Source organism: Plectrocnemia conspersa, unplaced genomic scaffold (genome assembly GCF_051122295.1).
Source record: "Plectrocnemia conspersa isolate PC_06_02 unplaced genomic scaffold, ASM5112229v1 ptg000009l, whole genome shotgun sequence".
Taxonomy (NCBI): Eukaryota; Metazoa; Arthropoda; class Insecta; order Trichoptera; family Polycentropodidae; genus Plectrocnemia; species Plectrocnemia conspersa.
Window position 1 is genome coordinate 19,066,082 of NW_028277173.1, and position 130,199 is coordinate 19,196,280.

The 130,199-nt window shown below is 27.7% G+C and overlaps 1 protein-coding gene across 1 annotated transcript; it reads left to right on the forward strand.

Moving 5' to 3' along the window:
* The first annotated feature begins 2,808 nt into the window (after positions 1-2,808).
* Positions 2,809-103,781, forward strand: LOC148232142 (putative G protein-coupled receptor No18). The gene is made up of 5 exons (XM_088191998.1): positions 2,809-2,931; positions 76,007-76,530; positions 99,466-99,694; positions 99,758-100,024; positions 103,232-103,781. The coding sequence occupies exons 2-5, from the start codon at positions 76,047-76,049 to the stop codon at positions 103,761-103,763; spliced, it is 1,512 nt and encodes a 503-aa protein (XP_088048124.1). The 5' UTR covers positions 2,809-2,931; positions 76,007-76,046; the 3' UTR covers positions 103,764-103,781.
* The last annotated feature ends 26,418 nt before the right edge of the window (positions 103,782-130,199 follow it).

Genomic DNA, 130,199 nt, shown 5'->3' on the forward strand with positions numbered 1-130,199 from the left:
TATAATAATTTTAATGTCACTGATCGATATAAGATAATTTATTCTTGATAGAGACAGTGATTTATATAAATCTTATGGTATCATTAAACTGTTATTAAATTAAATATTTGTTGTTTTGTAACTATTAAAGCATGTTGACTTGCTATGTGATAATAATTGGTTTTCTATGTTATTTAAATTTTTCCCATATTTATTGGTTTGGTAAAAGCACCCATAAAATTACTTTATTAACTGTTTGCTACTTTATATTGCAATAACTAAATCATTGGTATTATTTAGTAAATAAATCATAACATCAAATTTCTTTGCTGCGATGTTTTCTTGATTGTATATTACAAAAATACATGTAAAATAATTTTAATTAAGTTAATTATTATCTTAAATTAACATTACAACTATATTTAAGTTTTCATTATTATTTTTAGTTCAGTTAAGATATCTTGACGCAAAAATTCACTTTATTGAATATTTGATATTTTATATTTACTGAGGCTTTGTTATTAATTAGTAAGTAAATTAAAGCATTTCATTTCGTTGTTGTGATATATTTTTATTTGTATGTTATAAAACAAAAATTTGAAATAAATTTGATTGAGATCTTAAATTGATAATATATATAACTTTATTAACGTTTATATTTATTTTTTTAGTATAGATATGATATTTTTAACCAATAAATTACTTTAATAACAATTTACTATTTTATAATAACTGAAGCATTAATCATAACATTAAATTTCTTTGAATAAAAAACAAAAAACCTTTTGAAAGATATTTGTCAATTATTAACTTAAATAACAACTTCATATATATTTACATTTGATCAAGGATTATATTATTTAAACATATTTTTTACCTTTTGATAGAAGCATAATTGCATGTTTATAATTTAAAAATGTTTGCAAGTATTTTATTACGTGTTAATGCTTGAAAAACGCGTGTTCTTATGAGCGTTGCATGAAAAATACTACCCAGAAGGCTATGATTAATTATTTGTTTAAGATGAATATTTTGTCTTTACAGTCGACTTTAGCTATAAAATATATTGTTTTGATTTACCTAATTTATTGCTCTAATTATTCAGCATAAAATACCTGCTTTAAAATGATTTTAAAGAGCATACCCGAATGTTGAATTGGATGAGCGAATGCATATAAAACCTTGGAAAATCGTTCGCAAGAGCTTATCGGAAACAATGGCAGTACCGCTTTTCATTTCAGTAGTTCGCCTAACGCGAGACGCTACAGACGCGCGTCGAGTCTTCCCAAAAATCTCTCAACGCAACACTCGTATTGTAAATAGTAGAATAACTTTATAATAAAATATTTAATAATAATGAAACGTATTTATTCTATCAATTATTTATTTTTAATAATATATTTATAAAATTTTTAGTACATAACCTTAAAAGATAAAAAAATTGTTAAATAAAAATAATAATTAATTTACATAGAGATTGTTTAATTTTGTAAAACAATAATACGCTGTAATAAAAATGCGCATAATAAATACACTGGCTTTTAAAATACAATAAAATTGCTTGTGTTAAATTTTCCGGTTGCTTCGTAACCGTTTTGATTAAGCGAACTTCTTTATACTTTAAAATCTTCAATACTGTTGTTTTAAAAAAATATGGCGTTAATAAACCATAAATTACATCCTTAGTACAAAAAATTTTGAACAAGGTTTTAATTAAGATAATATAAAAAAATATTGTAATACAAATAAAATTTTGGATTATTATAAAAATATAATTTTAAGCTTGATATTTACGTAATATTTATATAACTAAATTATTTTTAACAGTTTTATATTTATTTTGATTCAATTGTTAACTGACTAAAAACAGCTAATTAATACTGTACATACGATATAAAAAATCTATTTTAGAGTTACTACAAAAATGTGGCTTGGAAATAGAACTAGTCAACTTCATTGGTACTAAAATATGCATGTAAATAACTTGACTATTTTTTTGGTAAACTTTCAGAATATAAAGTATAAGTATTAAGTTTTTAGGAATTCGATTGTTGAATAATTTACTGTTAATTTTTTTTAATGAATTAAAATTAATCTGTAACATAAATATTTAATTAATGCCAGAGATATGTTAAACATAGCACAATACTTATTTAATTTACATTAAACTATTAATTTCATCTTGGTATGTTTACAAAACTTTCACTGAATATCTATTCAAAAGTTAACTAAAACTTTTGACTAGTATTAATTGCATAACTGTGTTATATGATTCAAAACGCGTTATATAAAGCAATTAAATGGCTTGTCACTTCTGCCTAGATTAAACTTAAGCCTCTTTGTTAATCCAATTGAATTAGCGAAAAATAATTTATTAAATTTTAATAAAAAGTAATAAGAGTATAAAAATATGATTTATTAATTTTTAGATAGGAGAAAACTATATTAAATTTTTTGCCTAAAATTATTTGCATAACTAGTAATGTGAACAGATTAAGTGGATTTTCACTTCTGACTTGATTAAACTTTGTTAAGCCAGTCAAGTAAGCAAAGATTAATTTAATTATTTATATTATAAAATTCGATGAATACAGATTAAATTTTAATAGTTATTATTATTAAATTACTAAAGTGCGAATAATATATGACATATTAAAACTATAAAAATCTAGTATTGTTATTTATTAGCCAAAAGTAAAAACACTTATTTTCACAACTGAAATTATACACGAGAATCAATGATAAACTTATGCAGAAATATATCTATATATAAAAGCAAAAAACTTTAATATAAACGTTTGCAAAATACGATAAGTACAGTGTAATTTACCAACATGTGCTGCATTTAATTAGTTTTATATAAATAAATTTAAAGCTTCTAATAAAAATAGTGTCTGCAATGTAATTGTATCTAAAATATGTTTCTTAGTGGGTGAGATATATTTACATAAGGTAAGGATTTTTTGTATTATATATTTATTTAGGGTTTCATAGTAGATATCTGTAATATTATTTCCACATGAATAGTTTTTGATATTACTTACGATACACTTCAATGAACTAAATATGTATATTCATGATTGGAAAAGTATGTATTATATATGTGCTTTCAAAATTTAAACGAAACCATGAAAGAGTCGATTTTAATACTATATAAAATATGGTTTAATATATTAATAATAAATGAAATATAGTGCCTTCGATGTTTATTGTTACATTGTGGTTGAAGCTACTCTTGGGACCGAGATTGTGCCATTGAAAGCTTCAGTTTATATATCGTAAACCATAGATAAAATGTTCTTTCTTCGGAAACAATGGACCACCGTGTGTTTGCTAGAAGCCTTGCCTTATTTATGAACATTTTCGTTTTCGTATGCAACATTTATGATACGTTTTTCAAAGTAAGTTTTCATGTAACGACAATTTGAGGAAAACTACATTTTTGCAAAAACCACGAGCCCCCATGCTAGTCTCTTGTTACTCACGTACTTTTGTATTTTCCATTTGCTCCTATAGATTGACAAAAAAAACGTTTCTTTTTAAGTGTCAATGGGCAGTGTACTAATCTACCATTAATCATATCAACGAAGGCTATTGAAGTATTTCGCCATTTATTCTGGGTTGCGTGCCAAATACTGATGAGTGGAGATTTTGTTGCTTATTTTAGGAATTCAAGTAAAATTACTTGTGAATGTTCACATAATATTATTATATTGAATCAAGTAAAGCATTTTTGATAACTATTAATTTATATTTATTTTTTCCGCATTGTATGATTGAATATATTTCTAAAGCACATGTTTTATTTTGTTAATATTGTCAATATTTGTCATTAAACTAAAAATAGTCACATAGTCAGCATAGATTAACTACTTTTCAAGAATTGTATCTTCTTTTAAGAATTAATTATTAGAACACAAAATATTATAATTTTTTAATGTTTAAAAAATCTTCTGCTTTAATGTTACTTTCATATAAATTACAAAAAAGTTGTGATAATTTACGTTTTTTACATTTTAACTTTTTTTATCAAACAAGCCAGTATTAAAAATAATGTCTTGATCAATGAAAGAGTATCTATATTTTAATTATGAATGGCCGTATGTAGTGATTATCGGTAAAACAATGAAATAGTTTAGAAATGCGCATTATGTGAAAGCAGATTAATAAAATAATTTTGTAAAAATGTTTCTTACAGAATAATATAATAATTTCTAAACAGCGTACAAATACTATAGTATACAATTATTATAAAATTGTTAACTATTTCTGTCGATAGTCATACAATTAACCTGCATTACTGATCCGCAATTAAAAACATTTCACCAAGCTTTTATTAAGTAAAGAAGGAATATTTATTATTAAAATAACTCATTTTTATTTAAACAAATTTATATATAGGACTTTTCACAATAAAATGCACGTATAGTGTTTTAATACATTTTTTGTTAAAATTAATTTTTCATTTTTTTACATTTTAATTAAAGAAAAAAATCCTGGAATCTCAGATTTTTGATATTTTATAAACATTTCAAATCAGTTTCGGGTTTCAATTTCCAGGATTTCAGAGAGTACCGAGAATTTGAATCCTTGGTATATATTTTGATATATGATGGTAAATATAATTTACTTCGTTGATCTAATGAAACTTTAAATAAAGGAAAAATTAAAAATATATTTTTTTTAACTAAAATTATTTTTGATTTATGCTAATAACAAAACAGTTGTGAGAAATATATTGTAAAATATTATAATCTAATGTATTAATATTATTTGTTTCGAGAATATATAATGAGACATTGACCCTTGCCAACAAAATCTAGATAGATGTGTTTTTCTTCCTTTTCTGTGTTTGTTCAAGAGTATTCATATTCAAATAGAAGTCGGGTATAAAAAAATATATTCACCGAAAAAGGCCCGTCACGCAATCGGCTCTAAAAATAAAAAGGCAAATATATTTTTGACTAATGTTTATTTTACATTGATTCAAGCTATTTGTCATTAATTAAATTTGTTTTAAAAACATTTTATTTTTAATTAAAAATAAATATTAGCACATATATAAATATGGTAAAAATATTTACATAAGTAATAAAAAATTAATTTCAATGAGTTTAGGTTTAAATCATAAAAACGAAAAGCTCAAGGACCGAAGTCTTAAAATATCAATTTAATATATATATTTGCATATATACATGCTATTTTGCTTTTACAATAATTCAGCCTAATCGAGTTTCGAATAATTCATTTTAAGTAATGATAATCGAATAATTTATTATAATCCAATAGTTCATTTTAAGTATTAATAATCGAATAATCTATCATAATCAAATAATTAATTTTAGATTATATATGGTTACTTAAAATGTTTTATTTTTTAAAAAAAGAAAATAATTTGCAATTTTGATTTTTTTTAATTGTTAATGTTTTGTTATAAATAAATATTTAAAAAAATACAATAAAATTAAATGGATTTACTAGGGAGAGGGCAAGTACTTTCCAAAGAGGGTGTTTAGATAATTTTTAAATCGCAAAATAAAATAGGAATAATTCTACTGAATGGAAAATACAAAATTAATGACGAATCTGGAATATACAAAATTTCGAAAACGACGCGAAAATACTTCCAAATACCCAGTTACCGGTTTTAACTCAAGTTAAATTAGATTTTTATAAAATTCACAAAAATATAATTACATTTAAACAATTTAATACTATCCCTTATTAGGGTACCCCTGTATCTCATAATTGGATACATTTTTGAAAAACTGATAAAAGAGAAGAACGACATAAAACCAAATGTCTTCTTAATTTATCTAAACGTGTGAATGATTGTATTTTTACAACTATTGTCACATTCAACTAATGAAACATTTGTAATATATATATATATATATATATATATATATATATATATATATATATATATATATATATATATATATATATATATATATATATATATATATATATATATATATATATATATATATATATATATATATATATATGTATATATATATATATATATATATATATATATATTGTTTCTGAAATATACAGATTTTGCAAAACGTGTTTCAAATTCGGTACCTTTTCACTTTATATTTTTTTGTAATTCATATTCTTTATGAGCTGAAATAGCTCAATATTAGATAATTTTTAATACCTAATATATACGACCTAGCTTTATTTGTATTATAATCGCAATATTCATCTGCAAGATTAAAAAAAATCTGTGATGATCGATTTAAATTGTAATTATTTAATGACTGATTTCGATCTCCTAGGTAAGATAGAAATTTTGAAACACGAAGGTCCATATTGGGTTCGAACACAGGTTTATGAAGTCAATAGTCAGCGACTTATACCATTCGTCTTTTGTGCTGATATATAAATGTGTGACAATTAATAGTTTCTAATCGACTTTAAGTAAAAAAATGTTGTATAATATAAATAAAATATGCATATTAGTAATTATAAATATGAACGTATAAGTAATAATCTACCATTTAAGAAAATTTTAGCCTATCGGGCTTACGAGAAATCGGGTAAATGCTTTTTTAAGATTTTGGATTCAGATAATCCAAGCGGCGTCCAGTCAATATGCGTATATTGACTGGACGCCGTAATACGCCGTTTATAATATAAACATATATATACATATATGTTTATATTATAAAGTTATTAGATAATAATTTAATTGTTAAGATTTGTTTCTGCTTTCAAAGATTGAATGGAATTAAACGTACGGTTATGTGTAACTTAAGTAAATTATAATGATATTATGACGCACAACAAAATTATTATAATGTGTATATAAAACATGTAAACAAACGCCCGCGATATAAATCATGTGTGGTTTACAATAACCAAGGCTTAGTCACACAAACACAAACGCACATACACACATACAGTTTGTCGTGTGTTAAAACGTTACTTTGAACAGATTGTATAAATCATTGGTTTTCACCATACAGTACCAATATCCCAAATAAATATCCAATAGATCTGACCTGGAATGTGGTCACATTTCCATTTGGCATGGTTTCTATCCAATATCCGAAATGTTTGGTTGCTTAATTTGAATTTCTTCACAATGTATCGAAACAGTCCAGAGTGCTTCGTGTATTTTATAAATATTTTTAAACTAATATGTTTTGCTCATCCTGTCTTGTCAAGCATAATTATTGTGTAGCTGAAAGCGTACGTTTTGAAAATGTCTACATATATGTGAGCCTCATTATGTGTGTGGAAAACATGTTCTTCGAAACGTTCATTAATATTCAACCCTTAAAGGTTGACTTTGCAAAGTGACCAGATGATTAATAATGTATACCTATATAGAAAGATAACGATGTTATAAGGTTAAAAATGTTTTATATTTACAGTCCTAAACAAACTTGACTTGTTTAAATGTGACATTTATTTTAAACACAAAGAATCATTAGGCTAATAAAATATTCAAACTGAGAGATATTATTATATATTAATATAGGATAATCCAAAGGATTTATGTAAGCTTTTTATTATCATGTCAACATACCGTTAAAGAACCCGAATTTCATTTTTCAACTGTTCTTGAGTCATATAATAATTACGTCAAAGCAATTTTTTTATAAAAGTAAAAAATCTTAAACTTACATAAAATATAGCAATATTTACAATATCTTTCTTTGAAGAAATATTAATAATACTACTTATAATTTTAATTTTGACTAAATAATATATAATTTTTTGTCCAATGGTCTTTATCCAGTACTCATCTATTTTAAGTGTGTACATAACTATTTTTTCATTTATTATTTTTTAGTGTTATGCATTATTTGTAGCAATAAATAAAAAAATATAAGGTTTCACTTTTACTAAAGAGACAATAATTGTACTGTCCGATTATATCTATTCATTTTTTATAGTAGGTTGAACTTGTAAGAATTCAATCATAAGCCTTCATTGAAAATTATGAAAAGATAATTTAATTAGCATGATAGCTCAGTAGTATAAATCGATAATTAACGGAGAAAGACTTGGATTTGAATCTCATGTTTACTCCGGTGGCTTTAAATTAATTTTGTATTTAGGAGATTAAAATTAATGATATATAATTATTTTTTTCTATTCTCACTAATATATATTGCAATGAATAATAATAAATATAGAAATATCTATTAATGAGCTAAAAAAGCTTATAAAGAATATCACATATGTATTATATAAATATATAAATACAAAGTTTCGAAACACAAGTGACACAAGAAATCTGCTTCATATTTTACCTTCTTTTTAGTTTATTCGCGCTTTCAAACTACTGTATAAAATTATATAAAAAATAAAGTACGATGCTTAACTTTGAATATTGAAGTTTATATAACGAATCTAACTATAACTCTTGTTTGAATAGTTTTCTTAAAAGAACCGCCTTATTTTCAACATACCTACTCAGTAGCGTCGTATTAAAATTACTATTGATCTTCAACTCGATTAAACTTTGATTTCCAATGATAATTAATTGAGATGTTCCATTTTTATATGATTTTGTCAATAAATATGCATCCCTATAAGACCCAATGTGTTAAAAAAATATCAAAATCAATTTGTCTACCGGTTATTAAAAATATATTTACGAAAATTTATTAAAGACAATTAAGTCACGGTTTATCTCATTCACAGTTTTGTGGTCTGTTCAGTTTACCTTTCTGTTTATTGTGTATTATCTGCCGCTTTTCAGTCACACAACAAAGGGTTGTTTATTCAGGTATATTTAAGCATCGTTACGATAATTTGATACTCTGTATTCCATAATAAGGGTTTAATCTTGTAGCTTTGTAAAAACACGATAACATAACATAACACAAGATTTCACGGTGATGCAGACATTAAAACTATTTAAGAGAGTCTGAATATGCATAAGACTTTTATGGTTTGTGTATATTGCCCGTGACTATTAAATATTACATACATGTAAATGTATGTATATGTGCTTAAATGACATAAAATAAAATTGATTAAAAATATTGAAAGCAAAATGAGTAATATTTTATATAATATAATATTATACATTCGTAGTAGGTGACCAGCCATTCTGGATTACGCGGTGAAGTCCCGGGTTTAACAATGGTGTTTCACATTAATAATTGTCTGGGGAAAATCCTGGATTACCAACATATCAAAGATTCTGAGTGAAGGCACATGTTTGTTTTATTTATACGAGTTTTGGTTTTTCACTATGAATTAAGTTAAAATAAATTATATAAACTGACTTAAAAATGAACATACACCATGTAACAGAATTAAAATATATGTGCCAAAGTACTAAACAAAAATACAAAACGTCTGAATATAGTTTTACTAAAATGTGTTAATATTACATGTCATACAATCAATTAAAAATCATTACAGTTTTTGGTTCCAGCGTGTACATATCGCGTTAATTTGATACACTTAATGATATTATCTATTTTTTAATTGCACATTGACCTTAATGCTACATTAACATGCAGGCTTCTTGATCATTATGGAAATTTAACGAAAGGCTGTATATCCATATCTGTCATTTACAAACACACCTTATTTATGTCTTAAGATAACGTTTTAATACTTTGTGTAGAATTAACATTCTAGCCCTAATTTATAATAAATTGAAACACATTAAATTAGGAAATATTCGATTTAACGTTCATTATAATTTTAATTTTGATATTTTTCAGCTTTAATAAATAAAGCTCATACTAATGTGATTTAATTTTTGACGTTTAAAATTTTTTATATCTCGCGTTAAAGATACTTATTGTAATATAATATAAATAAGTATTAACACATTTTTAATATTTTATCATGTATAACAGATGAAAATCATGATTATAAAATTATTTTAGGTAAAATTTTTAATAAGAGAGAAAAGTATTGTATGGACATTAAAAATATCTAAAAGTGTTAATGTGAATTTCTCTCGCATGTTGTGTCACTATAAATTCTAAGTGTTTTATAAGCTCTAATTCTACTTCAAGATTTACTATTTTAATTTTGCTGTAGAGTTAACGTGTTTTTAATTAAAAATAAATTTCGCTAAGTAAATTAAAGTAAAATGTGGTGTAAATTAAATAAAAATATTCAAAGCTAGAAATAATTTGAAATTAGTGGAAAATACATTTTTTAAACTTTATTAAATGTCTTCATTTAATATCGGTTATTGCTTTTGAATTGTGTTTTATGGGGCGATAAATTTTCACGAGACGTAAGGAAATGTTCGCGTTTAATTTCTATCGCACACACACGGGGATTATGTATTTTCTCATACAGTCGTTATTGAAAAATTTATGTGTTTTATTTGTGTAATTTCTACAAGCTCTAGAGTATCAAATGTTATTTTTCTCACATTTCACCCTAAGCGATTATGGTACAAAGCATATATTATATTATAGTACGATTTTTTTCTTACGAAAAACCGAATAATATACTTTTGCTTAAGTAGATATAACGCGAGTATCATATTATAATATTAAAAGATAATATTGAACTATAATATCCACTAATAATAATGGGAAAATTCGTTGAGAAAACAGAAAAGGCCTTTTTGACGAAGAAAACATTACTTATAATAAATTAGGACTGTTTATATTATGTGTCATTGTCAGCACAATATTATATTTGCTAAGTTATTATTGGTCTTCCAACACATACTCAATTTTGTATGTAAATATTAATAAAGCCCATTAGAGTATCCCCATAATAGAACATCTATAAAAATAAAAATGTGGGTACTATATTAGTAATATTCAGCAATAAAGCACACATCACATTTAAAAACATATAATTTTTAAATGTTACTTTGATCATTATTCTACAACAAGAACCGAGAAGCTATCATTCAAAAATATTGTCTATGCTTTGCTTCTAAAGGTTTTGATAGCAGCCTATTATTTGTGTCAATAGTAAAGTTTCCTAATTAATTATGTCAATAGTGAGTCAGATCAGAGTAATGTAATTATTAAAATACTAAATTTTGACCTGGATCGACATACTAACCTAATGACCATAATTATTTTCATCAATTTAATTTAAAAAACTTACCAGCGTTTGCCCGTAACTTATCCATCTCACTTTAGTGTAAAATATCATTTCAATATATTCGTCTTTAATTTATTTAAGAAACTTTTTTAACTGTCAGCGATTAAGGCGTCCGATTTTTATTAAAATTAATGGTTGAAAACCAAACTTTTATAAATTTTTCATAGTCTAGTAAATTTTACAATGAAATTTTATTAGATCATTGAAAGGACAATAAATAATATTTCACATATCTAATAAATATAGCTCACATCCCAGTTCGTCGTTTTGCCTAATAAATTTATCTAAAATTTGGCGTAAAAAATACAAAGTAAATACAAATTTATTTATATTCTCAAAACGTAGACATCATTATTATTTCTAAACATATTTTAACCTTTTTTTCGCGTTTTATTCATTGGGATATTATATCACAAGCCCCCGATTTTTTATTATAAATAATTTAATGCACAAACAATTGTTTGGATTGAGTTACCATTGAAAAATTCTGTATTAGGAAAAATAATGAACTGTCAAATTAATACATTTAACACAAAAAAATGGCTTAAAAAATTTTGCGTTTGATTTGCACGAGCTTTTCATCGGGTAATTATCGACAGCAGGTTTCTAGATTTGTATAATTTACCATATTGTGCAAACCTTTTTTATTAATGATTATGTAGTTATAGTTTTGATATAAATATGTATAAAACAATTTATATATTAATAATATATTATAAGAATTATCTCTGAAAAGAATTGCTGGTAAAATATCGTTTCATTAATAGATCCATTAAATTGTATCGTATATAAATAAAACGGTAGATATTATAATATAGTATTTGAATTGTGAATACGCGGTTCTATTACGCACATTTTTTATTGGCTAAAAAACATTAGGGATGTGAAAGGTACCACGTGTTATGTTGTTTTATAAAGCCTCCTGGAAAATCTTATTAGGCGAACTGTTGATTTGATGTGCGGTCATCCCAGAATAACTGACATAGTGGAAAATTCTTCCTTGCTTCAATCCCAGAGGCTCTTTTGGATCGTAATCAGCGACAGGATTAATTGGGGCTGGGTATGATAGCATGAGCAAAAGTAAATACCAGATCGTCAATATATGCTAAAATATTGTCTAGTGACGAAATACCTATACAAGTTTTCGCGAGTAATCGATACGTCTTGTGACAATATGAATTGTTTTCTTCGAAGAAGTTGTGATTATAATTAATACTGATATTATGCATTTTAATCAAATCTCACAGGGCTGTCGATGAATACAAATTTTTGGGTTAATCAATAATTCAATTCATATATTTTAATAAATATGCAAAAATATACAGACCTACATAAATTAATTTGTTTTTTTAAGTAATAATTTTTCATCTGTATTAGAAATTATCATAATTTTTAATTTCACTGAAATTTTTGTTAAAATTTAAACGTAACATGTATGAACTAGATAATATATATTCTAAAAATATGTGTATATGTAGATATAATTTAAGAGTCGGATTGAGGATTTTTAAAAACTAGGCTTTCAATCATTTTTACGGTATTAATATTTTAAAAATCTTAGAAAGTTAAATTTTTCTAAAATTCTTACAAAAAAATTCAATTTAAATTAATATGTAGAAATTATTAAAATAAAATATTTAATGATACAATTTATTACTATATTAGATACTAATCCAGTACGATAGACGAGTGATATATGTCGTTGGCTATTGACCTAAAAGTCTTGGATTCGAATCTCATATGAACCTTATGGACCTTATAGACCTTATAAACCTGTGTCTGGGAGATGGAAATTAGTTATTATTATATAAATATAATTCCGATCAATCATCATAGATTAGGTTTACCTAGATTTTCCTGATCTCACGGATAATTATCGTGATGATTAATTAACATCCAGTAAGGTTGTATATGATAGGTATTGAAAACTTTCTAAAAGTGAGCTACTTCAGCTCATATATGAGTAGAATATCTTAAATGTCTTAAACAACAAAAATGTTAAAACTTACTTGGAATATTTAAATATAATAAAGCCGACCATATTCATTGTAAAAAAAACAATTTGTTTCAATATACTTTAGGGGTGTTGGCCCTAAGGGTGATTGATCACGTGGGCAATGAAACTCCATGTAGAATCCCCAAAAAAGTTGACGATGCGCTTAAATAAGCCATAAAAACAATTAGTGTATTATTTAAAGAAAGTGAAATAATATTAAATCCAAAGACAAACCATTAAAGGAACACTATTTTTTATTATTTGATGCTATGAAAACGGTAAAACCAAATTTAGTATTTTATATTTTAGGTCATTTTGTATCTAGAATAAGAGCGAGATAATAGTAATGTTATATTGGTCATTATATATTCATACATTCTGTAAAACCTTAGATTATTTTGTTAAATATATTTTAATTTATTTGAAGTAAAGTAAATAATAAAAATCCTATATAACCGGGTTGGTATCAGGACAAATACCCCCTGGACATATACCCCCCGGACAATAATCCCCCGTCAAAAACCCCATGGACATTAACCCCCCGTGCCAATAACCCCCCTGACAGTTAGCTCCCGCCATGTATAAAGATAATACAGATATTACTTAACACGTTTCGTGACGCTCTGTTATACTTAATAAAACATATAATAACGCCATTTCCGAAGTTTTATTAAAAATATCAACATTTGGAGAAGTAGGGTAAGAAAGGATTCGTTTGAAATGTTTTCCAGTATCGACAATTTTATAATCGAGAAAAATAATTGTAAAACTTTTATCGCAAAAATTATTATAGGTCACTTAAAAGCGCTAGAAACACAGTTTTGTAAATATTTTATATCAAATATTGATTTAAAAAAGTTATCTTGTATTAAAAAACCATTTTTGATTGGCTTGAGTGAGATTGATCACCTGCCTTATAAAGCTCAAGAGGAATTTGCGGAGCTTTCGAGTTACTCAAACTTAAAACTAGATTTTCCAAAAAAGCCCTTGACTGAATTCTGGATCGGAACTAAAACTGAATTTCCCACAATTTCTGATATGGCATTAAGTGTTCTTCTGCCATTCAACACCACATATTTATGTGAGATTACTTTTTCAGCTTTAACCCATATTAAATTCTAATATCGTTCATCGCTAAAAAATGTTAAAGAGATTTTCAAATATTACACCAAAATTAAATTTGTTATGCAGTAAAAAACAAGCACATCCGTCTCATTAAAAAATGATTTTTCCCTTTCATTTTTGTATACTTATAATATATTCCAGCGACAATATATATTGCTCAAAATTTTTTTGTTTATGTTATTGCAAAAAATGCAGTTTTGATGATAACTAGGCATATAATTTTTGTAACTATAATAATTTTATATTTTTATATGTTTCTAAGAAAATTATAAAACTATATTTTTTATATGTATGTAATATGTATATTGTTACATAATCAATAAATTAGCATAAATTATTTATATATCTTTATTTTATATTTATCTGGGGTCGCGAAAAAGCTCACAATCATAAATGGGGTCATGAATGAAAAAAGTTTAAGAAACCCTTGGCTAGATACATATGTATAATACAGCTAAACTTTGGTAATGGCGTTATTATATGTCTTATTAAGTATACCAGAGCGTCAGGAAACGTGTTAAGTAATATCTGTATTATCTTTATACGTGGCGGGGGTTAATTGTCAGGGGAGTTATTTGCTCGGGGGGTTATTTGTACGGGATGGTTAATGTTCAAGGGGGTTTTGACGAGGGGTTATTGTCCAGGGGGTACATGTACAGGAGTTTAGTGTTCTAGAACCAACAGGGTCAAGTATATTTATTTTATTGCAAAAAATGAAAATCGTGTTTTTTATTGCAAAATTTTTTTTTTTTTTTTATAAATATAAAAATATTTTTTTTATCGAAAAGTAAAATTAAATAAAAGTTTTATAACTTAATTTTTATGTTTTAACTCAAAATAAATCAAATGTTAAATTTTTTACAATTAAATTAATTATGTAATGTAGACAGTGGTGTTTAATGAGTGATGAAAATATTAATGATAAACGAAATCTGGGTTAAAGAGAAAATCCAGATAATGGAAATATATGGATTACGCACACATGACATGAATTGCTTGAAAAGAGCACTACGAACGATTAGCATACATCTACGTGTATTTTCGATGACAGGTATATATATTACAACAAAATTCAGCCTTTCAGATTCGTCGCTTGATGCATTATTTTTTTTCGAAAAGGATTTTGCCGTACCGATTTAGATATCATACAAATAATAATTAAAAGAGGCTTACTTATAAATTCATTGTAAATTTTTCGTTGCAATATAACAGGCGAAAGCTTGATGCGTTTTAACCAGGTATAAAAATATAATAATTAAAAAACTATTATTACAATGTGTCACTATGTATGCTTAGCTCGATTTTAGCGAGATTAGTAAAATCTTGGAAAACCTAATCTGTGATGATCAAAAGATTTTTTTTTATATAATAATCACTTATTCCAATCCCTCAGAAACGATAAAAATATATATAGAAAAACCCCTATAAGGTTTGCGATTCGAACCCACGTCTTTTAGGTATTTGTCACTATTGTGGTGGTTATATATTTAAGTTTATAATTTTGATTAGTTATTTAAACAAATAGCAAATTAATTCATACTGTTTTATTCTTAATTTAAATATAAATATAAGATTATATAAACGCAAATATATTTAGTCACTAAAATGACTGACGTTGTAATGAGCTTAATTAAAATTCTCGTCGTATAATGTAATAGTATTAAAGAGTTGTCATCGTCAGTCTTGTTAAAAAACAATCTGTAAACGAGTAGTGAAATTTTGCTTTGATGTCCACCATCATTGTTGGTAACAACCCAGACTAAGTTCAACGTAATAAATTTACGTATCTCTCTTTACGGTGCGGTAATTACCATTTTCGTATAGATAACTTTGTTTGGTTTATTTTGAATTAAAATATTTTAATTAAACTGTTTTTGATATTCTAAATATATAATAATGATCAATGCGTCTAACTAATTAAACTATGCTAAAATTCGATTTTCTTCGAAAAATATTGTTGTTATTATTAAGCAAAGCGAGACGTAGTCGCGTTGTGTAATTGAATAAATAATTGGTTTAGTTGATGTAGTTCTTGTATTAAATAATATATAAAATATCAGTTTACAGTATTGTTATAAATTTACAATGAAGCGTACGCATTTTCTGAAAAGATAAATTGTTAATTACAGTAAAGATACACAAAGGGACTAAAAAGAAATATAATAATGCATATTTATTATAAAGTAAAACAATATTTATTTATTTCGTGTGTAGTTACTAAAAAAAATAGATTTGTTGCTAGTATATTATGTATGTATATAGATGCACGTTTAATATTAAGCTTGGCATAGACCCATTTCAAAGGTAAACTAAATATTTCAAGTCACGTATCAATGGGTCGAGTTGTTTCTAGGCATTTGAGATTGAGATGGAATTATCATGCAATATATTAAATTAATATAAATTAATTATATTTAAATAGCAGAATAAAGCTTTTATTTCTCACGAATGTGTGCAATGAAAGCCATATTAATATTTAATGTTTTTTTCATCAGATCTGAGCTTTAAAAAAGCTTAGTATGTGCTGCTGGACAATTTCGCATTTGAATATACACTTTGTTTTATGAAAATCTATTTGCATAATTTGAATTGGACCTTATCCAATTGTTTTATATTATAATATCTCATCGTTATGAAACAATGTACTATCCAATTAATTACCCAATAAATTATCTCACGCGTCACAGTAAAAGCGTGTAAGCTTTCATGAATTAGTAATCTGTTCTCGATCAGACGTCAAATGCAATAAAGAATTTAATATCTGCGTTTGCTACAATTCTCCTAGCAAATTCTGCAAAATCGCGAAACTTTGTAGGCGAACAATGGAGAGCGATTTGCGATTGGAGACATTTTTCCGATTTTAAATTCAGATTATGCCCTCAAGCTACTGAAAAATGGTAATTTGATGCATTTCTCTTCTTCCAGAGAGAAAATAAAATTATTATGCAAATTCGCACGAATATCGATTATATATGTTTGAATCAGTTATTATTTGATAGCGTTAAACTTGCGTACCTAAGGGTAATAAATTATTAAAAATAATAAAAAAAATTTTTTATTGAAAGTACTAATTATAGTGAATATAGTGTATAAACATTAATTTTATTTAAAAAAATAATCTAGAATAGTATTTATTACTGTTCAATTATATTTTTTTGTAGTATTCTTGTAGCATTATTGAAGCAGTGAGTGGATTTAATTTATAGTTATTTTCTACTATGAATCAGTTACTGAGTGTTATAAAATTGCATTCTGCTTAGATTTTATGTGCAGTGTAAATATATATATATATATAATTAGTTCAGACGTTGTTTGCATGTGCTCACTTTAAAATTTAGCTTGTTCATGGTGTTTTATTTTATGTATTTTTTACTATGATAGCAGTCCCTTCACGAGAAGTACTATCTAAGTGTTTGGTATTATATATCAATAAAAATTAATATACATTAACAATGTAGTGTATGGATACGTATAAGTATAAATAATTTGACTAAGGTTTATATGTATTATTTCGTTAATTCTATATCCATTAATGTAACGTGTGTAGGACAAAATGTATCTATTGAATATTAATGAAAAATTAAGAGAGAAAATCGCGTTTTAATTAAATTGCATTGAATAGAATTGTGTCGTTTTGCATTGCCATTTTGTAAAACCTTGGATCAAATATTCGGTACAAGGTAAAAAAGGCGTTAAACCCTAAGGTAAAGTTTTATCTGTCGGAAGAAAAAAAACGGAGCAACATTCTATGGATGCATGCGGAGTATAATGGCCCAGAAACACATAAGTACCATATACGTGGGTCTACGAAATGAAATTCACGGAAAACGTAACACGGAATTGTGCCCGAGATACACACATACATGCAAGAATACAAAAGTCGCAAATAAGGCGCGTGACTCGCCTTAGAAAAAATAAAGATTCCCTTTATGTCTTTCACTCTTATTCTTATGTTTCCGGTACATTAACAGGTGGTTCTAGTATATGACTACTGATAGTTAATGGTCAAAATATATTTAGTATAATATATTGTAATAGTAGATTAGATATGTTATCAAAAATATTTTATTTTTATTAATGAAATAATAAATTACAAACTTCTACATTCATTATATTAATGAAATCGATTGTAGATATAATACTTTTAGTATAATTATTTATTATAGTGTTAGATATTATTGGTATAATGATATAAATATAGTATGATAGCTATAACATTTTATGTATAAAAAAAAATATTTAACAATGGGAAAATAAATATTCGAAAATATCCAAGAGCAATTACGAGTAACTTTTTGTAAAGAGCCGATGTCAAATGGGCCTTAGAAATCGAATAAATTCCGGGTCACAATTCACAATTCGTACAATTTGCAACTTTAACAATTCGACAAATAAATTTTATGATAATATTATGATTGTCAATTTCAGCAAAATATTTATCTATATAAATATTAATAGCTTTAATAAATTATACTTATATAATAAACTTATTTAAATAAACAGTGCAAAATTTAGTTACATTAAAATACTGAGGAAAGTTTTGTTTGTACCTTTTGACATTCAATTATAATTAAACTCATTGTTGTCAACGTTGTTAAAGTGATACATGTTGTTTTTATTTATAATTTAGGGAGAAATCTGATTATAGTTAAATGTTACTGAAATTTTGAATATTTAGCAAAGTGTGCTTAATTACCAGTTGACCTGAAACCACGTTACGATTAAGCGAGAGTTTTAGGTATAATATAAATTCTTTTCAGAAAATACTGATCTTTTATAATAATAAAATTCTTTGAGTAATATTTTATAATTTATATATTTTTTTTTATAAAAATAAACGTTTGACCTTTGGCTGAATAAATTAAAAAATAATAATATCGTAAGAAAAAATCTTTATATAACTGTATAAAATTATATTTTATTTATGTATATACATACAAAAGTACGTCAAGAAAAAGCGTACGATAACGCTGATTCAACCATTATTGCTTTTATGTTATCTTAGGAATCGCGAAAGCACGAGAGGAAGGGTAAAATTTTGGAAGGTATTGAGAGGAGCACCTGCTTTAACCGACTTTTAGGTTCTTTGGAACTAAGCTAAGCACATATATTATTTTAGAAATATACAATGCACAGGAGATTTTGGGTATTCGTCAACGCGATCTGCATTGACAGTGATGCATTGCAAAATTTAAACTTTTGATGGCTATATTGCAAAGTATTTTTATTTCGTCTATGATGATGCATCGTCCCGATCGGAACTTATGTTATCTGACTCTCAACCATGTTAGTGATGCATTAAATCGATTTTCAACATGAAGTATGGTTTCAGGAATTTTAAATCGTCTAATTCCGCAGGGCGTAATTTAATTCATAATTTTAGATCAAAATCGCATATGTAAGAAAAAATGTTATAATTGCATCGAAAACAGTACACCGTTTGCAACCAGCTAAGTTTTTTGATATCTATAATAAGTAACAGACTTTAATGGATCAGCATTATTGTGTTGGTAACCGTATTTTCATGGTCGGTAATTATATGCTTCTCAAAGGTAAAAAAATTCAGATTAGGTTTTCAAAAAAAGTGAAAAATAACATTCTTGTTTTTTTTTCACAGATTTATCAGCTCCTTTATGGCTGCCGTTATTATTTGTCACATCACATTTTTCTGCTTTCCATTCAAACTAAATCCATTGCCATTTTTTTATGGTTTACATGCTTGTGTAGCAAATTTTTATTTTATGCTGACAGAGGATTTTTACAAACGCGGATTTGCTGTCGTTATAAAATCAATGCACTCGTTGTAGATATGTTCTCTATTAAAGGGAGTACAGATGTCCGTAATAGCATTGTATTCTTTTTTATATTATAATATACACTTTTGAAATTGCTAAGGGATGACACGGATGCATGCTTTAGGCTCTAAAGCAGTTGCGTCTGTAATCCCTGTCCATCACAACAAAGACGTTTAAGAACCTATCTCTCACACGAGCCACAAAGCTTTGTATACAAATATGCTTTCGGCGTTAGCAACGAGGAACTGATCGAATTGATGTAAGATAGGTACATATATTTAATATATACGCTTCTAAAACCAGTTTCTATGTATGTGTAAGTTAGACCAACTTGATTTGAGTAGTATTATTATACTTTCATTGAAACATAAAAAATAAATAAAAAAAGAGAACAAACACCTGTTTCAGTGATCCTGAAAAATTCAATTTGTACGACACACTGGTTAAATACAAACATAAGTTATCTTAACACTTATTAGTATACAAACTAAAAAGTTTAATGATCTGCATCTAAGTGATTACTGCTATGATACCTATGAGTTCCGGAGAAAGTGGGAGCGACACACGTTTAGTTTCGAATTCACGCGTGAAACGCTCACCGTTAGCTACTCGTTTTTAACTTCATAAACGAATTGAATCAAGTGCATTTTTTGTAAATAAATGTTGTTAGTTGGTTACAGTCTTTTCGACTACTCATGTGGTATAAAAATATAAATTAATAAAAATTACAAATTCGGCAAGATAAGTTCGCTTTCTTGAACCATGTTATCTTGTAACCATGTCAAAAGAGATTCGAGTGTATATTTATACGACGCGCACTCGATTTTACTTGTTTCTCACGAATTAATAGTCTAGAATTCTAAGTTAGCACCTAAAAGATTTATTTGTTTTGACTTTATTGGTTTTTGTGTTGTGTCATGTTTCACAAGCTTATCAAACATTTTTATTTTTACTAATAAGTAAAAATCGTTTTATAAATGACATAAATATATTAACTGTAATATATATCATGTAGCAGTTAGAACTAGGCCAATCTGCGAAATGTCAATTTCAGTAAACTTAATGTATTATATCGCAGTTACATCTGTCTAAGCAAATAATGTTGACACCATAAGGTAAGATTTATTTATCTTTACATCCTCTTGCGTACCGTATTTTATGACGTTTTATGTACATACTTAAGTTATTGATTATATTGATGATAAATGTATGTGACTATCTAACCTATTTTAACTTTTAATTATAAGCAACCTTAATAATACATTTATTAATATACAAGTATTTTAACAGTGAAAAGACATGTTCATATTTAAAAAAAAGAATGCTAAAATCTACCATATTTTTATTGCGAACATATAAAATTCTCTCATACGCGTTAAATGTATTGTGTTATGCACACAAGAGATATAAATTCATATGTGTATAAAGCGCTTTTTTATATTATATACAACTGAAAAAAATATATGTAGGTCGCTAATCTCAATATATGCCGAAGTATGAAGGGGCGGAGGCGCACGCGATAAATTTCACACACAAGGTGGAGGAGTGTACTTTTCAGTACAGCGCGAGCGTGATACATTGCTGTACTAATATTCGTGAAAGCTAGGTGTAGTGACATATGCTGCGAATAAGTCAAGTGAAAAATGCAAAAAGATCTTGCGAATACGCATTTATACCAAGCCAAAAAATGAGAAATGAGTGGGGTGTGAGTGAATGGAGTTATTTTTATCTTTAGCTCATAAACGAAAATGTCTTATATAAACGATGGTAGTTGCCAATGAAAAATTCATAAGAAATATTTACCATACATATATAAATAAATATACTAAATATATAAAGTAGGACATTTAAAAAAATATTTAATTTAATTTTAATTTTATAGATAATTAATAATAATAAATAAACAATATCATTGTCCTTTTCTTGATAATATATTTTACACTTTCTCATAATTATTTCCTTTACGTTTACAGCACGTTTGACCCTTATTTCATATCTAAATGCTCTACTCTCTCACTATCATCTCCCTTTGTCATCATAAAGTTTAATTTGGAGCGCAAATATTATACATTTACTGTATTTCATCATCATTTCTTCGGTGAGTTATTTTATTTCATTAATTAATTTAGCTACTTTATACATTGTAAACTCTATTAATAATGAAAATACTCACAATATAATTATATATATTACATATGTAGGTATTTATGTTATAATATATTTGTGATTTGTTTAGGACCTTAATACATATTTAATATGACTGTATTTTTAGCATATATATGTATTATATATAAGTGAGAATTAAAAAAGGAATATAATTTGTATATGAAATGAAAAGATCTTCAACTGGAATTTTATGCAATACCAGTAGTTTATTTTTTAATGAAACAGCGTAGCTTCTATGCTCTTTTGTATAAGTTAACGGTGTGTATAAAATAATCAAGGACCTTACATTTAAATATATAATATAATAATCCGTCGTGCCACACATTTCAAAAGCCTTTTCTCTCGTAACCATTAAAAGACTCGTGCTTTTTTCTTCTTCACATTATCTGAAATAAAAGTATGTTGGCATGGTTAGTGATTAAGTGCTCATTGCAAAAAACAGATTGTAAGTTCCTCGAGAAATTTATATATTACATTTACTTCAACAATAAAGTATGATGATTTAATATCTGGTATAAAACGGAATTGAAACTCCATAATTATTAAAAGCATCATTTAAATAAAAAAAATACAAATTGACTGTGGCATATGTGTTATTAACGTATGCACAATATAGCATACAACAGACTATTAAAAATGGAACTTCCGAGCACTTCTGAATCAGAGTCAAATTTTGATGTGCGGAATAATTTTTCGCTGGCATTTCTGTGATTTGCTGGCATTGATGATTCTCGGGGCTAGACGATTTACGATATCTAAGAATACCAGGATTAATAAATACAATCCTGAAAATTTTGTAGAAATTTAAAAAATTCGTTTTTTGTATAAAATTACTAAAAAAACATATTTTAATCGGTAATAATATAATTTTTATTGTAAAAGATAGCACATGCGTCAGAACACCAATTGTACATCTCTTATGGAATTCATTTCTGTCATTTACAGACATATTTCAGTCTCTCGTAATCATACTTTGGAGATAATGATCCAATTAAATTTACTTGTGTATATGATGTTTATGAAGAATGAGAAAGATTATAAATTTGTCATAGTGAACTGATAATAATTTTAATTTAAAAATCACTGTCAGCGATATATATTTGTGGCAACTATTGAAATATTACTGAATAAAAAATATGCTTAATTACCAAAATACGTTAATTATTTTCTTATAGTATACTGTTAAACAAGGCAAAATAGTCATTAGTATATTCTGCAGCGATTTCTATTATTCAAATTAATATAATAAAAAACGCTAGTAGATCTAAATAATTTTCGGCGACATTCAACGATAATACCGAAGTTTTCAAACATTTATTATTAGCTGTCAAAGCACTCTGTCAATGTGATTCAAACTTGTGCTTAAGCACAAGTTTGAATCACGCTTAAGACTTATTCCGAAAATTGCCCGAATTTAAATCTGTATTCAACATAGACATGATAATTACTCTTAAATAAAAACATATATAAAAACAAAGGTGGACAGATTTAAATAATGTTTATTAAATCCTAATTCATTCTATCGCAATTATCATTTTATAATAGCATGCTTCCAGTAACAACTCAAAAAACTACTAGGGAAATAATATACTTTCATTAAAAGATTTGGTATAGAACATGAGCACAATACGCTACAAATTTCAGAGCCACTGGAGACGCCATCTGTTGGATACATTTTAGTCTTTTCATTCAGAGCCTTTGAAATCTTTATCGATTGAACAAAATACCATAAAAAAACAGTTATTCAGTTTAATACATATATAAATTAGTGTATGTATATTATATATAAAAATGCAATTTATCAATCCCAAGTACCTTAAATTGCAGTAATTTAAGAGTTGCTCGAAGTAGTTTCTATATATTTATATACTAAACACCTTTTATATGTAATTGTGATCCAATGTTAATAAAAACTTATGACATACTCACGAGCGTCACATTTAATTATTAAATAATACGGTAAAATACCATCGCAAAGAAAATTATAACCGTATTGTATTTTCGTTTGATATACGATTTTTTCTTATTTATTACGAGTAACCAATATTCCAAAATAATACAATACTCTCATGAAGTGTAATGAAAATCGGCGTACCGCATGTACAATATTGTTATTATGATGTCATTTGGGTCGTCACCGCTAACTGCCAGCTGCAGACACTCTTTGTCATTAATAACGATATTCCCAGCTTTCAGAACAATGAAAAATTTAATTATTACAATTTGACAATTTAAATTTTCCTTTTATAAAAAAAATTGCATACCACACAAAATAATCAAAGCTCTGGTTTAAGTCAAGAAAAATGAAATAACAATTTTTCAGATGATTGCCACTAAGAGTTTTTTTTTATTTTTACAAGTGTAGCGAGTGCAATTTGCATTTCCGATAAAGGCGATTTGAGTAATTTACAATTCAAAACGAAACGAACGACGAATGTTTTCTTCTTATATTCAAGTCGTTTTAAAATAATAAAACAGTAATAAAAAATAGGCAACTCAAGGAAAAAATAATGAAACGGTCTCCGCTCACGTTTTATGCGCGTATGTGCCAGATAAAGAATTCATATACAAATATAAATATACAATATATCAAGAGGTCAACGCGAAATCTTGGGTCTGTTTTTTACGGCGTCCTTTACTGCACCCCGCGGAAAATAGAGTGATGATTTATGCGTGAAAAGAGGACGTACCGCGAAAAAAGATAAAAAAAGATAAAAAATTAAATCATAATAAATTCATTCTACACTTTCACTCGAAAGGCATTGTTTGTAATATTTCCTCATCTATTTTATTGTATTAAAAGACACTATAATGTATTATGTTTTTTTTCTTATACTACCATTCTTCCGGAAAAGTTTTTCTTCGATTCTTCTTTGTCACATATGAACAACTAACTTGTTTACAGAACAAATTGCCATAAATCAATGTCTAAAACTATTTCGTAAATCACTACGAGAATTATCTTAAAAATATATTATATCACTATTTATTTAAATGTAAATATAATTATTAATTAAATTTATATTTACAGTACTAAATTTGTAAATTAATAATATTATTAAATGTAAATTTAATTATTAATTAAATTTATATTTACAGTACTAAATTTGTAAATTAATAATATTATCCAATATTTATTCCACAAGTATGTAAGCTAATACAATGTTATTTGTTTATGTTTCAATAATGCTTGTGCAAATATCTAATGAGTGGATAAACAATAAAATAAACTTATTATATTATATGCTAAATATAGTATCAAAAAATATATATTTTATTATGTGTAGTAAAAGAGGCGTGCAATTATTTATAACTAGTACCTAGTTAAAAAGTCTAAAATAAAACAACTGTTTATTATGATAATGCACAGGTTAACACGACTGAACTATTATTTATTTTTAACAGTTGCAATATAATGATAAAATTGTGCAATACTTATAAAATTCAATATATGTATTAAATATACATATGTGCTGTGCTATGCCGTAGTGTTCTATCGCAAATATCGTCTTTATGTAGTCTCAGAGATTAAGTCTTGGAGATTGAAGAAGATTGGTTGGCTTGAATTCTTGTGTAGGTCAAATCAGAAGTAAAGTGCCAAGCTCCAGTTCAGTAAATGTTATGTAAAACTTGTGATTTTTCTATGGCATCTTTACGGCTCATATATGACTGGGAAAATGATAAGAGATCGACGATCTTACTCTTCACTAACTCTGACCATTCAAAGTGTCCACTCTGGGCCCTCTGCTCTTCACAATGTCATAAATCTGGCAGTTACAAATTCAAGGTTAAAAATTGTATAAATACATTTTGTCTGCTGCGGCCTCCTCTCTACTAAGTGAATTAAATCATTTATGGAGATACCATATTGTGACATTTTCTCGAACCCATTCCCTATTTATTTTATTTATTCCAGTTTATCCATTCGATCTCAGTGGAAATATTTTGATTCGAGAAACTTCCACTTTGAATCATTTTTGAGATTAAATAGAGGTTCTCTTTACATCTAAATTACTTTTGTGATAAATCTTTTAAGATGCTCGGCTTTATAATAAGAAACACATTTCACTTTGCCGATCTGTCACTTATTCGCATCTTCTATGACTATGAATCTATAATTTGACATTTCGAAATAACCAAATACCGAAGGTTGTTGAGATACATTTATAAGAGGATATTTGGTATTTTTCTGTTATTGTATCCTAGCCCCTTTCTTTTAGTAACTTTAGGATACGATTCGCTGAGTTCTCGCAAAAGATTGAATGCCCCTAAACAGTTCTTTAGAGTATTAAAGTTATTCAAACTATTATTCTTGTAATTCTAGCTTTGGGTCCCGGAACGTCTTCGATAATCACGATCGCGTCCTCTTTTGATTTCCGTTAGGTTTAGGACGTCCGCAATAGCCGACTCGCCTATGACTGTCTTATTTAATTTGAATGTTATTTTTATTGCAATATACACACATAGCTAATTCACATGCGAAAATAAGTTTGTACAGTATTTTGTAGCACGACTTAAGCACACGCATTAGGGCAGCGCTTTTTGTGTGCATTAACTGCCTCACGCTAGAATAGACAATTCGATTGCTTCATCATATTTCTATAAAAAATATTTCAAGTCGTTAGTAAATGAGCGAATTATATTAACGACACTATTTGTTCAAGATAACAAAAGCATGTGTGTACCGCTGGTCGTCGTCGACTGTATTATAAATTAGATAGTATATAATTACTTTTTTTAGCTATTGCTTAGAATTGTTCCACATTGTGAAGCTACTGAATTGATTAATTAGTAAATGAGTTATCTTAAAACATTTTGATAGCCTTATCAGTAACTGTAACATAAAAAACATTTTATACACTTATTGATAGTGTTTAAAAAATCAGAATCAGATAATTATTTAATATTTTTTTTTATATTATATTTTTTATAAAATATATATTATAATATATATCCAGGATGTTATTAGTTCAGAAAATTTTCAATGTTTCAATAGCGAAATATTTTTAAGGGAGTTTTAAAAATAAAAGTTCTAGGTACTTATTTAGGTGGTTAATAAAGTTAATTTATTATTAAACGCCTGTAGAAACTTGTTAATGGCCAGTCATATCAGGTTATTTGCTATTAAAGTCGCAGTAACATTACAGGCTTGCAAGCCCAATGTGTAACAGTAGGGTAACTCATATTATACTATAAGTATCAATACATATTGTGACAATATTACGTAATACATATATAAATATAAATAAACTATAACTCATATTACACATTTTGTGAACGTGGCTTTTATCTGATTCAAATTCGCGACAGAATTTTGCTATATTTTTCCTGCTTCGAAAGTTATTGCCATAAACAGAAACAGGTTGTCGATGAATTTCGACAGCAGCTTCTTCTTTCACATAGTAAAAATGGATCATTGCGGCCTTGCAAACTCTACCGCGACACGCATACCCTAACGGAAATGGTATCTATACTTCATAATGTCCATCGTTACACATCTAATCTATTTTGACGAATATTAGAATATTATATAAATTGGCTCTGTGAGGATCTGCGTGATACAGTTATGTAATAAGTTTTCCCTGGTCGTTCCCAAAAAAAATATTAATGTAGGTTTTCATATCACAAATGAAATATTCATATATATTTGCTGGTCTATTTTTTACCCTTTTTCGTCATTTTTCACAGACTATCTCCGTCACATAAAATTACACACAATAAAAGGGCACCGACGATAAAATTGTTCGGGATCGCTGCCCTCGTTTGAATGCTTTAAATCAAAAGGGCGAATTGATCGATGGGCGCGATTTGAACGCGACGGAAGTTTGGGGGTTGATTTTTCACACCCCCGGCGACAAACAAAAGTCAAGGGCGGCCGGACGCATTTTCCATTTTGGGACCCTTCCTTTGTTCATCAGACACGAACATGTGTCAATGTCGCCTGATCAAGGTCGTTTCATCTACTCGTTAATTCCAGCAAACCACCTTCAACAGCCACCCTATATACATTAAAACATCTCAAGCATTAATCTGATTAAACCCATCAACGTATGCACCTTTTATATCTAAGAATCTAAGGATAAAATGATATTAATAATGACAGTGATTATACTATCGATTAATCGACATATTTAGATAATGTAAAACTTTTGAAGCATAGACCTAATTTTCGAGTTTATAGGGAGGGTCGTAATAGCTATTTACGTATTAGCTTCAAAAAAAATTAATAACTCACATAAAACATTTCAGAATGTTTGTTTACTATATTCATTTTACAATTGTAATTTATTTCTATGAAGTTAAATAATCCTGCAAAGCGGAATGGACAAGATAATTTTACTAACAATCACAATACGAGATATGATAAAAATCTCGTTTCAGGAAACATCTGCCCCATTCGCAGCGACTGCATAACTGCGCACAGAAAAATGTTTTTTTTTGCGTATTGTTAGCTAAAATTTTCAGGCGTAAAGTTTTTACTTACATTACAATGCGGGTGAATTTTTTAACTATAACAGTGATTCGAAAAGTTTAAAAACTTATTTAAAAAAGCATAAGTTATGTGCCGCAAAAGTCAGCATTCTAAAAAAATGTATGTTTTTGAATGTATGTTATATTTTTCATAATCTGATATTTGGATAACCTTTTATTAGCAATACAGAATCGTGATTCAATAATTTATTTAAATTTATCTACATACTATTTCGTATGTAGATATCTAATAATTAGTGTGAAGAAAATGTGAATATTCTAGCAATTCTAGATTTATATTTTAGCATAAATTATTATTGAAATTTATTTATTTTTAAAGCTTGAAACCTTATATTTTTATTATTTTTGTCTATCTTACTAATTTTTTGTAATTTTTCAATTTACATATATAAATTAAAGCATAAAGTCGTAGAAAATTATACTAACTTCAACACCGACTCCGACTGTCATATTTTAACAATTTAAAAAAGTTCTAAAGGAGATTTTCCTCTTAATAATATAATTTTCTTGTTTGCAGTCGTGATGAAAATGTAAAGTGAAGTTCATAATAGAAAAGTATATTAATGCCAACAAGACATCGGAATATGACCAAGTAAGCAACAGAAAGAGAAAGTCATCATAATAATTCAACAAAAATTTATTAGATTATGTAAAAAATATTCCGGAAAAATCCTAATTTGTATATTTGTTGTAACCGATATGTGTAGTAAGAAAAATTAAAATTTATTATTTATCTATTTAAAAAAAATAGTTATTGTAAAGCTTTCAATATTTAAAAAAATATAGTTTATTTTAAACCCTTTTCACCGATTACATAAATTTAAATGGTAAAGCAAAATAATTCTTAAGCTAAATTTTAAATTCCTCATAATAATGACTATCTTTTCTTGAATTAGTAATTAGATTAAACTACTTTCCAACCTGATGTAAGGTTGCTTAAATTATAATTTTACCGAAACCAGGAATAGAACCAAATGATGTTCTTTTCTACAGACCTACTATAAGTATCTTACAGTTATGTCAAAAATATTGGAAAAAATATTTAAGTGAATAAAATTGGTAATAAATGATAATACTAAAAAATAATCTGTAAAATGATATTACTAATTTACAGATTCATTTTAATCTTATATCTCACTACTTACATTTAAAGTCGTTGATTGTGTTTACCTTGTTGATAATATAACTACCAATAATCCCTGAAAATGCAAAAAATAATAAAAATTAAATAAATTTATTATTTCTGCATACAATATATATTGCTATTGAATATTGTACGCATTATTTCATAACAAGTGATGAAATACAAATTTTAGGTAAATATCCAGAGTTAATTTATTACTCAGCATTGATAAAAATATCTAGCTATTCAGCCACGTTGTGAATAAATATTTTTTTTATGTTTATCCACCTCAAACCCCTATTTTGAGTGTATACATAACACGATAAAACTCCAGTCTTTCGCTTATCGTGCACTTAATATTTTGACATAGATCCAATTTGCCGACGGCTTTGTAGAGGCGTAAAAAATATTGGCCTAAAATAAATTGAGCTGCCAGTGTTATGCCCGTTTTGCGCTGTACCACCGCAGAAGAACAAAGTTAGAGATATAATAAATTTGACGGCTTTCACGGACCTGACCCCATGGGACATAGACATATCGTCGCTCTATGGAAACTTGAACAAGCCTGCCAATTTACATTTTAAGTTTACACTACGGTTAAACTTTTGACGCGGCCTAGGTGACAACAAAAAATAAGTGATGGAAAATCAATATTTTCAGATTTTTATTTTTCTATGTATGTATATTCATATATACACACATACATAGTATAATAAATAAATATCTATATTTCAAAAAGTATTTTGCGCAAGTATGATAGAAATGTGAAATCAGGGAAAAAAATAAATGGAATAAGGTCCTACATTTTATTTATTATATAATATATAATATTATATTTATTATTAAAATTAAATATACGTAAGAAAGAGAAAAATATAAATTTAAAAAAAAAGTTTATTTTCAACTAGTAGTAAAAAAATATTTTTTAAATATTGTGCTATTTATTATCTTAACGCACTTTTATAACCATATCTCTATTTACATACATAGTATTGATGAACAGTTTTTCTTAAATACAGCTATATCAAAATTATTTTGCAATGAAATATTTTAAGTTTAACATAATTAGGGAAACTATATTGTCAAATAATTTTAAATTCGTTTTTATTTTTCCATTGCTTATACTGTTCGTAATGCACTTGTCAATTATGAACCCTAAGCTGACGCACACATTGTTTTTGACAGCATTTGTCATCAATACTCATTAATGTCTTTATTTTAAAAATGATGAAATAAATAACTTTGCGTAAAAAAAGAATAGACTGAACATATTAGAGAAAGCTATTAGTGAAAATGTAATGTTTAAATGAAGGGCTTATGAATACCACAAACGTTTCTAAAGAACCGAGAAAACGTCTAAGATAACAAAAGCGACTTAGCACAGCAACCACTGATATGTACTTGCGTAAAATATTATGTTTAATAATCTCTAGCATATATGACGAATTGTAAGTGTAAGTTCAAATATATTTAAAACATAGATATAATCGTCCCGATAAAAGCCCTCCTAAGAAACAAGAATAAAAGTAGCAATAGCCGAGAAAAATAATAAAAATAGCCAAGTTTCATTGAATCAAAGCTTACATTTTGCACCACGATTATACACTGGCTCACACTTGAATTTTAGCCAAAAAATGTCCCAAATAGTGCATTTCACAAATGTTTTGCCCATAAAAAAACCTAATATTAGTGAATATGTGATGAAGACCACTTTAAAGGAAGACAATAAAAATATTAAAAATTAATTATTACTGTATGACAATTGTCTTGTTTTTTTTGTTATCATGCCTCGTAATGTATATTTGTACCTCCTATTAAATGTAAAAATAATAATAACAGTTACATGATATTCTTTTAATTTTAAGTAAATGGACTATGTGTAACGCCCTCGGTTAAAAGTCACGCGCGATTCGAATAAACAATAGCTGCCTGCAATTTTACGCACATTTTTTTATATATCGCTTAATATTAAAGTTTAAAGATTTTTTTTTTTAATAATTACGAATAAAATGTAATATTCAATTTATTTATAATATATATATTGTTACTAATACAATGCAATGTTTTACCTAGCGTACATTATTATAACACATTTCTAAAAAGGTTTGAGTGTTCGTTTTACTTGACCGATTATTTAATTTTTGATTTTTTATCAAATATATTTTAAAACAAATTCTTAAATAATTCCACATGGTTAGTCATAATCGTCATTCGCAAATTGTTGTGGTAAATCTTTTTTTACATTTGAATAAATCTTAAAAGAGCAAGTAATGGTGGACAGATTTACTTGCATAATAAGACAAAAATAACGCTCATTAAAATGACATAATGTTATATTATACATGTACTGAAATAATTTGACAATCTATAAGTTTACCTTTTAATGTGTTCTATTTTTACGATGGCTCGTTCGTTAATTTTATAGCTCAATATAAAATATACTTAAGCAATATTAGTTGGAAAATTAGTTTTTTTTGACACCTGAATTTGTAGTTTTATTAACTGCCTAATTTTAATGTTTTTGGTTAATCCCACCAATCACTTAAAAAAATGTATTTTTATGATTAAATAGCTTTTAATTTAAATTACATTTTACCATAAGAAATAATATTAAATGTGTTGTTTTAATATATTGTAGTATAAAGAGATAATTTAGTTAAGGTAAACAAAATACCACTAATGGCTTTTAAAATGGAAACCTAATAGAAATAGTGACTTTGTTTCTTTATGATTGAATCCATGTGTTGAAAGTTTTGAGTAAAAGGATTAAAAGTTTTTTCAAAGTTTCTGTTTTTTTTTAGCTAGCTATAATATAATAGATGGTTAACTTTAGTATACGTCAGCTTAATAATATAAAGGTATAGCATTAAAAAGTTTCTCAAGGTAAAATATAAAAAAAAAATTCTTAAAATCATAATATTCATTTTTAAGACTATTTTTATTGAAAACTAATTATTGCTTTAAAAAAAAAATAATAATATATAATTCAACCACAATCTTTCGTTGTACGTTTCTATGCGTAATAATTACGTGGTATAAGCTCGTTCTAGGAAAAAATCAAAAGTTTGTTCATCTTTACATTTTTCTATTCAATTTATTGTTTATTTAGGTATTTTTTATCATGTGAATCAAATCCTATTTAGAATGTTATAAAAAATTAATTTATATCCTTTATAACTTTGTCACAATAGTTTACAATATAATTAAAGCTTGTTATTATAAAAAAATAGTAATAACTTTTTTAAATTGTATTATGTTTAATATTATTTTAAAATCCCATTTGATAAGAGATTTTAATATCTGATTTTATATTCTAATAATCTACTAATAAAATTTAACTGCGTAAATTTAACTATTGAAAGTAAGTGTTTTAAGATTTAGTTTTTCGATATTTCTCGATATATTCAAAAAACTCTTGACGAATTGAATTACCTAATTCTTGATTAGAAACATTTGTAAATATTGAAACTTGAAATGTTTATGAATATATATATATATATATTAAGCATTAATCTAAATTAATGTGATAAATTATAAAATAAATATTTAAAATACAACAATTGTATTTGAAGTAAAATTTTCCATTTCGTTATATTTGTAAACTACCACCTGAGTTTTCTGATTTTTCTACGCACATTTTAATAAATTGTATTAGAGGACTGTTCTCAGTAAGATGAAAAATTCAATAAATTTTTTTACGAATTTATATATCGCTTACTTTTGCATGAAAAGCTAAAATCAAGCAAATTTAATTGTATGCTTTATAAATTCGAAAGCGCATAAAAAATCTTATTTAATTTAAAAACAGGAATAAGATTTATTATTAAAGGTTACTTTCATATCCGTCATTTGCTGCCTAATTTGAAGTAAAAGGTTATAGGTTCAATTTATATTTTTAATTTTATGTAAGCACTAAATTACGAATGTATTAAAGAATATATTCTTAAACTAATCTTAGATAATTATATTCACGCTTTTCATAATTAAATGTCACAAATCATTTACGTGACACGCGAGCTTCGCTGAGTTTTCGATTATGTCAAATCATTAAATATATTCATAAGCACGCCGTCATTTATTATTGCTTATTATTTTATATATACGTACGTGCTAAACATGATTTATATTTTCTTTATGTAAATCCATTTTCTGTTTCGCCGCAGCGTTCCTTTTTTATTCACTTCGGTAACAAATTTCAAAGTAAAGCTTTCGAGCTTTTTTATATATGAAAAAAATATGTTTTATTTGCTGGAATATACCATTCATTAGCTGTACGTATTGTGAGTAGTGTACTTCAGACATAAACATACACAAAGAGGTATTACACACTATTGAAAAAGGACTAATAGGCGAGAAATACACATTGTCCGAAAAGATTGATGATCGTTTTAACTATTGGAAATTGTAAAAGGATTACCAGGATGCAGTCACGGCTTTATATGGGACAATAATGCTTTTCAAACACGCGAGATTAAGCTTTCAAACCGATCGCGTTGACAGTATCGTACGATATTATGTGTACGTGACTAATACATGGCCAACAATACATAACGTGGTAAATCTGATTTTTATACCCTAACACATAAAAAAATTGAAACATATACCTACACTACATGTTTTCAAAAAAAAAAATTTAATGTTTTTAAAGATTTATTAAGTTTAAATGGTTAAGGTTAATTTGCAAGAATAGTAATTATAGTGTTGAAAGTCAAAGGTTTTGTTTTTGAATTATAATAATATTTAAGCAAAATGTAAAAATGTATTATTCTAATACAATAGTATATAAGCAGTGACTATGTGTTTATTTATCTAAAATAAACTGTTATTAAAAAAATTAAAAAAATCGTACAAGGTAAATTCATCTTTAATTATTTAAGGATATGTTTCATAGTAATCTTATTTGTATAAACTTTTGTTATAAAAATTATCTTATTTAATACCTTGAGTCTCTATTACATACTGACGTCAGTGAAATGGGCTAAAAATAGATCGCTATATATATAACAGAAAAGAATAAGGAGAGAAAACAATTGGCATGTCGCAATTCGTGGCACATAAATCGTTTTTTAATATATACAAACCAATAAAGGTCCTAAGACCCTTATTAATCAAGGAACGCCCAACAAGACAGAAAAATACCACTTCGAAACACAACCATCACACCAAAATTCGAACATATATACTATGTACGTTCCTTGTATACATGCTAGACAAGTTCCAAATTGCAGGGAAGAAACCTCAAGAATGGCGGTGTAATTGATTTTGAAAATTTATAGCTCTAAATTGGCAAAGGTGAATACGGGTCAGGGTGACAAACGGTTTACTTTGAACCTAAAAGGTGGCGTATCAACTATATCGATTTATAAGCATGTTTTATATAAATAAATCTATATTATAATATATAACTTTTCTGTTTATAAGAGTGGGGTATAATAAATGTAAGAGTCATGTTTTCTGCATACAAAGTGTTAAAAAACATTTGCCCCTTTCGACTAATTATATAAAAGGGTTCGCAAGAACTCGGACTCAGTCAGACATACAATCAGTCATTTAGAAAGGCACTAATGTCAACTCTTTATAGCCACTTACACGACCTCTCTCCTTCGAACCCGATGACCTGATACACCACTTTGATTTATCTGGACAATATATACTAGACAGATCCACCTTGCGTCTCACTGAGAGACAAAGCCACAACACTCGAACCCAAAACCCGAAATAACCTTATATGCCTTGCTAATTAGACCGCTTGTCACGTATGGAGGCCAGGTCTAGTTTGGTACACAAATATTTATATTATTCCATGTTATCAGTAAAGCGGTAAAATAACCACCATTAAATAGTTATGTCATAGGCACACCATATTTATATACGAAATATAAAAAAAATTAGAAATACGACTCTCTCCTGGGAAGCTAGGTAGTTTTAATATCATGTGTTTGACACAAAAATATATGCATAAGCTTTCCAAACACATTTTAAAGGATGTCATGTCCAATGAAAGCAACCATCAAAATCCCCGAGAGTAACCGAGTTTATATTAGTCGTGGCAAAGCGTGCACAACACAAAAATGATATACCTTATTCATATAAAAACTTTAAAATAATATGTAATTTATCACTGGAGAGGAAAGACATTTGTATTATTTTTTTTGTATGTATATACTTATTTATTATAAATAAACGTGAAAGAATGAATAAGAGCCTTGTTTTTCTGACATTGCTTTAAATAAATAAGTAGCTTTAATATTAATTCTAGTAATTAGCTCAGTTAAAAAATAATTAAAATAATATCAATAGGAGCTTTTTATCTACTTTTAATATATATAATAAAACATTTTCTTGATTAAAAAAATAAATGCTTCATCAGTAGCAAATATTTCAAGAAAAAAATATTTATGAAATACGTGACCCTACAATATTAAATACACATTTAAAGCATTCACTAGAACTTCATAAGGCTTATCTATTATTTAAAATATATCTACTCGACCTTGATTATGCTTAAAATAATTATTAAACTCCTTATCAAAATTTATAAGATCGTTCTTGGGAAGCTCATTATTTGATATATTGCTTCTTGCTAGAGCGAGAAGATTAAGGACAGGATACATTTAAGCTGATAGCATCGTGAGATGTATTAGAATTTTAGTTTATACATAACATTACATGGATTTATTATATAAATGAATAAACTATTTATTTCAGTATTATTATATTAATACAGTTAATATAAATCATTGATAAATACTACACTTCTTGATTACGTTAAAAAGTTTATTGAAGCGTGTATTGAGCCCGCATTAATTGAAACCAATCACTAATGGGTTAACAGATATATGTGATTAGTGCGTGTGTGTAGGTGTATATATAGAATTTTTATATAAACTTTGAATGCCGAATATTTATATGCAAATATACAAATCTGGAAAGCTTTACAAAATTTGCATTTTAAAATCGAACGCTTGATTAAATGTTTGATTAAACGCGTGATGTTTTATTTAATACATTTTTTATTGTACTTTTAAATATGTAATACATATTATTTATAATATTAAATCATTTCCAATATTTTTTATTACAATCTGTATAACAACTTTGTGCTATTATGTTTATATGTAATATAGTTTTAAACGTACCAACGTGAGGTTTACTGCATTCGTCGATTTAAGTTAAAGTGGAGTTATATAATAATAATATTTTAACTTGAAGCACGTTGTATATATAATATATTAATGACGCAAATCTCTGACGAAAGCAAAATACAATAATGTCTAATTAAGATAAAAAAAAAAAATTTTTTTTTTTTAGTTGCTGGTAAGTTATGTATTGTTTTAAAAAATTTATCTTTTCTCAGATAATTTTTTAAAACAACAGCAATTAAATTTTTTACTTTTTGTCTTATAATTATTTATAAATCATCTACCATTTTTAATAAAGTAAAACTGTTAAAATCTCATACACACGTTAATTTTATTTATAAAGAATGGAGTAATGTATGTAGAAGAAAGGGTGTACATGACGTGACATTTTTGTTTGTATAATAAAGTTCAAAGAGATATTCAACAGCTTGTTATAGAAAAAAGCTTTCAACAAATACAAAATATTTGCGCTAAGGTTTATTTTACATGCCTATTATATATTTTTTACGTTTGATTGTTGATAAAGACAATTTGACTCATGAATAAAAGTCTTTTTGATTTTTTAATTAAGCATCAATGTAAACTTTCCACAAGTCAAACACAATACAGAATATTTGGAACAACATTTAAATCAAATTAAGAAGTTTGTACAAAGTCAGTCTCTCGGCAAAAAAATAATTATGGGATTTAATTTTACTTTACAATAAATGATATTAAATAAAATAATAATAATGAATTTAAGAAATAATAATAAATAAAGAAACATAATTTTCGGTTTATAATCTGTTTTCTGAGTATATTCTAAAACTTTGTTTATTTCGATAAGCTAATGTGAGAGTTTGTCTTATAATTTATTTAAAACGAAATAAGTAAGTAAATATTATGATTTAAATAGCAAAATATTGATACCATAGCAAATATTTCTCTATTTTAATATATAAAACTTCGATGCAATAATATGTAGGGTGTTTTACGCATAATTTTTACAAAGGCGTTTTAGTAATAAACTTCCAAAATAAATCGCCATTCAAAATTTATAAACGGTAATAACTGTGAAAAAAATATTCTAATACCGTTTATTAGCAATAAACAATTTATTATACTTGTTTTAGAAACAATGGACAATAATGGTATTGTTTCACTTGATAACCAGTTATAGTAAAATAAACGTCAAGCCATCTCACAATATTAATTTATAGAAGTCTTCTTTAAATAAATTCTAATGAATTTTCTCTTGCGCTCAAATTGATCTAAATAAACCAATACAATATTTACCAGCCTAGTCATAATTATATTTCACCTACAAATGTTTTTTATATTATCATTTAAAATTTCTATGTAACTATCATGTTAATTTTACCAATGCTGTTATGCCTTCTTATAATAAACAACAAACCATATTTTTTTTATTTTTACTACTCGGAATGAAGATCAAAGTTAAAGGGTTTTTTATGAAAAATGTATTTTAGCCTGCCCATCATATATGTACGTACAAACATATATTAATCTCTAGTTATAACTATTAGATTACAAAATTAAACAAAGTATAACATAAATGGTAATCACGCTTTATATTTATAGGTTATGTGAACATCAAATAAAAATACCATACGTCTTATTCAGGTAGTTATATAATAATTTACGATAAAAGTTTTATTACCTTTTTTCATCCCAAAAAAATATATTACCCAACTTTTTTTCAAACAAAATTTCAAGACAGTTTGTAATATACAATTTTCTCCATGACGTTTTTTTATAATATTATTGTGAATTTGGAAAATTGGCGCTTTTCCGCTTGAAAGGTGTCAATTTTTGACAATTTTCTCATTTTCCCTCAGTATTGACATTGTCTGTTCATCGTTTCTCTACGATTTATTTTGTATAGTAAACACATATATTATATTACCATACACAGTAATTGTTCAAGCATAGATTAAAAAATGTTTTATTAAATAATATTGCGCATATAATATAGCGCTAGATTGCTGGTTAGCTTCGTTTTGCTTTTAATCTAATTATTACACAAATATTTACTTTACAACGTAACGTGAACGTAACTGTTATTGGAAGGTTAAAATTAAAATAAGCCCCAAAATCGGATATCTAATATCGTATTACGAATTTTAGGTTCATTAAAAAGCTATTTAAATTTCTATCATCGTTGGATAATAAAGTTGCACTTTATGCTATAATGAAAATCTCGATTGTTCTGATCGTATTTAATCCTTCATAATTTACATAAATATAGTCTATTTATTATATTTATAAAATTTGTAAAGCAAACGGGTTAAAGAATTAATAATTTGATAAAAATAAAAAAAAGAACTAATGGCAAATTTCAAATCAGCAAAAAATTTAAATATTGATTAGTTTCATAATCTGTTATATAATGTAAATAACAGAAAAACTTTTTAATTAATGTTAATCATATATTTATGTAGTATTATATATTTATTTAATTATTTAAAAAAATGTACATGTCATAAAAATACATTAATTTTAATAACATGAAATTTTGTCACAAACACTTGTTGTGTTGTGTATATAATAATAAATTTGAATAGAAATTACGTAATTTAGTAATTTAAGGGCACAAAGAAGAACCTTAGTTGCACAAAGGGATTTTGTAGTACCCTCACACACACATTATAATATATATAAATATGAACCTATTAAACTAAGTAACATTAAACATACATCCTCTATTCTTATACATGTATGTTATATATAGGCAAAATATATATATTCATTGTTAGCAAAAAAATATCACATATCATTTCCACCTTATTTCTATATTTAATGAAAAGTCTTTCGTGAGAATGTCATGCGTTAAACTCGTACTACTCTTAGTGCGTATTATTTGGATATGCTTACGGAACAATGTGGGTGTGAAATGAAATATGATATAATGTCATTTATTATATAAAAATACCCTTTATTCTACAAAGATAAATTGTATATATTTAATTATATTATTTTATTTGAATTATATAACTCGAAAAGATAAAAAAAGAGTACTTAGAATATATTTTGATCGATTATAATTTAATCATTAAACAATATACCATATATGTTTAACTTAATGTAAAATTCTGTAAAAAGTGTATAGATTAAAAGATATAATAATTAATGTTACTACGTGAATTATGGAATAAATAAATATAATTCATGTGAAAATGAGTTATATTTATCCGTAATTAAATTTAGGATGAATAAGAATTTAATAAAAAATGTATTTTATATAATATTAAATAGTTTAAACAGAAAATATGAAAAGTATTATTTAAAAAAAATTTTTGCCTCATATTATTTATTGTTTTTACTTTCTTTTTGACCGACATTTTAAGAAATAATTTTTTTATTAAAAATGGTGATGGTTAGTTTTTAATTATTTCACAATAAGTTTACACTCGTCTATATAGGGTTAATTTAACAAATTCTAAAACATTACTCCACCTTATCTCTAAAATTAACATTATATTACAGTAATAATATATCATTAACATCAGCAGATATATAAGGTTGTTTATATGTCTATTTTAAATTATAAACTATGGATTTATTAAAATAAAAATCTAAAATTTTTAGAAGTTTTATTTTTTAATATAATATATAAAAAATATAGAGTTCAATTGCTTATATAAATGTTATTGCATCCAGTAAGTACATTTATATATCTTTCTTTCTCGACACTCGTTGTTGATTAATGCCATAAATACGACAGTTACAAGTTTTCTTTTGTGTTCCGACGTTTTAAAATTGTTTTTATGCATTCAATCTGTTTCGAGTTATTTGTGTGTTATGTGATTAAGTTTCTCTATAGAGATGGGCATTCGTCAATCGTCTGTCTTTTGGTGTCGGAAAATAGGAATTATGCCACTATCCGGATCTCATTTATCATCAGAACGTTCCTACTATCTCGGTGGAAATGTTCTGTCTAGAGAAACTTTCACTATAGGTTTGGGAATTACTTTTGAGATCAAGTGGAGGTTCCTTTACACGTAAACAACATTTGCGAAAATTCATCCAAGTTGTTCGGCTTTGTTATGAAGTACCCGTTTCACTTTGACGATTTGCCAGTTATTAATATCCATTATGACACTTTTGTTCGAAGCATTTACGAATCAGCATTTATAATTTGGAATTACTGAGCAACTAATCACTTCTTCTTAATCGAAAAAGTTCCCACTTAATTCTTGAAATATCTTTATATAAAGAAATTCGGTTATTACTTGTTTTTGTATTCTAGCACTTTTCTTCCTATATATTATGTTTTATTTTTTCCCATCGTGACGTATTAGGGTAGGGTCCTTATTTAATTTTAATAAATAAATTAATTTGTCATGGAACATTGCTCAAAAGTAATGCGTATAGTGCTATTAACAGTTTAATTTAGTTCAACAAGTTTACCTTGAAAGTCAGCTGCTTCTTGATCTTTTTAAAAAAATACAGATAAAGGCTTTTTAACTAACATATGAGTATCACTCACAAATTGTGACATAGCTTTGATTTAAGAGGTGATAAATCTTCGTATTTTAAAGTAAGTGTATCTTTTTTGCACTTTAAACTCATTATAACTTTTATATTTACCATAAAAAACTTGATAGTTTTTATACTAACAATTAAAGAATATTGCCATAATCATTCCAAAAAATATTACGCGAGACTTAATGCCTAAACACATCTTGTTTTAAAGGCATTAAATAAAAAGTTATAAATAGTCTTAAACATATTAATTTTAATTATTTATTTATTTATCCTAAAATCTTAATTTTAAATTACTAGTTGTCCTGTTAAATTTTTGTAACTTCTTGTAAAGTTATAAACCAGTATAGGTATTTTTAATTTTGTATTAAACATTTATCCAAAAAAAATAGTTGTCAATTGTCAGATTTATTTTTATTGGTTTCTTGTTTTAGAACTAACAGAACATATAAACAGAAATTTAATTTTTGTGACCGTTGTTTATTAAATTTTCTCAAAACCAAACATGGTATATATTCTGAACACCATTCAGGACCCTCGCGCTTCATCCTCATTGTTTAATATTCCAATCTTTGCATTTATTTACATACCTAATGTCCAAAAATAACACGAGATGCATTTGTACCATTGAATATTCATAGAGCCAATCCTACTTCGTTACTCTTGTTTACCCAAAACCACCATGTGTGAATGTCAGCGCAAATCCAAACATTAAACAATCTCATTTGAGACCTCTTTAGGTTACGTCACATAGCCCACACTCTCGTGTAGAATATATGCTATAGACGCGGGAATAAACACGAGTGGTTGTTTTGTTTTTTCCCGGAGGGTGAAAATTAAGGGTCGTGAAAAAATTTACACGCCGGTGAAAATGAGTGGAATATTAGGTATCACTGTAGAGTCAGCTCGAAAATCTCGTTAAGATTTCATATGTGTGTATAGAGTACATTGCGAAATGCATTCTCCATTCAAATATATGCGGCGGCACGTAGTCCAAATATGAAATATTAAGTTCAGAAATTGCAGCTCTGGAGCGAATATTTACCGTTCTGGAGAACGTTTGTATCAGGGCTAATAAAATATTTATGTTTTAAACAATAAACTAAAACTAATATCTAAATAAAATTGTATATTTTATAATTGTATGATATTATTCATATCTACAATGATAAAATACGACAAGAGCAAACTTCTCTGAGAAATTTCAGCTTAGATTTTATGCGGTATCGAGTGTTCATTAGTTAGATAAGCAATATAGCTCTTAACTCTCAGGATAGAACGCATTAAGTGTAATAGTCAGTCAAGCGTCTTATGTTTGTATGGTTAGTAAATTAAACTGTATCGAGTACCTTAAAATATCTTTTTCTATATATAAGGTCTGTTTTACACACATATGATTTAACATTGATACATTATTTAAATTTAAACTTTTTGCAATACCGTTATAGGGACAAAAATTCATATTTGAAACTACTGAAAAAAAAGAAATATCTATTTACTTGTGTACTGGGTCAAAAATAAGCCAAACCCTTTTACCATTTTTTTATTAACGACTCAATATTTTAAACTTTAAAAGTATCACGTCTCGCCAGCTGATGGGCATGTGCCACTTAAGTGTAGCGTTAATTAGGAGAATTGATGTGAATTTTCGAGTTATTGTTGAATTTTTTCGCAAGTTTAACAAGTAAATAAACCACATCATTATACTCTTGAAAATACTTAAACAGTTACATCAGGTAAAGATTGGATACAATTCTTTTTATAAGACAGAACGACACATTTGCTAATAGAAATACATTAGTATTAATAATTCGTACTAAAATCAGCTTAAAGTTTCTAGAATCGAATGTCTTATGAATTATTCTGGCAATAAAAAGCACTATTATTTGTATAAAAGTTTATCGAATACCATTTTAACGTTTTTCAATTGCTATTGATCGTTTGATGCATTAATAATGAACTAACTCAAAGTAAAATGTATTTTTATTTAGTTTTAAACTCGTTTTCACAGTGTCGTTACTTAGGAAGGGTAGATTTATTTTTTTGAAAACGAAAAAAATTGTGGAAAAAACGCTTTTTGTTAGTCCGTGCGATTCAAATGCTGGGAATAATGAATAAATTATGAGATCCTCTAAGGGCTCTCTTATTTTACGGCTAATAACTCAACGCCGAAATCCCCTTATTATGCAAATATTATTGTCATTTTGGTGACGATGGCCATCTTTTCACGTCCACTTTGGGCTAAGTTACATAAAACTGAAAATTAATCATAATACTCGTGAACAATGCGCCTAAGCGTTCGCATGTACAGCTAACGAGACGAAGGTTGACAGATTAAAGCTTTATTATAATGTAAAATGAAAAGTTTTTTGCCTTATAAAAAACTAGATATAAACTATTATATATTTTGATTTTACTCGTATTTTTTCTCTTTTGTCGTTTTATACATTAACCAAAGCAAATGACTTTTTTTTATTAGCATATTAATTTAAAGCTATACATTATTTTACGTTTACTCATTTTAAGTTTAGTAAAAAAATGATACAGTGAATGTGTATTTCATAATAAAGTAAAATATAATTTTACTAACTGTTTTAGTGAAACCATTTGCTCTGGAAACTCAAAACTAAACACAGCGTATTACGCAAATAAAAGGTAAAAAACTACAGTTGGTTTGTTGGATTTGGGCTTGCAATTGTTAAAGTGAATGTGTATTTTTCAGTGAAGTTATATTACTAAAAATTATTATATGAACAAATATATATTATATATATAAACTATTATAAATATAATTTTACTAACCATTTAAAATAAAAGAAATAATTCAACAATAATTTCAGTAAAACTGTATTTATTTAAAACTCGTACGCTCGAAAAAAATTGGTAAAACGCAATTTCATAGTTACAAAACGTCTATTTGTTGTTCAAATCCAAGGCAAACCTAAACGAATTAACTTGATAAAAGTTCAAAAGCAATAGTTAATTTATAATATATGAAAGCATCTTGAAACCACATTAATCGTACGTATTTTTTCATTTTCATTTGCCATATTGTAACAACTATAATATTTATGGGACGTGATATTTTTGCCTATCATTTTCTAGAAAATAAAAATGTGATATTATTTATGAAACGCTCACGTCAATCATGCGTCCATGATCTCTTTGATACGCGCACGAGTTACAAAAATATTTTTATATACAAAAATCTGGGTAACTATGACGCTACAAATATATATAATGCTTTATTACATACACCGTCAATTATTGTATTTTTACGTGGCCATGAAAACTTTTACCGTGTTAAATTCTACGTGAAAATTTACCGTTAATAAATATTAAAAATAAATGTGTGACATGTTCATAATAATAAATGTATATTTATAAATTATTATATCACAATTTGACATAGGCCATATTTTATTTTATGTGCATATATTAACTTGCTAAAAAATGAAATAAACCTATCCGAGGTAGCAAAATTTAAATTTACTGTACAATATAATATACATAAAGCTTATTTTGCCCTTTCGGTATGAATACTTCTTTAGAACAATGCGTTATTCATTTATATTTTATAATAAAATTGTAAATATGAAACTCGAGCTTAATTTTTGACCTCTGATTCATTAAAGGGACTAAAAGAATTACGTTATAAAATTAAATTTGCAAGAAATTAAATTAAATCATATTTTATCATATAAAAACCCCTTTTTATACCCTAATAAAGTTAAGGTGGATTCAATGGCCCATTTATTTCTACACAAAATGAAAATGACGATTATATACGATTATTAAATTTTATCTGTATGTATGAACTTTTCAGCTAAAATATATTTAGATAATACAATTTCCAATAGCATTAAATGAAACTTGCTTGCTAATGGACATCATAAATTATTTATAATTACTTTCCATTCGATTCATTCGAACATTTAGATCCTTTCAAAAAATATATATTCATATAAAAAGTAAATAGTATTCAGATAAGTATTTATATAGAAATGTACCATTAATGGTAATTAATTTTCTTATTAAGTTACTTTTATTGTGAACGTTCTCGAGCAGTGCTACATAAAATTAAATAAATGTAACAGTATATAAATAAATATAGTTAAGATATGTACGCAAATTATTTATGTCTGAAATCACTTTATCTCATTTAAGTTTGAGTTGCCTATTAATTTTGCATGCAAAGATTGTTGTGTAAAATCACTTTAAGAACAAAATTTCTGAAGCTATATTAAATTGCACTTAAAACTACCTTCTTAATAAACTTATCTTTGTGAACTGGTTTCTACATCATAAAGTCAATTAAAATGAATACAGCTACTAGCTATGCATTTTATTTCTTTGTGAATGTTTTGTTTTATTTTATCGTAATAAATGGATTAATTTATGATATACACGTTTAATCTTTAGATAAATTAATATTATTTAATGGTAAAGAAAACATTATATAGTTGTGTATTTTACTAAATTATACTTATGTTTTTCTAATTTTCTTTAACTGTAAAATATTTTCTTTGGCGTAGATATTTTTATTCATGAACTTATTTGCTTGTATACTGCACTAAAAACACCTACAAAATATTTGATTTTTCTTAGTAATAGACCATACTTTTTAAACCTGTCGCCAGCACATGGATCACACAACACATAGCAGTGAAATTAATGATACAGGGTAAGCTATATTAGCAGCATACTCTTAGATTGCTAAGGGATTTTTAATATAAATGAAAAATATTGGCTAAATACTTAGTTATTTTCTATATATTGAATTTCCGTTTAAATATAAAGTTAAAGTTTTTAATTCTGTACAATAATAATACAGACATATTTTAGATTGTTTTCTAATAAATATTTTTGCTGATTTTTATTTAGTTAAGAACTGGACGTTTTTAATAAAAAACTTTATTTTTTATTTATTCTCCGAGGGGTGTTGTGTTCTTTATTTTTTGTTATTTAGCTTAGTCTGCATTCTGGTGTTGATTAAGTAAAAACTGAAACTTAATGCCTATGTACTTAGTATCTATGATATACTGAAGATATCAAGTCAATGGTTAGATAGTTTAATTCAAAACATGTTCCAACACCTAGTTTTTACACCAAAAAAGTATGGTGACAGTACAGTGGTACTTTTGGGGAAATTTACAGCAAAATGATATTATAGGGAAATTTAAACCATTTATTAAAAATAATTTTGGTAAACATACTTTGAATGATATTGCGTTTTTTTGTTTAACCGTGTCATAAATATTTATATTATTTTTATAAAAAGAATTTAGATTAAGAGTTATTTCAATATCTTCACTTATAAAGTTTGTACATATGTCGAGAGGAAAAACCCGTCTTATGTCGCAAAAAATATGCTTTTTCATGTAAACACGTCTAAACTTTTTTCTCACGGAATTTTCATCTCGCGTTTTGTTTTATATTTCATATGCGTCTAAATTCATTGTTTCGCTTTTTTTCTCTTAATAATAAAACGGCTATATCGATTTAAACCGTATTAAAAAATTTACACGAGCTTTCCCAGAAGTGAAAGTTCTCGTAGAGTTATCTCACCAAGAGCTTTACGCGCCCGAAAGCTCCGAAAGGGCTCAAAGCTGAAATTGTTTTTTTTTATTTGCGGTGTGACACTGTTAACCGTTTATTAGTTTCCAAACCGTTTGCGGATCTTGCAAAAACGTCAACCACGTTGTTACAATAGTATTGTGGCCAAAACACGGAAATGCTCTCAGCGAAGCCTTAAAAATAATAAAATGAATAAATTTACATCCGTTATCCTCAATAGCACAGACAAAAATTAATGCCAACGTAACTAACGATATCATTCGGTGGCGCTATAATAAAATTCGTTACCGGATACACTTTTCTACCACCATTAACACATTAAATGTTGAATATTCCTTTTGTATTAATGTAATGTCCCATAATTACCGTCATTGAATAAATTATTTGATATTATCGGGAAATAATATATTGAATCACTGAATAAATTTTATTACAGTTGTATAAATTATTAGTAATAAGTAGCAAAGCTATATTTTATAATGTGAGGGTTGCATTGAAAACATTATTTAAATTTGCTGGTTCTTTAAGAAACATATATGCTTGTATAAAGATATATAATTACTTGCTTGCTCATCTCAAATAAAAATATAATGTAACTAGTTAAAATATATTGTAATGCAATATTTTAAAGTCAACTTTTGGTTATTTCTTTAGTATGAATATATTTTTCAGCTTCTCAAGTATACTTTGATTTTTATTCGCTAATGTTGTTTTTTGTTGTTACAAAACTTTTTGAGTATTTAAAACTGTTGACACATTCGAAAAAATACCGATTTATTTGGGTATTTGTAAAATGTTGTCCCCATTTCTTAAGTCTATTTTCTTAGTTTTCGCTAGTTTTACCATTGAAATTAGCTTATTTCAGACGCACAATTTCTGTTTGGCTACATATAAACTACCTCTATTCACTAAATCATTTACAGCTTTAAATTCCATATTTGTTAAGTCTTGATGTTGTATATCTTGGTATTTTATTCAATTTGTCGAATTGAGAAAATTTGGTATATTATTGATTTTCTTGTTCTAAATCCACATTTTATTTTTCCTGCTATTTTTCGCTATAATATAAGATAATATTTTATATGCATTTAATCAAAGTATTTCTCTGTAGTTCGAACATTTCATTAGGTCACATTTATAAATATTGAACATATAATTCGTTTATTCTATTGAAAGGTTATGTTTTCATATTGCCAAATATTTTTAATAATTTTGTATATATATTACAAAAAACAATCCCCACTATTTTTTAGCATCTCTGGAAAAAGGTTGTCTGTAATAGGTGATATTTTTAATACGCATTAACGCTATGTTTACTACCCTTCAGAGACGGTTTATCACCACTTTTTGTCTTTTTCTTGTTTTGAGTTCTTCTCTTTATTGTTTAGCACGTCATCGAAATGCTCCACCTATCTATCTAAGATCATTGATTTTTCAATTATGATGGCAAAATAGGGGCCATAATAAAATATCTGATATTAAAAATGTTTTTAAATTGATTAAAATACCTAAATTTATTTTAATAATATTTTTTTTCTTGATTACAATTACGCTTACAATTTAATAACATTGTGAATTTAAATAAAAATTAAATTAATACATAAATAATAAATTCAGAAATATAAAGGTTTTTATTACTCTGCGTACAATAAATTATAATTTCATGACTCACATTTACTTTTAAGTTAACAGGTAGGCCAAGATGCGGAACGCGAGAGAGCGATTACCAGTACCGAGTTTAAAAAAATGCTAGATATAATATAATTTAGAAATTATTTATTATAAATAAATTAAAATTTGATCTTTGATACTTGATTTTTATATTGTTGAATTAAATACAGACAATGATTCAATGTGTACCTTCTTTTATTAAACTAAAATAAAATATAAACTTTGAATTATAAGTATTAAATGATAATGTAAATAATTTAATTATGTGTAAATTAAATATTGTACTGCAGAGTTAAAATTGATTTAATTTAAGAAATATATCTTCAGCACATTACATGTAAATATTTTAATTCGCACCGTTTTTAAATATCAGATTCAATACGCAATCGTCACATTTTGTTATTGTCCTTGAATCAAATAGTATAAATACGTGTATCGAGATACAATTCGAATGTTTTATAAAAGGCAAAAAGTCTCTAAAATAGAATAGGTTTTCTCATAAAACGAAAAAAACACACATAAAGGCAGATTTAAAGCCGAGATAAAATTTTACAGTTCGCACAAGAGTGCGAAACCAAAGTGATATTCTAGAAACGTTTCTATTCGAAAGTGGTAAAAATAAAATATTTGTATCAAACATGTTTAACGTTTAAAATTAATTATGTAGATAACTGCGTAAGGTTCGCAATGACAGCAAGTCAGTAATGAATTCAATTATTAGTTTTGCCCTCAATGCATGATTAATATCCAGGTGATAAGATTAATATGTTTACTTGCTATCTATCTAACACGTTTTTATTTTATGGATTTAATCAAATAATATACATTCAATCAAACCCACTCACACAAATATCAATCTATTTAACTTGTTCATATATCATTAATTCAGAAATCACACAAGACGATATTTCGCATATGCTACGATAAAGATTCGCACAGAGCCAATAAGTTAACGGCGCACTTAACGAAACAAATTCGGTTCGATTGGAGCGTTTCGGCGTCGTAGCACCCGTTTTTGTCAGGTTGTTATATTATACTGTTATATACAGGATGGCTTTTACTAATAAACTTATTATTGGAGTAAAAGAAAGGTTCATTTTGCCCTTGTATGCCATTATTGACAAATGCTACTAGCGTGCGGTAGATTTAATAAAATCTTTGTTAGCAAATAATACTCACGGATTTGAATCACTTTACCGCATTGTTTTCGTCATGTATTTTTTGTATTTATTGATTGCCATAACTTCAGTTTTAGACATGTACTGTATAATCTTAATTATCCGAGTTTGGATTATCTATGCTTGTAATAAATTTATTTTTTTAAATTAATTCCTGATTTTAAAATTATCTAAAGAGCGAATTACATGCTTGAGAATCAGAGCAAAAATATCTTTTAATGGAGCAGCGAGACTGATTCCAAAATCTTTCATAATTAAATCTTGAACCAAATCAGTCTTTGAAAAACGATCTGTCTTTAATTTCCTTGAATGGAAGACAAAAATAATAACTCAAAAAGAGCACAGAAATATTGCGCGAAACCTTTAATAATATTTTGTGATCCGTCTAAAGTTTAAGTTTAAAATGAACTTTTATATGTTTTGTTACAAAAACTGTTTTTTTATTATTATTTAATAATAAATTAAACCATCAACCTATATATACAGATGTATGTATTTGTCAATATAGTAACGCAGAAATCAGGGGTCACGCACCCCTGATCAGCTAACCCTACCCAAAGTCGATGGATTGATACCGTGAATTAAGTTACTCTCGCTCGACTGATTGGTTTACGCCGCAAAGGGATGATTTCTATCTGGACCACGGCCTGTCCCTGTGAAATTTTCATTATTTCCAATATTTTCATACTATCCTAGCACTGAACAGGTATATACTTTTATACCGTACACTATATGCGGGTTGATTTTTTTATTATTTTATTACCGAAAATTGCATTTCTCGCCGTAGCGTAAGCGTTTTAAACCCCGAGGGTTTCATTTTTACAACCTTTCATTCTATCGATCACTCAGTGGTAATTTCATTTTCGTTTTTTTTATTCTTTATTTTATTTTTAGCGCACGCTCCCCTTGTGCAATTTTCTCTTAGCAGCGTACGTGCGAATTGAATCTCAATCAAATCCACTATGTGGTCAGTGGTAAAAATGTAAAATTTATGTAAAAATAATTATTATTTCCGTCAATATGCTGTGGTTCAATGAACCAGCATTAGTGGAAGTAATTTTGCCCTTTTTCCTTGCAAAAATAACTGAGCCATGGCACAACAAAATAAATTAATTTTTCATATAATTGTATTATATATAAATAATATTATGATAGTAAATAATAATATTGAATATTGTAAAATAAGCCATATAAACCATAGAAAACCTCTGACATATGCTACAAAGGTATATCAATTTAACTTTTGAGAACAATGAACTACAGAAGAGTTAAAATGAATTTAATTTTAGTGCTCGGGGTAATTTTTAAAAATATTTTACTGATCTGGTAAAATCGTGTTATTAAACTATTATTGTTACTAAAATATTGTGAAGATTTTTTTATTTATTACTTGATTATATAATATTCTAAAATCGAAATTTAATTAATAATTGGTGACATAAATGATTTATGTACTGTTATTAAATTATTTAAGTAGTGTAACTTACGAATATTATTAATGAAATATTATGCTGTAAAATAATCATTTTAATTACTTCAAAAACCCTCAAATTAGGTACTATTATAATTTATGGGTTATTCAAATCATATTAAAAATCCAAAAGTTTTTTTTATTTTAATGAAGACTCATTTAACCACTGAATATGATGAGTTATAAAATAAAATATCCTTTAAGAAAATACAAAAAACATTGCTTTGTAGATATATGTGTATTGAACAACATCGTGACTTACTTGCATAGCTTGGAATGGTTTTCAAGTATGATGTGTGTGTGCGTACCACATGATTTATTAACCTCAAAGCTAATGGACCAAATCCGCAAATATGTCTCTGAATGTGAAACAAAAACAGGAGCTTTCTTGCATCGATTGTTGACAGGCGATGATAAATGGATCGTTTACAATAACGTTACATAGAAACGGCATTGAGCCAATCCTGTGCAAGTCACTTAAAAAATTGTGTTTGGTAGAATAGTATATTGAGATTTGCTGGAATCAAACAAAAAATCGATGCTGAATGTTATTACTAAAATAATAATAAGAAAACGGTCGGAAGTCATCAATTAAAATAAAATAATTAAATTACATTAAATATTTAATTGTAGATAAAATAGTGTGAATCAAAAGCTAGTTCAATCTATCGCAATATGTAATTATAGGAAGCTAAATAGAGAGTTTCATCAGCACTAATTACGCACAAATCAACGTGTGATAAGAACAACTACTCCTATAATTTTAATTACCACACAAAACTGTATCGTAAATATAAAACACGAGGATAGATTATACGCTTGAATCTTATGTTATATTAAAAAACGCAATATATGTTTGTTACGCTATTTTTCGTTTGAGTGCAGAAGCAAAGGTTTTATTAGCTTTAAGTTTTTATAACAAACGTGTGAGAAGAGTGTTAAAGAATGTGTCAGTTACTGTAGGGTCTCGACGTAAGGATCGGTATTGTAAGACATTCTAGAACGCTATGTTCGGAATTTTATTGAATGACCACACGCCAGACAAAGAAACAAGAAAATGAAAGTGACAAAGCCACTCGAATATTTTTTTATTATTATTTTCTGTGTTATATAATATTTTGCACCCTAAACAAGATTTTGACAACTCCTATTAAATATGAAAATTCTCTTCCTTAGTATTAATTCTATTTGTGGAAAATTAAGTAATGTTACATTTATATAATATATACAATTATATATTATTAAATATATACATCTGATCGTGGTAGTGTATGTTTAATAATAATATAATAAAAACAATTAAGTTAAATGCTGCCTTTTTTAATTTTGCTTTCCATTTAGCTAACCATAATTTTTCGAACTAAATCCAGAACGTTTTCCAGGGGGAAAGAAAAAATGAGAATATTTTCATTATTTATTGAGAGTTTATTAAGAACTTTTTACAGTCTCGGTTTACTTAATTTAAAAAATAATTAAGTAGTGTAATAAGATATGTCGATGACTTGATACAAAATTGGTTTTAAAAAAAGGGTATAAATTCTCAATAATGTTAGTACTTAAAATGTTTCGCTTGCTAACTCCTTAAGTGGCCAGGTTCAAAGGATATTTTCACTGTGTAAGTTTTGTTTATAATAATTCTTAAGGTAAAGTAGTTCCGCTTGCATTGTTATTTCATCTTAGTCTATTACCAAACACATCCAAAACATTCAAGTCTTATTTAGGTTTCAAAGAATAACACTTGAAAGTTTCTGAATTACCTTAGGTTTAACTTGTGAATGAACTGAACTATTTGATAGTTACAAACGTATTAAATTTGCCTATTATTTGATAATATACTAAAATTGTAAATCGGTATTTGGATTTTATAATAAAATTATAGCTTTATATATTTTTGCCACAATGAAAAATGTGATAATTATTTTTATAAAAAGCGTATTTTTGCCGCAAATATTTATAAATATTTTCTAAAATCACTATTCCTTTTCATAATTATGATTTCGAACATAATAAAATTTTTTCAGGCTTAAAAATATTTTAAAATGATATACAAGCCTGTAAAAAATAAGCTTCTCATTTTGAATAATTCTCTTGGAATATTTACTAGAAAAAATTCTTGCATCACATTACCACTCATTATCGCAAAATACGAAAACTTCAGCACCAACCCACCTGAAAATAAGTAAGTACTCGTTGCGACGAGTATTTATATATAAATGCATTTTTGCTTTTTGTGATACCTTTACGCCATGATGGCCTTTTAAAATAAACACGCACCAAACACACGAAAACTTAAATTATATCAATTTAAAAACTGCATACATAAGAAAGTTGTGATTCAATTAACACTTGTTAAATTGTTTTAGCTTCTCATGGCTAATACCTAAAACATCATTGTGTTGGATAAGATCATAAAAGCGTGACGTTCTCAAACACTGATCCTTTGATCGCGTCCTTATTAGAAATCTGAATAAAATACACAATTTTATAAAACAATGATTTTATTTTCTGGTATTTGATTCTTGTTGAATATATATTTGATATGCGTTATGTTTTTGTTAAATTAATTTCTTTGAACTCTGCGACTCTAAAAAGTCAAAAACCTAACAGCCTTTTAATATAAAATCAGAAAAAAATTATGAAACTATGCGATTTTAGTTTTTCAAAACCATACTCAAAAATGTCGACTTTATTTATGGATGAATCAAAAATTGAAATCAGGAGCTGAAGTTAATTTTTAATAGACGAATTAAAAATCGGCTATTTATATAATGGACATTATAAGTTTTCAGTCATTGTCAGCGCGGATTGTTCGCACCGCTGTGTGGTCTCGTTTCCTACGGAAACATTGGTTAAACACACTGTAAATTTCATGATATAGAGCGGTAAGTGTTGCGTTCACGTTATCGCATAGACTTGCATCCAATTATACTTCGTTCACATGCGTAAGTCAGAATTATCAATTTTCAAATAGAAATCTGCGCATATTTAAATCCGGCGCTGAAATTCCATTATCATTAAATGTCAGTCAAGATCAAACAACCGATCTTTTAATTTTTTTTAAACTAATATTGGTAATTTATTTTAAAAGTTACATAAACAAAACGTTTTACAACTTTAAATCTTATGTTGTAGTAAGGAAAAAATATGTGGTAAATAAATTAAGAAAATGTTTATAACTAGAAAAAAATAATAAATAATGCAAATACTTTGGCTCGCTCCTTAAAACTGATAATTATCATATTAAACAGTCGTTTATGTTTTATTGATTAATATAATTTTGACGATTATATGCCATCATGTCGCATTGTCATGTAACGAGTACCAGATTTTGAATAAATACATAAGAGTTCGCCGCTCTGTATGACCGTTACCCAACAATCATTTCATTCTCTTACCCCTGTCGCTCCCTTTGCACATTTCACGCGCGAAAAAACACGTTCAATATTTTTAGCCAGCGGAAAAAATTACACGCCCTAACCCTCATCACGTTAATAGACGTAGGAGCCAGACCGAAATCCCCCCGTCGACGTACGAAACGAAATTTCCCTTCCGCCACATTTGTACATTATTCCTGCTTTTAATTAAGCCACTCTGTGTGTATGTTTTCTCCGCATCGCATTATAAGGCGACCGGATAAAATGTTACATTGCCAATTTTAATAATTCACGTGCGCGTAATTGCGTTACTTCTTCGCGAATCACGTCCCGACGTGCGGTTAACTGCAAATTTCACATTGGAACAAGTGTATTGTGTTTTAGAAATGGAGTTTCTTAAGCATAGGTAGTGTGTTATGAAAATGATTTGTTTTCCAATTTTGCGGTTGTTAGTCTCCGGGGTATTACGTTTAAGACCAACAAGTGATATACAGGGCGCAGGGATAAAATTCAATAATATTTTCTAAATAAAATATATTATATTAAAGTTTAAGTAAAAAATATATTGATATTTACTACTATCAAATTTGAAATACAAATAAAACTTAAGTTAGATTTTTTAAGACATCGCTGATGCTTTCACGGTCTATTTTTACATTGTCTTTTACTAATAATTCTCAATCACTGATCGTTCGTTTTAACTGTAAGTAATGTAAGTTTTGGTAGCGCAAGTTTTCACAGAACTAGACTTAATGTTGTCTTACCACACAAACTCCAATAGTAATGAGCACAGACTTGATCATTTCGATGCTGTTGAAGAGCACCTTTAGATCCTCGTTGAGAAAAATAAATTGTCGTACTTTGGTTGCTCAGATGATCTAACTCGATTATTCCTGAATTATTTAAGCGATTTCATTTACCTTCAGAATATTCCTACGAGCTTGGTGAGAACATTCTGGCTAGATAAACTTCTACTAAAGATCTCGGAATCACTTGTGAAAATGTGAAAGTTCTCTCTACACGTAAACGACGTCTGCGAAAAAATCAAGATGCTCAACTTTGGTGTGAAGAACGCGTTTTACTTCGACGTATCGGCAGTTATTCGTATCCTCTAAAACACTATGGTTCTCAGCATTTTTAAATAATTTGAAATCCCCGTGTAACCAAATATATTTTTAATCTAAAAGATTTTTTAGTTATTTCTATACAAGGATACTTCATTATGCACTGGGATGAATATGTGTGTAAGCGTGTGTAAATATTCATAGTGGCAATTTTGGGGCCAATAAAGGGATAACACTAAAACAGTGAATTTCTGTATGTTAGCCTTGACTAAATATTTTACTGTTTAAATATAATGAATTCCTTACCAAAGATTATGCAAAAGAGCTTGAAAAAATATCATTAGGCATTTAAAAGGTAAAATAAACAGTTTAAAATTACATTGATGCTTTACATTACTAAATAATCAGGAGTTATTGTATCATGAAATTTTAATTTACTGCATTTAGATGTGTTTTAAATATCAATATAATAATAAATAAATAAATATATATTTAACCTATACTTTATGGCGTGAAAATTTGTAAATATGTACGAGACCGTTTTAACATTTGTGTATGCTTTTACTGTAATAATAACTAACTAACTATATATTACTTTAATGGGAATAAATGAAGTTGTAATGCTATTTTCATTCTTCCCGTGGGTGAATTGCGTATAATAATAAACATCCCCAATTGCAATTCATAGGGGACCTTTGTCGACAACTAATTAAATTTTCATTAATGAGTAAAATTTACATAATTATTCTCACTGTGCTTGCAATTGAACACACAAGTTTTCTAAAATAAAATAGCGTTTTGCTGCTAACTATATTGCATTTTTAGTATATTTATATATATATATTTTCTACACACAAATACTGCTAATACTTTATCTCTTAAATAACGTCCTGTCACATTGCACTGTTTTAATGAATCCAAATTTTTCAGCAGCATGATAGAGCTTCTAACTTAAAGGGGTAGTTTGTGCTGTAGTAATTCACTTTTGATTTATTGATCTAAATTATAGTAATTTTATTTTTATTCATTATCAATTAAAAAAACTAACGTGCTGAAACTAGCATCATCTCTTAAATATATAAATAAAAATAAACCACAGTATATCAGTGGTATAGTCAGTGACTAATACATAAAAGAACTAATACATATAAACCCTAGTATTTTTCAATTTCTATCGTATCTAGGAGATCGGAAAGAGTATATTTTTTATCAATCACCACAGATCAAATTTTCTTAGATTTTTGAAGTCTTACTAATTGATATTGTAATGAATAATTGAAATAAAACTGAGCTGGGTTGTGCATAATAACAGCTATCACTATTGCCTATTGAAATTTGTAGCTTAGCTCAGAATCGATATTTTACAATAGTTTTAACAAAAAAAATTAGGTCCTTTTGGCTGTCAATAATAATTGTGATACTACTGTCAATAACAGCTGTTGCTATTTTTCAAAAACAATAAATAAAATAGCCGTGAATCATTTTTTATTCTGCTTAATTTCTTCTTATCGAAGAGAGTTTTTAGATCACCAAAGCAAAGATAAAGCCGCCGGCTGGTTAGAGTAAAATAAAATCGCAAAAAATTGCTGGTCATTCAAATACTTTTAATATTCCGAGAAAGTGTACATATTTTTAAACATCTAGCACGAACACCTTTGGAAAGGTGTTTAACAATGCTACATACAATTTTTCGAAAATGAGAATTCTCGATTTGCCATTTTTCTCGAAAAATTTTTGAAAAATAATTTTAAGAAGAAACATTAATTTTTGCTATTAACAAAAATCCCTCTGAAAGCGGTATGAAAACTTGACTTAAGCACGATGCTTTTGGTGTTTTTAAAGCTAGAAATTCTCGAATAAAAAATATGATTGTTTACAGCTTCCTTTAGTAGTCAAGAAACTGTTTGCCAATATGCAATCGCAAAACATAACCCAACGCTTTTAATAAAAAGATGCTGGGATAGAGGAAAGTATAGTCACTTAACTTCCTTATATCTTGGATTTTTTTCTGGATTTTCTTAATCATTGGAAAATATTTATCCTCGTAGGTGTTCTAAATTAAGGATCCTTTATTTAAATTGCTACCTACTTAAGTGTTATTAAAGACTTGCATCACTAATGAGTTATCAGAATGAAACGCGTTTGTTATAACTTATCACACATAATATTGCAATGTGAAGAGAATTTACACTTTCCATCGAAATTTCTATATATTGTAAATATTTTTTACTTAGGTAATTAGAAAGCTCCAATGGCAATACAGATTATTAAGACTACACGACATTGCACTTTCTATTAAACGGTCGTTAGCAGCATGTTTTAATAAGGAATTGGTCTGCAAAAATAATGAGTTAGAAATTTTTAGAACGCTTTTGAGCAATTTCAAGTCAAAAAATCAAAACTTTTTAAGAAAATTAGTTGCACAGTGTTCCTTTATGGATCTGTTGGAACTCTTTGGAACTACAGAAGAGGAAATATTCTCACAAACTAAGGGCAATCATTTTAATAACTTCCAGACTTTGACATTATAAAAACCAAATAAAATATAAAATAAAACCATAGATCGTGTGTATTGTGTGTAAATTTATAAGTAATTTATCTTACCAATGTCGTCTTTGGTGATATATGATTTTTATGCATGCAACAAATAATTATTTTATTTTAAAGATTTGCCAAATTGTCTCCTTAATACTGTTTTTCTGTTAGATCAAATCTGCCTTAATAAATATAAATACCGTATGATTAATCGATAATATAAGAAGAAATATAAACTAAAATATAAAATCTTTTGATTGAAAGCTCTAGCATGGACTTTTAATTAAGCCAAATCCACGAAGTATGCGTGGCGCGAGACCTGTCAGAGCAAATGGCCGTAAATGGGTGTCTGTGTTGCGGTGCACAAATTAAATTATTCCTTTGTGTCATGGCAACCAGGCGGATGCTAAGTGTTTTATTTTGCTTTGATCGTAAACGCCATAAATTGACGTAATCAACCTAGAGTGCTGGCTGATACTGAATTACCGGTAATCATAAAATTAAATTAAGTTACATGCACAGTTGCAAGCACTTGACATATGTATGTTTCTTATTATTTACTGTCCTCTTCTTCATTGGATTTCATTTCATATGAATTTTATCAAAATGTAGACTTGCAGGATGAAAACAATATTCTCTACTAGTAGAGGATATTGTCATTATGCAGAAAATCATAGGTGTAGTAGAATCTACTACACTTATGATTTTTTGCTTCAACAAAGATGGCAGCATTATCCATTAAGATATACCAAAAATAACATTGCTTGCCAAACATGCCAGAATTCTCTTTTTTCTGAGCTTTCATAATACAGAGTTTTGCTATCAGGCTCTTTGCATGCTGACTTCCACCAACCAGACTAGCAATACCACTCTTTCCGGAAGAGTTCTTGGCAATTTCTATGGAAACTCTAATTTATTGATTATATTCGCTAAAATTATAAAGGTATAAACATTTATTCTTAATAAATTAATAACATTAAATAAATAACGAATTTTAACAGAACGATCGCTTTCACCGGAATGTAAATAAATGACAAAATGTACTGCCTACTGATTGTTTAAAAAATATTTTATCAAAATATAAATAAAAAATACATCAATGAGACAATGTTTGTTTGTATTTATAGTTATGATTGAATATATATTAATATATATTACAATCGATTTTTAACTTTGAATATTAAATAACTATTTGGTTTGTCATTTAAATATATAAAATGGAAATTGCAACTGGGAAATCCGGAAACGAATTTGAATGGTTATATCTGTTGTAGGGATCAAGACCATCGTTTTAATACAACTGAACGAAGAAAAAATACGCTGAAATGTATCGCGTTCTACAGAACGACAATTGTTAAGAAGTTATCGGCTGCTCTCTTTGTTGCAGATCTCATAAAAAATACGCTTTTTTCTAATGGTATATTTGTATATATTAATTTACATATTTTATATTTAATTCACACAAAAATACAACAAAATGATTTATAACATACATATAATACATTTACACGGTTCAAAATAAATTTATGAATGGGCCATTGATTAAATGTAAGTAAATCTGAGAATTCGCGTCAATTGAAAACGAAATACCATCTTACATTACCAGAAAATAAAACGAATAAATTAAACAGCAGATGATTGAATCAAAGAACACAATAAACAATTGCTATTCTTAGGTTTATAAGATCAGTACCGATCAGTACAAAGCATACCTAAATCATACAGCATCTAAAATTAGTTTAGATAAAGGCAATTTTTGTAGAAGTAATTTTCGTTTGGGAAACCATGCACTAGACCATAATAAATCTTTTACTACGACAAAAATATATTTAAATGTATATATTGATAACACAACTTGTAATGTTTTTGTATTTTTTCTTACAATTTTTTTTATATGATTATAAACTAGTAACTTTTTTATTTTTTAATGTTGTAATATTCGTTTGAAATTACAACTTGTTTCGTGAATGGAATATTGACATTGAAATAAAACAGAGAGAAATAAACCACTGATTTTGACAATAAAATATAAAAATAATAATATATCTATGCATTGCTTATTTTTTAAAATTCTAGCATGTAGGTTTTCTTTTAAAATATATTAATAAAATGGTAAACAACTTAAATTTTCTTGTATACTTTAGATTCAGATTTTAGTACATAATTATAACACTCCTGCAAGGAAAGTTTCTTTATAACATCACATACAAAACTTTCGCCGCACTTTACGAGATAGTAGATTACCTTATACACTTTACATAATACCATTATTTACATCTCTAACTTGTGGATGAATATTTTTTATATCACAGAAAATATTTTGTATAAAATAACCATCACCAACACAACACCCAACGTTACAACGAACGCGACCCAGGGGATAATCTTTTGTTGCTTGTCAATCCTCTTATGCTCGAGGGTATTCTGTAAATTTGCATTCAGAGCTAGTACAAAACAAACAGCTCCGGTTAAATTAAAAGGGTTAAAAACACGTCCAATTAAAAATAAGCCGCAGCTGTGCAAAATATCTTAAGATATTTCGAGTTTATCTCACGACAATAAAACATCAAGGAAATAAATTTAATAAAATATTACAGTAAAAATTAATTGCTTTAAGTTTAAGAATAATAATGAAGAGCAAGAAGATTAAATTGGCGCTTGAACTGTTATCCGAAACCATGAAAAATGCTGAACAGGAGAGTGGAATAAAATTAGAGTAATTAATTCGTGGAGTAAATAAATTAACTTTAAACATTTACTAAAATTAAGTATTTTTATATGACAATGTTTTAAACCAATTCCTCACCAGTTAATTTAAAACTTATTTAATAATATGTGACTTTTACCTTTTTCTTTATTATTCTCAAAAAAATACCCTGTTGATAGTTTACTAAATAATGAAAAATGTTAAAAACCTGAAAATAACTAGTGCTTATCACATACATTTCTGAAATGTTATAAAAATATATTTGCTGTCTACGCCAAAAATACATAATTAATCGCGTAAAAAATGTGTTATTTATTCAATAAAATAGTGTAAAGCGATTTAACATGCTAACTAATATTTGATAAAGTTAGAGTAAAAAATATTAGAAAAAAATTGAACAAATTAGATCAAAATATAAAATAAAATCGAGAAATAAAGATCTTTATCACTTTACTCAATTTTTAATTAAAAATTAAATATTGTTTAATTTTACTTCATGCGTAAATAAGTTTTAATGAAAATGTTACAATACAAAAACCACACCCAATTAATTTTACATACATATTTAATTGTATTAAAAGGTTTGAGCGATAAATTTTAATATTTTATGTAGCAGATTGCAAAGAGATTATATAAATGAACAATTATATAAATGTATTAATTAAAATAAAATAATATTATGAATAAAATGTTTTAGGCTAAATTAAGTAATGTATTAAGTAAGTTGTTTTATAAAATTTTCGAAAAGAGATTAAAGTAAAGTTTAATTTTTATGATATAATTTAATGCTTAATGGTATGGAAAATTCTCTCAAGTATATGGTTTTTCAGGAGCGTTTAAAATCCTCAACGAGACTGGTATAAGCTTTTTTATATTCACGTAAATGTGTTGGGGGAATACACTAACCACGTTTTAACTCGAATATTACGTTTGAAAATTTTATACAAATGATCTAGACGACATCTGGCAACCCTTTCAAATAAAGCATTTGCGACGTGCTTAGGTGAGAGTGTAGTCTAAAAGTGTATTTCATAAGTTTCGTTCTAAATATTTTTTCCATAAAAAATATACAAGTCAACCATTTTTCATTGTTATATTTTAGAAATATAACTTTTAAATCAAATTTTATCTTCTCTCTTAAATAATATTTTTATAGAAATATTATCCACCTTTAATAAATCATGTGTTTGAAGCTTGTTTACATGAGTATGATTTATTATATGATTATTTATTTCGAGCTGAATAACTATAGAAAGAACACTAACATGGAACATTGTATTGTTTTAAAATATATTGAAACCCTTTGGTTATAAATAAAAAGCTTTGTTTATAACCTATAAAAGATATTTGCTTATTTATGATTGATGTTGCGATCTCATAATATACAGGCACAAAATGTATATGTACAAAAAATATAATAATATGTAAATTGAACTGTAATTTGTTTGTCGAATGAACTACCAATTTGTATTTTATTCAATTTAGTTGTATTTAAAAACAATAATATTTAATGATAAAAAGTATTTAGATAGCATATTTTTATTTGTATAATTATAACAACATTTTTAACAATAAACTTAGGTTATAAATAGTTCTTAAGTTCGTTTTGAAATATCTGCCAGAGCAGAATTTGCATAATTCATCAAACTATATTTAATTTTACATTCACCTTTGATGTTATATTCCAGTTAAAATTAAAAATAATTATAAAAAGTACTAAAAAATTAATTAATAGGACTTTATTGTTACCAGAGTTGGAAGTTGGCTTCGTTATTCTTTTTTATAAATTTATTATGTTAAATATATATTATATATATTTAACTTAATAATTTTAGGGTGAAAAGGTTAGTTTAAATCTGCTTTTATGCCCGAAGGATAATCAATTTTTTTTTTATTTATAATTTAAATTAACTATGTAAAAAATGTATATTACAGTAATGATTTAATAACATTTAATCTTTGTAATACTTTGATTGAATTTTATCAATATTTTTTTATTACGTTCTTGTTTTCTTCGGATTATTTTATTACTTTTTTTTTATAAATTATAATGTACATTTAATTTATTTATTTATGTGGGATTTACCAGATCGGCTTTCGAGGGTAGCAAAATAAAAGCCAGAGTCGTTGGTAATGCATTTACTTAGCAGGCGAATCGGATAACGCCGAAGCACAGTTAACCTCTTGCCTTTTGGTGATAAAACGTCATTCTTATTGCACAGTCTTATCAAATAATTCGTTCAATGAAAGTTATGTAAATTTTGAATTTAAGTATATGTCACCTAATACTCAAAATTACACTAAACTTAAAATGTACTTTTTACTTTTACCGACTATCTAAATATTTCCAAACTGAAATAATTTTTCCAGATCACTTAAAAAGTTGCTGACCACTGATCTTATTAGTGTTAAGATCGATTGATTTTTTTTAATAAAATATTGCTGGCACATTTAATTATGTTATTATATTATGCCATATAGTTACGTGATCATAAAAAGGGTAGTAAATACAAGTCAAAAATGAAGCTTGATTATATTCACAAATTTATTATACAACTAATTAAAACACCGTAATTCTTTTTAACTCAAGTTTTTTTCGACTACATCGGTATTCATTTTTAATAAATAATATAAAAAATAAAGCTTATTATTTTTCAGATTTATTACATTTTAACGCATATATTTATTATGTATACACAAATAAAATTTTACTTTTGTACATATTACATTTCCCTATTTTTTTTAAACCTTGCCGAAAATTCTGTCATAGCCATATATTACATTTTTACTGCGTCAAGTATCACATTCAACCAAAAATAGTCACTTCCATAATAGCAACGCGAGAGTAAAATAATAAATCGCAACCCGTCAGAGAGCCGCCGGGGGATCATTTTCAGATTATCCTTTTGTTTTGCCTCTTTTTGGTGACGCAGAAAATTAATATTTAATGCAAAAATAAATTAGCGAAAAACATCAACGGGGTGGTTGCAAAATAAAAAGCAACCCCCGGCGTCTCGCTAAGATTCGCCGCTTTTACGGCCGGTTTCGCACGATTACCTCACATTACGGCAACGTTTCGCGTTTAATGGTCAATTTTTTGCGCCCTTTACTATATGAATGTTGTTTGTGTATAGAGAGAGATTTTTCCATCTTTCGACTAGAGAAATTTGATCATGGATGGATTAATTTATAGGCTAAATAAGTTAATGCAGCAAGCGAAAGAGGGCACTATACAGTTGATATAATTTATCAAGGTGATTCAAATATTAATATCAATTACAAACATACTATATAAATAAAATTAATAATGCTAAATCAACGCTCTAAAATAATACTTATGTATAAACAGATAATATGCAATATTTTAATTAAAATATATAATTATTGATAAAAAAATCAGGTACTATCGGTTAAATATTTTTTTGTGTTGAGCGCTGTGTAAACCATGTGAATAGAGCTTTCAATCCTAGTTTTTTTGAACACCGAGCTTCCTATTAGTCTGAAAACCTTTTAATGCCAAATACTGGTTCCTAGAAAATACTACAATTTTGCTAATAACAAATCAACTACGTAAAGCTGAAAAAATATATAGAATAAAACAAGGTGATTTGTTGCTATTATTTTAAATATATTGATTGACTTGTATACAAAAAAATACTTTAAGATAAGGGAAGAAGTTTATTGGGTAATATATAGCAAGTACACCTTTCTTTGAAAAAATATATTTTAAATACTATTTATCATTAAACGATAAAGATGCAACGTTGCATTGATATTTTAATACAAATTATATAGTGCTTAAAAAGTGCATGTATTCCCACTGAAAAAATATTATGCCTGGGTGCACTGACAGCTTCATCAATTTTTCAGATCTCATATGCTATTTAAGCGAATCATAGATATAAAAAATAACGGGAGCAAGATTTAGTGAGTACGGTAGATATTCAAGACATTTTAAATCCGCAACTTGGATCGTTGAGACCGTTAACATTGTAACCGATGTTTTTTATGTTTAAGGTCTAGATCGTTTTAAATTAATCGCATTATGGTTGCATTATAATCGCGATGGTCTAGCCTTTATTGTGATTGTTATTAATATTTTGTGCAGGTGCATTGGCGTAAAACTTATGTCTTGCACATCTTCGTAATAAAATGCATAGAAGCATTTTGTTGCCGCGCTGCATATATTTTACTCATAAATTACCATTTACTAAAAATAAAACACGCAGTCAGAGTATTTTAGTTAAAGTTTCTCTAGTGAATTATCGCAATTCGTAATACGCTCAATTAAGCTGTGGGAGGAATGATAATAGCATTTTAATTACAGTAATTCCTTTTTATCTAATTTATAGCTAATTGTTGAAATTTACACGGAAATAGATATATACTAATGTTGAAACATATTATATATATATTTAAGTCTATTTGATAGCTCTTGCTTAAATCTTTTATGGTTGATCGATAGATCGGTCGAAAAGTCTTGGCATATTAATTTGTTTAGCAGCAGTGACTATTTAATAAAATATAAGCATTTTTATTTCGTTAACAATTTATTAGCCACCGTGTACTTTTTATTGAACGTTCTCCGTTTATATTGTAATAAAAACTTTGCATTTGGTAAGATAAATGTCTTTCCTTCAGTCTACATTGGCCCACCTGGTAATATTGTCAGAGTTTCACAACATTCCATTTTATGCAAAGTAAAGCATCTCTCTACACACAAACTCTTCTGAAATTGTCTACATTTCCTTGACATACACGTAAGAAATATTTAAATTTCGCTTCAAACTTACCAGGCAGACCCTCGTGAGTGAGTAACTCGTGTCCCACCCACCGCCTATTCCAATTTATTCAAAACGACAGCTTATCTCGGAAACACCCGGTGACTGGGTTAAACCTTGCGAAAACCTAGCCAAAAACAAACTTTGACCTGGGTCAAATACACCTAGAATCTCAATCTATATTTACTTGACATTTCCCCCCCCCCCATTTCGACCGTCACTTGAGCCCTTTTAAAGACGTGTGATATAAAATCGTATTATGTTGGCAAATTAAATTGGAGTGACGTTGTTGGAATATTGAAAGCGTATATACATATATTATGTAAGATATCTTAAATATTATTTGATATAAATATTTTCTACATACACAGTATAGTTTGTTCGTCTTGATATGCTAAGAAAAATATATTTACGTATTTCTATATTGCCTTCGTAGAAAAATAATATTTACAATAGTTTTATATTATACTAGCTTTCGTATCCGGCTACATCTATGTTTCGATCGTGATATTGGTAAATAAAATATTTTTTTCATATTTAGCAACTGCTTTTAAGAATTTTAAAAGTTTTTTTTTTGGTTAAAAACTATTTTATTGCTGCAAATGTTTGTAAACACGATATATTAAACAATTTTGGTATAATAAGTCTACCAACTTCGAATTATAATTTATACAATGGTACTAATAGTGTATTCTTGGTCCAATATCTTGTTAATAAAGTAAAATAAACATGCTGCAACTGACATCATTCCTTGAATTAAGAAATGTGTTACATCAACTTTCACAATGATTTTGAAACCATCTATTTTAGATACCTCAAAAGGTGAGGTACCATAAATCGTAATTTAAATATTTGGCAATGTTTTATATCGCTATAATATAGTATTTTGACAGTTTCATTGACCTATACATTTTCATTCAAGTTTTTAATATCTAAAGCAAGTTATATTTTCAACTAACTCGAAAAGCTTTTGCTTGTTGTTAATAAACATTATGAAAATAAAAATGTTTCATGACTCACTCAATGTTTCGTCGTCAACCATGGATTAAAAAATACTGCTTTAGATCAGGGATAGTAAAATATTTTGAGCGCGAGCCGGATTACTATTTTTTTTTTACACTTAGCTTAGTTAAAAAACAACTTATGTAAGAACTGCTCACAAACAAATTGATGTGGTCGATTATTTTTAAAAAGCTGGCAATTTACTCTTTCAATAAATTGTCTGATAGTCTTATGCTTTTAACATATGGTTTGAACCTAAAATCTCATATTTAAGGCTATACATTTGTGTATTGTTAAAAAAATTGTAAAGTTTTTTGCGGGTGTTCTGAGCCCAAAATCTTATACAAAAAAAATTATAATTTTGTGAACTTGTGTTTTGATAAAAAATCATTCCAAAGGCTATGAATATGGACAAAATTGTTAGGATTCTTAAATTTCCTATAAAAAACTGTAATTTTGAGTTATTGAAAAAACATTATCGGGTGTTTTGTACCCAAAATTTTATATAAAAGGCTATACATTTGTGTACTTTAAGATAATTTAAATCTTTAAAAAATGTTTGTACATAAAAACTCATATAAAAGGCTTTATAATTGTTAACTTGGATTTTTTTGGATGATTTTTAGTTCATTAACAATTTTTATGTATCTAAAATCTTATAATAATAGCAATATAATCGACTATAAATTTAAGTACTAGAATTTTTTTTAAATATTTTTTGAGTATTTTGAGCTCAAAATCTCACATAAAATTTCATAAATTTGTTTGGTTGAAAAATGTTTTAAGGTCTTTTGCGAGTATCTTATTTATAAAATTTCATATAAAGGGCTTTCAATTTGCTTACTTAAAATAAATTTCTAATGTCTTTAAAGCTTGTTTTGAGACTGAAAACTAGAAAAAGCTATAAATTTGTGTACTAGAAAAATTTGTGAAGATTTCCTAGATATTTTTTGGATGTGCAAAGCCCTAAAACTATTTTAAAGCCTATATATTTGTATACTTAGAAAAAAATAAAAGATTTCCATGATATTTTAAAGGTTTTTTTGAGTCCAAAATATCGTAATTTGTATTTTATGCGGATGTTTTGACCCTTAAATCAATAAAAATCAATAGAAGACTATAAACTTATATAGTTGAAAAAATATGTTGTGGATACTTTTGGCTTAAAATCTCATATGAAATACTATTAGTTTGTGTATTTAGAAAAAAAACTTTTTTAAACTTTTAATGATTTCTGAGGTCTTTTGCGTTTTGTTTTGAAAGCAAAAACTTATATAAAAAAATGTTAACTTGGAAAAATGGTGAAGGTTCTGTAGTCGTTAACGAGAGTTTTGCGTCTAAAATCTCATATAAAAAGCAATTAATTTGCGATCTTATTTTTCTAATTTAGATATCTGGGTATTTTAAGCCATACACCTTATACAAAAAAATATTCATGGAAGAAAAAAATAGTGTTAATGATAACTAATAATTTTTAAGATGGTGTCACTAAGAGCTGCTTCGATTATATACCACATATAAATTTATAAATTCATACGGTAAAAGGGTAAATGAAATTCGCAAACTAAAATCTGTTTTATTATTATCAAATAACATAACCAAACCATTTGAGTGTCACTTTATTTATAGTAAGTTATAATATTGTATATAAAAAATAATACTAAGTTTTATATAATTAAAGGTCAAATAAAGCTAAATCGCAATCGATCAATTAAAATAATTGAGGTTTAAATGTTGATGATAATAACAATTAAAGAGTAAAATACCATAAACCAAAAATTGCTAATTACACAATTTAAGAAAATTCTTCATACAAAATACAGCTACCTACATTAAATTATAATTTGACTTGGCCTGTAGCCCCATAGTTCTGAAAAATAAACGACTCGCTGTGTTTTTGCTGATTTTAACGAAAATACCCAGACTCCATCCGCCCGTGTTCGAGTGTTTTTTTATGAAACAAACTGCAAATGAATTTTTAGCTCCCGAGTCACATTGCGGCCTTTAAAGAATCTTTAAATATTATTTGTGGCCCTCATTAAAATTTTAGTGGTTTTCCGCGAGTAAAAAAAAGGTTGCGGTCACCGTGTTACGGTATAAGTCGATGTGCACAAGTTAATACTCTTAAAAACGTTTTAATTACTTCCCATTAAGTAATTACGCCATGTCTAGTATATGTTCGGTATAAAAGCAACAAATGCGTCACCTAATTTTCACAAAAAAAAATGTTATCATTGCCATTAAATCGAACGTCATTAAGTCATTAATCATTTCAAGTAAATTATTGACCCTCCCGCAATACTCACACGCACGACAATAAAGTCTGCCAATTCTCGAATAAAGTGTTCAATTTGACCTTACAAAAGTATTATGGAGCTTATTTTGAAGCGAAAAAACGATTTTCCTATCTGACGGTCATTTATCAGAATTCATTTCCCAATGTTATTTTGTTAGAAACGGACTTATTTGGCAAACAGTTGTCAAGTGTCGCTATCGATATTACCCAAGACGTTGTACATTCATATTAAAACGCCGGTCGATGCGATTCCTGTATTGTTATATTGAAATTTATTCGCAAACTTTTCTCGAGACTTAATATTCCGCATAAATTTTCTTTGTTTTCCGCTGTTTGTGCGCTGCTAACTTCATAATGAGTCGTGGGTAATGATCGAATAGTTGCTCTTTTCGAGCGCCAAATTGCCCTTCTCGAATAAATAAATTCTCTGTATTGTATGCGTGTACATACGTGCATACTATGTTTTATTATTTAATATAGCATGGCAATGTATCTGTGAGATATACAAAAAGCGTAGCAACAAAAAAGATATATAACCGGCACGAGAACCATTAAGACTTTACACGATGAGATTTTCATACGCGCCGAAAAATTTTCGTATTTACATATGCGTTTTTCCTTCATGTCGCATAAATATTCACACGGATACACCAAGCGTTTTACATAATATATGTTATAAATGTAACTAGCATTAAAAACCGCGATCGGTACAAAAACACATACATAAATAAATTTATCATAAAAAAGAATGCAAGCCTAAAAATATGTTTATCCACATAAATAAGACAAGCTCCCCGAGCTATCACTGAAGACATATTTTTGTATATAGTGAACTCTTTGAGAAGCTGTATGATTAAATATAAACGATTCTTTAAGACAGTGATATTTAAATAATCTACAGATAACATAATGCTAAAAAATTATTAAAAAATTAATTCAATGCGAAAACCATTTATTTATTGCAAGAACGAGTTATCTGAAAATATTGATGTTAATCAAGAGTTAAAAAATAATTTAAAAATCGATTTGGTATGAGTTTTTTTCTAGCCAAATTAAAAACATACAATAATATAAATACAGATATAAACAGCTTTTGGAGAGATATTTGAGAACTTATAAAACCTCTTAAATACAAGGAATTTGACGTTTCTTAAGGTATTTTGTATTAACTACGGCGAATATAAAAAAAATATTAATATAATTCCAAGAATCTCGATGTCACTTGACAAAGAGCGGAATCTACCATTATTAAAACTTGCTGCTAATTATTAGAAATAAGAAAATTCTAGTGATAAATGTGATCCTTATGATATTTTGCAGTTTTAGTAGTTTTTTAAATATATACATTATTATATTAAAATATACATTATTTTTATTCAACAATTTTAAAAATATACGAGTATGTGCAAACCTATATTAATTATATCATTGAAATATAGGGTTAAGTAGGGTGTTTAATCTTATTTATTTAGTTTAAACTATATGTAAATTTTAATCTCCTGACAGTATGTTTTTATTTGTAAATATTTTTATTTTTACGACATTTAAATGACGTAAAACTTTTGCAAGTCGAGGTTTTATGAAACATCATATATAATACTTACCCATTTTATCTACGTTGTGATGGATCGTTTGTGCTGTAGCTTTGTGTGAAAATGTACCTAGCTCAGGTCTTAAATTAATTTCTGGCTACATCTCAAACTGAATTATAGTGGTACTGATTTGGTAACTGTAACTGTATTAAAAGTCTGAGTAAAAATCCTGACTTATGTTATATATACTATATCATGAGGGGAAACAAATTTTCTAATCACTAATTAACTAATTGAATAAAATCTATTTTAAAAATATGTTTTCAAGTGGATAGCTTGTCTGATCTCAACGTGTATAGGGGCAATAAGTCCCTTTAGATAGCAGGAGTGCTGATCAATTGAACCACCTTTTAAATACAAATTCGAACACCTAATAGTAATTAAATCGGTTGGTCCAAAGCGGTCGAAAAAATTTTAGCGAAAGTTACAAACGTGTACATTTGATTATTTTGCTATAAAATCAAAAATCCCAGTGACAGTTTTGGAATATGACATACAAATACGGGTTTTAAATGTCTAGGTTAAAATGGAACATCACCGTGAGAAAATATTTTTGCAGATTGAGGCAAAGTACCCGCCGTAAATCAGTTAGATTAAAAGTATCCGTCGCTAACACCTTGATAAATAATATTACTAGAATTCTAAATTACCGTTATAAACGTCTGTTCATAATCTGCTCTAGCGGTCAAAGTCAATCTGTTTCAAAAACTCGCCACACTTTTGTAATTGACAATTTTACCAAAAAAAGGGAAAAAATATTTCAAGGAATGGGTTAGAACGAGGGCAATCAAGGATCACTATCACAGAGATAATGACCTGTAAGAGCTCTCCAGCTTGGACTTTTTAAGTTCATACGAACTTAAACCATACCAGACCAACCCAACTTCAGAGCATCGAATATCGCAGAAGCCACCGTTTCTCTCTTCACATCCCTGGTCCAGCTCGACATCTTAAATCCAGAGTTGAATCCGATTCAAAGAGCTTACAGACTCACGTACAAAAAACTTAAAATTTACATACACAGATTGTACTTAACAATCTTAATTATTGCATAAAAATTAAGCAAATTAAGAATTTTTTTTTAAAAACAAAAAAATTAGACAATCAATTTTTTTTATAAAATAAATCTTAGTATAATATTTTTATAAGATAAAATTATTACTCTTTAGTTACTCTGTTGTACTATTGAATGTTTGCGTAGTGAAGAAAAAATATACTTAGCGTTATCCGCTTCATTCGATGCGTATTATGCGTACATTCGATTTCTTTTAAGTACATATATTTTTGATCCTGTCGATATATACAATAAAATAGCTCGAATAATCTTTCACAGTCTCATTTCATTACCACTAAATAAATTTCTTGGGATGCATTTTCAATAGCAATTTCATAGGTTCTTAAGTTCTTGAACCAATGATAGCATACCTGTTCCAGAAGTGAAATAAATACTTCATGTGATTTTTACTGAGCTATTTATCAACACTATATATATTAGTTTTGTGGTCCAAAATAATAAAATAAAATACATAACAAACTTTTAATAACATATAAAATTAAATAACAACGTTATAAATAGCAACCTGTTATTTTACATTATGGCGGTATTGTTTGCTCGCCGTCCGTTTACAACTAAAATTAGATTTATACATATATTAATTTACTGAAATTATAAAGGGCCACGTTAAATTGCTGCAGCAAAATAAAATTTGACTGTTACATATGTTATTATTAATAATTCTAGTATATTTTTATAATTACCAATATACGATTACTATACTATTAAAACGTACATGATAAATTTCATTGTTTGAGTATTGTTACATTCACGCTGCTAATGCATAGGCTATCGCTTGTTGCGTTACAGCAGTAGGATCACAATAATAATAATATATAAATATTTGTTCACGGTTAAATATGTTATTTCTTTTTATACAAACATATTTTATGTTCCCTTATCCATAAGGTTCAAACGACATTTTTTTCAATTAATTACATTCGAATAAATAATGAAAAATTCATATATACAAGTACGTAACTGTCAAAAATATAATAAACTTCATAAATAATTAATTCGTATTTATGTTTCCAAATAAAAATCGAAAAAGTATATAAGAGCGACATAAAAACAAAATCCTCGGCAAAGTCGTAAATTCATTTCGGCTCGTCGTGGTTGTCCAACTTTTGCCGAGTGTTTCATCAGCGCTGTTCAATCTTTTGTTGATATTAACAAGACTTTGGTCTTTTAAGGTGGATCAATTTGAATACGGAGCGAAAGTTTTCGATGTGAAAACACACCGCTCTGTTCTAAGAGTTGTGAAATTTAGGGATTAACTCAAAATATAGAAATTCGCATTTACTTAGGTGACCAAATTTTTAAAGTACACAGTAATAATAATACTTTATACCTAATAAGTTTTAATACACAAATGTTTATTCCAAAGACTCACAAATAATAAATATTAATTTATATTAGTTATAACAAAGTTAAATCAAGTGTAACTTTGTAAATTAAATATAGCAATATATTAATTTGTCATTATTTTAATATAAACGATTAGGGAATTTTTTTTCTTATCTTTTTAGTAAAAGTTAACTGAGAAATCAAAATATACAAAATAATTGCACATGAAAAAAATATAGAGCTAATTCAATGTTATGCAGCTGTGCGTTGCGTCTAGCAGTCTTAGACTGTTTTGGTCAAATGAAAATCGATACACAAGGTCAAGAAGAAAACTAGATTTGGAAGCTGAAGAGTCTTTTATTTAATGCAAAATAACCTCAACGGTATTTAAAAAAAATATAATATGAATATAAATTCATTTTATTTAATATCTAAGCTATAAATAAATCAATAGTTATTTTCCAATACTATCATTTTCTGATGTTTTGATAAAAATACTAATATAGATATATTTAGTTATGATTAATTTCTTGAAAAATTAAAAAATATAAACAAAAAAAGTATTAGATTAAAAATAGATATAAAAACAATTAACGTTGATTCAACTTTTTATTCGAATAGCGAAATGGTAATAAGGTAATTACATTTAGTTTAGATTCTGTTTCTGCTAAAAAAACGATTTACAAAATCTGCTATACGTTCTTGCTCTAGTAAAAATATAAATTTAAATAATTGAGTAAAAATGGTGCCACTTTAATAAGAGCAGGGCTGGTTTTTATTAAAAAAATGTGAAGGTGTGTAACAAATTGGGAAGGCAAAATATATAACACGCAGTAACAATATAGTTTTGTAAATAAATAAATACCAATATTAATTTATTTATCAACAAGAAATGTTTTCTTATCTAACACACATTTTATAAATTTTAAAAAACGCAAAAATATATTCTGGATGTTGATGTATTTTTAAAATAAATTTTAATTATTTTTATTATTCAGACTTACATGAGTTAACATACATATTAGATTTACATATTATTGTATTAATTTAATAAGAAATAAATTTATCTGGTTACTTTTTTATTATTAAAACATATGTACCTTTGTTAATTATTAAGAATGTTTCGTTTCTTTAGTCGTTTCTTTAAATTATCACGATTATTATGTCGTTAAATGTGCGTTTTAAATCACGGTTATTAAGAAACTCTGAGGAGAATCGTGAATCGGAACCTTGTGATATTTCAAACAAATTGCCTAAGAAAATGCGAAATTCTTCCTATATGAAGTATAAACTTGGTATAATGTACGAGAGATATTAATTGCTTAAGATTAATCACAGCATTGTATTCAGAATATGATAAATTTGAAAGATCAAAAATACGCTATATTTTTATGGGTAAATTAATATTATAGGTCTTAAAATATTTAAGTGATATATTTGCTACTATATTATTATATATATGTACTATATAATTAATCAATATATATTTTAATTTTTATAATTTTAATTTAGCTATTTAAAAGTATTATTGTGTATTTATATTATTAAAAAATCAAATTCATAGTGATTCTGAATTAAGAGTATTTTTTGTTATAAGTTTATCAAAGATCAAAGAATATTTACCAAAAAATATATTAATTGTTCTTCAACCAAAGTATAAGAAAGAAATAATTAACGTCGAGTATTTTTAAAATAATTTTATTTGTTAGATATTTCTATTTAACATCTAAGCGTGTAATTTACTAAAAATGTATAGAAATTAATTAAATAATCACTGGCTAAATAATAATAATGCAACATCAATAGTATTATTTAGCTTATGGAATTATATAGTTTAATATTTATCAAGACATGCTATATACATACATTTAATTTGAATTACAGGATTCATCGCAATTAAAATTGTTTGATATTTCGGCAATAATACTCTTGCCATGGTCACAAATTTTCAGCAATTTTCGTTGCTAGAATATCAAATAATAAAAATTGGTAAAATTTTGTGACCATAGCAGGAATATTACTGCCGAAATATCGAGCAGTAAGTTCTCATCGCAATGAATCCTGGAAGTCAAATAATATAAATATTCGCGAACCACTATAAAACCTTTACATTTCAATATAAATATGTTTTCAATTTCATAAACGAAATATTTTTTTATTAGTTTATCAAGTAATACTAAATGTTCTTATATCTATTTTTAAAATATAAATTTTATATGTGGCTTAGCAACGTATATTTTTTAATTTCTTTATGGTAGTGTTTCTATACATAATTCGTTCCAAAGCTTAAAAATGTTCATATTAAAATGAATATTACGAAATACACGTATATTTTTCATTATTAAAATTTATAATAAAATAAATAAATTTATTAATTATTTATATTAAAATCACTACTAGAACTTTAGCTAGGAACTTATTTGATACCACTTTTTTTGCCCCTTTTAAGGATTTGACAAAAATGTGACATTGCATCGTCATTGAATAGATTCATGGCTCACTCTGGTGGTGAATTTTGCTAAAAACTAATGACTTTGTAATTATAATATAGTTAATGCGTTACAAGTAGCTTTTAAAAATCGATTATGACAAAAAGTATATGCTAGCAAAAAACACATATGTATATAAATTATATATAATACATTATTATGATAACAAAAAATTATACCGAAAAAATCTGGTGTCAAAATATAAAATATTATAATCAATCAAAAAAATATTATGTGAATAAATGATGAATTTTATTGATCAAAAAATATAATATAGCTGAAATAAGCGAAATGTGTTTTAATGAAAAAATTCTAATACTCTTGTTTATGAATGACTTAATGTGCTCTGCCATCAATTACCATAATTATTACTAATGCTTAATCGATTCTTAATTAGGTTTCTTTGGCACGAAATATAAAGCTTTTACAATTCACTGAACACCCTTATACATCTTAATTTTGATAATAAACCTGATGAATTGTTTCGTTGCTTCACAGCTCCGAGGCGGTGATTAGTCATCGCTGAATTTCAACATAGATGGATGCCACCAACTTCCCCAAGGATGTCGACCAAGGACGAAATATCCTGACACCCTTCGACCTGTACTACAATCGCATATATTTAGAGTCTCTATCCGACAATCGAGATATAGAAGCGGAAAATCTCAACGTCAACGCTTGGGACGGACTCGCCTACTTCAATGTCTACAATTCCACTTTGTCGCCCACCAAGAAACAGTTTGAGGACAACAGAACTTCGTTTTGGTCGAATACGAATTACAGCCAAGTGGACTTTGCTGACGACACGCCAAAGTCGTTGGAGTTCCATGAATTGAGTTTAGTGGGGTTGATATGCCTGCTGATCGTTGTGACAGTGATTGGGAACACTTTGGTGATATTGGCTGTTTTGACCACAAGACGACTGAGGACAGTTACCAATTGTTTTGTGACAAGTTTGGCTGTGGCCGATTGGTTAGTTGGCATTTTCGTCATGCCTCCGGCTGTTGCTCTACATCTCATGGGTAAGAATTATTGCTTTATGTACCTATTCATATTGCCGTATTAGCATCTTACCTAGATGATTATCTATTAATTTAAAAACAGATTCAGACGAAAGCCAGATTTATGTTCAACTTATTTTTATTTGAGAGTTTCTGGTTTTCATATGTAATATATAATATAATATAGAGAAGTTTTCTTTTTGATATATTTTTAGTAAAAATAATATTAAAGAAAATTTATAAATATATGTATATATATATTAGCTCCTCAACCAAATCATATTTAATAAACTAATCATCCTTAATAATCTTCTTTAAAAACAGAAAAAAATTTAAGACCCTTCCACATTTTAAAATTAGCAATTACATTTTTCTCCGGAACCATGGGCTACAAAAAAATAGAGAACGTCTTTCGGCGAAAGGTGAAACAAGACCCCTGATATTATATTTCGTTTTATACGTAACATTTGTATGTATGTATGTACATAATATTGTCTAGAAAGGTATAGATATTATACGTGTTTTGTGTACAACTAAAAAGGGAAAAAGTGTTTATTCAGAATGAAATGTATTTACACATATGTACATACATTGTAGCAAAAACGTAAAGCGGAAAAGGAAAAGTATTAAAGCAATGAATACAACCGCACACAGCGTGCAATTAGCCAAATTAGAGGAGTTTGGAAATTATATTTTTAATGTGTTCTCCGAGGGATTATGTAATGATTTATAACTCTGTCCGTATTAAGAGCTTTACATTGTTTAACATTTCGTTATAAAAAATCAAAGATTAAAAATGTATGCGTCGTTTTTATATATAATTCATTTTAAAGCCACAATAAAACAGATTAAAAAAATATTTTTCTAGACAATAACAAAATTTAAACTCATTAGTAAGAATAACAAAATAATTAAAACATATATGGAACATGTTGTCCAACGGTCAATAATTACTAAAAGCATATCTCTTAAACTTTACATTTACGACATAATATATCCATCATATCATATTTTTTTCACAAACATAAAAAAATATGTTTATAGAAATTAGAATAAGTAATTATTGATATAAGATGGATAAGCATACCGATGTAAATGTTTTCATGAAACGATTGTCTGAATTTGTATTTTCTATATTTGTGTTCATTAGGATTTATTTTGTCAAGTTTGTGTTGTTAACGTAGAAATAGTATTCCGGAAGAATGATTTAAACAGTATTTCTTCACGTGTGAAAGATGCTGGGGTTGCCTCATTAAATGACACGGGGAGTTCTTGCTTTATAGTAAATAAGTTGTAAGTTTCAGATTTGCAAATACATCTTTGCGTTTTCTCTATTTGTATAATAGTCAATGTATTAGAATACCAAAATCTAATTGTTTTTTTAATAATAATGATAGGGTATTATTATTTTAAATACTCATTCAGCTTTATAATTAATTTTGCTTCAAATCAGGCTACTGAATTAAAGATCGATAAAAAGTAATTAAGATCAATGTTTGTATGAGTTCAAAGCAAATGGTAAAGTAGCGGAATCTTCATATCAAAATGTTATGAAACGAATTTTTTGGCCTTCCATAATAATACTAAATTTTATTTATTTTTTATTTAGGAATATTAAACTTTTGATATAATGGCAATTTATGGGGGCCCGGTCAATTTAACATAAAACTTGTTCTTGAGAAAAAAAAAAATTTTAAATTTTTATTTAAATGCAAATTAACCTTCTGAACACTTTTTGCATACGACATTTTTCAGTAGGATTTGATTTCGCAAAGTTACGATACTTTTAATTTTTACATTGGCCGCTATTTTGTAAAAACAAATATTTTTTTTTTCATACAGAATTTATAAGGGGTGCTCAGTAGTTCTATACGATACTAAAAATTAAGTTTTAAATCTTTAAAACCAAACAATTAAGAGCGTTAACTCTTCTGCAAGTCTCAAAATCGCTGGTATGGGGGTCCGATCGAACTGATACATCGCTTGTTTTGAAGCAAAAAACTATTTTTTTTATCTTTTATTTATATTAAGTTTAGGCTTATAAACGTTTTATAATTCAATTTTGAAACGTTGATGCCAAATCATACATATGAAATTTCTTAAGAAAATAAGAAATAAATTTTTGGCAAAATAACCAACGACAATTCCTAATTTTAATTCTTTTTTTTCCTTAAAAATTACATTTAGTTTTTTTAAAGTAGAATAGCAATTCAATTATAATATTTCAAAACATTTACGATGGCCAAATACATATTTTAATTTATATAAAAATTTATATTAAAAATATATAAAAAAGCCCAGGACATTTTTTAAAAAGGAAAAAAACAACAATAATAATATTTTTAACAATAATATCCGCTGAAAAATTGTTCCACCTCCGTTCTTGACCTAAGCCGTCTTGATCGACGCCTGCTGACGAGTTTTCGGTCACAATTACGATTGATTGTCTCCCGGCAGTATATAAAAAGGAATATGTGATTTGTCTAAAATCATAAGTAAAAATGTTATGAAATGAATTTTTTAACCTTCCATAATAATACCAAATTTTATTTATTTTTTATTTAGGAATATTAAACTTTTGATATAATGGCAATTTATGGGGACCCGGTCAATTTAACATAAAACTTGTTCTTGAGAGAAAAAAATCTTTTTTTAATTTTTTTTAAATGCAAATTAAGCTACTGAACACTTTTTGCATACGACATTTTTCAGTAGGATTTGATTTCGCAAAGTTACGATTCTTTTAATTTTTACATTGGCCGCTATTTTGTAAAAAAAAAAATTTTTTTTTTCATATTAAGGATGAATTTATAAGGGGTGCTCAGTAGTTCTATACGATACTAAAAATTAAGTTTTAAATCTTTAAAACCAAGCAATTAAGAGCGTTAACTCTTCTGCAAGTCTCAAAATCGCTCGTATGGGGGTCCGATCGAACTGATACATCGCTTGTTTTGAAGCAAAAAACTATTTTTTTATATTTTATTTATATGAAGTTTAGGCTTATAAACGTTTTATAATTTAATTTTAAAACGTTGATGCCAAAACATATATATGAAATTTCTTAAGAAAATAAGAAATAAATTTTTGGCAAAATAACCAACGACAATTCTCTAATTTTAATTCTTTTTTTTCTTTAAAAATTACATTTAGCTTTCTTAAAGTAAAATAGATATTTAATTATAATATTTCAAAACATTTATGATAGCCAAATGCATATTTTAATTTATATAAAAATTTATATTAAAAATATATAAGAAAAGCCCAGGACATTTTTTATAAAGAAAAAAACAACAATATTAATTTTTTTTCAACAATATTATCAGCAAAATGCAGTATAATGTTTAAAAGATCTATCTTGCTTATTTCTTTAATTTCACTTTTATTTATTTTGTTGAATATTTATAAAATAATCTATTATTGAGCTGATGTAACTTAAACTTTGATTTTAATCTATTATAACTGTATTAATCAGTGAGATTTAAAAAATCGAGGTAAACATAATGTGTGATGATTGATTGAAACCTAAATTAATGGAATTTCAATTATTAAATAATCTTTAATTATGATCTCTCTGACACGAAAAAAAATTAAAAACACTTGAAATTCAAACCCAAGTTTTTCAGGTAAAAAGTCAGCGACTTATACCACTCGTAAACCGCGCTGGTTAATTAAGCTATATTAGTTTTATGTGGGATGCGATAATTATATTTATATAGCTAAAAATTATTTATATACTTTTAAAAGAATTTATTTGAACTAACTTTTTATGTTCAAGACATAAATGTAGCATTTTCTTAATAATGATGACGTGTAAATTGCTATTTAAGCATTAATATCTTAATAGCAATTGCCATTGCAGTAAGAGCTACATATTTAATTCTTAGAATATAAACATTCGTTTTCATCCATTTACTACAATGTACCTTTTTTTCTTTTTAAACATATTTCTTAAGAATGCAAATTACGATCGAGAAATCCTTATACATACATTTTAACTTAGATTTTTAATTGAAGTGACTGAATTTTTAATTCAAACTACAACTTTATATAATGTAATTTTTTTTAAATTCCTTCACGTTAAAATATTTTCCATTTTACGTGAAACTTAATATCCACCGGTGTTCGTCTTCATGAAACAAATTTTATTTCGTACGAATTCTCGCCTCTAGATGAAAAATAGTCTCACATAATTTGCGGTCCGGCAGCGGAAACACCTTGAGCATATTAATTTTATTTATTTCCATTTCAGAAATTGTCCGAAAAGCTTCTGAACTTAACGAGCCCGAGATAATGACACGAACGTTAGAAAATTTTCAAAATTAAAATTGCTACACTATTAATAGTCACGACAAATTTTATTAACGCAAAAAATATTACCTTTTCTAAATTATAGTCTTAAGGAAATTTAAATATGCTTTCCAACTCTTCAAATAGTATATTATCTTCATTCGATAAGTAGATTTATGTAATATAATTTATAACGGAACTTATAAACAGTTGTTAAAGTTTACTGGCTTATCTTATCTTTAAAATTGAATGTTGTAATAAATATGAATACGATTGAAAAGTTTCATTCGATTCGTATTTTAAAGTTTGTAACGGTTTTCCAGATACAAAGTTTATCAAGTTTGAAATTGTGAACTTGCTATGGTAATGCTATAAGTTTACCTTCACTATATTGTTCTGTATAAAGAATAAAATTAGGTTTATAAAATCATAATTTAAAGTTAATTGTGATTTTTTAATTACGTTTGTTTCTAGCAAATCGTAATCAAGTTATAATACTGATCTATTGGACGCTTTATACTAGACAGTATTGTACATGTTAAAAAAAATTAACAAAGAATTTGAACCATTTAAGGACTAAGTTTTTAAGGTTTAGTTAGTTTTACAAAACGCGTCGAATCATATTATGGTATCCTCTCATCTTTTGCAATAACTATGGTATTTTTATACTTTTATTTATATTCCTATACAAATCCTTAAATAAATGTTTTTTATGTACTTGTATTTTATGTTTATCGACGATAAGTTGTTAAAACTCACAAAAATATACATATGTCTAAATTATATAATGAAATCTTGTTTATATTATATATTCTATAAACTTCTATAAAGAATGAAAATTATCTTATAAAGCTGAAGATTTAATTTTAATAAAGACTTTAGTTAATAAATTTTAAAGATAATTGTAAATAAATATTTATGAAAGTGTGACACTTTTAAAATTTTAAAACATCCTCCAAGAAAGATACTAAAAATGTATCAGCCAAATATTTTTATAACCTTAAACTTTAAGGTTATAAAAATATTTAGAAATTACTTTAAGGCTTAAAGTAATTTCTAATTTTAATTTAAAGTAAATTCTGCCATTGTAGATAACACATTTTGCTATCTTTGCTAATGTTATATCACACACGATGTATTGTTTTTGTATTATGCGATACATCACATACTAGTATGATTTTATTTTATTATATTATATGAAACATCAATCAAAATAACAAACATCAGTCCATATTTATGTGTGTACATACTAAAATTGTCTCACAGCGTTTTGGATACGATGTTTGTGTAGTTAAAGGCAATCGAGAATAACAAAAACAAACTTAGAACAAAGACATCACGCCCTCTGTTTTCTGAAAACACACGCATCCACAGTTGTTATTTTCACCCGCGGATTTTTGCAGAAAATGTGATCGGGGAAAATATTTCGCGGAAAAGTTTCCCCGATAACAAACTGCGGGTGAAAAATAAACATCTGTAATTTTGGAGTGAGGTTAAAGTTTTATTCGCGCAACCATAACGACAAAAGTTTGGCAATCTGTGTTTTTAATTAATGGCGAAATAGTAACAATACGGTTTATAGCAGTGAAAAAATATTTAAAAAAGCGGGTTTGATATTACACAATCTACAGTTTATGATTAGTTACTTTTAGTAATAATATATTTTTAATAAGATGTAGCTTACTAAATGATTATTATTTTATCAGCAACAATATTTGATTGTTAATATTATATTATATTAGTCAATATGGAATTAATTTGAGCTAATAAAAAGCGATGCTTTAATATATCAATAATAGTTAGCTATTTTATATAGCTAAAATACATATTTTTCTGACATTTGATTATTATATATAAATCCTGAAATTTGTTGCTGTTGATTTTATGAAATTGCGCTACGTTATTTTGGAAATCGAATAATACTTTTAATTTAAGGGTTTATATATGTTTTTATTAAAATCATACTTTTCAGTTAGCAAATTTAATTATTATTTTTTTATTATTTCGTAGGTACAATATATTTGATTTTTGTAATTTATAATACGATTTCCCTGCGGCCATTATTTTTTTGCATGAACGCTTTCAATCGCGATGTGGCGATCATCTTCAGTGTTTACATAAAAAAAATCGTTCACAAGTCGCTGAATTTATGTTGCTAACCTCGAAAATATTAGAAAAATAAATAAATATATATCATTTTATATTTATTTTATATTTTTTCGGTAGACCTAATACAATATCCACTCAGCAGATTTTCTAGAGTTTTCGCACGCGACGCGCTTCAAGTGCTATCATTTTTTGCAAATACCTAATGCGCGATGACCCAAATATGATGTATCCCCAACAACTAATGATAAAAAGACGTCGAACGTTGATTAATGACATCCGAAAAAAAGTTTTTCCGCCACAAACGATCACGCACCGTCGTTCTCGGACACATTTTCGTGTCTGCCAGTAATAGACCTTTCCGACTGACAGGGAACCTGAAACGTGCCGTAAAAAAGTATGCTCCCCCTTGCGAAATGACCGCAAAACGAAAATCCAAGTTGGAGAAACTCTTGCATATATAATATAATGGTGTGCGATAGAGAAATATCGGGTGATAATATATCAAAATTCGGGTTCAGATCTGTTTGCGTTGTATCTCGTTTCGGCTCCGTCGCCCACACATACTCCAGTTACAAAATGGTAGGCCAGGAAAGCTTAAAGACTGATATAAAGCTTATTTATTTATTTTTTTCCTTTTTGCCCTTACCCCTAGCGTGGGTTGTAAAGGTTAAGCTTGGTTTTTATAATATTTAATTGAATTTTCTACTAATGTTATTGCTCTTTCAAATTTGAGACCAAATGAGTGTAACTTTGAAAACGAATAGGCACATTAAAAGTTAGTAACAGTTTATATTATAAGCATATACAAATATATAAATAAATATAAATACAGATATGAGCTGGTGAAGTTGAAATGGCAGGTCTTTGCTTGAGTGTCGAGTTGTATTATTATCGGTTGTGATTTCTATGGAGCAGCTGGAATCTGTCGTAGAGCGCATCTCGAGAACACTTGGAGATGCTCTTGTGTAGATCTGAACTTTTGCATGACTCCGTGGAGTCTCTCTGACGTCACACCTCTGTGACTAAATGTCATATTTTATAATGCTGATTCAAGCCAGCTCTGACGAATCGCATATAAGAATATTTGTAAGCCAATTGCGTAGCTTCTTGAAATGTGTTAACGCTTTAAAAAAAATGATTACAAATATTTGGTCACGAGATCTCTCTTTTATTGTTGTTAATATACTTATGTCCCCCTCTTTTTTCGTTTGTTCGAAATGGTCGTTAAAATTACTATTATATTGTAATAAATTATGCAGGTGATTGAAATCCCACATTTCTCCCTGTTCTTCCATTTATATTTAATTAATTTTGTTATTGTTTCGGCATAGTTTTTTTCTATTCTGCGTTTTTCTTTGTACAGACATTCACTTCTCGCTTTTTTCCTTTGTGAATTTTTAGTCTGTTTTTAATCGTCATCATACCATTCTTGCTTATTTTGCTCCAAGAACATCTTTGGTGCTCTCGTTGTGTGTTTTTAAGTCTTTCCAATATTTGTTAGTCTCGTTGGGGGATATTGTCTCTTAGTGGGTCAGTTTATTCTTTATTACTCTCTGATACTATAGCTTTACTTTGTTTTTCATTAACATGTTAGTTTGCCATACTGTGTTTTATTGATAATTTTTTTTGTTTTTAATAGTCCCTCTAACTAAGTAATCACTTCTATATACTCTAACATATTATATTGCTGTATTACTCTTCTCTTTAATGTCGGTAAATGCTGTATTGGATAAATCTATTGCAATCTAAAAATGTTCAAACTTGTTGCAATTAAGTGCTACTAATAACAATGTTATTAACTATTGCAATTTAACATAAGTGTTCCTAATTTTAACTAAGAGTTTCAGGAAGACTGTGATGTCCAGTTAATTCTTTAAAATCATCTTCGTGACTGATTTTACTATCTCTCAAAACTATGAGAACCACACGCTTAGGGCCCATACGCACTGTCGGCTAGCCGCCGGCGACTGTACTTTATATGGTTTTAAATGGGTGCATAGCACGCAGGCGCCGAGTCGCCGGAGCGTCAGGCGCGATCCTGTGCAGGAGTGATGCACAGGCGACTTGCCTGTCGCGGCAACCTATAAAAGCATGGGTTTAGATGAGTGCATTCGCACGAGGAGCGACTTTCGAGGCGACTTATACATCATTCACACAAAATGGCCTCGACACAGAAAAGCTCATCGTAGAAATTGAATCCCGAATTGTTTACAATAATTTTATATGAATATTGAAAACGAAAAAAAAATATTGTGAAATAATATGTATAATTATATTATATTATTTCTTGCTTCTCGATTTATTTAATGAATTTAGCATCTAAAAAATTGTGTGAGATATATATTTCATACGGAGAAATTGAATATTATATTGAAATTAAAATAATATTTTTTTCTCTTTAAAATTAATATTGCAATTTCTTCGCGAATGTACTGCCCGACCTCGAGTCGCTCGGCTTAGCCGCCTAGCCTAGTTGCCTACGTTTTTGAGCCGGCGGCCGCTAGTTGCCGGCGGCTAGCCGGCAGTGCGTACATTTTATTAAGTTCTTCATATATATCTAAAAAAATATTTTGCGTCCTTCGCTGCATAAAACGCATAATTTTTGTAAAAATAAATATTCTGGTCTGTAAGTAGTATTTTTTTCTGTTACTTTTAAATTATTTGTTGTAAATGATCTTTAAATAAATAGAACACATATATAAAACAGTTAGACATCACTATACCTGATTAGTTTGAAAAGAAAACTCATGTTCATTTGTGGAAAAGAAATCAGAGAATGTCATAATCCGTATTGTGTTCGACTGAAATTCCAAAGCAGTGAGAACATCATTACACATAATTAGTTTCAAAAGAAAACTCGTATTCATTTGTGTCCGTTGCCTTTTCAGTAATGAGGAAAAGTATATAATAAGGATCTGAATGGCGTAATCTGTAAGGTGCTCAAATGATAATTCAAAGCCGTGGATTTACTTTCGCAACAGAATTTAATTATATTTATAATACACGTTTGTGTGTATATGTTTTACCTATTGTAATGCATTGGGCAAACGCTTATTGTATTATAACGGAATATACACAATAATTTTAGGCAATCCACGAATTTTCTTGCCATACCCCATACATATGCATAGGAAAATTTCTCTAGAGAGAGGCATGTCACGTGACTGCTAGATCTAACTGGCGTCTAGATATTGGATATCTAGTATACGTGTCAAAATATAGCAAATATACCATACAATATATACGACGGTCATTTGTTTACTGCAGGATATACTATAGAGTTTGCAGACCACCGGAATTAATAACGCGAGCAATGCGGGCATGGGTCAAAATTGTCTTATTGTAAAGTACAAAATCGATAACAGTACTTATATAATATAGTAAAGTAATACATTTAAATGTATTTCATATGAATTCCTACATAAAACATAAAAACAAACATTTTTTGTGTACTTTAATTACGAAGATGGTTAAAAACTCAGTTGAATATTAATAAACAGTACAATGTTAAAAGAATATAGTATTCAATTAATAAAACGCGATCGCGATCAACAGTAAGATAAAATATATGTATATTCTAGTGTTATAAAGTTGTACTTCTGTAAGATACATAATGAAGTGCTTCGGTGTTTTTTTATTCGTATTTTGACGAGTCCAACTTATATGAAGCAAAAGGAGTGGCTAAAGAAAAATCTTCTTATAAAACAAAGCCTCTTTGCGATGCTATTTTGCGACTTTCAAACAGTGCAGTTTTACATCAGTGAATATGTAAGCTAACTATTTCAATAGTTATAACACGTATCTATAGATATGCTTCAATAATCTTTCGCAATTGTATTTAATTAACAACAAATGTATGCCTCTCTCGGTTTACGTTATCAATTTAATTTGTACGAAGTTTCTTGTAACAACTGTTCTCTGTCTATATATTATAGATACTATATATATCCTAAAACATTTTAGCAAGCATCGCCGTTTTTTTATTACGGTCGTTTTGTTTCGATCGTAGTTTGATTTTACATAAGAAAAAATTGGTCGCTCATGTGTAACAACCTTATATAACATTTTACGATAATGTAAATATTTTTTATAAAGATAATTTTCATGTTATTGAACGATAAAATTGTTCACATTTTAGCTCCTGCTAAATATGTCTGACAGTCCGACTATTTTGCATGAAACCGAATGCTTTTAAACGAAACTCCCAATTACATTGTCCAAATGAGAATTCCGTGACTTGACGGAATGCTACGAATCAACAAAGCCCGAAAACCATTTTGCGGGTTTGTTTAGTTAATTTAAACAATTAGTGTGTTATACTTTCAAGGTTAAATAAGAAACATCAAACCGAAAAAGGGTTTGCCGTTTCATTTGACTAATGGATTAATGTTTCTTATATGGTTAATAACAACTAAACATTCTAAACGTTTATTCAAATGAACACCGATCAATCATTTTTAATTGTACGACTTTACAACATAAGTTTTCATACTTATTTTCTGATGCCAAAATGATTTATTACATATTTTTTTACAAATGGTATTTACCTAATAATATTAAATTAATCGAAATGTAATAAATCTTATAAATAAATTTATTGGGTACTTACGAGTGTCAAATATTTATCCTTAGACCGGAGAAAGATACAAAAGTGCACATTTCATTATTCTTATAGAAATTATTATATGTTTTATGTTTAATTTACTCCTTAATTAATAAATCGAAAATTAACAGAGATTTAAATTCTATTGAGGAATACAATACAATAAAAATATCCACGAACACTAAAGGATATGTATTACAACTGTAACAGATTGTGATTAAAAATTGTTCATTGGACAATAATTTTCCAACGACCATTTTAAATTATTTTTTGTGTATTTTATTTGCGACGGGCAGTAAATTTATAGGTTGATAACTAAAAGGAAACGTAGGGCTCCGTCACCGGTTATTTTCTATAATGTTATCTACATGATGGACGGATGGATGTAAATAACGTTTTTAATCTATATGAATTATTGTCGATGGCTGATTGGATGCTAGTTTATGAATGCGTTGATGTTCTCTTTCACAACATCATGTATGATATTATTTATGAATGTTTTTGTAAGTGAAAAATATATTTTTAATAAAATTAGAAATAATAAAAAAAAAACATTGCTTATAAATATTAAAAATTTGGTCACTCTCAAGAAAAACACACTGTCTCAACACAAATAAATTTCGGCAATGAAATAATTCACTCTTAATCACTTAAGACATATCTAAAACTTAATCACAACGATTTAAACTTTTATTTTAATATAGTATTTATATAAATAATGCAATTGTCTTAGTCATTGTTTCCTGACATATCGAATAAAAATTGTTACTCTCTGATTCATAATGGCTTATCATATTACAAACTGATCGATAGATCTGTTTGTAATGTGTAATAATCTAGTCCAGATTATATTATTGGTAATGTTTGTAATTAAGGAAAAACTATTTTTAAGCAGTAACATTTAATTGTTATGATGATGAAAAATAAAAAATATTGTATGTGTACATAAAAGACTTCCATTCACAAAAATCGATAACAAATATAAAACTAAAGGCATAGCTTCATTTCTAGCAATTATTCGATATATTATCTATCACTGCCACAACTTTTCGTTGATCAATAACGTTTATTTATATAATACCTACACATTTTACTGTCGTTGTTTCTCTACTATTTACGAAAAAGAATCCTAAAAGACTTTTATATAAAGTAAACTACTCAATCTTAATTGATAACTTGATTATTTAACTAGATTTTTTTATAATAAATTGTGGAATTGTCGATAATTTGTTATTTATTATTTGCGATAGTAACTAATGTATCATATTATTTTTAATATGCTCTAGAGTTCCACAAATATCAAACATTGGTCAACTATTGCTTATTATGTTTATAAATGCCATAATGGCAGCAATTGCTTACTCAAACATTTATTCTACATTGATTTCGGTAAATCGTTTACCGTTTAGCATTTCTAAATGTGATCTTTTAACATTTACTAGTAAGCTTTTATGAAAAAGCCATTTAAAGAATAAAATTCTACGTGAGATATTTACATTTTATTTAACAATAATTAAATTAATAATTCTCACTTTATCAACATTTTTAATATTTAATAAGCTGATAATTAAGATGCGAAAATTTTGTATTTTATATATTTTAATTTTATTTTAGTAAATCTTCCGTTGTAACCTGACATACGTAAGCCCAATGCGTTACAATGGGGTCTGTACCAACTGAGTAAGGCAATCAGATATTATGAATACCTACAAGTAAGTATTAACCATCAGACTGTAATTCTGGAAATCTGTGACATCTATATTATTAATTATAAATTATTATGTGTAATTTATTTTTTAAGCAATAGATGCCACTGCAGCTTTTTTTAAACAATAGCGCATTTTTTAAAAATAAAAATTCGAGTGCAGCTGCCGGAGCTCGAGCCCATAACCTCAGAGTTATTAGTCTGATACATTACGGACTACGCTATTCCATCCTTAATGACTCTCTGCTGCTTTAAAGATTAGAATATGGATCGTTAATTTAAAATATTAGTGAAATTAAATATTTTTTAATAGGAATATTCGCATAGAATTGTTAATTTAATTCTATAAGAAACTAAATGTATATGCATTGCTCATTAGATTTGTTAGTAATAAACTGAAATATTTTAGTTTTAAAAGAAGTTTAAATCTGATAGATATACACCATTATGAAAGTTCTAAAATGCTCTAAGCAAATTCTTTGAAAGTTTAAGGCACGGAATACATGCGTCTCTATGTATGGTTTGACATTAACACGGTGAAACGTAATGCCCTAACTATTGATAACTAATAGAATTTTTGTCAATTTATTTTTTCAGTATGATTAATTGTGCGCAGTATTAAGTGGAATCAATAGTATGGTTTGGTGACAACCGCTCGAATTTCACGAGTTGTGAAAATTCTCTAAGGTCACTCCGATTCATATAAAAGGGTGACAAGTTGTATCGGTAACATTGCTTTCAGCACCAAAATATTTTAATTTAAATGCCATAATTATGTTTTAATCATTGCAGATGTATGCTTCTTGAACAGCAACATGGTTTCTGATAATATCGATCTACTGTCACTAACGTAATGACTTTTTTCGAAGTCATTGGACTTTAGTGTATAAGTGAATATTTTATACACAATTTTTTAAAAGCGTTTGATAAAGACAATCTAGATTTACTTAAGGGAAAATTATCTAATTTATGATTTTCTGAAGTTCTTAGGATGGTATCCTTTAATTAATCAAGTATGAAAACACTATTTTAGCACGGTATATTACCTCTACTGGAGTACCGCAAAGATTCAACGCAGGTCCATTGTTGATTATATTGTTCATTAATGATACAAAGACGACAATAAATCATTCAAATTTAAAAGTATATTAGGTGAAAAAAGTTTCTCAATAGAGTGCAGTCGATTTCAAATTTCGGTGTCATGAAATGTTACACAATCTCACTCTTTACATTTATTATGTTAGCGAAATACTCCTACTATCTAGGCGATATATTCTCGATAGGCTATGGATCTTGGTGTGACGTTTAAGAAGTACTGGAAATTTAACCTGTATAGTAAATCGATAATAATGCTAATGACATTGACATGCAATATGTTATTTTTTAAATTAATTAAAAAATGTTTGCGAAAAAAACGAGATGAATATATGATGTAATTTTTAAATACATACTAATGTAATCGTACTTTAGTACTATATATAAATATTAGCCTTCATTAAGTCTCGTAATTTAAATTATTAGTGTAAAATTAACCCTGATTATTAATTTTAAATTATTACCTAATAAACAAGGATTCATGCTAACCACTAACCCGAAATTCTTGTTTTCGTATCGTTACTAATTTAAATCATTTAATACCAGTAATGGTTTGAATCAAAGTTCGTTCGGTCGTGGGCGGATTATTTAGGTTTAATTCGAGACATTTTTAGTGAGCCCATCAAAATGGTTTTCAGAGAGCCTTACCAAACCGCCGACTGTACTACGAAATTAACTTCTCGAGTAAGACGTTTAAAGGGGGTTGCCGTATATAGTTTCAGACGCCAAAATTAAACCTTAAATGGTACATCGATTTCACAAACAGACGTTACATTATTTTATACACGTGGTTGGTTTCTCGAGAGAGAATTCTCTCTGGGTCCGAAACCGTTTAATTTGATTTATAAGGAAAACTTTCGAGAAATATGGCGTCGTTTTCGAGGAATTTATACGGCCACTTTGTTTTCGCGAGAATAGTTGTGAGTTTCTTTAATTGCGTGTTTTTCCCTACCTTGGCTCATTGCTTTCATTTTATCATAAGAAAATATAACGGTCACGTAATGTAAGGCGTGATATTACATAATAATCAACTCTTGAAGAATAAAAATGCTTTTTAAGTTTATTAAAATTCCAATGTCTTATTAATGGTTGTATAACTCAACGAGTGCACAAAAGACGTGCTTAATTGGAAAATATTTACAATAACTATTATTGATTTAATAAAAACTTATTTATATAATAATTTTTATAAATATACAATTTTATATTAACATTGACTCAACTTCACTTATGCGTAAATTTTCTCAAATGATTTTTTTATTTAATTAAAAATACATATATACATTTAAAATTCATTGTTTTTTGGACGACTATATATGTTTCTTTACAAATGCATGAACATAGGTATTATGCGCTTTCTAGGAAAATATACTATTTTTAAAAGTCCTCTGGCAGCTATCGAGCGTGACACGACACCCATAAAAAAGGGTTCACAAAAACACCCCTGGGAACACGTGGAGACTTTATTTTCAGTTTCAGTCGTCCCAACAGTTGTGTTTTAACACTTTGGACAACACTTTGAACAACTCGTTCGAAACGCGTTGAACGTGGGTTTGGATTTGTGAGGGGCTTGTCTACGCGACGGAATATTATTATCCAAGATATCTGCTATTAGGTCAGACGAAATAGTTTCAAAGAATGTTGTTTTAAGGCTACCCTGGCTATCGAAATGGAAATACTTGTTCAAAATTCACCCTTAAAGTCGGAAACAGGCTGAAACGAGTAATCAGAGTGAAATAATACCCTTCGTTTCATTGTTGTAAAATTTTCCAATTAAACGTGTATACATTAATATTAATCAACTAGAATTGATGTGAAAATTTATCAAACTAATAAATACAGTTAAATTAATATGTGTATTTCATTGTAAATAATATATGCGAAGAGAATTAAATATTTATTTATTTTTAAATTGTGCGTAAATATAAGCTCTACTGTTCAATAATTTCACTTTTAAAAGTATGTTAAAAAATTAAAATAGATAAGTGTGAGAAAGTAGGTAAAATTTAATGCGTTTTACCCTATTTTTACTAACCTATTTTAAGAAATTATTTATTATAAATAGTGACAGGTATAAGAAATAAAAAAATAATCGAGTAATAAAGGCCAAAAAAATAATGTAATGACAGGTGAATTCTGTACAATGTTGTTAATATGTACAACCAATTGCCGAAAGCAATCATTTAATTTATTTACCTGAATATTTTCTTTACAAGGATACATACAAATTTGCTTTTAATATAATGTATATTAAATGCTCTTTAAACATTACTTATCATAAGCTGATTATAAAATAAAATAAAATAAATATTAAACAAGAAATATGTTCATACTTAATAATTAAATGTATAAAATACAATTTTCTTAATATTGCTTTTCTAAAAACATATATATGAAAAAGCCCAAGTAATAACTAAATAATTTACTTGGATAGAAAATCATTTTATTTGAGATCAAACAGTTCTTAAATCGTAAACTAGATTTTTTTCACAACAATTTAAGTTCTAGAAAGTGTTTAATTTAAATAGAAAAAAATACTAAAACAACTCAAACAACTATTTTTTTACTTGTATAAAAATCAGATTATTAAATAAATATTCAAAAGCTTAGACAGTTATGTATATTTTTTCGGATGAAATCATGTGATATTAAATTCCAATGCACGTACATTTATTGAAAATTTTGGTCGTAAAATAATGCCGAACTGGTGTTTATATAATATATGTACATATATATGTACACATATTATTTATCGACATACATACGTCACATATACAAAAATATTGCTAACGGTTTCGCGCAATATTACCGGTTTTTGAGTAATTTCCTCATCCTTTCACTTTATTTTTTTGTACTTGCTCTTCAGTAGAAACCATCAAGGAAACTGAGCGCTCATATCTTAAATGCGAATTTGCGAAGTTGAAGGTGGGGCGTAATTCTGATTCTTTCGTTCTTTATTTTTGTTCCCGATTTCATTTTGAAGGGTTGCGAAGTCAGTTTCATTGCTTCTCTAAAACGTATTTTTTAACTGATTCTCAAAACTCCCTGATCTTTGGAAATGTACAAAAGTCACGCCTATTCATAAAAAGGCTAACAAATTGTGCATAAATATATCAATACAATATTAATTTAATCTGAATTAAATAAATTGAAATTAATGAATTATTTACCTTCAAGATCATTACAATGCTCTGGGATATATTATGTTTTTGTTGATTCAATTTGGCACATATAAAAATAAATCACTTGTTCTCCTACACATGAGTATGCAACGTATAATTGACCATGAAAAAAACATGAATTTTCCAATTGTATGCAACAACTTATTATAATTAATATGTATTAATTGAATATCAAAAAATGTACTTTCATGAAATATACCTTCTAAATCAGAGCTCAGCTTCGCCTGACTAGCTTAATGTTTCTATGTTTTATTTAATTTATTACACTGTATTTATACATATTTTACACGGGTTTGACCTACGTGACGGCGAAAGTGTGTAATGTCATTATACCAGGAATTTGAGATACATTTAAATAATAATTTTAACGGCGGCGAGCATATAAAACTTAATTTATGGGTTGTACATGACAGGATGCGAGTATATAATACTAAATTAAGATATGCTTAAGGAAAGAAAAATACGACGACGACGATAAGACGTCATATCGCGAGCGCGTTTAAGCCCAAATACTATAAAAATAACAAAACCTGTCGGATTTCAATCTCTCTAAACACTCCCAGCACTAATAATAACAAACTGTGAAATTTTCAGTTAAATTGCTCCAGTAGTTTTTGAATCTATAGAGTACATACATACAAACATTAGATAGAATATGGTTTTATAAAGTATTGTGTTACAACATATGTATGTTAATCAATGGCATTTAAGTTTACTTGTTTTTTTTTGTAATATCTGGAAGATCTGAATTATATAAATAGTTTGGATCGATCATCCAATCATATTTTGGATTTTCGTAATATTTTAGCAAACAATATATGAAGAGAAGAAAATTATGACCTAAGCCCAAACCATACACTCATTATCCTAACCACCATTATGAAATGATACAACCCAGTCTTAGACTTTAAAAAAATGTTGATGACATTCAGGCAACCGCATGCATAAACTATCCGAAATAATAAATTTACCTCGTCCGTGAAAAAAGAAGAGCAAGAAAGTTTCAACGTACACATGCCCCACTTGATTAAACTAATTTCAATAAATTGATAAAAAAAAATGAAAGAAGAAATAAAAATAAATATATTAAATACTTTCTTATTTAATATTGAAAGCAACATAATCTGTCAAAAAAATATAAAAAATCATTCAGAAAGTTCCCTTTTCATAAAAACAAAGACTATCCTAAGGCATTTCGTCTCCGTAACGTGGATGATTTAACTCGATGAAAAGAATCAAACTACACGAAAGCTAAATAAAACTTTATATAATTAATTCAAGTTTAAAAAATATGGTTTGTAATTTTCTAATAAACGCACTTTAAAGGATATCATAAAATAATATTTTTAATAAAGTCGCGCTAGGGCGCTATGATATACTCTTTATAAATAGTGTCATAAAACAATTAAAATGCAAAACTTGTGAAAGAAAAAATATATGAACCGCCATCAAATAATTACCATAAATCAATGGCAAATAATTTCATGGTTTTATTACAGTTTATAAATAGTATATAAAATTAAACTTTCTACAATGAAGTTTATGTTAAAAATAAATCGTATTTTAATGAATATGTATGATGCTAAATAATAGATTTTGCTAATTAATTTACATCGACGAAAAGCGATATTTAACTTGTACTATTACAAAGGGTTCCATAAAGTGTATTAAATAAATTTGCATATTTCACGCCACTCGAATGAAATTGGAAAACTTAACACTCAGAAAAGGAAAAGCTGCTATAGATTAAAATCTTTCTGTAGCCCTTTCGGCCAATCAACGATCGCCATTTACCTTTAGAAGTGACTTATTGGAATTAAAATTAGTTTTTTTTTTGGATCGTTTCTTCAGGTTTTGCTTCGTTTAGTTGTTATTCAATGGCGATATTAAATGTTTATTAACCTCAACACTCCACACAATGATCATTATTTTGCAGGAGAAAAAAATGTTTTTACTTGAAATTTTCTATTGTAAACTTTAGTGCGATATATATAAATATACCTATTTATATGATATATTCAAGTAAAAAATATTTAAAGAGCCTGCTCAATTTTAATGGTAAAAAACAGGGCTAAAAGTTAATAGAAACTCTTTATGAATTTATTACTTTTCAATATATTACAGTGTGGCTTATGCAAAATTGACAAAGGATTTTCTAAAATATTATATTGCCTCGCTGAAATTACCCGTCTTTGCTTCATAAGTATACTGTCTGGCAACACTTATAAAGATGAAAAACGTGAGGAACATATTTCACACTCAATCGACCGACGCGACGCGTGAAAAATGCAACCGCAAGAAGGGCGACATTTCCTTTTTATTGTTAATGGTGCTTGAGGAAGGAAATAAAATAGATAACGTAAGATCTATACACGTAGGTAATTTACTGTCTTATATATTATATTAAACGGCAGGCCAAACGACCGGCACGATATTTATTGAGTTTTATAAAAAGAATGTGGATACAGAATGGTCATAAAAAAAATTTAAATAAAAAATGTATGTTATAAAATATATTAAAATTCATCTTCCTTGGATTACGCGCCTATGGTGTGGTTTTAGTGATTATCTATAAAGTAGACAGCAGCATTTTTATATCGGGAATTGTTGCTGTTTAGTATTCTTATAATGAATCTACGGTATAATTTAGTAAGAAAACTGATTATTATAAACTGTTTTGCTATAAATAAATACTCACAAACACACATACGATATTAATAATTATACAAAAAAAACTTGTTAAAGTACGAGAAATTAAAATTTCTTAAAAATTTCAAAGTACACTTACTTTTTGCTCACATTCATAATTTGTATAAATATTTTGTATTTACTTATACTTTTTCAGTATACATACATAATAAAAATATATTCTAGCATATTACGCAAATGAAATTTGGACTAAAAAGTACCTTTAATTTTAATTACATATTTTAAAATATATTTTTCAAGCAAATGTTACAAACGAGTCTTCTTGACAGTAGCTTGTTTCAAGCAACCGCTTTTAGGATTACATACACATAATCCAATCCTCGAATGTAAGTTATGTGTGCTATACACTTATATCATTAGCAAAGTTTAATACTCTAAACTTTAATTCTCACAATTTTTAAAGAGACTTTTTTAGAATACAAAAAAAAAAATTTAAAAGCAACACAAAACAAAATAAACCTTAAAATTTTTCATTTTGTAAGTTATTGTCTAAAAAAAATCTATTTTCAAAATACATTGAAGCTTGATAATATTATTATTTGATGCATTTTATTATCAAAGATGGCCCTGAATATTTTTAGCTGTAAGTAATTACTTTACGTATCAATAACATATAAAAAGTAAATAGTTTTATAAAAAAAACTTTCTTACTTAAATAAATAAATATTATTTTCGCCGAATTATCAATAACAAACAACAATCAAAAATGATAACTTTTACATTTCAAGATAGCACTAATTGATATTGCTTTGATTTAAATACCAAAAAAGTACAACACCTAACTTTTCTTAATTATTTTATTTATTGCTTCGTTCATAGTAAAATTAAAAAAAGCATGCAATGTGTAATTAAAAATTTGTGTCCCTCTTACAAACACAACCGTGAAAATTATGTTGGTGACCCCTAATATAAATATTTTTGTGCTTTAAATAAATTACTTTAATATTTTCTAATGATCCATTTAAAAAGACACAGTAAAGATAGTTTTCATGAAGGGAATTTATTCTTATACGATTATAAAGTTTTTTGACGAGACATTATGTAATATAAGAATAAATTTGTTTAGTTTGTTTTAAAATATCAAATATTTTTATTTAAATTGTATCAACTAAACATATATATAATAGCTACAAAAAAAATTTTGTAGATAAAAACTAAGAAATCAAAATCAATAAAATTGTAACAAAAATAATTACTAACTTACCTAACTATTAAAAAAAAATTTCTTTAATAACTACTGCATAATATAAATAAGCGTAAATATATGCAAATAATAATAAACATAATCGCGCAAAACCTTATACATTTTTAAGACAGAGGTCGATTTTTAAATAAGCCTATACCTTTAAGAATGTGTTAATTTGTAGGGGCAAGGTCAGTGGAATATGGAGGATGAAGCAAAATTTCAAAAGAATGACTTCTTTTATTATCATCTTCATTAGCATCAAGTATGCTTACTAATAATGGATGGTTTATGCTTAATTTTTCTATGCATGGTTTTAATTTCTCCACAACATGATTCTGTTGTAATTAGGGATTCCAATCCCGGGATCCCGGGATCCCGGACGATTTTCAATACCCGATGAGTCCCGGGATTATAAAACATAATCCCGAATTTTTCGGATTGGTTGATTTATCAAGCACAATCGAATTATTATTAACAACATCGTTATATTTCGTGTACAAACTTGCGCGAGTTGCACGTGTCATCTGTGAATCTTTGAGGCTGTGAGTCTGAACGTGCTTTTTCAGCAGCAGGCTGCTTAGGAACCAAAATCAGATCAAGGCTAAATGATAAAACACTTGATGCTTTGATGTTACTTCGTGAGTTTTATTCAAAATAATGTTTTCAATTAATTGTGTCTATGAATGTACATACCTTTGTACATACATTGTCAAAAGTTCATTTTTTTCTTCTCAAATAAATATATAAGACCTTCCCTTTTTTATTTTTATTATATTATTTTCTATTTTAAGTCCAATACTAAAATTAGACGTACTTTATACATTGTACGTTATAAAAAACAAATGTAAAAATATATTGTATTATTCATTTTAAATTATTTTTATCGATAAAATAACATTAAAATTATCCCAAGACTGGTCCCGGGATCCCGGGATCGACTAATTGCAATACCGAAATCCCGGGATCAAAATTTTGGCCCGGGATTGGAATCCCTAGTTGTAATAGTTTTAGATGGATCATTTTTTTAAATTGGATTAATTCTTTTAAAACACCATTATACTATCACGATATGTTTTTCGGATGCAAACTCTGTTTTACGGTATATTTTTTAGCTTCTTTGCTAACTAACCACTGTCCTGATATTTTCTGGTTATCGTATAGAATACATTTCCTATCGTAGAAGTAGTGATTCTCTTTAAAAATGGTTCTATATTGTTTCTGAGAACAAATGAAGAACAGACTTTGAAACGTTGCAGTAATTTTTTCACCTTTCCTATGACATACAGATGTCGTGAAATAGTTTCATAAGAAACCTAAGTCTGCTGCGAGTGTTAAAACAGTTGTATATGGATTAGCTTCATTAATGCTTCCAAATCTTTCATCAGCAACAGTAGATAAAATTCTAATATGAGCCTCATTTTTAAATTCATTAATCTAACGCTTTACGGTTCTCTGACTAACAATACCGTCGCCAAATCCAAAATTCTGATTTTTCGTGACGTTTTTGTCAAAGCCCAAAAATAAAAAAAAACAAATCTGCATGCAAATAAAAATAAAAAAACAAGACACTCCACATAAAATAAATAAAAAAATATGGTCCGTTTTCAACTAAATGAAAATCTGCCATTTGATATGAAACAAGCAAACAAAAAGTTAAGCAAATGACTTAGGTTTTAAGGCAATACTCATTTATTTAATTTTTTCACTTGATATAGCTTGGAGATAAAATTGTTCAACTAAAATTAAGTATTTATTTTTACGAGTAATGTCTTCGTTAAAATTACAATATAAAAATCTCTGTATTTTAAGATAAATTAAGACAAAACCGCGCTGAACCAAACCTATCGATTAAAGCTTAATTAACTCGAAAGTTCAATGGGACCAAATTAATACAGCAGCAGCACTGGGAGATGGAACACATAATTTGTCATAGTCAATAGAAGAGCCGTGTTTAGCGAGTACCCTTTTAAAGCCGTTCCGTACACATTCATGCACCATTAGATTTGGGAAAGGACGAAGCTACCGGTTGACGTATGAATGAAACAATTTTATCTGATACTAGTTTATGTTTCTGTTTCAGGTTCCTGGCAGCTGGGCTGGGTCTTATGCGACATTTGGATCTCCATGGACGTGCTTCTGTGTACTGCTTCTATTCTGTCCCTGTGTGCCATTAGCGTAGATCGATACTTGGCCGTGACACAGCCTCTTAAGTACTCGAGGAGGAGGAGATCGAAAAGATTGGCTCTGATAATGATCTTGGCAGTTTGGGTTGTGGCTCTTGCTATAACTTGCCCTCCCATGCTAGGATGGTGGGTTTTAAATATATTTATATATACACATACATATATTTCATAAATTAAACTTAATTTCAGGTACGAAATAGAGAGGGAAGAATGTAGATACAATCAAAATCCTGGCTATGTCGTTTTCTCCGCAATGGGCTCATTCTTCATACCAATGGTTGTGATGCTGTACGTCTACGTGAGAATATCTTGTGTTGTTGCAAGAAGACATCAGCAATTATCTTCGGCGGCCATTAGAGGTCCAAAGGTATTGAGTAAGACTTATATTAAAAATATAATAAATTCTATATCATCCTATTGGATGCATAAATTCATGTTGTTCCAATTGTATTTGAAGTAATCTCCGTGCGATATCAATTAATATGGAACATCAAAACCATTTCCCTTTAAGATATAAATGAAATAATTTGCATAAACTATTGTACTATATGGGCACTCAAGAGGTGAAGAGAATTAATTCGCAAATTGGGTCAATGATAAAGTGAGGCTATATTTGTGAACCAAATGCGAAGCACTTGTATTTAAATGTACAAACTAAAATATGTAAAAATGTTTTAAATATTTAATCATTGAATACTGCCTTCGCGTAATTTTTCATTTGACGTATAAAAGCTTTTTTAAAAGAAATTGTCAACATTTATTTTATTTTAGATACTAGAATTTATATTTAAAATAATATTAATCACTTAATTTATCTTATTAGAAATTGTTTAACAACATTTGCCATATTTTAAATCACTTGAGCGTTCGCTTTAGTATAAAAATAATATAGCAAATAAACATTCTTTTTATAGAAGAAAATGTAAAAATTGCTACATTTGTGGAGAATATTTATAAACATAAGGCAAAACTATTTTTTAAATAAATATTTAGGTCTTAAACTCAGTATTCCAAATTTGTGTTGGATCAAATCATTCAATCCTTTTGCTATATTTTCAGAATCCATGAAATATTTCAATTAATAAATTATTGTATGGAGACAGATTTCGATGGTGAATATTTTAAAGAAACTATTAATGGTAGCAATGGGTTAAAATAAATGATTAAAAAATATTGTGTATACATTGAGACATTAAAAAATAATATCAAAACAAAGGACACTGATAACTCTATTTTTAATATTTGAGCTGTGATTTCATAAAACTTCTATCAAAGTTAAATAGCTTGTAAAAGAGTATTTTTTATTTCATGAAATTTTATATTAAATATTAGAACCAAATTACTTCAAAATTATATTTGCAATTGTTTTACTTGTTAATGTATTTTATTATTAAAGTTCAATTTAATATTGTTACATATTTGTAACTACAAATCACCATTATAACTTTTAAATGGGAATACATATTTTTTCTATCCTGACCTATCTATGCTTTAGGGGCAGTAATTTAGATATTGGACAAAGTATTTAAATTATAATTGATATTGTAAAATAATTTCAGTCACGTTCACATAAAGCTATATAATTATGGTAATACATAAAATCCTCTTTTCCGTGTCCGCGTTCGAAAGTTCCAATCGTCTTCGAGACGGGTTAAACTCCGGATTCCGGACGTCAAGATGGACCAAGGTTGACGTGAAGAGGGAAGTGGCTACTTTCTCAATATTTTATCCCCGTCTGTCGTTGGTCGGCTACTCTATTTGATTCGCATATGTACGAACGCATTAAGTCAAAATTTAAGAGCTGTAGTCTTGATGATGTTATGAATTTCGGCTCTGTTACTGTGTTTATACGGGGACCCAACAAAGCCGCGCCGACTAAGCCGCCCCGACATAGCCGCGCAAGACAATCCCGCGCAATACAACCCCGACATTGCCGCTACGATAAAGCCGCGCCGACATTGCTGCGCAAATCAAAATTATAAAATAAAAGAAAATGATATTTTTAATTCTAATTATTTTGTTTTGTAGACAGCTCTATCACTAGTGATTCGCTTTTTGAACAGTTAGTCATAGATTGGATGATGCTGGACAGTTACAAAATATACCGAAATGAAAATAAATCAATTCAATATCATTAAAAAAAGGTTAGGTTGTTTGGTTCTACAGTGAAAGTCGGCGCGAGCGGTAGCGAGACGCCTCCCTTTTTCTATATATATATTTGTAATTATTAACAAATAAAAACCATGTTATAAAATGAATTTTGTTTTGACTTTGCGCGGCTATGACGGCGCCGCTTAGTCGGCGCGGGATTGTCCTGCGCCGCTTTGTCGGGGTGCCTGTTTATACACATGGCCAGCGAGAGATTTAGTGTTCAGACACTTTTTCCGCCACAACAAGTTTAGATCTGTAATCTGGACAGATTTGAAACTGTCGTTAAATATTTTAAGCAATTTGTCATCCTGAAATTTCACATTCCATATGATTTCTTTTGTTGTATGATAACAACAGAAATTCTTGAATTCCTATTTTGATTTTTGTTACTTGAATCTATCTATTTTCGGCATATTAAAGGGCCTTAATGGATCGTACAATTAATGAATAGATTTATGGCGCTTTTGATACGTAAGATATTTAATTCTTATGGTCGGTGCGTCAATTTCAATAAAAGTTTTTTTAACTGCTCTATGTGCATATATAAAAATGCAACCTCACATTAGTATTTTTTGTGAAAAAAAAGAGTTTCTGAAAATACAGGAATTTTTAACCCTATTTATTCGAAACCCCAAGAAAAATAGAGAATTAAAATGCCGTTCTCCAAAAACGTATTCTTTTACATCAACTGTTCAATATATAAAGGGAATAATAAATGAAAAAATCACTCGATAATTATTATAAAAGTAATGTTTTAATCTACGATACGCAGCAGCACAAATGAGAAATAAATAAATTAAAGGTATTAATTTTACATGTAATAAAAATAGTTTGATAAAAATTATTAATAAACATTTTATTAAAATAAATAAGGCTAGACGATTATTGTAAGATGTCATTTCTATACATTTTTGTGTTAAGCAATCTATTTTATTTAACCACTTTGGTCAATTTACTTTTAAAAATAATATTCTACAATGTATAAAAACTGCATTTCTTAAATTCTAAGTGTTGCAAATTTTTACGTCCTGGTTAAGTTCTGTGCATACTTGCTTTCTTTTCTGATAATAACACATTTTTAGTGTTACTTAATACATGGTTCTCATCTTTTTTTAGAACAACACAGAAATTTAATTTAATACATAATTACACGATTTTCTATAATACTTTTTAAATTGCAAATGGGGTTAAGTCATGAACTTGCTGTAGTCACAAGAAATATCAAAGGAACAATACTACCAGTAAAATGTATTATAAAATCTCTATTTTTTATCTTTAAATTCCCATGAAAAAATAAATAAGAAATAATATTTACTGTTGATTTTTCCAGAAATTTTCTCGTTGGTCCTGTTTGAGAGCTGATTCTGAGACGTCCGAATCAATCAACAACCAATCGACTCATAACCAATCTTCAACGGTCGTCGACGCCAACAACCACTCTAAACAACCTAACCAGAGTCAACCCAAAACCGGAAAAGAGTCACCTCAGTCATATGAGCTCGTCCCCGCCAGACAGTACTGCGTCAGTTGCGAAAGTCTTAAAAAGAAACACCACTCCCAGTGCCGATCAGGCAACTCGGTGAATCGCAGCGCCACCAGCTTTCAGATCCAGAACGATAACGGAGAAGTTTCTTTAAAGAGGAGCGCCACCGTCACTTACAAAAGGAGCAAAATTTCAAGGATATCGATCAGGTCTAAGCCAAACTCGACCAGCGAGCACAATCTGGAGCACCAGAACAATCGAGTGTCCTCGCTAAGGCGTGAGACCAAAACCGCGCAAACTTTGAGCATAGTTGTGGGGGGTTTCGTAGCATGTTGGTTACCGTTTTTTATTTACTATCTGCTAACTCCGTTTCTGCCGAAACATTATGTAAATCCGGTATTGATGAGTTTTTTGACTTGGCTGGGTTGGTTCAACTCGGCCATCAATCCTTTTATATATGCGTTTTATTCGCCGGATTTTAGGGTTGCATTTTGGCGACTCACGGTCAAGAGGTGTTCCAGAGATAGTCACAGGGCTGATATTGCTTTTCAACATAAATAAACTTAACACGCAATAATATGTAAGCTTTATGGGGAAATTGACGCTATACAGTATTTAATTTATGTATCGTAGAAAGAAAAAATAATTAATTTCCTAGTGCAAAAAAAACATGTACTGTAAATACCATTCCATATTTAAAGATTTTTTTTAGAAAATATTTAATTTATTGTTGCATTTAAATCAAAGTATATAGTAGCATAATACTATACTTGTTATGGTGTCTAATCATCGAATTGTAGACATTTAAGTAAATTTAATGAATAAAATCTATTTTGCCATGGGCAAGAATTTAATTTAATGGCAATTTATATATGTAACATATTAAATAATTGCTCCATAAAACGAAGCGAGTTTTGGTCAGAACATTGAACATCTTATGAAAAGCTCTCTGAAACGAATCCTTTTTCAAAGAGAACATCCGAAGATTTATTTTACATAAATGCACAAACAATTCGTTTTACGGAACAAAGTATTTATTTTAATGCGCATATCATTAAACGGCACACATTTCATTTCTGTATATTATTTTTTTATCTATGAAGATATTCTTATTGTTAAGAAAGTTAACATTTTTAACTAAGAGTGCGGGGCATGCTAATAAACTTACAACGCTTATTTATCACAAAATATACAATAAAAACCTACAAGTCACGAGTCATTATGACAAAGGTTACGGTGTACGGTTAGTAATATTTTATATTATTCGCCTCTCAACATTTTTTGAGTGGCGACGCTAAAATATTTTAGAAGGGTATTTAGAAGGCGCGATACATTCCCTTTCGCTCGCTCGCGTGACGAGAGTGAGTGAAAGATAAAGGGGTGCGTTACATGCGTTCCGCACGTCCACTTCCTCTCACTCACGCTTGTTACTTAACACGCGAGCGAGCGAAAGGGAATGTATCTCACCATACGCGCCTGGTATTTAGTACAATAAATAATTAGTTACTTATAATTTCAACTTGCTACATGCTTATTAATTAGATTTTTAAATGCGATGGTTGAGTTATTCAAAAACATTAACCTTATATTATTCAATCCATTTATTTTTGGATTGTTCTATGAAGAAGGGTTGAAAGTTAATTTTCAATAAGTATGTCTGATACATACCAAACCAGAATTAAAACAGAAATTTTCAATAAAAGCAGTTACAGGGTGAGGGAATATTTTCGAAAATCTAAGAATTCATATTGTATATTATGTCATCAGAAATGCTAGCTACCTTAAGATAAGCAGATAATGTATTTCGAGCTAATGAAGTTTCTTCTGTTAGCCAAGAAAATAATGCTGGAGTTAAATTGAAGAGATTCGAGATCTTATTTTGAAAATCGTTATCTATTTTACCTTCAAACGTTTCTACGATACTGCACAGTTTCTCAACTATGGCAATGTTTGGAAGATTTTTTTTTTTAACTTACCTTTACCGATTTTACAAAATGAAAGTGTTAGAAATAGCCATAAAATTATTCAATCTTAATATGCTCCATGAATAAAAAATAAATAAGAAATAGTGTGACTGTCATTTTCATGTAAAAAATAACTAAATAATGAAATGTCTACAATTCAGAATTGTTTAGAATGTATTATAGCTTAAGCATATTAAAACGATATTATTAATATATTAATTATCCTGTAAGAATTAGACTTTCAGAGCTTTCGCCTCTATGAGGTTATAAAAATATAAAATAGTGCAAAGTAATAACTCATAGTAGATAATCTATCTAGTCATATTATTATCATAATTAAATAAAAAATACATTCCTAATGTTGTGTTCTGTTAAGAAATTCGTTGTGATTATTAGTAAGTATAATATGTAGGTATATGGAAATAAAATCGTACAAATTAAATTTGCATATCTAAATCACCCACTGAGATTTTTAGTTTATTGTCGACCTTACCTAGTCAGAAATTTTGTGTTTATTATTTACATAAATATATTAGTGTATTATATATAAAAAATATATTTTATATTTTTCTTATTTATTATAAGGGCTTCCACTGTCAGGAAAAGTATTGTGAAAAAATAATTCAGAAATGTTTTTCTATATAAATGTTATAAGATAAATTAATGCTAAAATATATTTATCAAAGCTCTGTATCTATTAAATAACTATTAGAAAATATTTGTATGATTTTTTTGACATTATGCTATAATATATGTGTAAATGCGTATGTATACGACTTAGAATATTAAAAAGTGCATCGATTCAAACACTCGGTGATAATAAAAGATTTTATAGAAAAAACATACTTTATTATTTTTCATTCTCATTTTTTAGTATTATTTAATGGAGCATTTAAAATTTAATTGAAAAAATACTTAAAATCATATTTTACCACAGTATCAAAAATAAAGGATAGTATTTAATCATAGATTTTTCTAGTCGATCATTAAACCATAATATTAGCAATTTCCTAAGCCAAAAATTAAAAATGTTTTTAGATATTACTTTTTATATATATCGACAGATGGCAAGTAAATATTATTTTATATTTATTACTAGCTAATACTTAAACCAAAAAGTACATCCTTTTAAATATGAAAGATGTCTCTAAAACTTACTATTTAATTAAAAAATTAATTTTATGTTATAAATTCCACAAAATTAATATTTACTTTTTTATGCAGTTAAGGATGAACATATATTGTAATAAATTAATTGTTATAAATATATATAGATCTTGTATTTCTACGTGATAATATTGTATACTTTGACAAAATATATATTTTCTTACACAATAATAATTTTCTGCAATTTAAGGCTTGAGATCATAAGAAGAATTTTGATCTATTATTATTATTAAAATATTTTGTTTTATACCATTCAGTCTTTATTATACTATTAATAATATTATATATATTTTTTATATTTTATTAAATAATAATGTTGATATAAAGCGACGTGTTGTGTGAATATTAATTTAAAAAGGTAAACTCGAAGAGAATGAAGTCAACAAAAGTTTGTCCATTGCAGAATTATGTTGCGGGGAAACAAGATAATTATTTTCAGACATTCCGTATAACGAGCTCTTCCCTAGAGACGGGACGAGCTCGTTAAATAAATAATTAGACAAATAAATCTCGGCTACCACGTTTTCGAGGCGACATTCGCCAAAGGGGACGTCTGGTTGTGGCTTGTTTAAAAATCTATTCATTTCACTAGAAATTCCCATTAGTTTCGTAGGAAAGCTGCGTTTATTGTAAATAAAAATGCATACAATTTAATTAAAATTTAAATTTTGTATAGAAATATTAACATTATGAAAATTCCTTTGAGCTTTCGAAAGCTCGCGCGTACAATTAAGTCGCAATGAGCTCGACCTGCATTTGAATAAAATTTTAATTATTTCCATAATCGAAATACTGGGGACACAACATCCCAGTATCATAAAATACCAGTTGAACCAATTAAAAAGTACATAAGCTTGTTAATTGCTACTGTACAATACAAGTAATTATACGTGTAAACAGTATACCTACATGTTATAAAGATATTTATTAATTTTATAAAATATGATGTAATTTAGCTATATCGAATAAAATAATAAATATAAGTCAATCGATTTTTTCTTAACTAGTTTATTTAGTCCCTTCGATTATTATTTTTTATAATAGTCTTATCGCCGTAGCTTAATCTTATTACAGCGCTTTGAAATATATATTAGTGGATACTCAAATGCGAGTTTATCGCCGAATATATTACAACTGAACAAATCTAGATTTATACAAATAGTTTAATAAATTAAATGCACGCCTTGACAAAGATCCTACTGAAAAGCCAAAAAATAGTACACAAAGATACATTTTAATTTAAAGACAATAATAACTATTTTGATCCGAAAAAATAGTCAAAAATAAATGAACTTCAAATGAACAATCAGAAATATTTTATATGCTTAGAAACAAGAAAAACAAAATTTAATAGTTTACTGTTTGATAACTGTTTCAAACCAGTAAAGATAACTACTGCATGAATGTCAACAACTAGTACATATTAGTGGAAAAGGTATGAAGGAAATAAATTATAATAATATTTTTATTTCTTCCAATGGCAAATTGAACATTTTAAATATATATAAAATTATAGTAGTAGCAAATTAAATACCACTCTATTTAAATTGATTTATAAGTAAAATTTATAAATATATTTTATCCATTCAGTCTTTAATAATAGTTTTATTTATTTACTATTAAGTTTAATCGATATAGACAGTGCTGCTTAGCTTCTTAAGCCCCAGCTTTCTATTTGAATAAAATAATTATTAATTATCAACATATTCCAATGTGATCTAAAAATTGCAGACTAAAGTTATATTTTTCAAAAAATTGCGAAAAAAATTTGCTTTATAAAACTATATTTTAGCCCATAATTCGCAAAAATTATAGTAATAATTTGCATTGCTATGTATTATGTAAATTTTATTGCTTATTTACATAAAGCAATTAGAATAGTATATACATATATTCAAAGATGATATTTTTTTAATCCGGCATTACGTTTTTTTTACGGATTGACTTTAGCAACCGTCGCAAAAAAAATCTTCAGTCTTTACGATATTTTTAAAGACATACAGATTACAACCAATCTCTTTAATTATTTATTGCATAATTACTTATTATAATTCAAACTATATATTGAACTATTTTAAACATTTAACTTTTAAGTATTAGGTTGATTATTGATACTGAGTAAAATAAACCAATTAGTTAAATAAAAAAAAAATATCTGGAAAATTATTTCTTGTAAAGGTAGAATTGTGTAAACCGAGCTTTAAGCTTCAGCTCTCTATTTGTTTGTTTCCTGGGCGTATTATATATCCATTATGTTATATATTATAGTATATGAGTGTTTATATTATATTATACCACACGCACCACACGTTCTATAATAATTGATCTAGGCGTAATGGCGATCGAATCAAAGATCGTTTTCACGCTCGCCCATCGACATGCCAATTACACGAGGACTTTGTCATAATTGACAGACAATTACCAGTGGCGGCCATTGTTTCAGTCACGAGCGTGTAATTCGTGTAATTATTTTTGTGATTTTCATTTGCGGCTAATCGACAATGCCAGACAATGTGTATAAACGACTGTAAAGTCACACTTTGAATGGAGAATCATAACGATTGTTGTCTGATTTTTGTAAAAATAAATAGAAATGTGTATTTTAAAAAATACTACTTAAAAATAAATGTTACATAGAATACATATATTTGATATAATTACTTGCATATTTAATGAAAATAACTATATTAGTAACGAAAGTGGGAAGAGAATTGAAAAATTACATATATTCAGTGTCTATTCATTAAAGAGCACGTTTTTATAAATAATTAATAATTTATTCGTTATTTTAATGAATAAAAAAAACTGTTATTTTAATGCAGGTTGAAAAATTAATTTGTTTCTAATAATCTTCTCCTACCTCTCGATCCCTTTTATAAATCTAATTGAATAAAAATGTTGGAGGCCTTGATGAAAAATATTCCGATAGCTCCGTTTTCACATTATTTGTATTTTTATTTTTAATTTGTAGGAAGTATTTTATCGATTGAAATAAATGGGAGTCGGAAGGAGCAAGATCCGGAAAATAATGTGGATGAGATAAAAACTTTCAGCAAAAATGCCTGATTTTATCGAGAAGCGCATTGTCGTGTTGTTTGAAATCCATACACCTTATATCCAAACTGGTTTAATTTCTTAGCCAGCTGATAGATAGTTTGAGTAATTAAGCTATCTATTTTTGCTGGTGTACTACATCCAAAATTATTATTGATATCGTAATTTCCCATTTGAAATTTTCTACACCATCTTTGACATTTACGGATATTTAATGAAGCAGTTGCTACCTCTTAACTATTTTTAGTGGTTTTTAGTTGTGAATTTCTTTTTAAATTCATATAACATACATCGTAAATGTTGTGCGAACAAACGGATTTTTTATATTAGCAACAGTCCTTGTGACACAAGATCAAATCAATCTATTGAATGTATTTAAAAATTTTAATTTGCCTTTTTAGTGTCACTATAAAATAATTATTAATAAATTTAAATTGAATACAAGCAAAACATTTTTTTAGTATAATGTTAAACAACATAATCAACATAAAAAAGACGATATGAAAAAAAGTCTGGGACAAATATTTTAATGTATATTATTTTAAAAGCTAGGTAATTCATATTGCAAAATATATATAAGTGTAATAAAAATATTTTTTAAATATGATTTTTATCAATCAAATTTGATTTCTTAAATCAAATTTTATACCTAATTTTTTTCATCAATTCAGTAAGCTGATAGGTCTTGTACATAAATATATTATAAATGATACAATTTACTTATAAGTTATTCTCAGTATTATTATATTTTAATTATAAACATGTTTTTGCAACGGAAATCCTGCATAGAAACGATATGTGCAAATTAAATCAGACTATCAATCTCATGTCAAAGAAAATGTTATGTATCAATTACTTCTGCAGCAATTAATAAATCTTAAACAAATTAATATGTGATGATACCTATATCTATTAAATTAATAAATATTTTTATTTAAGACCGAAAAATAAAAACTAGATATGAAATACGTCCTCCAAAATTATTGCCTATTTCTATACACGTTCAAGCATCATTAAATTTATAATTGTAATTAAAATTACAATCATAATTACAATAGCCACGAATGAATAAAAAAACACACACAACGTCTCAATGAACACCAATTTTGTGCCACGCCAAAGTATCGTCACGCAGCGCCGAAAAGCTCATTATAAAAATACGTCACGGGCGATTAACGATCGCGTTATAATTATTGTTGTAATGCCTCAACCAAGAGCTTTTATTTTTTCTGTTTGCGAAAATTAATTGACGTTTGTTTGCTTGTCGAATAAGAGTGGCGTCGTTAAAAGTGTTTGCGCTAGTTAATTAAAAAGTTCGCAGAAAGTCCTGGGCAAATTGGCGTCGCCGTGAAAGCTCCGCGAGCTTTCGACCCCTAAGGAGCTTAATTGTTTGCCTATAAAACCGGCACTCAGAACCGGCGATGAAAGCACAGCTCGAACGCAAATAGCCATCGCGACGGCGTAATTGCCGAGCTTTTCCACAAATCGACGCACTTAAACCAGAGTAAAACTATATAAAGTTTGGGAATGGTGGATCGCGAAGTAAAGACAAACATGCATGTAAATAAACTATGACTTATAGAAATACGGGCATATACACTTTATTTTTATTTATATATTTGTATGCATATATTTAAATACTGACATAGTAACTCAATGACCCATTGAGAGACTTAAAACTTTTATTACATCAAAAGACGACGATGAGCGTCAGTGCGCAAAAGCATGTATCGATTTCCTTTGCACTTAAAGGAAGTTTTGGGTAGCATATTATACATATTTTCGTCTATGGTACTAGTTAGGTACAATATATAAGACAATCTTAGTTATGTACAAGATATAAGACAATATTCCTATAGACATAAAACAATGTTTTACAATGAATCCCGCAACATACGTTTTTGCCGAGTGAGTATTATATAAATGTTATGGAGCTTAGTTGATATTCTGTTTGAAGTGATTTATCAGTGATTTAACTGACCTTTTTTCAGTACGCGTGGTGATTATTTAATTCACATGAAAATAGAACTAATCTTAAACTGATTAATATTAGCAAAAAAATACTATTATTTATAATTAATTATTTTTGTAAATCTTACTTCTGTATATTATTTCTTTTAATTAGGTACAAATCGATGGAAACTAATCTTGATAAAAGTACTCACTCTAGTTAAAATTTCTATTGTATCACTAAATAAAGTGTATGTCAGATATGCTACTATCATATATATACTGGAATAGTTAATATTTATAATAATTAAAAAGCTAAACATATTTTTTTAATTAAAATCTAATAACGCAGATCAATGTAGAACTGATAAGACGACTTTTCACATCAATGAGAAAATTTCTTTAGATAATAATTTACTGATAAAGTTTTTAAAAAGCAAGATATAATGATTTTAAAGTTACAGAATACAATTTCGAAGCAAATGATATCCACTTCAAAAAATAATAAATATTTTATAAAACGTATATTTATTAGAATTTATATACACATACATCACTTGAGTATTATTATTATATTACGTCTACAGAAAGTAGATTTTTTTTATTTTTAGTCATAAGTCAGTGGCATTTATCTTAAAAAAAGATGTAGACTTTCAGATATGTCGCTTAATACATTGAAAAACCGAAATGTTAAACATTTTTATTCGGTAGTCAGCAATGTGACGCCTGCGAGGAATATTTATAACGCCTTCAATTGACTTAAGTAAAGTAAAAGAAGCTATGCTTTAAAAATTAAAAATATAAAAATAAACATTTTAGCTATAAATCGGATCAAAATATTGGATAAAATTGCCGCTGTATCTTATTTGAAGACAGAATTATTAAATGATATGGAAAAATATTTATTATCATCCCTACAATTAACGTCGAAGTGCATTTACATGTAAGCTCAATATAAAAGTTTTACCTCATAAAAAATTGTATAGTTCTACTTTTAAAATTTGAAACATATTATTGAGATCTTAGGTGATGAAAAATATATCGCTATTTCTATTTATATAAATACACTCATAGAAGAGTTTTAATTTAGATTCAATAATTGTGTGCAGTACTAAGTTGTTTTTATAAATCTATTCAATATTAAACAACTTAGTTTGCACATGTTATGATTAATAATACATAACCTAAAATATATGTATGAATCTATCTTAAAAGCACGTCGTAATAAAAAATTGTTTGAGAATGGTAAAATTAAACTTTATGTAATTTTTTATTAAATATGTTCTTAAGTAAAGAATATAAGCTCACTGGATTATCTTAAGTTAAAATACGGTCTTTATTTATCAAAAACTAGTCTGTCTGATAATAATAACTGTAATACCTGTCTGATATTCATGGATTTCTAGCTAAAAATTGTAAATTATACAAAAAAAATATAATAGAAATTTATAATTTTATCATCTGATTTAACGAAAAATATATAATAAAACTGAAAATTAAGTATTGTCGAGCTTTTGATACTTTTTAAAATATAGTTTACTTTCAAGCACTTTCACCAATCATACTTTAGAGCAAAATGGTTCTTAAGCAAAAATTCTAAATCATCATATTAATGACTATCCTATTCAACGCAATAATTAAATTAAAACTACTTTCCAACCCAATGGAAAGTTGCTCAAATTATATATTTACTGAAACAGGGAAAAAATATATGTTATTTGAGAAAATACTATTTAAATAATTAATCCAGATTAAAGAGGAATCCTTTAAGCGGTATCGCCGTATATGTACGGCGAGATAGTTGTACAGAAAGAATTTATGAATATATTTGACTAAAAATGTAATCATATTAATTTAAAAATCTTATTTTGTAGCATTAATTATTTGATAAAAATGTTTTAATTTTTTATAAACTATTATTGTCTATTTATTTAAAAGACTCTCGACATTTTTTTTCCTTTATAGTAAGAGTAATTGATATGAACATCTAAAAAAGTTTTTTATTTCAACCCTGTCTAAGATATAGTTTACGTTTTAGGTTAAATTACAATGTTTTTAAATCATAACTCCATCATCTACACAATTTTATACACATGTTTTTGCAAATAATTTAGGATTACGCAATGTATATACATATGTGTGTAATATTCAATAGTATACATTGTGCATATTTATTTTTAACAAGCTTGAAGTAGTAATATATCACTCGAATATTATTGGAGAATTTTTTAAGTAGTTGTCTAATAAAAAAATTTCACACCCGTAATGCACGGTAAAGCGTTTATCTTTTAACTAATATTCATAAAACGTGGCTGGCGGTGTTTAAGAAATTTTAAAAGCTAAAAAACAACGCTCGTGAATATGTCATCACTTGGCGTTAAGTTATCTCGAGAGAACACTTTGAGAACAGATTTCTAATGCAAAAAATCTTTGTTTTTTTCATCGCCTACTTGCCTATCCATTGAAAACATTTACTTTAAATAGTTAGATGGTTTTTGCGCATTGATTAAATTTGAAGTATAATTTGTAATATTTGAGGTTTGTGTTTCTATGATTATTCAATATTATGATATTTTTAATAAAAATAACTCATACCCTATAATAAATTGAGAACTATCAAGATTAAAATATTTAAAACAATAGTTACTTTTTTAATTATTTTAAGTATTTATGTACAAACACAATAGTGGCAATTTAATTTTACTATAAAATTGGTTAACCAATTATATTCTTAGACAAACAATGAATATATGTACATTGTAAATGAATGAAAATTGTGAGAGTTTTACTTTTTACGAATACATTAACAGCATAAATGTGTATGATTCATCCTGAATAAAATGAAACGTAAAAGCTCTTTAAAATAAATCCAAGGTAAGATATTTTAGGTGCTTAATTTATTCTCATGGTGATGAAAATCGCATAAACACATTTTAGTACGGCTATTCCCGATACGTTGAACTCAAACAATATGTTCGTCAGTTAATAGCTAATACAGAAATATGTTTAATGCGTATTTCGAAAATATATGTACTGTACGTACATTATATTTTTTAAGAGCAATATGATGATGAAAATAAATAAATCACAAAAATATAGAATAAAACACATATTATCAATTAGAAAAGTAAAATCTCTAAGGTTTATTTCCCGGGAATCTAGATTTTTTTATTTCTAGGATCCCGAGAAAGAAAATATTTATTATCTAGCTATTAACATCTAAACGCATTGTTTTTACTATACAACGATATTTACGTGGGCACACATTTGTCCATAATTTGGACTTTATCTCATGTGAGTACATCGAACCCCGTTCGCCTAAGGCAACCCCCCAATTTATTTCGGGTAATTTATCAATAAAAAGCTATCATTATTAGCCGTATCGCCGTGCGATCGTTGTTATTAGCGACCTAACGATCGTTGCATCTACCATTCCATACCCGTCGACGTTATGATGATCTATTATATACATATTATAATTCTGTTAGTTTACCGACTTATGATCGATCAGATATCTCACGTGGGCAACTAGTCAACCCACGTGGATATTTTTTTTAATAATATAGAAAACGATTTCCAAACTCCGATCGGTGCCTATTGTTGACGACGCCTACCAAAAAATTGGACACTACTGTATATGAAATTGTGAAACTGGCACAGTTTACATATAATAAATAACGGATAAAATCTGAGCTCTAATCTCGGGTTATAAACATATTTTGAATTACTGCCGTTAGGGAGCATAGATTATTATTTTTCACCATAATTAAATATAACTTAAGATTACAGTTTGTTTTATATATAATATTTTGTAAATGAATTATTTTTAACAAGAAGAAATTGCTATAACTCATATTCAGTTTTATTCTCTTACAAAAAAAATCAGAAACGAAATATGATCTTTTTTATTAAATATGTGTATGTCAAAAATAATAAAAAATAAGCTAAGGCATTTTTATTCAACTATAGTTTGTATAAGAGAAATGATATTGTGAACCAAATTTTTTACTACTTTTAACTCTAATTGAATGCAATCGGCTACATGTTTGCTTAATTAAAGGATTCTGTATCGAGACAACGCCGTCTCCTGTCCAGCGACATAATAAAAATTAAACCAATCTTTCTGGTTTACTACTGAAAAAAAAGATCATTTATCATTGGAAATGTTAGCAGCGCTGAAATAATTTTTTGAAATTTGAAAAAATTGGCAGTTGCAAATGAAAACTATTTTTGAATATAGTTGCTTCAAAAAAATAAAGTGTCATCTATTGATTGTAAATTAAAATACACATTATATTTTATAATTATTTATATAGATTTCACTGGTTTATCTGTCGCCAGTTGGTACTGAATTATTCAGTTGTAACGCATTAGGCTCACGCCTGTCAAGTTAGAACGGAAGTTAACAGAGGTATGTATATATGTACATACGTATTGCACTTGAATAATGGAGTCACTTTAGTAGAAATAGCAATATAGTAAGTGGGAGATAGCGATTATTTTCATTTACCGCAAAAAGGATTAACCAAGGATAAAATGTAAACGGAATTTAACACTTTGAAAAATTTAAGGAAACGGAAACACTTTGATAATGTCATTGACGAAAGAACATAGAATTTTGGTAATTAATTCATAAATATATAACACAAACACAAAGAAGAAACGGCAACCAGCACATATCAATAATTTTAAATTTGTTACTAAATCGAACTTCCGGGCGTTTTTTTCTATATGATTTAATACATACGGTTGAAAAGGTTGTCATAAGTTTTTACTGTTATGCATTGTCTTCAAAGTAAATTAATTTTATTCTGACAACAGTAGTAGTAAACTGCCAGCTTAATTGTGGCGAAATAGTATCGATAACTTTGCCCCTAAAAGAATACCTAACATCCCAAAGCTAGTATATACAATATCAATCAATATATAATCGTGTAAACTTTGTACGGTTGATTAAATTTATGTAACTTTATTGCTTTTTGAACGCTTAAGAAATATTAGACATGAGAGGAAATATTCAAGAATTGAAAATTAGTATTAGTAAATTTAGGTATTTGATCTTAATTTTCAAATCGAATACCTAAGAAAGAAGCAAAGAAATAACGAAAAATCAACAACAGCACCAGCTGAATTATATAAGTTGTATTTTCAGTAATTTGACAACTAGATTTAATGCAGCAAAATAAATAAATAATACATTTAATTTCATGTGGTTATTTCCAAAAGATAATTTAGAAAAAACAGTCTCGAATCTATCCTGAAAATACTTTTTAAAATATGTCATTTCAGTAAAATTATATCGGAATATGTTTTTACCAGTGAAAATATAAATTATCTAGCAGGAGCTAGTAAAATTATATGATTTCAATTTTCTATATGTAGTAATATATATGTGTATATATTTACATAATTATCATTATTTACTTACATGAATGTTACAGGGAATGTGTATTTTTTGGTAAAGTTATATTTTCACTAGTAAAGTTCAAATACATTTTCCCCAGTAGATATATTTCTGCTAGCAAAAATATAATTTAGCTGATAGGCGCTAATATTCTGCTCTAAAATGTGTATGAAGCTCAATTTTACAGTTGCGAAACGTCTATTTGCTGTTCAAACATAAATCTAACCCAATGAAGGTTCTAAGACTAGTTAATTACTAACTAACTATTATCTCTTAATATTAAGTTTTTTAAATAAAGAAACTTAACGTTATTTACCTGTAGGACTGCCGAGAAGAGAGAGGTGAAAGGGACGAATTCCCGGAGCTCGTTATCATTGGGGGGCCCGACTCTGGAAAAAATCATAGCAAGAATATATTTATAAAAAAAGTAAAAATTGACCTCAAATATTGAATCAAAACTAAACTACAGTTATTTGAGATGTATGTATGTTCCTTCAGCCCTTTTTATACAAACAAGAAATAAAAAGAGCGGAACATTGCCTTCAAAAGCATCCACTCTTTAGGTACTACTTTCACAAAAAATATATTTACATACTTATCACTATTTATTTACATCCGATGTATAAATATTTCAGTGAATGTGTATTTTTTGGTAAAGTTATATTTTCACTAATAAAGTCCAAATACATTTTCATCAATAGATATATATTTCTACTAGTAAAAGTATAATTTAATTGATAGGAGCTAAAATGCTGCTCTAAAATGTCTATGAAACTCAATTTGATTGACTGGACAAAACCTACTTAAAATTAATTATAGTTTTAGAACTTTTATTAAGTCAAGTCTAAAATATAAACTAAGCCAACTCATCTCTTAGGAGAAAATAAGCGGAAGAATAAGTACAAACAGACATCGCATCTCACATATTGCTCTATAGTTTGTCTGCATTTCGATACTACACTATGTTTTAAAAATATGATAGCTATCTTTACTGATATTACTATAGACCTTTATTAAAAGAGGTCTGAATAAAGTGTAATCATATTGAATTTTGATCAATAGGAGAGCGCAAAAATAATTATCATTTCTCAGAAGGCAAAAATTCACGTCAAAAGCAATAAAATCGTGTCGGCGCAGTCGCAGTGGGAACGCTCGGTAACGAGCGTTTCTACTACGACGGTTTAAATGTCGGCAAAATTCAGTTTAGATGTTCTTTATTCGATTCTCAATCTTGTCATAAAAGTCTTAATATAAACGCTTGATAATCGAGCGAGTTTTCACCGCGATGGCACGATTTTGTTGCTTTTGACCTAGACTGGAAATTCACTATATGGCAACACAGAGGGGCAAAGAAAACACGACTAACTATCAGGTAAATATTATGATTAGATATTTTTAATAATTTCAACAGCTATCGTATTTTTCTTTCTGTTAATCATTCGCATTGCTTTTTTCATATGTTATAAGAAAATGTATTAAAAAGTTCCGCAAATGTTATTAGAATTTTAGGTCGATGTAAAGGTATGTAAGGAAGTGATTCACACATTAGGGCAATAAAAAATCATTTGCGGATTATCTTACATGTACGTACCGATCTTCTAAATAATCTTGATCGCACTAGTAAAAAATTAACATCGATTGCTCGGTCGAATCTCTAAGAAATAAAGATAATCGGGTTCGAACACATTCGGTCCGAGGCGAGGGCGTGTTGGTGTATAGCAGGCGATAGGTATTCAAACATCACGAATCGAGCGTTAAAATTAATGATAGTGATTTGGCCACGCTTCGATTGGTTGTTAATTCGCAGTTTACTCACAAATTCTCCCCCCGAGGGGATAATTGCGGGTAAATTACTGCCGGTAATAAAAAATGGCGTCCGCGGCCCCGAGTCGTGGGTTGTTTATTTAAATAACCGGCTAACTATCCCCCGATAATAAGCCGCGACCCTCACGCTTGTTTGTTAATGCGCCCGAATATTATACATAGGGATACTCACCCGTATCATTACACTGGACTCGATGGATATAAAACAGACTTTCTCTAACTTTTTGTGCGGTGCAAAGGTAGCCCTCGACAGAAGCGGCGCTGAGGACTGGGATAGTTCACACCTATCTCTATTATACCAGTCAGCGATACACAATATTAATTAATTAAATAAAAATTGTTATTTCGTTACGAAGGAAACCACTTTTACATTTGAAAAATAAATGAATAAACAAAAACTTTAATATTCAAATATTTGGCAAATATTATATTTGCCGAATATATATATATTGAAAAAATCGACTGATCCAGCTCTGGTACTTTTGTAAAAAATGCATATCGTGTGATTCCTTCAGTTAGTTACTCTTGGATACAGGCGGCCCTCGACTTTCGAACGTTCGACTTTCGCACAATTCGCTATTTCGCACATTTAAAAAAAAAAACATTTTTTTTTTAAATTTTTTTTTAAAAAAAAAACGTTCTGATAGCGGTGAATCTTTTGCTTCAATTGGACATTCGTATGATACAAACAGGGCTACGATATGTTCAATTTTGCAAAATAAAATTATAATTAAAGAATACGTTCAAAATTGTGGAAAATAAAGATATATTTCCACAATCTTTAATGATATGTTTCCAAAAAAACATGGATGAAATGGAAAATCTTTGTCATCGTAGATCGATGACCAACATCAAAAAGATGTCCCTCTAAGTATTTCAATTATTCAAGCAAAAACTCTTAGTTTGCACAAAGATTGGAAGGATAGATTAAAACAATATTTTAACACGGTTTTTCAAGCAAGTAACAGTTAGTTTTACAATTTTAAAACGAGGTATTCTTTTCGTAATATTAAATTCACTGGAGAATCGGCTAATGCGGATAAAGATGCTGCAAAAGAATTTATTTCCTAATTATCCAAAACTATTGAAGATGTAGAATATTCCTCTAGCCAAATATTTAATGTAGACGAGACAGCTTTATTTTGGAAAACTCTTTAACAATGAAAAATATGAATGAAGCCTTCACGCACCTTGACAATTTTTTAAATATTATAGAAGATTGTGATCTCAATGGAGAGCGCATATCTCAAGTGCGTGGGGCGATCAATAAAAACATAGCATGTTATAAAATACTATATGAAGAAAAGAAAAAGAATAGTAGAAAATAGTTAACTCTTGATAACTATTCAAAGGAAACACCCGCCAACCCTACTTAAACGTGTCTCTTAAACGCCTCTTAAACATCTTATATTTACTTGATAAATAAATATTTTAAAATACACACAATTTCAATTTTTTTTACTTCCCTTGACTTTCGTACATTCAACATTCGTACACATTTTTGAGGGCCGCCTGTATTCTATTTAAGTAAACTTCGTTTTTGAGATTTTCCCTCAAAACATTTGCACTACATTGATACATATATCTAGATTATCTGAACTACTAGAAGGTTGTTGAAGCAGCATCTCTACTAAGATTTGAATTTAAGCTATGTGGTGTGAGGGATCAATGAAAACCTTGTTTTATAAAAAGCCCCACAAACAAAGGCGTTTTTGATATATATATTCTGTCAAATCAAGAATTAGTCCCTTACGACTTACTGCACCCTAATATTTTCATTTATATGAGAAAACCTGGTAGATATTGTGTTAAAAACACAACTATTAATATATTCGACATTTATTGTAATTACACAAACTGTACGTGACACAAAAATTGTTGCATAATAATAGATAGTTATGTCAATAATAAATGTGGTCTCTTTATAAATATGAATATTGAATACATAAGTATGAAAACACTTATCAAATACAACTCATAGATAGTCAAATGATGTCTACTGATTAAATATTTGAGAACAGCGATAAATACAATGAAATACAAATGACTGAGTCGTCATGTTTAACGACTGCGAATGTTGCACATTTCTGCAAAAATCATGACAAGATATTGAAAATAAGGTGTTTTAGGTGGATTCTAAATATTTTGTGGTGTAATGGTATAAGAATCGATTTAGAACAAACTCTTTAGAAAATCTTGTACTTGGAATATGTGATACAATAGCGTAAATATGGCATACTGATAATAAAGTAAATATTAGGGAGAAAGTTCTGGATGGAAAAATAAAACATTAGCTAATGGTATAATCAAAGTACACAAGAATGACATCGTACAAATATTTTTAATAAATCAGATACAAAAAAAATATTTTAATAAATAAATTTATTAAAACAATGTTTTGTACGCCTGCTAATCACGGACTATAGAAATGGATATAGTTGTGATAGCGCCGAAGAACCGGTAAGAATACACCTCACCTCTAATTTGGCTCGGACTAATGACGAAACGATATCCGATAACCCGTAAATAAAAAGGTGAGGAAATAAGTGAAACGAGCCGACCGGACCACTATCATTTTCGCTCATTATCCAAATATTATTTTTGTAGATGCCCAGTGAAATACGTGTATAAATAGACACGTACCTACCTATAATCACGCGTGTGTTCGGTAAGAACCAATTCGAATTTATTACCCGGCAATCGACATAGTATTGCTCTAGTCGAGAGAAGTATAAATATGGGAAACAAACGGCTATCGGTTTAATGCAAAAAACCCGATATGAATGTCCGTAACATTCCGCTTTTGCATTATATTGCATAGTTGGGTGCATATGAAATATCCGATAATATGCAATACTCATCGAGAAAATAAGCAAACAAAGAGGCAGCAGCGGAGAGCAACTGCTTGCGGACTCAATAACAGCTTTTAAGGAGCAAAACCCACACGAATATTGTAATGCGGCAGTGGTGCTCAACATTTGCGGTAATCTTAAAATTAATAATTAATAAGAAAGTGACAGAAAAATCGTGTATCTTGAGTTTAAATTGGCTAGTTACAGACATATATTTAAAAATATTGGAAAATTCCACTCATGGATTTTTTATGGAATAGACAAATAATAAATTACTTTTTTATTGTATCATTTATTGCTTTATAGTACAATATAAAATATACATAATCAAGTTATATAAAATGAAAAGAGTGTACATTTATTTCTTAAGACAAAGTTAGAAAATCGGGAGAATAATTGCTTAATAATAACCATTAAGAATTTTACGTATGATTATTTGTCAAACTCACCCGATTTTTATGTTTTATTATTTTAGATACATAGATCTTAAAACATTAAAGTTACGTATATCCGAAACATGAATTTAAACATTCACAGCATCTTTTTTAATTTAGTAATTTTTCGTTATAAATATATTTGAAAAAATATTTGTTCAAACATCTGGCACTCAAAGAAATATCACATTGCAAAGAAATAATTTTATTTTCAAGCCCTTATTACCAAAATGTAACAGCTCTGCAATTTTATTTGCATCTGATTGAATTTTTTCTAAAATCATTAAATCTTATAAGAAGTTCAGTATTTTGGACATGTATTTTTATGGTTGATAATGATAGATAAGTATTTCCTTGGAAATAATCTCTTGTGTCGAAAATTTATTAAAAAAATATTCCTCAGATTTTGGACCATAACTAAAGCTTGACTTTTTAATTACTACTAAGCAAATCACAAACGGTGCTATTTTTAACTTCAATAAACTTACTTTTTCTGTGAATTTCGGTCAAGTAGATTTTAATTTGTCTCTTCTTTTTCAATAAAATTAATTATTTCATACAACAAATCTTGAAATTTATTGTAAGATCAAGTCTGTAGTTTTTTTCTTTGCATTGCATTTGAAAAAGTCGTTTAAGAACTTTTTCCTTCAATCAATCTAATAATTTAACACTTTTGATGTAGTCTCTTGTTACATAAAACTAGCTAATAAACATTGAAGTAATAGCTCAAAATATCTAATAGATCTTTGTCATTCTGACATAAGGCAATAAATCCAATAACAAGACTTTGATTTAGACAAGTTTTATTAATAAAAAAATCAGCAAAGATTATTCTAATACAAACCAGCAATTGTACAATATCACTGACATCCGCTGATTCATCCAATTTTAAGAAGAATGACTTACATTGATTAACATATCATGAGGGCTTCATTTGCATTTTTAAATACGATTTATTATATATCTTAAATGTCTCTTTTTATTTCGCTTTAAGTTATGATGTTTTAAAGTAATGAATTATCTAATGTAATTAGTTTTTCTTAAACAAATTCACTCACATAAAAAAATTTGTTAAAGAAGCAATTGTTGCAGCCTATTGCAACTACTTTTTTTATTGTAAAATTAATAGGATACTCAGATTTAAATTGAATATGTAGCATCTAGAATTGCTGCTTCTAATTCTCCTTTTACATACCAAACAGCAATATTTATATTTAGCAATGACGAAAAATTGGTTAATTCCCATTTGTTGTGGAAGTTATACGGTTGTGAAAGAACGCTCGATCTCGCACATAATAATATTGTTATTATCCATTTTAGTTACCGATCGCTGTTAGACCATGTGTCCAAAAGCGATGAAATTCACTCACAAACACATCTTATGCGATTCCCAATACCTTTCTCAAACCAGCATTATAACATATGTGACGCTTGGTAACAGAGGGAAGAGACGCTGGATAGACCCCACTAAGATACGATACGTACTAGGAGACTTTGTTGACCCGAAAGATATCAGTGATAAATACCAGCTGTTAGCCGACAATAATACAACTCGACTCGCCAACGAAGACTCTCCCACTTTTAAGACCTACCATTTGAACTCCACCGTCTGACAGCGGCATCTGCATTTTTCTATATATGTGAAACATCATTACCACATGTATTTGCGCATTATAATTGTGCGGAAAAACATTTTTTTAGATATTATTAATCAATTGTTCACAATATCGTTTAGATGTAATTGTTTATTTATGTTCCAGAAGTTAATGATATAAGTTACTCTTTATATCCAATCTGACACAAAACATTACCTTTTTTTAAGGTCTCGGCTTTGAAAGCGCCTAATGTCTTATTCATGCTAACTTAATGATTTTCATCGTATCAAATTGCTATGCTAAAATTTTTCATATTCAGTGACAGATCAATACAAAAAGTGCTCGTATTTTATCTTATACTCAAATAGTAGCGGGCAATTAATGAAGAACTCAAATGTCTTACTGAACGATTGTTTGGCTCATAATTAAATTAAATTTACATTGTGTTGTTATAATGGAAAGCATTATTATGACATTTAACTGTCCTTAAGTCCTTGGTCAATAAAATATCTCAAGAACGCAATTCTAAAAATCATATTTAAATTAAGTTAAGAAAGCTTTTATTTGCGTATTGTACTATTTTATAATATGTTAACATATTTTTTTCAACTTCAACAATTACTTAGATTGTGAACTGCGATTTGCGTTTTATGCTTATATACCTACATATGTTACGGTAAGATAATAGTATATAATTAGCAACGATGAGTGAGCATTTACTGTTATATACGAATATGTATAACAATAATTAAAAGTAAACCCTTTGAGGGAAATATTAACTTCCAAGTTTTAATGTGCTCAATCTTTAACTTTTATTACACACAACCAATATTGTTAACTACCACTTATGTAGTTAGTACTTATACACAGGCATCGGTCAAAATTCGGTTTTAAAATATTCCTTGAACAAACAGGGCTTGGGCACGACTTTCTTTTTTAAGTGATGGTCTTGGACTGGAAATTGTTTCCAATGCCGTTATTGGCGTTGGCAAATTAACACTTTTCGATATTCGCGCACTCACCACGGTGATTGTTGATACACTTTACATAATTTTCAATTATGCGACCGAGAAAATTATACAATCATCGAGTGGCGACTTTGAGAGAAAGAGAGATTCTTGACTCGATATTAAAAAGGCAAAATTGTTAAACACGCCTCGGCTCGATCTTAATCGCGATTATTATTTGTAATTATTTAGCGAACGTTTCTGGGAAAATGAAATGTTTTTTATTGGTTGTTTAATTTTTAATGTTTTCGAATGAATTAAATTGCGATGTAAAACAATTTGTAAATAAATAATTGCTGCTTTGCAAGACGATACTTAAACCTCTACATCCATTGGATACTTTTATTACACAGTTTGAGTCACTTAATATTATAGTAAGAATATATCATAGTTTAAATAAATCTTTACTTAAAACTTATTATATATTAGTTATAAAACATATGTTATTATATTAATAAAATGTCGATTCGAATGTCGTTAGATATAATTTAATTTTAGGATATCACATTTCAAGGAAATCGATGATACTCTTCGGTTACTTTTCTTTGAAAATATGTAAATTTTTTATTGCAAAATTTACCTAAAGCGATATTCTTTTAAAATAAATATTAACATTCAATACCAAAATATATTGCTATTTTAATTGGTATTTACGATTGTGTTAGCTATATTTAGATTTATTTTTCTGCTAAAATTATATAAATATATTTTTATGCTATAAGAAAAAATCAACTACAACAACATTTTACATATTTCACAAAATAGATAATAAATTATTCATTTCAAATAAAAAATCTGATAATAATTTCAGTCTTCATTGATTCTTAACCTAATTATTTCGGTACTAGATAAACTTACTTTATAAAAAATAATTTATTTTATCGTTTTAAAATCTCTTTAAGTAAAAAATGCTCAAATCGTGTTTTTAATTTCTCAGTTGCTTCCATCTATTCATTGATCAGGGATATCTCTGTATAAAACGTTTTGTTAAACCTAAATTTTTTAGTAATTTAAATGTCCTTTTTAACTTCATGCAAATCAACGTTCAGTGCCTTATCTTACTGGCTTTTACTCTTATATGCTTTCTTTCGGTGATTTATAAAATTAATAATCAATTTTATTGTTACACTGTTCCCTGTGATAAATAGCTGCTTTATATCTATGTCACACATTAAATAATGTTTTATGGGTTTCTTCTCAATTTTCTTGATTATTTTTTATTATTAGAAAATTATTTAGTTAGAAATTATTATTATCGTGCAACATGTTTTCTAGTATACGTAGAGTTTGAGTATGTATTATAGAGATACGTGAACTTTTCGCCTGAAGAATCAAGTCGTCTGCGAAGATCGGGTTGAACTCTGGATTCCTGGATGTCTTCAGTCACTGACGATGGTCAACGTAGGTGCGTAGCTTTACTTGGTGCGTTTTCGGATGAACTCTCTTGTGTAAAAAGTAAAAAATAAAAGTTCTTGAAGTACTGACGGAAGCAAATTCCGAATGGAAGTGCTATGTGCACCTATAAATATGCTTAGTCTGCTTACAGTGAGGTTTTTAGTATGCTTACTTTCGCCGCTTTGGTTGTGTATATATTATTTTTTATTTTCGTCTGTTTTCTTATTGGAACATTTTCATTGGAAATTCAGCCCCCTCGCAGTTTTCAATCTGTTGATTAATGTAATACTGTTTTTGTATACGTAAAGGCATCAAACTACCATTATAAGATGCTTTTAGTTCATCCCTCGGAATCTATAATAATCACGTATGGTGTGCACTTGCCAATATTTTTGCTGCAAACACAAGCGTTTTAATAAAATGTTCTGACAAATAAGAACTAAGAATACTAACTTCTTTAAGTAGTTTTTTTAGCACTATGTTGCACTGGATTTTTATTAATTCATTTTCAGCATTAAAATAAAATGGAGTACTGAATAATAAAAAATAATTTTCACATTCTCGATTCTTTCAAATCGAGTTTTGAATTTAAATGATAGTTCTTAAATATTTGAGGCATTTTCGCTAAAATTACAACTATTATAATATTATTTTTTGCATGTGGGAGAAAAAATAATTACAATTTTGTAGTTGATTTTTCTATATTAAACGTATAAATTTAAATAATAGTTCCACATAAATGTCAAAACTTTATTTTGACTCTGTAGTTATAAATTTAGATCATTAAGTACTGCGTTATATCTGTAGTAATGAAGGCCAAAGTTGTCTTTTAGTTGTTTTACAAATCTTTTCCTTCATTTCTTAAAATATTTAAATTTCATTGCAAAGTTCCTATTTTTTTTTTTATAAAAGTTTATTTCAAAATAGACATAGGTATAGAAGCATTAAGATATATTAAATTCACAATACTGGTTCATAACCATTTTTGTTTTCAATTTTGTTAAGTTATACAATAACATAAGAAAAATAATAAATTATACGTGAGTACAGTAAATTAAAGGAAAAATACATAAAACCTCTTACAAATTTAAAAAAGGAAAAAAAAAAAAATAAAAAAAATAAAAAAAAAAAAAAAAAAAAAAAGCAAAGTTCCTAAGATTGTGGGAACAGTGGGAGCGTTCAATCGTTACCGTTTTATTGCTTTTGACGTAGATTTTTGACTTCTGAGAAGTGATAATAATTTTTTGCGTTCGTTTTTTGCGCAAAATTCAGTTTAGATGTGCCTATTCGATTCTCAATATTGTCATAAAAAGTCTTAGTATAAACGGTTGATAATCGAGCGTTTTCACCGCGATGGCACGATTTTAATGCTTTTGACTGGAAATTCACTATATGGCAACACTGAGCAGCAAATAAACTACAACTAGTTATCAGATAAATATTCTGAATAAATATTTTTTTTAATTTGAAACGCTTAATTTTGCTTTATATGTCGCAACGGTGGCTAATTTTTATATCTATTTGTAGCATATAAAGTGTTAACTCCTACCTATTATTATTTATTTAAGAAATTATATTACGATATAAAAAATATATGATGTTCTATTTTTGTCATTAGCCCCTGAATCATTGTTTTCCCAGGACCCGGGCTCGTTCTCGGCGGTCCTGGTTACGTGAATCAGAATAGAGCTTACATAAAAGCTAGGCATTAGTAATCTACTCTATTATTTCAAGACTACTGAAAATAACTAGGAAAAGCAAAAGCTTGACAAATGGGTTCCGCACAAACTGTATAACAAAACGATACATTTCTTAATCGTATTGTTTGCAAAATCGTTACACAATAAGGAAGCCTCACAGCGTTTTTAAAAAAATAAAATTACAACCAAAGATGTTTATGGTTATCCCAATAACTTTTTGAAACCTGATGAAACTAATCATTTTTAATAAATCAATCTTGTGCATCAATAACTACAACGTCTGGTCATTTTAAAAGGTAGAATTTCCCACGACAATGTAAGCCTTTTAAAAATAAAACGAGCTGGGCAATTGTCATGTTGTCTAATCTACTACCTATACTCTATACTGAAGTAAGGGTTATTTTAATATTATATATTTTCTGCCATAATCTGTTTCATAAATTAATCAAAATGCAATATATTTTCAATTTAATGTAAATTATTCGGTATAGAGAGATGCACACGCAACTCAATATTTCATTACAAATTACACCGAAGAAAGAATATAAATTAATTACACACATGCATAGACATTACATTTTTATATTTATAATAAATATAGGTACCTAAATATAAAGTAATCGTTGCACAGGGCATGCCATTAAACAAAAATGCCCAGTAATTACCCCGGGTAAATTAAACCGTCAACGTAATTACTCCACAATCTAACAATCGTTACGTTTTAATTGCTGAATAAATTACATACACACACAAACACAAGACTGCGGAGGAAGAGAGCCATGCTGTAATCTGAACGTGATATCTAAAAAACGAAATCGGTAATTAAAATGGCGTTTCGGATCATCGATCCGTCCGGAGAACGGCATCAAAAAGCGGAGGTGGGGGCGCGGGGGGAGGGAAAGAGAGAAAAAAACTGCATAATTCGCGTTAATTTGATCCGAGCGTCTTGAATGGGAACTAAATTGGTGGGCGGGGCTGCGTAAAATACACAGTGTCTCTGACTCGCTCGCACTACAAGTGGTTCTCGCTCTGGCTTAATTAGCTCGCGACACTGGCGTACAAAGTCGTGATTGAAAATTTGAGGCAAATTTTCAGGTGTGGATAGTATCTACAATATTTTGGGATGGTTAGAAATAATCATCAGTGGTTATTTATTTAATCAAATCAGTTTTTTAGTTGAAATAGTATTGAATGTTATCTCAATTCAAGAATTAACATTTGATATTGAAAGTAGATGAGTGAGATTTTCATTGCTTTCGATACATATAAATGAATATGTACATAATAACAATTTAGCGTATAAAGTTCATGTCAATAAAATCTTCTCACATATGATTTTCTGGACATAAATTATTTATATTATGTATAAATATAATATTTAACATTGAGCCCTACAAAAGTTTAACATATTATAATCCATTTTATGATCCACATTTAAGAATAGCTCTAGGTGTTTAATTATTATTTTTTTTATTTATTTAAAGATCCTTAATATGATATGTAAAATAAAATTCTAATGATAAAGAATAAGTTTATAGTGTACCTTTTTGATTTAATTATTTGTCATTGTAAATAATTTAATAAAAAATGACAGTATTTAAAATTATATAACCATATAAAAACTCAGGTGACTTGAAATTGCACAACTAATTTAATCTGGAATTGCTAGGTCAACGCAATTTCCATAATGAGCTAATGAGCTTAATAATATACATTTAACTGTCAAAAAATACACTAGTGTTGTTCCATCGAGTTCCAGTAATTACAGCAAAAATACAGAAAAGAATTACTTGCACTTTAACTACACGATTTATGTAGCAGCAAAACTCTCGAATTGTGAGCTCATGCTCTTTTAAATTAACACTGCTCATTCTAATTGGAATTTTTATGGTAACAGCTATTTTTAATGATTTCCATTAGGATCTATAGAGCATTTGATTTTCAATTTAATTGTCTAAAAATACACTAGTATTGTTATAGTAAGTAAGTCATACAGAACCAAATAAACAAACGTAATAATGGAATGGTTGCTTGATATAGTTTCTGTTCCAGAAAATCTGTTGACATTTTAACTATAGCATCGAAAATTTTTGAACAAATTTAAATATACGATTTATAAGGTTACACTAAAACTGTGAGCTCCGGTGTCTTGATATTTGCATTGCTTATTATGTCTAGAATTATTTTTTCCAACTGTCCAACTATACATTGAATCTTAAAATCTTTGATTTTTACCTTTGAAAAAAGTATTGAGTTCTAATATCATATAGGTATTAAACCAAAGGTACCAAAATAAAATGCATTAACATATAATTCTAATTGAAAAATGATTTTAGTGAGTATGAATTTAATTTTCTTCAAAAAAAAAATTTCCAATTGGAGCTTTCTTTATTTTTATAGACAACTAATTAGTGTTCAGTTTTACTTTCAAAGACAGGAAGAAATATATATTTAAAAATCTATGTATTTATATTACCTTAATTAGATATAGTTAAAAATACACTTGTGTTTGATGGATAGAGAAGTATAGGAATAATTTGCTTCGGCGATAGATATTTAGACTAATTTCAAAGACAAAATTTAATAAAAAGTTTTTTAATTTTAAACATAATCAAATTTTAAATACCTTTGCACTCTTAAATCAAATTAAG

What these genes read in the sequence shown, in the direction of transcription:
- LOC148232142 (XM_088191998.1), top strand. Translation starts at nt 76,047, where the DNA reads ATGGATGCCACCAACTTCCCCAAGGATGTCGACCAAGGACGAAATATC. An exon ending in TGTTGCTCTACATCTCATGG is followed by an intron (nt 76,531 to 99,465) that starts GTAAGAATTATT and finishes TTTCTGTTTCAG; the next exon opens with GTTCCTGGCAGCTGGGCTGG. An exon ending in TGCCCTCCCATGCTAGGATG is followed by an intron (nt 99,695 to 99,757) that starts GTGGGTTTTAAA and finishes ACTTAATTTCAG; the next exon opens with GTACGAAATAGAGAGGGAAG.